At 33.8% G+C, this 144,179-nt stretch overlaps 1 protein-coding gene across 6 annotated transcripts; it reads right to left on the minus strand.

Moving 5' to 3' along the window:
• Positions 1–494: 494 nt before the first annotated feature.
• Positions 495–79,348, minus strand: LOC124354628 (epidermal growth factor receptor substrate 15-like 1). 6 transcript variants are annotated; one of them, XM_046805238.1, is made up of 21 exons: positions 79,206–79,347; positions 72,151–72,195; positions 71,059–71,148; positions 67,581–67,724; positions 65,198–65,347; positions 62,942–63,052; positions 57,768–57,938; positions 55,859–56,034; positions 54,502–54,661; positions 48,815–48,970; positions 48,472–48,561; positions 45,297–45,359; positions 43,485–43,682; positions 42,462–42,632; positions 37,422–37,509; positions 34,781–34,866; positions 32,784–32,841; positions 29,003–29,073; positions 26,309–26,560; positions 23,432–23,551; positions 495–8,185 (listed from the first exon to the last, which is right to left on the minus strand). In XM_046805238.1, the coding sequence occupies exons 1-21, from the start codon at positions 79,236–79,238 to the stop codon at positions 7,826–7,828; spliced, it is 2,793 nt and encodes a 930-aa protein (XP_046661194.1). In that variant the 5' UTR covers positions 79,239–79,347; the 3' UTR covers positions 495–7,825. The 6 variants fall into 6 exon arrangements, with proteins under 6 accessions (XP_046661194.1, XP_046661197.1, XP_046661195.1 ...); XM_046805241.1 differs by lacking the exon at positions 57,768–57,938 and having other exon boundaries at positions 79,206–79,348; XM_046805239.1 differs by lacking the exon at positions 45,297–45,359.
• Positions 79,349–144,179: the final 64,831 nt, after the last annotated feature.

The following is a 144,179-nucleotide window of genomic DNA, read 5'->3' on the forward strand; positions in this document are numbered from 1 at the left end:
CCATTCACCTCGGATTACCGGGACTCTACTGTAATACTTCAAGACACCTTTAGTAGGGTAGACCTCCTTATTACTCCATTTATCTCTATCTTCAATAGAGACGAGATATGGTTTTTCAAAGGTGTGAAGGAGCCATTAATAACCCTGATCTAGATGGTCTTAATGTAGAAATACCATTACAAAGAATACATTTATAACAAACACTAAACAGTACTATTATACATTTAAAGTATTAAAAAATTAAAGTGGTACAATTGATTTTGGGTTGAGTAAATAAAAAAAAATGTTATTGTCATAATCTTTCAAGGTATCCTTCTTGAATGCAGAGAAAGAACAATAAGTTTTTTTGGACCACTTCATGAGGAATTATAGACATCTGAAGTAGTCATTTTGGACTATATTATAAACAGGCACAATTGAGAATTGCTGATGATAAATACTTCACACAATCATTGATGGAAGTGAAGGAAAGGTGTAAAATAAATACCGGTCCCTTCAACCACAATCATATTGAGCAAATATCTGCACATTAGTCTACAGATATTGCTTCATTACTTATTTATTTACACAATTTCTAGCCGTTTACATGGTCAGTGTGTAACAAATTGAACATTATAAATACTATATTAGACAAAACATACAACGTGTCAAGAAGGTAACATTTATAAACTCAGTACCTGCCATGGCAGTTCAGTGGTTCTCCGACGGCAACATGACAACACTGTATACATTTATCCATACTTAACTCAACATTGGTTATAGGAAAGAACCATACATTATAAAAAGAGTATTAAAGCTTATCAATGTTGAACATAAGTAATTAACAGTAATTGTTAAAGCACAATGTTACATGATTCAGACTTTAATAAAGAAAAAATGTCTAAATTTCAAAGCAAATTTTTAGGATAAAAGAATACTGTCCATCGTAACTTATAAAGATTCAAACAAACCAAAAGAAAAATCTTTAAATTGTACCAATTAGTTTTTTCAAACCTTTTAAGTAAATGCAAATCACAGAAAGATTGTAACCTCACAATATTTGTTTCAATCATGTAAAACAACCGATCATTATTATTAAGAATAGGTACAATTACAAAAATTATGTTTGATAAAGATCATTGACTAAATATTATTATACTAACACTATTAAAAAAATATAACTTTGAAGAAACACAAAAATGTTTTACGAAATAGTTTCATGTAGTTTTCTTTAAGACATATTTATTTTAAAATCACTTACAAAATAAGTGCTAGAGCAAAAAATAAAACATAGTAAGTGAAAGTAAAATAATATGCATAACATTATTTTAACATGACTTCAAGTTAGAGCTATAACCAATTCATTGAAACACATACATTATTTCAATACATAATGTTGTTTTTAGTTATTTATCTCATTGTTCATTAGTTCATATGGGAACAAAATTAAAAATTACAATTTGAGATATATTCCAAATTTCCATTTTTATTTGTGGAACGTATTGCTTTTATTTGTGCTTCTAAATTATTTGCTAAACCTATGCAACACGTTCAAGTTATTACATAGCAAATAATATTGTATTGAACACCTATACAAAAAATAAATAAACATATGTAAATTAGAAAATAAAATCAATACATCTAGAAATGTTGGTGTCACCTCTGCTGCTGACACAAGTATACTATGGTATCTTCTTAAAAGCCCTACGCCTAGTTTTACAATAAATAACACATTTGTTACACTTAAACTGGAATGTAATATCAGAATATATTTTTATTTTTGGAAACAAAATACACAAATAAAAAAGCAAACTTATCTCTAGTAATAATATATATTTCCATAATTTACAATTATGCACAATATAACTATTTGCATTATATATAATGTACTGTATTATGTACAAGAGTCGAGTACAGTATTGCACTACAAACATTGTGCTGCGATCCCAGGCGCCAAACTCAGTGAAGCAGATTCTCTTAACTTTCACTACTCCTTCACACTATTAAATATCTTGTCAAAAGCTTTTATTTAAGAATAAGAAAACTCTGACAAAAATGTTTCCTAGTGTAATACTGGCTTAAGGTGCTCATAATGTTGTAATAATATAACTTATTAAAATACTGTTCGTTTTTACAATTTTCAAGGTAGTCATCAAACTGTTTAAAGCCCAAAAAACATTAAATTTCAATTATCCTTATGTTCATATTTGAATAAAACCTCATTTTATTTTTAAATAAATAAAAAATTATAGATTTCCCAAAATGACAGTCTCTACTAAAGCATAATTATCTGAAGCAGCTTCGTAAGAAATAAATACAAAGATTTTTTTAAATAAAAAAATATATCTTGATATTCATATAAACAAATTTCTAATTCTACATTGAGCTAGTTATGGAACTGTATAATCATAATTTCAGAATATACAAACAATTAGTTTAAACTAACCGCATTAACAGCATAACGATGTCGTTTAATATACAACATTGTACAAAACAAATATATACAAACATATTTTGTACACTAACAAAGATCTTTGGATTACAAAACGCTTCAGAGGTATGGAAAATTTAAATAAACACCTAGTGTTGTGATATTTTATCATAACAACTGGCAATGCCGACAACTTCTACATAAAAACACAAGCAGAATATAACATAGGATCAAGCTACTGTTTATTACTCTTCCTCTCTGATATATTGGTAACACTAGTTAGTACCATAATTTTTTAAACACATTAACTGATAGCCTCATTTACCGAACAAAAATTATACTGTTAAGATTATTCATCATTCAGTCAACAAATTCACTGCTAATTAAGACATATTTGCACTGGTACTGTACGATTCTACTGTAAAAATCTTTGTTAGAAAATGTAGTCATTATGTAGTTTTCAGCATATATAAGAGAGTTTTGACATAGCTACATATGACAATTTTTTAGTCATAAAGAAATTCGATATTCCAAAACAACTAAAAAGTTCATTCTGAAAAAAAAATAACACAACTCTTTACAGTATAGGGGTGTGCTTGGGCCTAAAAATTGTAATTACTCAAAGCCCTGCAAACTTGGACTTTGCAATTGCTAAGTGCTGTTGCTTCACACTTCACAATAAGTAAGTCAGCCTGTGTCTATCGTTTCATATAGCATTTCTTAAATTTGTTGTTTAGTGGTCTTTGGAACCTCTGCTTTCATGCTAAACGTCTATGAGTTACTAAATCTACTTTCACATTTGTGTTTTTGTGGTTCATTGGTATTATTCAGTGGCCACTATTTTTTGAAGAGCTTTTCATACCTAGGAACTAAAAGCACTGTATTATTAGAAAGAACAGACTTTATTTGACTTACTTTGAAAATTACACGACTACCAGTTCTTGCTTTCTGCCTCCCGAATGGAAGCAATATAAGCTAGAAGGAGGCCACTATGTCCCTATCTACTACTTGTTACGTCCAAACGAAATGCGTATGCCTATAGATGTTACCATCACAACAAAAACATAATAATGAGAACACGCAAAACTTTGTAATCCCCAATTATATGAACTATGAAAGTAATTACCTTACTGCAACCTAATATAATCCAAATCAAGAAACAATACGCTAAATCTCTTGCCAAACTTCAGTTGTGACTATCTGCAAATTAGTTTTTTCTATGTGTTTAGACACATAACTGGATATCCTAGGAAAACTGTAAGAGCTAAGATGATGAAACCTTTTGAGGATTATCATATATATAATTTGGTTCATTAGATTTGTTTATATAAATTATTATATAAATAGAAGTTGAGGATTTTCAACTATTTTGTAAGCAATTTTTTTTCGCTATACATCTAATATATATAAAAATATACTATTTTTTAAAGGATTTCAGTATCTTCATTTGAGACATAGAACAAAAGAATTGGCCGAGTAGATTAAAAAAAAAATCAATTTAAAAAAATACATAATTAATAAAAAAAACATTTATATAATAAAACAATTTTGAAAAATTTAAAATCATCTTTTCTGTTTGGTTAAGTACCTAGAGTCAGTAAAAAAATATTTAAAACGTTTTAATGTTATAAACAAAAAGCTTTTTTTCTTGGAGTATCGAATTCCCTTAAAATTAATTTTAAATCGTGTGATTTTTGTTTTTATAAAAATCAATGGCTAGAAAACCCAGGGTTCTATCATAAATACATTTATTTTTGTTCCATGTACAATTTACAAAAGTAGGCTTTAATATTTTTAATTTCGCATAATTTCTTTGACCATTATAGCATTTCAGTTGAATTTCTCTCAGTATTTATATATCACAAGATAGTATATACATGTATATTGCCACAAAATATTAATCTATTAATTTTCTGTAACAACAAAATAATTTTTAAAAGTAGTATATTTACTTGTCAATTACCAAAAACCATAGCACCTTGATTTAACAATGACCAAGCTGCTCGTCAGTGAATGAGTTTTATGAATAATTTATTGATTGTAGTTTAATAAATTTGTATACAACTTTAACCATCAAGTAAAACACATTACACCCAATAATAATGAATTGAGGATGGGGATCTGGTTTTGAATTATACACTCCAGTGTGGATTAGTCAAAATTCATGTTCAAAATTGCTTAATTAGAACACTTTCACATTAAAATAGTTATCAAAACCTAACCTTTAAAAAATATTTTACATTTCAAGTAACTATTCAGAAATATTTAATTTATAGTAAAACAAATATATTCAGTTCCACAAACAAAATTGAGAAATGTTACTAAAAGCTACGAGTAAGAAATGTCATGAACTACTTTATGACAAATGGAACTTCAAGAGCAAATCTAGGAAGTCAAAACGTCCCAAAAAACTCTTCATATTGACTACATAGTATAAGTAACTGTGGTAGGCCTTTATTATAAGGACTATGTAAACAACTGTCAGCCAGGAAATGAAAATATATAAATAATATATAATGTGTATGATAATTCAAATATAAAGAGAATATTTGTTTCTGTAACTGAGTGAAACACGCCATGAAAATGGAGAAGGAGGGTGGAATTTTTTGTTCTCTCCCACCAAACTGTTAGTTCTAAACAGTTCCCTTCTACACTAAGTAAATTGGATAGGAAAACAAAAACGGGATTAGGTTTTAGTACCGTTATAAATGTGCTTCATGTGCTTCGTTAATTCATTTAAAACTTATTTATTTTCTTTCTTTAAAATATGGCAATTACAAATATTATACAGATACTATAATTTTATGATTTAATTTTTACATGACAAAATAAAGTTGAATGTCTATCACAAATGATAAAATGGTTATTTTTGTACAAACTTGTATGGTCAAATTGTATTATTAGCCCACAAATCTGTAAGTTGTTTCTTATAATAAAACAGTTGTTTTAACATACATTTCAAACCATAAGCTTTATTGTTTAGTGTATTGCTTTGCTGATTTTAGTGGAATACAAGTTTCATGACAGGGAAATGACATATACCCTCAACCTTAGCTCCAAACCACAGGCTAACAAACAAAATGGTGCTAGACCTCTCTACAATGCGAGCTGTATTGCTCCTGATGGCTTAAAATATCCCTCTACATTTTACCAATCATAAATTTATATATTAAAACATGTTTGTTTATTCTTTATTGGTAATATTTAAAAGGATTTTCTTATTCATTGACAGTGGAAGGGTGGCCCAGCACCACTGATAATTGTTTTAAAAGTAGCGTAAGACATAGAAACTAATATTTGTAGTCACTTATGTAGCTTTGTAAAATATAATTCATTTCAGGTATAAAATACACCATACAACATTGTTTATGACATGTGGGTACATAAAATTTGACCATAATTTTAATCAAATGCAGGTAGTAAATCTCAACTATCTTCAACCTTGTGATATTAATGTTTTGGTTGAAAATATATGTTTATCTCGTAAACAAATCTATGTTAATTACTTAAAACACTGTTTAAAAATTCAACTGGAAACTGTCTACTGACTGGGATAAAGAATAAAGTAACTTATATACAACTTCAACCTTTTTTTCTTGAAGAATATTCTAGATATAATGGGAAATTTATAAAAAAAGAAAACAAATTTATCGTTGTAAGTCTTAAGTGAAATCTGCCTTATCGTTCCCTCAAGAAACAACACAAAACTGTAACACTGTCCAAGCGACCCGGGTTCTCACCGAAACATCTGTTCCACACTTCAACACTGCAAGTCTATTATATCGTGGCTAGGGCAAAGTGTCAAAAAAACTTCAAACTACAAACATCACATCGCAAGCAAACGAGGCAAACATAGAAAAACATCTGAAACATTATTTTTATATACATGTCTAACTAACGTTCCTAGTAACAATATTTACATAACATGATATGAACATTAGAGAAGAGGAAAGCAGTATTGTCGTGAAGGCAGACGTGAATGTGCAAACAAATAAATATTCACTTGTCAAGCCTAACGGTTACAAAACTCATTGTCGTAATGAACACAAGGAGAATAATATTATTTGACTCTCAATATAAGCAGTGACACACAAGCGAAGAAAGAAATATTACACTCAAAATTGGCATGACTGTATTTCAGCCTCCAAATGCTAAGATGGACTTTAATAACTTTCACAATTAAATTTAGGTTTTCTATAAAAAATTCTTCCATTTATAAGTTTGTTGATGTAAGTCAATTCTATTTGAGCCACACATCTCAGATAATCTTCACGGATTGGCTAAAGTACAAATTTGTCATTAGTCTTTTGTTTAGTGGTAACAAAACCTTTGTTCAAGCACATAAAATGTACAAACTAGTAAGTCAAGCAGATTTGCTAGCCACTTACTTGGCATATTTTCAAAAGAGTTGGACTTTTGTCAACATTAAGACATTCAAGACTGATCATAGATACTGCGTCTGACTTGAAGCAATGATCAAATCATGAGATCAAATTTGAAATTCTATAAATGCAAAAAACATAACTGTTAAAATTCTAGTTAAGGGAGTAATCAACTCTGATTTGTTCAGAAATTCCGATTCCAAATCCACAGAAAATCAGAAAAATGTGGTGGGCCAGATAATGAAGCAGCTTTGTTTGGAAATTATGTGAAAATAGTTCATTTCCAACGTAAGTTTCTAGAAATTATTTTAGTTACCATTTCGAAAGAAAACCCCTTAGCTCATTACGGTCAAGCTTCGTTTATATCTTAGCAGTTACTTAATTGTAAAAAGGAAAAAAATATTTGTGTGCCAACTACACTAAGAGAGCCAATTATTTAATAGTTTCTTTAAAATATCTTATACTCTCAATGATCTATTTTATTATTATCTTACTTCCATAACTTACTTCATTCGTAAGTGCATTTTCCAAAGTTTAAAAAATTGGATTTTCTTATAAAAAACCACTTGTAGCTACTTGAAACATTTTCGTAACAATTGAAAAGTTGCATTCTTTAAAAGTTTAACACTGATACTCCATCTACTTGGCCTAAATTCAAAAAAAAAAAAAAAAAATTTAAATAAGAATTAATCTAAATTATTCATTGCATACACAGTAGATTACTACTGATCTCCATTTACTAGAGGAAGACTAAAAGAGTATGTAAAGCTAAACAAGACAACGAGCCAAATGAACAAGCTAAACAGGTCACCAAGGGATATATAATAGCAATAAATAACGTTTGATTACACCTGTCAATACTAAACACAGCTAGGACTTGGAGAGGATCTTTGAGAATGGCTTACTGCGCTTCTTCTCTTTTTTGCTAAGAGCCAGGGCTAGTTCCAGGTCAGCCTTCTCTCTCTCCGCTTGCCTGCGCCTTTCTTCCTCGAGCCTCAGACTTTCCGCGGCAGCCCATGCCAATTGTTGGTCCTCAGAGGGGAGTGGTGAGGGGGTGTTTTTTACCATTTATTGCACCCTTACCGACAATCGGAGTTATCTTTCCATTTACAGGTACCTTGTCACCTCCGGGCGAGGGCACCTCCATGCCGAAGGGGTCCAGTTGAGTAGGACGGACAGGAGTCTTGTTCCCGCTGACCGGAGGTATCTCCATACCAAATGGGTCCAACTGGGTGGAAGAATGAGTAGGGACAGGAGAACTGTTGTCTACATCATCAAACGGATCCACGATGTTGAATGGGTCCTCGTAACGATAGTCTCGAAATGGATCCTCTGTGAAGTCCAGCCGGGGCACAGGCGGGGGCACTGCAGCGCTTCCTGTAGTGTCAGAAAACTAAACCGGGAAGGGAAGAACAGGGTTAGGAAGAGAGGAGGGGTTAAAATGTTAGAAAATAACTTTTAAAAAATTAAGGCTAAATTATATGAAACATAATGTACATAAATTAAGCATGTAAACAATGAAACAACAAAAATGAATGAGGAGGGTACAAGGGAGAGAGCAGAACACTTTGATTAGTGTTTATTGTAACCAAGCAAGATGAACACAGCTAAAGCATCATGAATTGGTTAGTGAAAGCAATTTTCAAATGGTTCATAGATATATTCATTAGGAAATAAAGAGTTCATGAAACTAATTGTGACATCCCATTTCACACTTCTCATCTCCCATTAAAATTCATTTAGACATGGTATTATTTTATTAGACATGCTATTATATGTTATAATAAACAAACACATTTACTTAATGTATATGAGAGGATAAATGATGATTTATCAGTATTTAAAACTGATTAACACATTAACTGAGGCAGATACCTTACAGGGTAAAGGTTGAGTGTGTGTTTAGTCTCACTAAGTATTGAAGAGCAGTCAAGGTGTTGAATGTATATGTACTGGTGTTTTATTTTATCTAATTAAATCAAACTTATTACCTAAAAAATGAAAATGGGTGCATCATTAAGTAAAAAAGTTTTATTAAATACACAAACATTATTTTATTAGGACATCAATCATAAAGTTTAAATATTAGTAACAAATTGAAACTTGTATGTTAAGCATGAGTTAAATTAAAAAGTGAAATCAAGGAAAAACTGGTACTAATCTTATTGTTGAATACAATATTAATTGTTACAAGACATGAATTCAGTAATTGCCTTTTGTAGGCTGTTTGTTTTGCCCATGAAGAGGGTCTAGTGGATGACGCATAGTTTTGCCATCGTGTTATAAAAACTGTCTAGGTATCCTAGTGCAAGGTTTAGTGCTGCTGTACCGCTTCGTGTGGCATCAACTCTCCTTTATCACTCAGCTTCTCGTCGTTACTTCCTTTCTCCTCACACTCCATTGATTCTTGAGTGACTACGCGAAGAATATCTAGCTTGTCTTTAAATGTAACGGTGGTATGCTTTTGCTTAATTGTGATAACAATTAGCTCTCACACGTTTATTAAGCAAGCAAATAATCACAACAGTGGAATCAGTGTTTGCACTGAGACAACAGATGATATACTGCCGACTAGAGATGGGCGTTATATAACGTATTAGTGTCGGTAACATTGTTATTCAGTGGTAATCTATTATCAGGATAACGTGTTACCAGTAACACCCTGTTAATTCAGTAACAGGTGGACTGAATGATTTGACGTTCTCATAACGTCTTTCTGGTATTAGATTACGCCGTAGCCTGGTTACTGAGTAACAGCCGAGGCTATTATCGTGCAAGCAATGAGGCTAGGAACGGACCTGTTCTGGTAACGCTTTTCTGGTATTATGTTACTAAGAAACCAATAACGAACTGGAGTGAGCTGGATGGTGCGGGAGGGACAGGGAATAAAATATCAGATTAAAATCAATAGTAATTGATAAATAAAATATATTTATCAAAATAGAAACAGACTTCTTTCTGTAAACATGTAAACAAACTCAAGTTATTCATTATTCAATTGTTCGTTCTCAGTTATCATTAATTATAAGTTGTCTACTCAAAAGACGACTGCAAAAAACGCTAGTGAATAGTCATTTCACATTACATAAACATTTTTAAGCGAATAGTCACTATTCATTTGGCAGATTCCAGTTTAAAAAATTGAACTTTTTTTATATATTATGATATTTGCTGGAACTTGGTTTATTCTTCAACTAATAGAACTTCCTTTTTCAAAGAAAATAATGCTCAAGTGTATCAAAAGGTATAATATTTTAAATGAGTTTATATTTATTTATAATATTGTTTTAGTTTGTGCTAACAAAATATATTATTTGATATATTTATTCATTATATTGCTACTTAAATATCTACAAAGTAAATAATTTTGAAAAATATTGAAAATTTCAAGTAATTTGGAGTCACTCCACTGCCTGACAGTGTGCCACATCCATCCAAATCATAAATATTTTTTATATCTTATATATATAAAAAATCTTGAGTCACGATGTATGTTGCCAATAAACTCCAAAACGACTGAACCAATTTCAATCAAATTTCACATGTATCCGTAATTTAGTCTAACTTAGAAGATAGGATAGTTATTATCTGAATTATTCGCTTATGTCGTGAATATAAACGAATAAAATGAAGAAAAGTTTTCAAAGCGCCTGCACATTATAACCTGCAATTACGAGATAGATACGTATATTAAACAGTGAAACACTATTTGAAGGCGCTAAGTTATGATGTATAATTGTCTAAACTAAATTTTTGGTTGAACTTAAAGGTTGAGTGGTAGACCACTTTGTAATAAAATACATTATGCATGTACAATACATTTTTGACATATTTTCTTGATCGTGACATCAAGGTAAAATCTACATCGGGGTTGGAAATATAATTTACTTCAACCAGAAATGCTCATACGCGGGCAAAACTTACGAAAAGCGTGCGAAGCCGCGGGAAACAGCTAGTTACTATATAAAAACGTAAAGGATAGTACAAAAATGTTTTTTATTGTGAAGGGAATGTAACTTTTTTAACCATAGGTATTTAGGTACACTAGTTTAATATAAAACAACTTTACAGAAAAATAATTAAGCGAGAATGAAATATTGTTGAAAAGGACCATTTCATATCAACTCTACTCACTCAATTTACATAAAGATTTTATATTTTAGTACAATTTGGTATAATCGTAGCAAAAAATTACCCTTATCATCCCTTACTTGTATTAGTCTGTAAATTTACAAGAGTAATTACGATTTATTTACATATTTTTAATAGCCTACTTATGTACTTTTTGGAAAACCTTCAAATTAAAAATATCAATATTTTAAAGATAAGAATTATTATTAAATCAAAATAGGCTACTTGTGAAAAACAAGTGTTAGAAATTATAATTTTAAAAAATCATAAACCCACCCTCATCCTATAATTATGTATATTTTAATGTGTTATTTACAACAGTATTAAGTACTCATGGAAAAATAATTGGAAATTTTAATTTATATATATTTGTTGTTAATTTAATCAAATGGCTCATATGTATTTTGACCAAATCTCTTTTATTATATGCTACCTGGACTGCGGAAAGATCATATATATTTTGCTGTAAAATGTAACCTCTCTCAGCTCTCTAGGTCAATTAGGGGAAAGCCCAAAAAAAGGGAATATCAAAACTACATGTTTCATGTTATTTTTTGGTTAAATTTTGTTGAAACTTTACATAACCGTTTTTCGGGAAACAGTTTTTGTAAATACAAATTTAATACATTTTGGTATTTTTTATAGTCTCAGCCACTCACCTATGAGCATAGCAATATTTTAACAAAATTGTAGCTGGCAAAAATAAGCTGGTGATTCTCAATGGTGGGGTGAAATGTTAATCTTAAACTGATGTGATTTAATATGGAATGACTCCCTGCAAAGCAATAGTATCTCACGGATTGGTTCTAGACCTGTGTTCCACTTGTTTTATTGAGTAATGTTCAGGTCCACATCATATTTGACACAAAATTTGGTGTACTTATTGCTAATTTATGCCAATAACATAAATTTTTAGAGTGCTGTCGATTTGAAAATAGAAACATGCTAAGACTTATATATAAAGCACCAAAGTATAGCATACAACGCGGGTAATTCCAACTTGAATTAATGCTGTTGGTCAATACATGCCAAAATCATGTGCCCCAGGAAACGTTGAGTTTACATCAAGATATAAAAACTCTTGAAATAGATAATTGATAAGTTTCCTCTCAAACTTACAACAAACATTGAGAAACCTATATAAAAAAGTTCTCCCACAACACCAGCATCATTTCATGCTCAACAAACGAAAAAATTTACTAAAGTTATATTTGAATTTCCATTCATGAAACATTGGTTATTTCTGTATAATGAAGGCACTTCAGTACAAAACTCTTAATTTCTGAAGAATTATCAATAACAACACTCCAAATCTCCAATGTATTATGACTCATGCCATGGAGTATTGAAGAGGCTACTTTAGTCCATCTAATTAAAACAGGGTAATGGAATCGCTTGAGTACAGAGTAAGCATATAATTACAAAAATTGACATGCTGAATACTTTACACACTGCTAACACATTTTCTCTCACTGTATGAAAGGAAATAGCGGGCCATTAATGGAAACAAAAGTTTTTATAACATTTACTGAAGTCAAGAATCAAAGTGGAAGAAAAACTTCAAGATAGCCTCTCAAAACACCATAGCCGGTGATCAAACCATTCTATATGTGCTGAAAATAATTTCTGCAACAGGAACGATATTGCAATAAAACTAAGGACATGTTTAAAAACTGCCATACCATCACTTTATAGGTTTTTCTTTTGAGATTGTAAAATCCTGAAGCCAAACTTATTTTCTTCATAAAAAATATAGGGTTAATAATGAGTATTTTTTACTTTAACATGACTTTTAGAGTCCTTTTATGTCCTTTAAGTCCTTTAATAGTCTATGCAAAAGGGCACAAAAAAGGTACTAAAATCAGAGGCCCCAAAACTATTAGGCCAATCTCACTGATATCGACTTTCTCAAAAGTTATCAGAGAAAACTTGCGTGTGCTGAAACAGGACTGATGGTCTACCTTTGAAATCACCATAATTTACTAGCAGATAAACCCAGCCATGGATTTCAAGAATGGGCCCTAATCTACATTTCTGCACATCATAAGCTGGTTGAATCAATTATTGTCTGTATTGATGAAGGAAAAAGTAAGTAAACAGCTCTTTTCATTGACTACAGCAAGGCCTTCGAGCTGCCTGGGACACGATCTTATTTCCGAAAAGCTCAAAACTTCTTGGTATAAGAAGTTAAAGAGAACATGTGGTTCATAAGCCTACTTACAAGGAAATGATCTTCAAGTTGTGGAGGTTCCCAGGATACCAAAATTCTGGACCATACTAGCTTCATATATCATTCAATCTCAAAAACCACTAACAAGAGGAAGTTCCCTCAAGGATCCGTGGCTCGGCCCCCTTACTTTTTATACTATTCACCAATTGACTTCCCAGCTTTTTATTGAAAACTATACTGTAATGACTGTCTAATGTATGCAGATGACACTACACTCCTTGTTATAAAATGACTCTTTACGGAAGAACTATCTACTAAACTCACTAACAAGCTTTACAAGGAGGCTGTTAAGTATAGTGTATCAAATGACCTGGCATTAAATACTGAAAAGACAACACAAGTGCACTTTAGCATGAAAAAAGGTAATTACCTGCAGATGTCCCAGCTTATAACTGTTCCTCAACCAAGTCAAAAATTTCCTGGTGCTAACACTTGACAAGTGGATCTTTCGTGGAGGACTGAACATGTAAACCAATATCTCAAACAAGATATGCCACTGGAATTTGATCGTTATGAAAACGGTAATAAAACAGTTTGTTACTCAAGCAGCAGCTTAAGGCTGGCTTACTATGCGCTTTGTTGGATGTCTTCATATAAGATATGGCTTAATCATCTGGGTGGTCGGGGGGGGGCGAGGTGGGGGTACTTCTAATGGAAATCTGTATAAGATTATGATACTGCAAAAAAGGAGCAATTAGATCCCTTGCCAATCTTGTGCCTCAAAAAAGCTGCAGGAGAAGCATTCCAAACTCTGCGAGGATACTCACTGTTCCAGCTCTCTTTATATTTATGGAATTATCTACATGTTTCCCTGACTCCAATCTGCTATAACCCTTGCAGATGGTTCACAAATTACCCTACCCGCCACGCCTTAGATATATTCTGCCTCAGCATTGAACAGCACTTTTTGAGAAAAAACACCATCCTATGCAGAAAGAAAATTTAGAAATCATACTTACCGGAGTAACTTTTACAAAAGTCTAACTGGAAAATGGCACTAAAGGAACCACTTAAAAATTTCCCTTCTTAAGAAGACAATCTACAAACATAGAAGAGTTCAAAAGACAGCGTGTATAAACTCTCTCTCTATATGTAAATATGTATATTTAATTATATTTCTATTGTAAACTATAGACATAAATTACTGTACTTAATGTTTCATGTAATAAAGAATATTATGAATTTGGAAATTTGAAACACAGTTGTCAACAATAATCAAAATAATTCATTATGTACCATTCCACTTGATATTTGCTTTAAAATATATCTGAAAAACTTAAAAACTGTAATGCTGTAAAAGCCAAGGGAGGTCAATATAAAACTGTCGGTTATAAAGTTGGGTTAGTTATACAAAGAGGAGAAGCCTTTCAAATTATTCAATTTTGTAATAGTTATTATGAGTGAAATTATCTTAAGATTTTAATGCCAGTAATAACTACAAAATTAAATTTCCATTATTCCATAAAAAAGGTAAGGTTTCCATCACCAATCCTTTTAGGGACTTGTGTAAAATATGTATATTAATTCGAACAATATAATACGAATAGTTAAATATGACTTAAAAGAATTATTTAATATGACAGCTTTAAATGTGATTTAAAGCTTTATTATTTCCTTAAATTTATAAGGCTTACACAGCTGGTATGTAAGAAGATGTTTGTCTGTTGGTAAAACTATACATGGAAACAGATAGGCTCTGTTCGATATTGTAGTGTATCTGGTTGTAACATGAAAAAAAAAATCATTATGACAGCTAAATTTAAACTTTATATTATGACTTAAGAAATAACTATTATATAACCTAAAGAACTAGTGAAAAAAAAAAAAAACCAAAATAAAAAAAAACCCCATTCTGTGATTTTAACACTAGATCTGGCAATTTACACAACACTATAGTTGTTAAACGAAATGTATGTCGAATCCTTCCAGATATATTAATTAAATTCGACTTAATGCTGGGGAAGTTCTCATTTTTTTTAACATTAAAAGAAAAAAACTTGACATTCAACAATTCCTTTAATAAAAAAATGGTGAGGGACTCGCAAATGTAACAGAAAGTCTCTTTCATTAAAAATATGATACATCGTTTATTTATTTATAAATATTATACGAAGGTGTGTTCAAGAAGTATCGCGAATTTTGAAATTTTCGCAGGTTACGTACATTTGAATTTCGATTTTTTTTTTATGGCGTTTATGTTTAGGTACATAGGTCTCTCACTTATGGTTGGGACCAATTTCGGCATATTTTGAATGATTCAGTTAAATTATTGACAACTGCTTTGCTTGCACGTGGTTTTGGTTTGTCTTCGATTTTTACCTATTCGAAAAAATGGAACAAAGAACCTGTATCAAATTTTGTGTGAAAAACGAAATTAAGTGCGCGGATGCATTCCGAATGTTGAGTGTGGCATACGGAGAAGCTACTTTGGACAAAAGCAACGTTTATCGATGGTACAAAATGTTTTCAGAAGGCCGAGAAGATGTGAACGATGAAGAGCGTGCCGGACGCCTGAGCACTTCAACAACAGACGAAAAAATTTATGAAGTGAAGAAAATGGTATTGGCCAATCGTCGAATCACCGTTAGAGAAATTTCCAAGGACCTAGGCATATCGATTGGCTCGTGCCATTCGATTTTAATCGATAATTTGGGCATTCGCCGCAAAATTCGTACCAAAATTGCTCAATTTTGATCAAAAACAGCATCGCATGAACATTGCTAATGAGATGTTGGAATCTGTTCGCGACGACCCGAATTTGCTCCAGAGGGTCATAACTGGTGACGAATCGTGGGTTTATGGTTATGACGTGGAAACCAAAGCTCAATCATCTCAATGGAAGCTGCCGCACGAACCAAGACCGAGAAAAGCACGCCAAGTTCGGTCGAACGTGAAAGTTTCGCTTACAGTTTTCTTCGATTGCAGGGGAGTGGTGCATCATGAGTTCTTGCCATAAGGTAGAACGGTGAATAAGGAATATTCCCTGCAAGTTATGCGCAATTTGCGCGAAGCAATCCGCCAGAAACGCCCGAATTTGTGGAAAAACAAAAATTGTGGAAAAACCAAAGATAGAAGCTCTGGAGGAAAATGAACAAAAGCATTTAACCAAGATAGAAGCCCTCAGTGTGGAACTAACACATTCACTGTCCCAATTGTGCAAAGAAAAACAGTTTCATAAAGAAATGCAAAAAATGTTTGAGGAGCAAGACATAAAATCACAACAAACTATAGAATCATACTATACTAAGATAAAAAAATCTGGAGAAATCTCTTTTGACCCTGCAGAGGAGTAAATCAGATGACAAGAATGACCAAGAACCAAAGATAGACACCTCCACCCAAACCTCCATAGAAGTCACCCCTCCACCTGCACCACAATCATTGTCAGTGAACTCAGAGATGCTAATCCTTAAGAGGAGGCAAGACCAACTGGAGCAACAAATGTCAGCACTTCTAGACAACACTCACCTTCATCTAAATGAGTCTGGAAGAATCCTACCTACTAACTTTATAGCATCTAAATCTACTCAACAATGCAAACATAAAGATGATCCTCTAGATTCTACCCTGAATAAGTCTACCTCAGGGACCAAAAGGAAATCAGGAGTTAGACGGGTCGCAAATGGAAAGAACCTCTTTAGTGTGTCTCTCCAAGCTCAAAAATATAAAAACCACAACATGTGTAATTTAGAAGGATTTGAGATGTGTAACAATAATGCTAAAGCATCCACGGGACTGAACCGCAATATTCCAAACATTGGTAACACCTTACAGATGACATCCGTTTTAGACACACACGGAGTCGCTAAAGCTTCAGTAATAAAGCCTCCGATGAATGCAAGATCACGAACTAAAGATGAGAGTATAGAAGAGTTCTACATCACAAACATTGATTACTACATTTCGATCATGACAAACAATCAATTGCCGAATGCTGATTGCATTGAGTCTAATTCATTCACGCTCAATTCCCGGCCTCCTATAAGCCAACAATCTCCATCTGAATCAGGCCAGCGGAGCCCACCACGAGCAGAAGATGAACAGGACAAATATTTTTTAGACAAGACCGGCCTCAGCAATTTCAAAATGAAAACAGCTTTACCATACCCCAATTGAACAAGGAACACTTCAAAATTCTACACCAAAACGTTGACAGGCTCAGCAACAAAATTGATATAATAACTCATCTTCTTCAACGACTTGAGCCTGATATTCTAATCCTCACTGAGCATGGTCTGAGCAATGACCAGCTGCACAATACTAACCTGACTGATTATACTTTGATTGCTGATTTCTGTCGGCAGTTTCATAAAAAAGGAGGTGTGGGTATTTTCTGCAAAAACTCACTAATAACTCTAATTGATCCAATCTCTATTGAAGTGAAGAGTGTAGAGATGGTTTGTGAAATGGCCCTTATAAGGATAAAACTTCAGGATCGGTGTCTGTACATTGCAGGTATTTATAGAAACCAAGGCAACCTAGAGGAATCCCTTGAGATTATATCCCAATGCATACAAGTGGTACCGATATGGAGGTGTCCGATAATTGTTATGGGGGACATCAACATAGACTGCCTAAACGTTAACAGAGACAACATGCTGTTGGACGATATATTGAGAAGCTGTGGTATGTTCAGAATTTCTCTTCCATCCACTCGCATAACACCTTTTTCACAATCATCAATAGATTGTGTGTGTACTAATGTAGAAGATGAAACAATAACAGTGGAAGTTTTGGATGAGGGGATCTCTGACCATACGGCACAGCTCTGTACGCTACACCACCAGCAGGTAAAACCAACAGCCCAGATGACTGAAAAACGACAATTTTCTGAAAGGAACATGAGGGACATTAAAATAAAACTACAACAAGAATCATGGGAAGATCTGATTACTGCTATAGATGCAGACACAGCCTACAATTTGTTTAGTAACACCTTGGGAATGATAATAAATTCTGCTTGCCCACTAAAAAAAAATCTAGAGTAAAAGGAAAAAGGAGAAATAAAATAACAGATGCTGAGGCTGAAAGACTACGTAAAGTTTTTTTACAAGCACAGCTTGTATACAACACTACTGGTCAATTGATTCATAAGCAAGACACTGCCTCTAAAAAGAAAGCCTATGATTTAAGACTTAAAGAGTTAAGGCGTAAAGAAGTAACAGACAAAATTAAAATTCTTCATGCAGAAAATAAGTCAAAGGTCTTATGGGCAGTAGTAAATAATGAAAGGAAAACAAAAATATCACATAGTCCGAAGGAATTAATGGATCCGGTATTGGGGAAAATTACTGACTCTACCCAGATCGCTGATTACCTAAATTCTAGGTTTGTTACAGCGGCAGACAAGGCTCTAGAGGCTAATCCAAAACCACCCCTACTTGTACCTGCTCAGAATAATGTTCCACCCTTAACACTCTTTCCTACCACTTCAGACGAAGTAATAAAGATCATATCTTCTTTAAAAACAAAATGTTCTTATGGAATTGACTTGGTATCTTCGAAGCTGCTGAAATTTTGTGTAATGGAACTGACGGACCCAATAACTCTACTGATAAACCGATCATTCGCAGAAGGGAGGTTTCCAACAAGGCTTAAATTGGCGAAGGTTATTCCCCTTTTCAAGCAGGGTAGCACCTCTGATGCTAGTAATTATCGACCAATATCGCTGATATCAACAATATCTAAAGTTTTTGAAAAGGTGGCCCTGACTCGTCTTGTTACTCACCTCCTGGAAAATAATTTACTAACTAGTCAGCAACATGGTTTTATCAAAGGACGTTCTGCGTCAACCGCTATAGTTAGTCTAATAGAACACATTATTGATCAACTTGAAAATGGCAATACCTGTGCATCTGTTTTATTAGACTTTAGTAAAGCATTTGATAGCCTTGATCATAAACAACTCTTAACAAAACTGAAAGCTCTTGGAATTTCTGGAATTTCAGCGAGTTGGTTTGACAGCTATTTGACTGATAGACAACAACTGGTTCAGCTGGTTCATTCGGACAATGGTATGACTCGTTCGGTGAGATCTAGCCTGCTAACAAACTCGAGAGGCGTACCTCAAGGCTCTGTACTGGGGCCTGTTTTATTTTGTACTTTTTACAAATGACCTGCCTAAGTATCTGCAAGAATTTGCTACCACTATTATGTATGCGGATGATACTGTGCTTTTATTAAGTAACAAGGAAACAGAGCCACTTGAAGTGTCAACTTACATAGTACTGAATGTAGCCACTCAGTACTGCCATCAGAACAGCCTGGTACTAAATGAAACAAAATCGCAACATTTAATAATGGGAAGACGAAAGCTTGAAGCGGGAACTCTACCTAACGTAGATAGAGTAGAAGCTGCCAAGTATCTAGGTGTTATAATTGACACAAGTCTTAATTGGACCTCTCATGTTGACAGTCTCTGCAGGAAGCTAAGTTCTGGACTTTATGTAATCCGAAGAATAAAGACAATTAGTGATGTGCAGACGGCAAAAACTGCTTATTATGCACTTTTTGAAACACATCTTCGGTATGGTATTTTAGTTTGGGGTATATCTAGTTCATTAAATAAACAAAGAACCCTAATCTTACAAAAGAAGTGCATATGAACACTAGCTGGGTTGCAGTCTAGAGTTGTTGTTGTAGAGCGGCTTTTGTTGATCACTCAATTCTAACTGTAGTATCACTCTATATACTCAGTGTAATAACTTATGCCCATGAGAATAACTTCACCCGTGGCCGTGACGTACACCAACACAACACTCGCTATGCTGCAAACTTCACTCTTCCCCAACACCATTCTGCTCAATTTGAAGAAAATCCATCCTATATGGGAGCGAAGTTGTTCAACTGCCTGCCTGCTGACATCAAGTCCCAAGAAAACATAAAGAAAACATTGAAGACCTGGCAGTTGAAACACCCATTCTATTCCATAAATGAATTTTTATCATGGAGAACTTTTGACATGTAAACATGTAATAATATTGACACAACTAATATTTGTTCTTATAATGTGATGTTATATTTCTGACGCTAATGCCATTCTCTATGATTGTTGCAAATAAAGTACATTGTCTATTGTCTATTGCACCACGATAACGCCCCCTGCTCACACGTCGCTGCTTATACGTGACTTCTTCGCCAAAAACAACACACTAATGATACCGCAGCCACTGTATTACCCAAATCTGGCCCCCTGTGACTTTTTCTTCTTCCCGAAACTGAAGAGGCCCATGAAAGGACGACACTACGCCACGATTGACGAGATAGAGACGGCATCGAAGGAGGAGCTGAACAAGATAAAAAAAAAATGATTTTTTGAAGTGCTTCGAAGATTGGAAAAACGTTGGCACAAGTGTATAATATCCCAGAGGGATTACTTTGAAGGGGACAAAATAGATATTCACGAATAAATAAATAATTTTTGAAAAGACATAAAATTCGTGATACTTTTTGAACACACCTCGTAGTTATGCGAATTTCAATAGTGTAAAACACAATATGATCAACATTTCACTAGCAAAGCACAACTCGTTTTAGATTTTTTTTAATAGCGTCACACTTACAATGACACTGAGGCATATTTTTCAATTAGATCCTGATTAAAATTAATCATATCTAGCCTTACTTAACTATATATGACTACTCCATCTTATCATGAGATAAGGGCTGACACCGATGATCTATTTTGTTTGAATATTTTTTATTTGTAATGGATTTGGGTCATTTAATACTTGGCAGTGATTTCAATATGTTGTTTACAAATCAGGAATATGCAGAAATGCATTTTGTGTATTGTTTCTGTGTTGACAATGCTAGTGCTCAAAGGACTGTCCTATTTCCTGGTCGGTGAGTTCCCAGCACACAAGTATTTAAAGGGTCAGTATTTGGTAAAACGTGGATCTGTGCACAAGGAGGGGAGCGAGATGGAGGCAGCAGCGTTGAACAGAGAAGAAAAAATATTGGACAGAGTTCGATAGGATGCGGAGATTAGTAGCAGTGGTCTTGCTGGTGACATTGTAAGTAAAATATGGTGTGAGTAAAAATACAATTTTGAAAGTTTTATATAATACTACATTCTACCCTTATCATTTTACAAAAGTGCATGGCCTTGAACCTAATGATTATGCTGTTATATGAGACTTTAGTTGCTATTTATTAAATTCTGACACTGAACAATATATTGTTTTCAAAAAAATCTTATGGATACATTCTCTAAAAGCTTTTTTAGACAAATTTCAGCATTTAATAGAACTGATAAAACAGTAAACTGGATATTTTTTTCTGCCCAGGACTAAAAGTAATGGAACAACATCACTGCAAAAATAGTTTTGAAATAACTATTCCATACATTAAATAAACCAAATCTCACATTGAGATGTCTGGAACCAAATTTAAAAAGTCACATTCTTATCTCATGTTTGGTGATCAAAACACTGTTGTGGAATTGTCCAGTAATTTGTCAGATCTAAGGCTAAAGTGCAAGAAATCTAAATATTATGCATAGCAAACACGTGTACTTCTAAATTGAAAAATGCTATGTGCTATTTCTTGCAAAGAGAGGACATTCCAACATTTGACTAATAGTGTCTATAATATACAGATGTTTTGAAAACTTAGTTATTTTTCAGCCGTGCAGTATTTTGTATATATTATTTAGATAAATTTCAGCATTTAATAGAACTGATAAAACAGTAAACTGGATATTTTATTCTGCCCAGGACTAAAAGTAATGGAACACCATCATTGCAAAAATAGTTTTGAAATAACTATTCCATACATTAAATAAACCAAATCTCACATTGAGATGTCTGGAACAAAATTTAAAAAGTCACATTCTAATCTCATGTTTGGTGATCAAAACACTGTTGTGGAATTGTCCAGTAATTTGCCAGAGCTAAGGCTAAAGTGCAAGAAATCTAAATTATGCATCGCAAACACTGGTAATTCTAAATTGAAAAATGCTATGTGCTATTTCTTGCAAAGAGAAGACATTCTAAAACATACATTCCAACATTTGACTAATAGTGTCTATAATATACAGATATTTAGAAAACTTACAGTTATTTTTCAGCCGTGCAGTATTTTGTATATATTACAGCAAGAGAAGAAGGTAGAAATATAATTTGGGTAACCAACTGTTTATCATTATTTAATTTTCTTTTCAGAGGTTTACAACATGCCCAATTAAGTCGATTTTATTAGGCTATTGTACTATGGTTTAACATTAAAATGATCAAAATGAAAAATTTGTTCCCTAGTCTGCTGCCAGGATTTGGATGAAATCACAGCACTAGTTTTCTGCTAAGATTAGATGATTCTATTTTATTAGCATATGTAGGTAGTGTTTTAAGAAAGGATGTAGACCATATACAGAAATTACAAAATACTACCATCCATTTTGTGTATCATGTAAGAACAAATGTGCAAAGCTGTACGGATCAAATATTCATCCTGGGAGAGCCAGTATTTTCCTCTATTTATAAGGCATGTCAGCTGATTAAAAAACATATATCAAACAAAACATAGGATAACTGCCACCAACAAAAATTGTCCTGGATTGTAAAGGTTATGCTGGAAACCTGAGGCCAAATATCAATATTGAGCTTTGAATTACCATGGAGAACTTTATGGAAAAATACAAATCCACTAGAAGATGAAGATTCTCTATGGTTAAGAGTCCAAATTCTAGCCTTACAACTTTTTTCAAAGGTTTTTCAAATAGGCCCCAGGAAATTGAAAGGCCATCAAAAAAAAGAAACCTCTGAACTCCCTCCAGAATCATGGGTGAGCTCTCATCTGTATTCCTAATAACAGCCATATTCAAGATGACATCTCACAAATGAATTAAAACACCATCAGACAGGTTTCTTTTCTGTGAAAATGTGTACCAATCGACTTAATAAGCCCAAAAATGTTTTTTTGTTTAAATACTTCAAAATTAACATACTGAGACATTAACAGCTAGGAATGAAGCAATATCATATTTACTATGTTTATGTTTATGAAATAGTCTCCAGAGCAGATGTGCTTAAATAAAACCTGATAATGATAATTATTTACTTATTTAAACCTTATATTGCCAAAAACTGTACAAAAATTATGTTTTCATAATACAATACTATACATGAGTATCATCACTTCCTTTATTATTTGGAATTTTTATTGCTTCAAGTCTTGAATTAATTTTTTAGTAACAACAAATGAGTTTACAATAACACGAAATTATTATCACCATTAATTGACTTTAGTAACGTAAAGAATGAAGGTTGAATACCATACCTGGGCGAGTAAGCAAGCCCATGAGTGTCTAGGGAAGGCAAGCACAAGCTGTGTGCTGTCGCCTGACTGAGTAATGCTGACAACACAACCTGGGACGGGCACAGGGGAGGAGTGGCAGCACTGCAGAAAGGAGAGGGAACATGCAACCACATGCACTACACAACTGGCACTCTCAAGTTTCAGTTCTACCAACTATGCCCAGAACTGTACAGTTTATTACTAAAGTGAATTAAGAACAAAATCTTCAAAAAATTATAGAAAATCCTATATTATATAAATAATGCAAATTCAAAGGTAAAGTTAAAATTCAAGTTATTATGATTATTATTATTTTATTAAGATCTTTAGTAAGTTATTATAATTACTTGAGCCACATAGAGTGAGGTTTAAAGGTTTGAGGTTTACTTCAATAATTTTATTTTTCATAAAATGTGATTCAATAAAAAAATACTTTTTTTGTATTACTCAAAATATAGGAGAAAAACTTCTTTGTATCCCATTGTAACAATTAACTGCTTTTTCACTTGTATTTATCACACTTTATATTTGTTATAACAGCATACACAGAATTGTTTTAAGCTACAAGGATGAAATTTTCCTCATTTCCTTAAGAAAACTGAGCTATGTACCAAACACTATGAACCTATCTTTAACGACAATTTTATTCTCAAACCGAGTTCTAGAACAAAATTTCTGCAAACCAGGTATAATCTGAGATGGGATTTAAGTTACTCTTTGTAACACCTTGCATTATAACCCTTGCGGTTAATTGAGTAATTAAACAACAGTGTCTCAACAGCAGTTCCTCCACCTAATCATGCACTGAAGCAATGTTGGTGTGCAACATCCTCACCCTGTATTTCACATGACTTCCACTGATGTTGTTTATCATCATTCTTTCCTAAGGCTGAGCTCCTGTCAAAGACACACAGATTTGAGTCTAACGACTGTGTGTATTTTGCACACTTTACAGTTGCACAAAATTACTGTGAAATGAAGCACTAAAAGGAAGGAACATTAGTTATAAAAATGCCAAGTTTTAGATAAAAATTAAAATTAGACATTTTAAGTTTATTATTAATCAAAATGTCTCAATATTCTCTTTATCCTTGTAAGAAATATCTAAGATTGCAAAGTCAATAACAAAATACCTAATATTCTAATGACAGAACTGTAATTCCATTATTATTTCACTGCTATTATTAGCAGGTATTTTTGAAGTGTTAGTCACTTAGCTCTCTTTTCTACAGAATACTATTCAAATTTGACAAACAAATAAATGGATTTGAAAGGATTAGTAACTACTACTAATTCTATTTTGTTTGTTATATGGGGGGGGGATTTATTAAAATTTATAAAAACACAGCTTTTATTTAGCTGTTTTTAACTTTTCTGTACCGGTAATGCATTTATAGAAATGGAGTCACCATAATTACATAAACTAAATGTATTAACATTATCTAATGAAAACAATTGTTTATTCCAAATGTTATTCAAAGCGTTTATATACAGTATGTATAGCGTAAGCAATAAGAACAACTATGATTGTGGTATGCTAATACCACAATTATGACAATACTTTTTTGATGAACCAAAATAGTAAAAAAATGTACATTTATAAGAAAATATCTGTTGCATGTAAGAACGTAACTTTTATTATTTACCATGCTTAATGAGAACAATTTACTACATGTTACATAAGAAATAAATATAATGTTTTTTGCCAAACAACTCAAAAAATGTATCAACATTCTATTGATAAATAAGTTTATAAATATTTCAGAAAATCTTGCACTAAAATAGGTCATGATAAGCTTTTAAGAATTTAATGAAATAACAACAAAACTTATTTAAAATAATTTTAATTTCTTTTCATCGTTTTAAACACATTTTTTTATTTTTACAAAAATTAAATTTGTCAGTATACAGATTTTTAAAAACTTACTTAAATATTTTATTTTAATACGACGGAAACACTAAATCCTACTTTCTAAAAATGTTTACATAATAATGTGACCATAACCTCTGCATTAAGGATACACTTTGACTTGGTTAAGTGATGCTCCCCACCTAATTAGTCGTTGTTAGTTGTAATTAGAATAACATATTTGTTAGCTTAAAATCTAAAACTTAGCCTTTGTAGTAGACAACTTTACACCCATTATAGAAAATAAACTGATAGTTCAAGCTCAAGAATAGTTCAAAAATAAAATCTATACTGCAATGGGTGTCTCTGAATTGAACATAAATGTAGTGAACACATTCCTTATATCACGATATAGAAAAACATCTTAATTATTGATATATTCTATTTTCTACACATGGCTATCTTCTACAGGCTGTGTTCATATTCATAGCTGAGAATGAATGGAAACAAGATGGAATAAATTCAGCTTTTATAAAATGTTATCATAGAGTTCAAAATAGCGGGTAAAAAGTGAACAAAATACCCAATCAAGTACCAGCTATTCAAATGTTTGTGTAAATACAGAAAAATATGTGTATAAAGAAAATAACTGACAGAGAATAATTTGCTTTAATTGCAGTTTCATGAATATTAAAACTTACAAGAAAATATATAAACATGATATCATATATTGTGTGAAATTAATTTAGTCAGTAAATGATTTGGCAAATTATTCGTATGTAAACTAGAATATTTTTCATGAGGTATAAAATCAGTATTTTGATGTAATTTTTTGTTTAAAGATAAAGAATGTGCTACACAGTTGTTCAATTATAAGACTCCCTGCACTGTAGACAACAATATAGGTACATATACACACTCAAAACAGAACTAGAATACAATAGTCAACTCAACATCACAATACCTACGAGCAGATGCCAGATAGTCAGCAGAGCTACAAGACAACTGACCTTGCTGTTGAAGTTAGAGAAGTCAGCAAACCCACTGTTGGCAGCAAAAGGGTCAGAGGTGTCAGCCGGGGTGGGGCTAGGGGTAGGGGGCTGCAAGGGACGTGGTGGAGCTGGCCGAGGTGGAGGCTGCTTGCTCTTCTTGGGTGGGAGGGCAGGACTGGGAGACTCTGGCCGTGGAGGAGGTCCAGACGCAGCTGTGGGGGCATGTAAGATGGCAAAGGGATCGCAACCAAATGGATCTTTATCTGTGTTCTGAAAAATTATGAATATACATTTAGAACCAAACTTTTGTAAATATAAGTAAGTACGGATTGGTTTTCTTTGAACTAAAAAATTAAAATCCTTACAAGGGTAGATTAACATACCGACTGCAGCAAACATCTTGTTATGGCACAGTCACAGTATGAAACCACACGCTATAGATAGGTTTCACTCAGTATAGAACAACAATAAAGGGGTTAATGTTGATAGGAGATTATAACTTGAAAAGTGAAAACTTTCCTTTAAAACTAAATACGAGGCACATCCAGAAAGTAAGTGTACTGGTACTCTTACAGCTGTAGGGAACACTTTTTCGACATGTTGACAACACTGAGGCGTAGCCTGAATCCTCCCCTTCAAAACGAGATTAATCCGAGGTTAGTGTGTTGAAAACTCTTGACACAGTAGCATCTCTCGCGAAAAATGTCGATCATATCTCCCGCCATGTGTGAAATTCGTGCCGTCATTCGCTACCTCGTTGTGAGGGGAAAAGCTCCGGTTGAAATTTGAGGTGAAAACTGTTTAGACTGCTTCTTAGTTTCAGGCGTGTAGTGGGCAACCCAAGTTTCGTCTCTAGTGACAATAGAGCTCTGCACTCGATTCAACTTGTGCTGTTCTGTCAGCTGTGTATCAGGGATCTGTAGATTTATGGAAACATTGCAGAAAGTTCATCTAACATCAATCTGCGATCGTCACGGACCGCATTCTCGATTTTGTCCACAAGTTCGTCAGTCACAGTTGAAGGTCTTCCGCTCCTCTGATCGTCATGCACGGAAGTACGGCCATTTTGACACTCATGACACCACTTGTACGCTCATACGATTCATAGCTCCATTACCGTAAACAGTTTTCACCTCATTATAAATTTCAACCCGAGCTTTTCCCCTCACAATGAGGTAGCGAATGACGGCGCGAATTTCGCACTTGGCAGGGGATACGATTGACATTTTTCGCGAGAGATGCTACTGTGTCAAGAGTTCTCAACACACTTTGGTCTCATTTTGAAGGGGAGGATTCAGACTACGCGGCAGTATTGCTAACATGTCAAAAATGTATTCCCTGCAACTGTGAGAATACCAGTACACTTACTTTCTGGACGTGCCTCGTAGTAACTTTCTTAACAATCTTGTTTTAATTCGTAAAATAGATATTATGTTATTGTTATCATTAAAATAGTTTTATTTTATCCCATTTAATGATATTCTATAGTTTGTCACTTTAATGATTTAGCCAATACTATAATGACAATTTTAAGTGCCAGACTCAAAATACCAAATGACAATTGAAATAGTTAAACTTTTGTCAACAAACAGAGGAATTTGTATAGAACTGATCAATCAATTATTATATTAAACAACAATTTTCGGGGATGGATCATAAATTATCACTAAATGTGAATATAATTTTAATAATTCTATATATCGATTAGATGATGAATTTAATTTGATTAAAATATGAAATTAAAATACACTTAATAGTCAATAAAAAAAAAAAAATAATATAAATTTTTGCTGAAGTAAAATTGTATATTAAATAATATAGTTGGTGATCTGAATTAATAGTAAGGAAAATAAGAATGGTTCTAAACTAGGAGGACGGTTCAACCACTAGCATAAGTTACAGCAGTTGAAGGTGTGGTTAGATCTCACAATAGCAGAATAAAAAGGGAAACCCATGTTACTGACTGACAGTGTTAAACACTGCTCAGTAGCGTGGAGATTTTACGCAAAGTGCAAGAATATTTTCAAAAATTCGTAAAAAAGATATTTGTGACATAAACTTACTTATTAAAAATCTCAGTGCAACATTAAAAAAACCAGTAAAACGATAAAAAAATCTGATCTATTGCCGCTCTTAGGGATTCATGTTGGACATCAGGACTTAACAAATTATTTTGTGCTACCACCAAGAAGATGAGGTTCTGGTGTCTTCCCTACTTATTGGTCAGTATCTCTTCCTCATCAGGAAAACAACTTTACTAGGATCAGTAAACTACTGTACAATATAAATAAAATGTTGGGGGAAACAATCACCAATTGTTTTTTCCTTAAATATCTGCAACATTTGTCAAAAAATAGTCAACTTTCAAAATAATATTAATATAAATTTTGTGTGTTTAAATTTATGACAAAAATTGTTTGGTCATCTCATTTTGACATTGCTAAATGTAAATTGTATTTTGTGTGTGTGTGTGTGTGTGTGTGTGCGCGCGCGTGTGCGTGTGTTGTAGTAAAACTTTTAATTATCTGTAGCATTTTTTATATTATTGGTCTACCACTTTACCCATAAAACCCATTAAAATACTCATCATGTAATTTAAAGAATTTAAGTCTACAATTAAATAAACAAAAACTCAATTAAAATAAAATATTACTAGTATATTTAAATTAACAGTTAGGAGATAATTAATGAGAATAAAGTTGTTATACTAACTTCTTCCGGGGGTGTTTTAGGCCTGTTCCGGCTTCCATCACCAAAAGGATCAAAAGGATCTGCTTTACTGCCTGCAAGCATTAACACATAAGTAAAACTGAGCATGTCATGACTGGGAACTGAAAACAGCATTCAATTGTTTGAACCATTTTGGTACTGACATCCAATACATCACACAATTGTAAACCATTTTTTTAACATATGTTATATACCTCCAATTACCAAAAAACTACATCAAATGATGCAGAAGAATACTTGCTTTATGAAGAAATAGTTTTAAACATATCTGGAATTGAAAAATCAACTTTAAACATTTATTATATTTTAAGCAAAATCACAAAAAGACTTGATATACATAACAACAATCTTTTTTATAATAAGTTATATGTGTCCAATTGCCATGAAATTATACAAAAATTAAAAAATATACTGGTTTCACAACAAAATAGTTTTAAACGTCTCTGGAATTATAAAATAAGCTTTTTCACATCTTTAGAAATTATGTAAAATCATAAACTGCAAAAAGCCATATAAATTTTGTAGAACATTTTCCATAACTTAGAATTTTTTAAAGAGAAGACCATAACATGTTTTATATATAATATCATAAAGTTTACCTTTGTAACATGTATTTTGAAAATATACTAATAAATTTGTTAGCACCACTTTAAAGTTAGGCAAGTTAAAACTAATTTAAAACATTTTATATAAGTTATTTTTATTTCAATTATTTAAAATTATTAAATTACATCCAATGGTTTATTTAGATAATTTTATTTATGAAAACTAAAAATAATGTATATTTACTTTTCTGAAACTAAGCATTTTTAGGAAAAAGACCATTGGCATTTTTTGCATGTAATACAAAGACTTTTGTGAGAGTCTGACAAAAATAGCCTTGCTATTGATATAAAAATAAAAATGTTAAGTATTTGTTTGTATGTTTTAAATGTAACTAAGATAAATTAAATATTGATTTATTTTTTTATATAACAAAATTTAATACATAATTATTTTACTTGTAGATTAACCCTTTGAGTGCCACAGCGTCACTAATTTTGACGGTACGAAAAGTGCCAGTGTCGCCAATTTTGACGTTTCGTATTTTGATAATATAATATTTTATACAGTACAAGATTATTTTGGCCAAATAACCAGACAGCTGGTTATTTATTGATAGGTTCCAAACTATCAATAAATACGAGTTTTATGTTGTTTCTCTACTATTTTATCTGTGAAATTTATGTTGTTTGGGTACTTATCATGAAGTCACTTTTTTTGGACGAGTTTTCCTTATTGGGGAAAAAATAAATTACAGTTTAAAAAACAACTGACTTTATTTTACCTATTTTGGAATTTACAAGTTATTACGACAATCGATGAAATCAAAAACAATAAGAACTACGTTTCATTATTTGAAAATGTCAGGTCATTCGTGTGTCTATTTGGAGATAGGAAGTATGACTCATTGAGTATTTTTCGATTCATTATGGAAGAAACGTTGAAGTTTATTTTGATCCCTGATAAGGAAAACTCGTCCAAAAATAGTGGGCTGTGATAATACCAAAGTACCTGTGCGATGATTCTGTCTTCCCCGTCACGCGACGTAGTGGACAAGTACCGTGTTTCATAACGGCCTTTCTTTTTGTTTATGTGCCGATAACCAAGCATTTGAGTATATACAAAATAAAATAGTAACTTATACAGTATTTTACTGTATTTCTTTACAAAATTAATGTAGTGATTTGACTTGTATCCAAGCGAAAAACGTGAATTTTCAGTGTAAATATTATTAGGGTTATTATTTAGTAAATGTAAACTTTTATGTAAATATGTTAGCAAGTATTTGTTTCTACATTTACTAATCATATTTATTTGTGTTATATTGATGTTTTATTAGATTTATTGGGAAAACTACATCATTACTAAGTAATTTCTAAACTCTGACAAATGAAGTACAGTTTATAAAATGTTCTTACCGGGCAGCATTTTGTTAATACATATAATGCCATGTTTTTAAAATTCTATAATAAGATACGAGGGTCTTCCAGAAAGTAAAGAACGTTTTGTTATAAGTCAATAAAAACAAAAGATAAGAGCATGAAAATTTATTTATAAATACTTATAAACTTACTCTATTTTTCTACAAAATCGCCGGAACTGTCAAGGCACTTGTTGTAGCGTGGCACCAGTTTTTCTATACCGACGTTATACTGTTCTGCCGCCAAGGAATGAAGCCACGTTTTTACTCCTTCTTTGAGGTCTTCGTCACCCAAAAAGTTTTTTTCCGCCTAAAAAACACTTTCAACTTTGGAAACAAGTGATAGTCACTCGGAGCCAGATCTGGACTATACGGAGGGTGTCCGAAGATTTGCCATTTGAAAGAATTGAGTTCTGCTTTGGTTCGTGCACTGCAATGAGGCCGAGCATTGTCGTGGATCAGCACCACTTTCGACGACAGCATTCCGCGTCGTTTGTTCTGAATAGCGCGGCGAAGCCGATGCAAGGTCTCGATGTAGGCCTCTGAGTTGATTGTTTCGCCTCTCGGCATGAACTCCACATGGATTAGGCCTTTTCGGTCCCAAAAAAACTGTTGCCATCAATTTCCTGGTGTTCAAATTTGGTTTTTCTTTCCTGTTTTTTGTTGGTGAATTCGAGTGATGCCATTCCATTGACTGGAGCTTTGTTTCCGGGGTTCGATAGGAAACCCAAGCTTCGTCACCCGTTACGATGCGGTCTAGAAACGCATCACCTTCTTCGTCATACTGAGTCAAAAACTCAAGAGCTGCTCCCATCCGTTTAGTCTTGTGGACATCAGTAAGAATCTTAGGCACCCAACGAGCACACATTTTCTGATAACCAAGACGTTCAGTCACTATTTCGTGCAAAAGCGACCTTGAAATTTGTGGAAAAAATTCCACTAGACCACTCAAAGTGAAACGACGGTTTTGTTGAATTTTTTCCATCAACTTTCGCTGCCAACTCGTCAGTAACGAGTGACGGCCTTCCACTTCGTTCCTCGTCGTGCACATTAGTTCGACCTTCCTTAAATTGAATGCACCATTTTCTCACTGATGACTCGTTCATCGCATTGTCACCGTAAAACTGCCTTAATTTGCCTATAAATTTCAATAGGTCGAACATTCTGTGCATTCAGAAACCGTATCACACTACGCAGTTCTAACTTGGCGGGATTTTCAATTAACGCCGCCATTTTAAACTTTCACAGGAGACGCAAACGTGACCTCACGGTACCGCTACTCAGCTCACACTGAGGGAGAAGGTGTGGTTAACGAACAAGCTATCTACCGCGGTGGTGGGGGAACTGCGCCGCCCGTGATGCGCAATCGTTCTTTACTTTCTGGAAGACCCTCGTATTACACATGGGTTTTATTTACAATTATATGGCCTTTATCATGGTATAAAGAAAAAAATCTTAAAAATACTGTATACACTCAAATTAGGTCGAAACATAACTTTTTATAGAAAAGTATAAAACTTTTTTTATAAATACTGAAATTTTTATATTTTTATAAATCAAATTTTATTTGTAACGATATGTATCATATTTTGCGTTTAATAAGAAAGAAAAAAACAACAACAAAATGATGGAAATCTGTTTAGTAGTTATTTTACAACAGCTTTTTTCCCAAAAGCTAACAAATATGTGAAAAACAGCTTGGCACTTTATGCATGACTTCGGAAAATACCCGTGGCACTCAAAGGGTTAATTTATTATAACTGGTGTCAACAGATACTGTCACATACACTTTATACTTACCACTGCCTGATATACTTGAGCCAAACGCGTTAGCAAAAGGATCTGATGTAAAAGAATCCTGAAAATAAATTATGTATAAGTTAAAAATTAAATTATATGTATTAGCCTTTTGAACACCAGAAGTAAACATATTTCTTTATCTGGTACTGTAACAACAATGTTTAGCGTAGGACAGTGAGAAACCCCATGCATTTTAAAGCAATTTTGCAAGGTTTGGTTTTAAAATATTACGCTGACAGTATGATGGCAATGGAATAATTGTCCTTTGTGGGCTTCTTGTAGATTTGTGTAACAGCGATAAAATCGTCCCCTAGAGTATCTTTTGAATAAAATAAATAAATAAACAATTTATCTACTAGTGATATAGATGTAGAAGCACAGGTACCAACAGTTAAATATAAACACAGAAAGTAATATACTATACTATGTGAAAAGAGAAATTTTGGAACAGAACAAATATTTGTATATGGAACAAATATATGTGCCATTGACTTGCACATTGTTGATTATTTTTAATGATAAATCAATCATTTACTTCCATTACAAAACAAATTCGGGATTATTGTGACCTTGAATTTTGCATCATGCAGACCTATATTTATCAGTGACCAAGAGTTTTCTCTTCATCTTAAAAGTAATTTTTAATATTGGGATTTTAAGTTTACAGCTTGTTTGCGGTTTTTATGGTGTATTTTGTTTCATGAGTTTTTGATATTTTTTTAAATTTAAAAGTTGTTTAAAATCGCTACCTAGAACAAATATTTACTGACAATTATCAATGTACAAATAATGTATACAATAAACGGAAGCAATGGAATACCGAAGGACCCGGCAGAATATAAAGTAAGAGTTATCGCACAGATGAGATGGATAGACTACCCTTTGACCTTTTGACCTCAAAATTAATAGTGTTCTTTCTTAGACCAGGAGGAAGTTATGTACCTAGTTTCAAGTGTCTAGGGCCTTTCAATCAAGACACACAGACGGACGGGCAATGACACAATTTAAAGAACAATCTGACTGTTCCTTAATAAGGAGAATAAACACATCTTTAATGTCCTATACTTATCAATCAGGTTTGTGAAACAGTCTGAAAGTTCCTTGAAATATTTACTCATTAAACTGCTATGTAAATGATGACTGTAATCTTTAAATGCTGGAACTTTCAAGCATACTAAGGTTGCTCAGAAAGAATGTTTATTAGAAGGTTAATAGCACCTGGTTTTTCCAAAAATTCATCAAGTGCAACAGTCAATCCACACAGTTTATTATACTTGTGTACATCATTTGGCTAAGAACATTTAAGTCCAAAAACAAAATAATGTCAGATATTTTAAAAATTCTGTGTAATACTCATAATATGTGTATTACCATTAGACTATTCTTATTATCATATTAGGTAATTAAAATGTTATCCAAAGTTATACATACAAATGCTAAATTAGTTTATTACTTTGATCTCCAATGATAACTGATCTGTATTACACATCCACTACAGTGAAACAGAGCTGTCTAGAGCATCAAAATTTGGTTCAATAGCAATAGCTTTTCCAACTGGAAAGGTTAAATCTAGGAACTGATTTGTTACACAAATGTTTGGCAAGAATAGATAGGATTTAAAATATATTTATTCGACTACCAAAAGTCTTTAAAATCAACAGCACTTTCATGTAGATTAAAAAAATAATTCTGGTGTTAAATTTGTTGTCAAATAATGAAGTATGAAAATTCACAATATTAAATTAAAATTTCATATCATACAAATAGTGCAAAAATATTCAATAATAGTTTTATTAATATCTTCCAAAAATGTCATTTTTCTCAACACAGAGCATAATGAGAACATCAAAACACTCAATTCTCAGTAGATTAAAATATCTCCAAATGTTAACGAATACAGTTCCATTTTAATAATCTGAAAAAGAGTAATATAAAAGTCAATATAACCCGTGAAACATTAAATCTATAAACAGTAAAAAGAGAAAACGCTTTCTTACCACAGGCTTTGAACCGAAATCCGCTACAAAACTGTCGTTGGCTGCAAAAGGATCTTGTGGTTTAGAGGTAGGATTTGAAAACGGATCTAAAACCAACCATGAAAAATTTATTAGTTTCATCTGACTGCTAAACTAAAATCATGATTTATCACATTTTTGAATACTCATCTATAAATTTATTTGGTTGCAAATATGCAGTGCTGTAAGAAAAAGTACTAAAGACTAAATCTTTGGAATGGTGGTGTTCTCTAATCTGACCGCTTGATGGCTAGGTTATACTATAGTCTGCAATAATCACTTTAATAAAATGTTTGGATTTGATATTCGGAATTTGGTTCTTTGTGTACAACTGATTAACTGTCATCCATGAATAGAAATAGCATACATGCAGTGATGCATGAATATGAATATAAAAATAGCAGTACACAGTGATGCACAAATATAAATATAGAACATACTAACTGCAATTAAATCATTAGTTACAAAACATTAGTTTATCTATCTACAGGTTTTTATACACAAAAATATGACACAAACATGTTTTAGTGACGTGAAATTTGATTATTGACAATCAGCTGTCACCCCCAAATAGAAGTCTAGTGATCCAATGATTGAATAGACATAGAATACCATATGCAAATTTCAAGTCAGATACTGTTTATAGCATAATATTTTTTACTTTGGTTGACTACCTCCAATTTTTACATCACTTCAAATCAAATCATCTTTATTCATTTGTTGCTACAAAATGACAACATGAATAGTGTCAAGGCTTAATGTAGATCTAGTGCCATGATCAATATTCAGAGCAAAATTATTTTCTAACTTAGTAGTGTTTTTCTTTACCTCTTTATAATAGTGATAGAGTGCTAGTGATGTAATTTTCTCTATAATAGTGTTTATCTAAATAATATTTTACAGCTATCATCTACCACAAGTTTTTGGGTCTAAATCTGGACTATAAATTTACATGGCTTGAGCATATTTCAAATCGAAATAAAACCTTAAGTAAAGCCTATTTTATTACAGTCACTCTGTCTCAATCAGTTAACCTTAACACTCTTAGAGTGGTATATTAAGCTTATGCTTGTTCTACAGTAATTTATGACATAATATTCTGAAGTAATTTAGTGGAATGTAAGTCAGTGTTTGTATTGCAAAATAATAATCCAAACCATAGATGAAAAAACACACCTACACAACACCATGTAAGCCTTTTTTTAAAGACTTAAACATATTAACAGTTCCATCCATTTATATTTTCCATTGACTTTATTCGTGAGGAAAAATCCATCATTTTATAGACAGTAAAATCATTTTGATAGATATAATATAGGTACTAACTTTTTACAATACCCACTTTACAGGACTGGACAATTTGAGAAATTCCCCAATATGCTGCTATAAGGCTAAATAACAAACTGCCTGAGCATTTTAAGTTATTGCAGAAATCTGAAAATTTCAGAAGAGAAATTTTAAGATATTTCACAAATAAATGTTACTAGCGGACCCGGCGCGCTTCGCTGCGCATTTCAATAAGTTTCCCGCGGCTTCGCACGCAATTTCCCGTTGAAAACAGTACACTATATTCACTTATTCATTTTCTATCACATTCTAAACATTGCTGAGATAATTGATAGTCGTTCCTTCGTGAGCTTCTTGGGCGCATTATGAAGGTATGTACCACATTCCTGATACTTCTGTCAAAAAAAAACAACTAAGGTTGATTTTATAACATTCTTTATATTTGTAGCCAACGTAAGATAGTAATTATGATATCTGCATTGCTCTTCTGATCAAGCATGAGCATGGTTTATATTAAATAAATATTGCAGTTAAAGGTGAATTTTTACGTCAAATTTGAATTGTATTATCTGGATAGTAAAGTCTATGTTTAACAGTGATTGCAGAAACAGTTTAAACAAAATTTGTCGTTTCTCTTAAGCTTACTCTATGCTTTAAAACTATAAGTGTAGTAATTAAATTATATATAAATATATTTTTTGTCGCATTATATATATGTTTACAAAGAACAGCTGATTAAAAATTTGAAAAGACTCTTTCACTTAATAACATATGTTTGCTGCAATGCATTTCTTACGGGTATTTCTGTAACCAGTGGGGCGGAATCCTGAATCGGGAAAGGGATAAAAAGTATCCTATAACCTTCTACAGATCAAGACGAACAAATTAAAAAAAAAATTAGGCGAATCCGTCCAGCCGTTTGTGAGTGATGCTGTTACACACGAACAGTTTCATTTTTATATAATAGATTACTCTGTTTATAAATATCTCCAAACTTATTTAGAATTTTAATAATCTAATGTTTATGTAGATTACTTGGCGATTCATTGTATTAACTGATTTTATATGATAATATGTATATTATTTTTGTTTAATTATTATTTTAAGTTACTTAAAATGCACCTATTTGCCTATTGTAAAAATAGTATTATTTTGTCAAATGTGTTGTGCAATAAAGAATCGATTGGTTGACAATACTCCAGCAACAGCAATTAAATTCAGTCCGGAATTAGATATGTTTAGAAATAATAAGTATTTCAAGAATTGGTACAATATAAAATTAGTCTAATCTCTTAAGCTGTTTTAAATTACATGTATAAAACTACACTATACTTACCATTACCGAATGCGTTATTGTTCATGAAATTGTCCCCACCACTATCTGTAGGACCATTTGTGTATGGCTCTTTGTCTGATTCTTGTAACTGAAACAGTAACAATACATTTAATGGAACAATGAACCTATTTTAAGATCTGATTATTTAGAATTTTGATATGAGTCGATCAATAATTATTTAAAAATTACTAAATAATAGGTAGTTCCAAAAGTCAAAGGACTAAATTTTTCAAAATTTCTTGCAAACCAATTTCTTATTAAAACTTAATTATTCCTTCCAATGCAGTCGGGAAAATGGTAGATCTTATGTATGGCTGTTGTCTTGAAATTTAATGGTTTGTCAAGAATTTTAATGGTTTCTAAAATGAGAACTGCATTTGGTTGCTATAAGCTGGAAATTGTTATATACAGTACTTCATTTTTGTCACTGTATTGCTGTACAATATAAGTAATCTGTAACTACATAAATGATTACTGGTTGTAAACATATTTTCACTCGTACTATTTTGATATTATCTTAAACAACTCAAATATCTGTAAGGCGATAATACGAAAATCTTATAAGATAACAAAATATTTTAAGAACAAATCTTGTAAATGACTTGAGAATTACTGTATAGCTAATTTCCATGTTGCTATAAGCTGTCTAATAAATGAGATAAGACCATTCTTAAATGTCTGCCATCTTAAAACTCAAATTTAAAGAACAAATCTTCTAAATGGCTTGAGAATTACTGTATAGCTAATTTCCATGTTGCTATAAGCTGTCTAATAAATGAGATCATTCTTAATAATGTCTGCCATCTTAAAACTTCATGAAATAATGAAAAATGTACATGTATGTCAATGTATATCTATATTTGTAGAACAGTCTTGATGACATTTTGCATACACGGAAACAGCCACATCTTTAAACTTTTCATTAGTAGAGACTGGTTAACAAACTGTTCCAAGATATTGTAAGTACTATTTTGTTCTAAGTTTTACTTAAAGCACTTAGAAACTATGGTAGTTATAGTATATTCACAGGAATGCTTTATTTTACATTAGCCCAAAAAATAAAAATATATACATTTGAATTATAGTTGTTTTAGACCTTCAAGGCCATGATCAGTGAGCTCAAAACATATGAAAAACCTTCTGGAAATCTTCAGTGCTGTTGGCAAATCACACAATGATGTCTTCCTGATCATTGGTTCTTTGACAAGTGAGAGTCAAAAGTGGTGGCAAAACAGTGAATTCTAAGTGTATTAATACTGTTAAAATTAACAAAATCGGTATTCTGGGTTAGTTTGTACGATATGTGTACAATACTTAGTACATAGTGTGTACAGTTTTTTTCTTTATATTTTGTAGGACATGGTAAACCTAACCATTATTAATATGCTATTAAAAACATAAAAACTAAATAGGGTAATTTTTTCAATTCACTCAAACTTATTTTTTCCATTTGTACTCAGAGTCAATTCTGAAGTTTATAATATCTTTGTGTAAATCTTGAATTTTCTCAGTATATACTACGCTACACAGATAAGGTAGAATATCTAATACAGAGAGCAGCACATATGTAAAATTGCTGCTGCAAACTTCTGCACATCTTCCAATACTATTCTAATTCACTTAACAACCAGTTGTCCAGTGTTGCACCAATATTGTCAGTTGTGTAACTTGTGGTTCAGTTGACTTCGATATCTACAAATATTGTTCTAAATGCATTTTATCAGTCATTTGTCAAGTAACATGTCACACCTATGAGTTAATTTTTGTGGTTGCCTTTGTTTATTCTGTCTACAGGTATTTGGTGGCATTTGACCTTATGTTGAGTTTTGGTATTTTAAAGATTTGCAAGTTTCCTTCAGCTTGGATTAGAATGTCGGACATAATTGTGTATAAACTATAATCTACCTCAGGAAGCCATGGTGTATGATTTAATTAACAGTTCCTTCTCCCACTGAGCCGAGGATACATTGATTTTAATGTCCTCGTCTTGGAAGTCTTTCACCCAAGATAGAATCATAATCTTACCTATCTAAAAAGGCAAGGAAATTACGTGATATTTATTAGCGAAGCAAATACAGCTTTTGTAATATTTTATTTTATTTTTTGACCTCTTAATTGCTTAATATATTATAAAAAGACAATGGAAACTACCACGTGGTACCAAAAATACAGTTTATTTGCCACAGTTTTGTAGTGGTAAGATAAAAAAGAACTTTATTGTGAAAGTTATTCAGTTTTTTACAAGTTTTGATGAGGTGGAAACTCCCCTTACCATATTTAGGTTATGTGCAATTATATATTTACAAAAAAGGAAACTATACAGTAATAGAAATGTTTTTTTAACCCTTGAACTGGCGGTCATATTTCTCTCAGTGGCAGAGTGTTTTAGTACTTCATACATTGCCTTATATTTATTTTATTATTACATGTTTACTATAAAGTACCTATAACTTATTATATATTTCTTTATTCAGCATTGTTCAAGGAACATTTTTCACATAATATAATTAAATAAAAAAAAATACCCTTACTCTACCTCTTCAGGAAAAAAAATGTTTTTTATAAAAAAGAAAAGTTAGTTCAAAGTTTTTGATTTGTAAAATTGTTGTTGTTAGTGATACGCAAAATCCAAAATATGCAAAAGGAAGAGCATTTAATTCTGAGTAAAAATAAAACAACACATAGTTTATAAGGTATTTATTTTTACATGTGGTAAACGATACAAAAATCATACACTGACATTCGAAAGTGCTACTTACCAACAAAAGTAAGAACTTCAAAGCTCACTTGGACTTCTTACAATCTTGTAACTATTAGTTTATATTAATTTTCTATTTTTTAATTTTTTATTATATATTTTTTAAATTATGTTCTGATTGAATGTCTAAATTGGAATCCTCATCGTTGCTTATTTCATGTACAACTAGTTCTCGAATGTCACTTGAACGATCGCGGAAATTAGGATCCATTACGTAAACACGCACAAAAAACTTACTATTATTGTGTCTTATACACAATCATCATTACAACGACCTCAAAAAAAAACAGTAAACCAGACAGGACACCATGTAGCTGACGAAATAACAATAGCCGAATGAACCAGTTGACTCATCGCTGCGCGCGCGCAACTATCGCGGTACGCGGGAGAATGTAAAACAAACAGTTTAGAGATTACAAAACGTATGGACGTGTAACGAAACGATAAAATTATTTATTAGTGTATTATTTACATAAATTGAACCTTCCTCTTTCGATTGGTATCAATGTACAACTAGTTCTCGAATGTCACTTGAACGATCGCGGAAATTAGGATCCATTACGTAAACACGCACAAAAAACTTACTATTATTGTGTAATATACACAACCATCATTACAAAGAACTCAAACAAACAATAAACCAGACAGGACACCATGCAGCTAACGAAATAACAATAGCCGAATGAACCAGTTGACTCATCGCTGCGCGCGCAACTAGCGTGGTACTCGGGAGAATGTAAACAAACAGTCAGAGATTATAAGTCGCATGGACGTGTAACGAAACGATAAATTATTTATTAGTGTATTATTTACATAAATTGAACCTTCCTCTTTCGATTGGTATCAATACCGATACTCTTTGATCGTGTTTTAAGTACGTAATATTGAGAAATAAAAGACGTATTAAAACGCCCGATATCGGGCGCTGCCATCTAGGATGCGACTAAAACGCCCGATATCGGGCGTTTGCCAGTTCCAGGGTTAAATACAGACAAGCATGGTATCATATGAAAGCTTGTGTCATGAATTATCAAACAAAACTTTAATTTGGTTCATACTACAGGAATGCTAATAAAAAACAAAAAAAGCACTGTTTTCTATACAGTTTAGGATCCAATGTTTAAACAAATATAGATAATAAAATGTTTTCTTTTTCAAAATGTTTAGGATGCAAGGATCTTGAAAATGACGTACAACATAAAGTGTATGCATTAAAAAGTTTTGAGATTTGAACATGGAACCCTGTACTTTTACACAGTTAAAGTTATTCTAAACAAATTCTTTATGGTTGATTTGGTGGGGAATCCGTTTAAACTAAATCTCTGCAATTAGCTGTTTGACCATTAGACATTTTATATAGGTAGTCTGAAACACCATGTATATTATGCTATACGAGTATAATACGGCTAATGGATAGTCTTGTAAAGATGCCCAAACAAGTTGAAAATTGGTACAAGAATTAATCTTATAAATATCTTGACTTTACTTGTTGGCCAGCCTGGTGCATCATTTCATTCCATTATGGCAGACATTCAAGCTTCTTAAAAATTAAATCTTCTTCAAAATTCTTATAATTCTGTTATTCATGAAGTTAGAGAAAAAACAAAAAGTGTTTTGGAATGAATATAAAATTTCCTAAACTTTGTGGAAGTAACAATATGTTGTATCTTGAATGGTTTTTGAGATATTGAGTACATGTGAATCACATGATAAATAAATTATTAATTTAGAAGTTCCAAAATCTAACTACTTTTTCCCACTCAGCCGGAAGGACTACTCATTTTACTTTAGCTAATTTTATTTAATGTTGTCTAAGGATATTCACAAAGGTGAATATTCAAAAGTTAAATTTAAACTGTTATGTTTCTAAGTGATATTGACTCATCAATTGTAATTTCTTTTGCTCTCTCTCTCTTGATAAATTTTATAAGCCTACAACTTTATCCATCATTGTTAAAGTAAACTCATGTCAGGTTTGAAAATCTACTTTCTTACTTTCATGTGTTTCATCTCAATCCAGCAAAGTCAATGTTGCATTTTTTATTTCGTACCTTTTCCTTAACATAGCATCTTCAGTTGTCACCTGATGAAGAGAGAGGGATTTCTCAGTACATAAAATAAAAGTTCTGAGGTAAACTTTTATTGTTTATATTCTTTAACTTTCTCTATTTTTTTACGATTAGTAGGTAGCTAAGAACATTGTGAGAGATGGACTTCTCTATCTAAAACAATTTCTCCTCTTTCATGTTAGCCTATGTATGCAGTTTTTCTGAGTCAGCTACCTGATCTGCCACAAGTCTCGAGTAGGCAGGGTCTCGAAACTCAGGCTGCAGATTAAGGCAGGTGTCAGGCACTGACGAAGCATCCCCACTAGAGGCTGCACTCTCTGCTAAGGCTATTGCGTCCTTCATCTGTCTCTGATGCTCCTCTAACTGTGTAATGCTGGCCTTCACCTAACAGTTAAAATCATAAGCTTAGTAAAAACTTGTAAATAACAAATTCTAAAATTAAAATTTCTTTGTTTCAAGTAAAATCTGCTTATACTTGTAGCACGTATGACTGCTTAAAAATTGTAATTTTTTAACAGTAATTTTACTACACAAAAGTCAAATTAACTGATACTGGTATGTAATTATGCCTACAGAAATAGTTATCTTAAATGTTCAAGTTAATGTTAATGTAATGTGTGTTATGTTGTGCTGTGTTATAAATTAACATACCTTGAATACGGATACATAATCAGTTAAGTTTTATAGTCCTGACATTAAAAAACCAGAGTATTAATTACATATAAAGATAACTTTATGCCCCTAGTACATGAATGACTTTAAAAATACATCTACTTGATAGTTCTCTATATCTGGCTGATTGGAAAAGCTATGAATGAGATAATCCTCTGTATCTCTAGATAAATGTTCATTGTATATGTTTGTAACTGATCGGTTTTATGAGTTTCATACAGGCTTGTTCTCTGTTACTAGCTGATAAAGAGTTGCAAACAGGATAAACTACTGCATCCGTCTAACTTCAAGAGTGGTGAACAGGATAGCCTCTCTTTATATTGCTAATTTGAAAAGTTAAAAAGGAAAATTTTCTTTATCTTTGGATAAATGATTCATTGTAAATGATTTATTTTAAAATTTAAATACAGAGAGTTAAACCCAACTAATTTGAAAAGTTACAGGTCAGACAGAAATTTTCTATATTGTGATTAGAAGGATAGTTCACTACATCTGGCTTTTGGGCAGCAAGGTTCCCTTTACGTATCTGATAAGAAGAGTTACAAAGAGGATTTTTCTCAGTACCTGACTGATTTGTAGTTGGGATTCTTGAAGATTTTGACTAAGTGTGTCCAGTTTTTGGCGAAACTCCTCTTGTTGTTGTTCTAATCTCGTCTCTTCTTGTCTTAGCCCCTCCAGTTCTTGTTTTTTGTTCGTCAACTCTTCTTCTTGAGATTTTAAATTACTCTCTTGCTCCTCCGCCTGCCTCCTTAAATTGTCAACCTAAAACGATTTAAACATGCAATTCACCATTGTAGTGGTTACGAAGTACACATATTTTTAAATGGCTAACTACAGTAAATATACCAATAAAACATTAAATACAAATGAGAGAAGCAGTAAAGGATATAGTTCTTTCAACCAAAAATGGCAAAACGTGAACAGTGGTGTAAGCCAACCATGGAAACATAGCACATGTTGACTCGTTTAGGATTCAAAACAAAATAAAAACCTACACGTGATTACAAAATTATTAAGAATCTAAAATGTTTATTATTGTTTTCTAATAATTACATAGCTAAAAAGTACAAAATCTAAAACAAAAATCATATTAATAACTTCTACAAGAATAAAAATCTATCTGAGCTTTAGTTCTATCATTAAAAATAAATAACACCACTTCAATGCAAAACAGCAATGACAAAAAACTTTCAGTATTTAAATGTACCGATTTTAATTATTTCACTTGAAAAATTCGGCAGGATATATAAATGTATGTAAGTGACTGTGACATCTTCGTTAGTGGTGCCAATAAATGTTCAATAATTTCCCCATATTAGTTGTAAAATTACAAAGTTGTTATCCATTTAAACCATTGTTAACACTTCACTAAAAACTCACATTATTAGTAACTAAATAAAATGGTTTAAATGGACATAGTTGATGTACAGTAGCTAGAAAAATGTACCATAAACATTTGTTATAAGATTCTAAGAAGGTATCAAGTTCCAGAAGAAAGTTTATTTTACTTAACATTTTTATTCTACAATCAAATGAACTTTTAAATTTTACCAATACTGGTACCTAAATATACTATATTTATATAAAATTAATATAAATAAGTCAGTTTGCTGTAAGATAAGGTTTTACACTCATTCTTCCCATAAACTGACATCATATTGTCTGCAATTAGAGACTATTTGCACTGTATAAACACACAACCTATTTTCTTGGGAAATAGTGGAATTTCCTCTAAGAAAAGAATTTACCTTCAGCCACACTAGTTTTGGTGTGGGTTGACGTGACACTTTAAAAGGGTTAAAAAAATAAAAACAATTTCCTTCAGCTAGATACAAATTAAGCCAACTAGTGGATACTTATGTAAAGGTTTAATTGGTGTATCTTATCACAATGAGATAGAGTTACATTAGCTGAAAATCGAGAGTCTCTTTATCTTATTGATTGACTGACATGACTATTATTTAGGTGTCTGTCATTTTGTTATAAGTATGTGAAGCTATACAATTATGACCTATAAAAACTTGATCATACATGGTATTATTTTTAACCCTTGCAATATCCTTCCATCTCAACGTCCACTAATACTAACTTGGCTGATTATTCCTTTATTAGGAGAAACTCTTTATACAAAGCAAATCGGCTCTTGGCTCACAGCATATAGGTTCCTCAATTACCTGTTTGAAAATATGGAAAACTTAAATTTATTGTGTAAGTAATACGTTTTACTAGTCATGAGAACATACTAATGTTTAATCCAAAAAATAATAATGTTCCAAAATTTCTTTTGATCACTATAACCCATAATACTAAAAACCAACAACATTAACTTGAATCACATTTGAAACACTTGCCACTGCTACAGTCATACAAACGTACCTGTGCTTGCTCAGCTTCCAACTCCATCTTGACATCACTGAGTTCAGACTCAACCAAGGCTGTCTAAACATGCACACAAGTCAACACAAGCAATGCTAAAGCACATGCTACATCCGACCACAAACACAGTTTTCGTAACTTGGAAAAATTTCTTTTAAATTCTAATTGTGTTTAACAATTTTTCCCAGAGAAAAATACAACTGTTATTTTTTATTTGAAACATTTCTAATTACCAACGTTCTTTACAATAGCATGACATGATATTATGGATTTTTGGAGATCTTCAAGAAGGAACTTAAAATTCTATATGATCAAAAACATTACTAAAGTCTTGTTTTCCTCTTTAGTTCTTAAGTTATAAGGAGATGGGTAGGAAGTAGTTTATACACCCTTAATATACTTATATTACAAACTTAGCAATTTAAATATCAGTACTAAATCGGGTGTTTTACAAAGATTTATAAGGTAACAATTTTGAAAGTTTTTAGCCAAGGGAAGTTTAAATATAGAACTACAAAAAGAAATTCAGCAATAAATTAATTTTAAAGATTGTACATATCCCCCTTCCAAACAAAAAAACCAAATTTTCACTACACTAAATTTTTGAACCAGTTGTGAACATAACCATAAATTACACACTATTCTGGGTCATATTGCGTTTGTGGTCAGACTTACAATAACACAAACTATAAAAAATATAGAAATGCTAAAAAAACACAAACATGGTATCTGAAACTAAAAGCTAATAAGAAAATGGCTGTTTTATTAATTTATTAAACGCAAGACTAGGTTACAAATTAATGTGATAACTAACGGCTAATGAGTAATGAGCTAGCCAAATTGTGCAATGGAGCATGACAATTTTGCTGTAATATCAAGCACAGTCAAACAACTATTACTATTACTAGTCAAACAATTTTCAATTAGTTGCAAAAGTCATGTTTTACATAATACAACATCAAACAATACAATAACAAAAATATTTTCGGATACATTAAAAAATTCCAACACAATTAACATACATTGACAAAGAATAACACAAATAATTTAACTTCTAACAAAAATAAACAAACAAATTTAAACAGGGTGGTTCTGATAAAAGTGTGCATACTTTTAGGATAGATAGAGGTTGTGAAACAGAACATTTCTGATAATACAGTATATATGTTTTCATCAATGAACTGTTATTGAGGAAATTGAGAGTTAAGTGATACACGCTAGCAGAAAGACAATTTATCCTACATATCATGTTTGTATATTTACATGGTTTTATTGTGTCCGAACCGACCTCAAGCACAGTCCATTTCCAACTTTTTCTGTTATGTAAGGTTTTTATTATTTCGGAGGGCTTCTGACTGCATATTATCCTATCTTTTCTGTTTTAAAAGTGATGTTTCAATAAATATGCTTGTACAGCAGTAACAAAGTTGATAGATTGGAAGAAATGGCACTACCCACTGGCCTCTGAGATCCCCTGATCTTATACAGCTTGACTGTACAAGATACCAGTAAGCGGTGTAGAAATACTCAGAGCACATATTGTCACTGCAGCAACAGAATGGGGGAAACCACAAATATTTGTAAATGATAAACAATCAATAGTAAGAAGAGCCAGCTTTGTATCAATGCAAATAGAAAAATTTTGATCTCAATTTCAGTTCAAAACCTTATTTATTTTCAAATAAAGAAATTACAATTCCATAATAGATTAATATATACAGTAGTAATTTTAAAAGTATGATTAAAACATAAACATTTCTTAAAATATAGGAAAAAGTACCCACATAGGCAAGCCTGTGCATGGGCATGAGTCTTTTCCTGTAATTATTAAATTTTACTTTCATTCTTCATTATTATGATTTCTTTCTACATAAGCACAAAATTTTAGTTTGTGTATATAGGATTGTGTTTTCCTTCATAAATCCCTAAATAGATGTGAAATGTATCAGACAACATGCATGTAACAAATTCTCAATTTTCTTGAAAACAGAACATGGTGAAACCAAGTTTACTGGCAAAAACGTTCAGGTTCACAACCTTAATCAACCCTAAATCACCATGTAAAATTAGAAATTGATTGTTTCTAAACTGATACCATGTTTTTCCATAAACAAGGTGTCAATGATTCCTGGAAGCAATTGGATGATTGAACACTAATTTCATAGGATACTTACCTTGTACACTTCTAGAATCCACAAAGTTAAAAGTAACATCATAATAACACAAATAACTAGTATTTTCTCTAGGTGTTGAGAAAAATTGCAGTTCAATACAAAATTTCTAAATATTTGTTCTTTTATATATTTTTGTTTTTGTTTTTTTATATTTTTTACTTAGTGGACCCTAAAAGGAAGTTTTAATGACAAGCCTGCTAATTTTCCTATCCATTAGAAAATGTCCTGACTTTCAGCTTTAATAATTCTAATCTAATTTGGTAGAAGATCTATATTTAATCTTGTAAAAGATTGTAAAATCATTTTAAATGAAAATTTCATTCCAAGATTCAGGGCTTATGGAATTAGTTGAAACTGAATCTCAAATCCATCAAATATCTATAAAAGATCCATCAATAAATAAATACATAAAATACAGTTTACTGTGAGTTAATATTTGGAAGTATTACAAATTGAACGTTGCTTCAAATCCTCTTTGTTGACATTTCTATGAAATAAATTATAGAATTAGGATCAGTTACAAGTTGAAATTACCATAAAAGATTTTTATCAATGAAAAGTTTGTAACAGTGTCACCCAATGGATGTGTAACATAAAAAAAACCAATACTATAGATAAATAATATCATTCAGATTTGAAGAAGAGACCAATCAATGTGTAACATACATTTGGAAGTTAAGACACTGGATATACTAGCAACTATAGTATCATAACCAGTAGCAGCTAAGTAGTTTCATCACAAACATGCAAATAAAACCCTCAATTCAGTATACATATACTACATTTGTAATATATGTCTTTGTATATACAATGGCACATGTTTATACTGATACTCCTTAAATGTAATCCTTGTAAAAAAAGATAATACAGATCCTAAATTGTATGGTAAGAAAATAAAATAAAAAATCTAACATTGGATTATTTATGACTAACATTTATATACATAAATCATTTTTTGTTACACACGTATTGGAGGACATTTCCGGATTATAGTTGATTACCTGATTTTTTAAATCGTTCAGCCTTTTTTGAGCCTCTCCTTTTTGTGTTTCCAACTGTTTCAGTGTAGCAGCCAAAGTATCTAGTTCACCCTACAACATAAAAAATGTTACAGGGAGGTACAAAAATAAATAATCTTCAGTCAAGAATTGGCAAATTGAAACAGTTTCAGAAACTTGCACGTTTTTTTATGGTAAAAATTATGTTACAATGCTTACTTCAGCAAAGAATCTTCAATATTGTAGCGAAAAGGAGTGTGTTAATGTTCTTTGTATAAAATTACATATCTTAATAATTATTAATTAACTTAAATACAACGCAAAAATAAAATTTTCTAAATCTTACCTGTAAACTTTTAACTTCTCCATTTTTTATCTTAATATCAGCTTCTTTTTGTATGATTTCGTTTTCTAGAGTTAACTTCTCACGTACCAACTCCTCAATGTCTTTGCTGATCATATCTAGCTCAGGGTTGGAATATGGCGTTGTGTTGTTGTTTTCCTACAAACATCAGAAAAACTGCTCATACCATTGAAATTGATACAACACTTTTTACAATAACATTAACTTAACATTACTGTTTATGAATTGTGTTAGTACAAAATAAACTTAACTATTAAAGGGCTGGAATTAAAATTTGGATCAGGTATAATTAAACTTAACTTTAAATATGTTTGTGCCATAGAGATTGAATGTACTATTAAAATTTTTTTAAATACTATTTTTACAGCTTGGAATGAAATTTCTTTTATTAATAGAGAGAACATGTAATATAACATCTCATTCTATCTGTCTCAGTGGTAGTATATGAATATATGAAAGTTGTTTACATAGTGCAAAAAAAACATTTTACCTTGGAGGTTTTTCACATGGTCTACATAAACACGTCACTGTTCCTCAATTTCTTACTTTGTAATGGTTTCTTGCCATTTAAGAAAAGCAGTTTTGTCACGAAACACTAAGGGAGTTTAGAAATTGTCATCATCTATCTTTTGTAGGAGATGAGTTCATAATTTTTCACATATTGTTGTCACCTGCATATATGTAGTGCCTGCTGTAATGTAATATTTACAGTTTCATAACCAGACCAGTTTTTTCACACAAGATAACATTGTGTAAATCTTCGGTTTTCTACTTGGATGATGAGTGGTCTTTCGAGAGCTACGTACAAAACTTAGCATTTCAGATCTAGCCATACGTTCGGATCTTGGATCTGTCCCGCGTTCCGGTCCAGATCACTCTTTTTGGTGCGGAGTATACCCTGTGCAAAGCTGGACCAGCAGCACCAGTAGTCCTCGCCCTCCGACATCCGGTCACAGAGCGTGTCCACCGAAATCATACCGAAAGTTTGAGTCACTTCAAGGCGGGGCCTTTCCCAATGCGGGCAGAGGAAGAAAGTGTGTTCCGCGTCGTCGGTAACGCCTGAGCAATAAATACAATCCGGCGAAACGGCCTTGCCCATTAGGTGTAGGTACGACCGGAAGTTTGATAAGTCTGGCAGTCCAACGCCCACGGGCGTCTTGTTGCCAGCTGTTTTGCCATTGCTGGTACGTACGAGAGTGCTCCTCAGTCCTTGCAGTGTCCTTGCCGATTTCGCCTTGTCGCTGATAAATTGCCTTCCTCTCCCCTGCCAAAAGCTTGATGGGGATGACTCCAGCAATAACCAGGACGGCAGGATCAGACATTGTACGGTAGGCGGAACACATCCGACAGGCCGTGATTTTCCATCCATCTGTTAACGACTTGCATGACCTGGTTCAGTTTAAGCTGGGCCATTTCCACGTTGCGTGCAGCAATTAGGGCTGCGACGTCATCAGCGTACCCAACTAAAACCGTTTCCTCCGGCATCTCGGACCTAAGGAGGCTGTCGTAAGCGATGTTCCTGAGATCCGGGCCTAAGATGGAACCTTGTGCGGCACCAGAAGTGACATCCACTGTGCGTGGTCCGTCTTTCATCTCGTAAATGAAAGTTCTGCATCAGAGGTAGTCTTCTATCAGCCTTTGCAGATATGCCGGGATGCGAAAGGTGTTATGCAACGCGTCCAGAATATCAATCCATCTCGCCGAATTAAAGGCGTTCTTGACATCAAGCATAACTAGAAGCACTACTCTGCGAGAGAAACGGTTACAGCTCTCGACTCTGTTCATCGCTTGCTGCACCTCTCCAATTGCGTCGATCGTTGACTGTCCCTTCCTGAAGCCGTACTGACGCAGGATATAGGTTTTAATATTTAATATAATAGGTTTTAAGCATTTTAATCTGTCTGGAAAATATCCTTCTTCAAGAGATAAGTTTGTAAGAGGTTTCGATAAAGCGTTGACACACTTTTCTAATAAAAAGGGAGAAATGTCATCCCAACCAGCTAATTCTATTGGATTTAGAGAAAATATAATTTTTATAATCTCATCTTGAGCAATTGGTTTAAAATTAAATATTGTTTTATTGTATTTATGTAACGTGTATGATGAAAAGCACTTTCAGATACCAAAGAAACAACCGATCACCCAGCTCTAAGTCCATGTTGTTCACTGTCAAATACAGGGTGCGGCAGCATAACTTCCTTTTTTCAAAACTCAATAAAAACTATTGTATGCATCAGAAAATATTTATTTAGTTTTTATAATGTAGGTACATGTCTAAAGTTTTTATTTAAATTGTTTTGAAGATCAAATCTGTTAGGTGACGTCCCCCATTCTCCATACATTGCGTAAGCCGATTTCTGGTGTTTGTCATGACTGTTGTTAGCGTAGCAGGTGTTATGTTGGTAATTTCTTCTCGGATGCTGGTCTTCAAATCTTGTAGGGTTCTTGGACGGTTCACTTAAACACGGGATTTCAAAAAACCCCATTGAAAAAAATCACAAGGTGACAGATCGGGAGAGCGTGCCGTGCCGGCCATTCAAATCGCCTCTAATTGAGATAAGGCGCTCTGGAAAGTTTTCCCTCAAAACAGCCATCGATGCTCTCGAAGTGTGTGCTGTTGCACCATCTTGTTGGAACCAAGTGTCCCCCAAATCCAAATCTTCTAGCCGTGGGAGAAAAAAATTCTGTACCATGTTTACATACCGGTCTGAAGTCACTGTCACTGTAACCTCATTTTCCTCAAAAAACCAGGGACCAATAATTCCAGTGGAGGAAATTGCACACCACACTGTGACTTTCGGTGAATGCAAAGGCCTTTGATGCAATTCTCGAGGGTTGATGTCAGCCCAGTAGCGCATGTTTTGTTTGTTAACCGACCCACACAAATGAAAATGGGCTTCATCGCTAAAAAAAACAATACCACCCTCTGGAACGACATCAAGAAGAAGCTCACACGCGTTCATCCGAGAATTGAAGTCACGTTCTGAAAGTTCCTGCACTATCGCCATCTTATAGGGATGAAAATGAAGATCATCACGAAGAATTTTTCTCACAGAACGATCGGATAGTCCAAGGGCAGATGCGTGTTTGCGCGCAGAACGTCGTGGTGATCGCAACATTGACGCTCTCACTGCTTCATCGATGTTCTCAGGTGATCTAACGGGCCGAGGGACTCCAGTTCTTCGTTTTGTCGCACTTGCAGTTTGTCTGAATGTAGTGACCCATGTAACAATTGATTTGCGGTCTGGGACGGGAGCCAACGGGGCTAAATTAAAGCGATTCCGAAATGCACGCTGTGTTGCAATAACCGAACATCCACTTGAAAAGTAGGCCTCAACGGCAAAGGCACGCTCCTCACTATTCCAACGCAGGATGGCGACTGAACCGTGTCGGGACAAAACTTTACAGTACCCCCTCTTGAATGAGACCACTAGCGCTCCGCTATGACATCAACTAACTAAATGGCTCGTATTTTAAAAAAGGAAGTTATGCTGCCGCACCCTGTAGATTGTTACTTTCAAGAAACTCAATTAATCAATAATGTATTAACCTTCCAAATAATTTATGCTACCTTAACACAACAATCATCAATTTTAACAAATTTGATTTCAATAGTTTTGTTTTTATTTATGATCACTATTATTAAATCTGGCTTTAGCTCATTCAGTATTATCTCCAAAGCTAACTTTTTGGATGTAAAAAGAATATATTGGAGGAAATCACTTATCTTGCTGTGGCTATTTATTTTTTTATTTTTAGGAGGTAGTTTTTGGAAAATTTCCTTACTTTCCAAAAAAGATGGTCAGCAGTCTAAGTATCAAGCTGGCACCTAAATACTCTGATCTGTACATCACCCAGAAGAAAATATCTCCTATCATATACCAGGTCACTGATGTTAATGAAAAACCAACAGGGACTTTACGTATCTCATACATAAAACCTTACATCCTAGACCTTACAAAAAGATTTGATGAATATTCTTTGCATGCAGGGCATTTTTTACAGTGAATTATTGGTGTCTTGTTATTCATTCATAAGACTGAAAACTTTACAGATAAATCCAGTTAGAATAACTCTAGATTGATCTGTCACTTTTAAAAACTACACACCAAAAACCACAGCTTAAGTTAGAACTAGGATAAACCAGTAAGCAAAACCTTTGCACAAATTTGTCTTGTTCATGTATACTCTACTAATAAGTACTGTGCTCCTTTGTGGTTAAATAATGCCCATGGTGAAAGAAAGTGATGTTCATTACTAAAGCTTCCTATAGTGTGTAATAAAGCTCCTCCACAAATAAGATATGAGGAAGCACTATTAACCCCCCAGCTGGCATGAAACGAATTTTTGTCGCCAGAGGCCCGTACGATTTAGCAACGGCGAATTTTTGGCAAATCATCACAAATTTCAGCTGCCCAAACCTTCTAGTTCAATCCCACCTGGGCATCAAGCAAGTTGGATATGTTTCAGGGACAAAACAAAATCTTAGTGTGTAATCCTACTTTACCATTGAAGTATGGTTGATGAAATGGTTCTACCTCATTAAGACTGGTCTTTGTTGAACCATTTCCATACTGGGATGGGTTGATGAAACTTTTGGAAGATTAACTGGACAAAGACTGAAGAAAAACCCTGTGGTGAAAAACATATTTTGCATTTTCCCCAGTCGGTTGTTTTCAGGAAAAATGGAGGAATTCCATAAAACCAATAGTGAAGCCTTGTTCGTTTAGAGGATTGGATTTGGCTCTCTACCTGGTAGATAATATACAGTGCGTGTGTGTTAATTTTTTTAATGTTGACACTAACACCAAGTGTTTATAGCTTTAATTACCTATCAATTATGTTATTTAAACAAGCTGACATTTAAAACAACCATGCATTGTACATCTGTAACACGTTTTATTGATCAGTCCTCCTTGTTGTAAAATTATGCAATGTATGGGCTTGTAATTTAATACTGAGCTAGGTCTTTTTTGTTTTAAATAGAAGTTAGAGCCATTGGCAATTTTTGAAGGAGAGTATTTACTATTCCTTCCTGCTGTGTTAATTTAACATTAAATTCAAGCCATAAATATTATCCATAAATTTTTAAGCCTTTGTAAATAGATAATAAGGTAATGATTTTTTCATGACCAGCCTTGATAAGACACATGTAAGTTACTTGCAGTATTACTGTTTTGAGGACTGTGGTCTCTTTCATCAGGGAGGATTCTTCCTTCTTGGGATTCTATGTCAACTCCTAACAAAATTTGATGCCTCAGGAAAATAAAAAACTTCATCTTTCAGGTAATCCACCACCCTTAGACAGAACTCAGTGAGCCGACAGCAGATCCTCTCCTGAGATTATCTTACCAGGTATGCATTCTTTGGTGGATTGCAGTAATCAAGAGTTAGATTTAGAATAGTTGTCAGAATACATGTCGTCTTTTGAGTTACTTAGTACCAGTGCGGCTCAAAATGGTGAAAATGTTTAGTTTCATTTATTGATTAAAAATTGCCATTTGTCAGTTTCAAGTACACTTTTTTGTTTGATGCCAGAAGAGAAACGTTTTGTGGCTAAGGTAAAATAAATAACACTGTTCTGATGTTCTCACACATTCTCACAATCGTTTGATGCACACACAACTACTTTAGAATCCAAGCACATGTATCACCTCGTTTGTACTCACCACTGTCTCGGGGCCCTTACTCCGAACGCTGGGTGGTATCATCTCGGGGGTGAGGGCAGGTGGGGGCTCTTTCCCCTTTAGCTTCTGGTTGATCAGCCACATGGCCAGTGCAAACTGCTCTCCATTCAGCTTTCCTGTCTGCTTCATGTCACATAGGCCCCTGTAACCATCACAATAAGTGTTATTCATATTTTTTTACTATCTTGATAAACTAAATTCTTATCAAGTAAAATTACACTCTCAATCCACTCTTATTCAGTGTTAATGATGCATGTGAAAGTATTGAAAAAATTATTCATAGTAATATCTATGTTTCTTTATTATCAGTTGCAATAGAATTATAATATCTGGTACGTTAAAAAAATAAGGGCAAAAAAATTACACTTGCTTTCAGACAAAAAATATAATATTATTGAATAAAGAAATTATATTTGATTAATTTACTCGCATACAATCTTTCCTTAGTTCATAAGGGTGGATGCAATTAAATTTTGTTAACTCTCCGGCTGGCGCGCATTTGAGCCTTGACTGGCACCCTGTTTTGAAGCTTCGTGCAGAGTTTTTAATTTTTTATCCTGTACAATTAATTATTGGAGAAAACAAAAAATCTTTATACATCAAATTACTCTGCAGAATATGTTGTACAATATAAACATAATTATAATTTGACTTGCCTAAATAATGGTGGATGTTTGATGGTCAGAAATCAAAACTTTTTTTTCAAAAAACACTTTTTTATATTAAGCCATTAAAAAAAACTCAAAATTAATTTTATTTAAAAATCTAAAATATGCATAATGTTCACTTAATTATGCACAAAAAGAAAATACATAGTTATAAACACTTTTATTTACAAATGAAATTACAATTGAAAAAAACAAAACTATATACAAGCACTAACAGTTGCCGAGTTGCGTCACGCAGAAGTAGTCGGGAGCTTTTAGCGGCCAGTAAAATAACAAATATTCATATATGTGTAAAAGTGAATACATCATTAGAAGGCTTGGGATCTTGTGATTAAAGTGATATAACTTTTATGCGATTCGAGCGGTAATTATCGGAACTATGACGTAATTAGTAGACGATGTTTAATGAGTCGTATATTACGACTCTGCCAGTTCACGGCGGGAAAAAATGAGTCGTAATTTACGATGTTGCCAGCCAGAGGGTTAAGTGAGCTTATACAATCCTAGTGAAGTGGGCCTTTATTCATTAAATATATACAATTGCTGAATAATACCAAACCTTGGCCATTTAGACGTGAATAAAATAAAACTTAACCTGTGTACGTTAGCAGTCTCAACAGGTGTTCAATTACAAGCTCTTGATTCTAACAAATAAAATAACCAGCCCCTACCATATTTGTGCCAAAACTCCCTGAGGTACTCCGGACTGCAGGAATACATCTCTGATCTCATGTCCGGACACAAAGCCATCCTTGTCCACATCTGTCTGGTGGAACAGCACATCATACCTAGCTCTCTCCTCGGCTGTCACAACCCACGGCGTTTGTGGCAGTGGTGGCACAGGCGGCTATATACCAAATAAACTTCACATTAGTTTTATCAACATTACATTTATGTCAAAATTATATTCTTGAATAGATCTTTGCAGCATAATGTTTAGATAAAAATTATATTGTGATTAAACACCTGTAGTACAGAAAATTTGAGTATGGTATGGTTTAGCTTGTTACAAAACAAGTAAATATTAATAGAAATCAATCTCTTCATGTATTTTATTGATCACCTGAAGATGGATGGATAGCGAAATTAACATCTCATTGCTCACTAAATACTGAACAAAGTATTGAATACCATTTATCTCCAGATAGACAAGGAGATTAGTAATCCGTTGCTTGCTAAGTGAGAAAAGGAGTATGATCAGTCAGTTTAATATATAGTGTTCCTATTATAATTTAATTTAAATCTAATGACTATTAATTAATTAATTACAATTTTGGCAGTTACATGGTAATATGAGTATATTGGCCCAAAAGTGTCTTGGTAAATATTTTAGTTTTAACAAGAAACAGGATGCAAGTCAAATGACATGTTTTTGCTCGCACTGTTTTAAAAAGAAGTCAATAGCATTTCTGGTTTACTCCTATACTAGGATTATTTGAGAATCTTTTGAAGTTGCTCTGTGATAGCGTAATGATATTAGATGGACAATATAAAAACCTGTATTGCCTTCAAATGAGATGTTGTGTTGACAGTCATTTAAACTTAATACCTGTAATGTCTGAAACAAGGTTTAAATAGAAACTTATAACAGGTTTCTTTGTCTGAGTTATAATTTTTTTATTATGTCAAACTAACCTCATAAAACAAAATTATTGTCCTGAATTAATTTTTTTTTTCTTTTTAATATCATACTGAATCAAGATTTTTGGTACAACACAGATCTCTGCTTGTAATAATTTAGAAACTATGAACTGAGCTATACTACTTTACATTATTAAATACAAAATTTGTTTACAATAAAATAAAATAAACAATCATTAATAATTTAATAATTGATTTTGACTAGTTGTATGATTACTAGTGTTTAAATTTCATTGTGTTCATATATTTATTATAAAACATTTAAGATATTCTGTCATCTTAAAAATAGTTACTTATTAAGTTAGAATACATTTAATAAAATTTTCTACAGTGTTAAAACAACATGCAACATTTATATGTTATCAACACAAGTTTTCATCATCAAACATTAGTTATAAAAGAACAACATAAAACCCACATAAAACAAGTACACACAAAATATAATATTAGGTAATAAACACAATTACATAGTATTCTGGCAGGGAGCATCACACTTTTGAAATAAAATTTACATCTTGTAAAAATTATTTTATATCTTTTCATTGTAATTTATATTTCAAAATCATGTAAAATAATAATATACCAGAAAACATGATTAGTTTGAACTAACAACATAGTTAGTTCTGAGTTGAACCAAAAAATAAGATTTACACAAAAATACACATTACATATTTATATTAAGACATCTTTTTATTCTTGTACATCTGGTACTATAGATAAACTTAATTTATATTTATATTATGTCAATAATTTCCTTTACCCCTTGTTAATTCAGCACTGATGCTTAATGAATTTATCTCAAAATTATCCCCAACTACAACAATAATAAATGGAAAAATCAAGTTAAACAGAGGATTTGAGTATTCCCAATATTGATTTTCTAATAATGAAAATAAACATATTTATTTTCAGATAAAAAAAAATAGACTGCTGCTATACCTTAACTGGCTCAGGTTTAATAACAGGAGCTATTGGAATGATGGGGGCCGGGGCAGCACGGACAGGGGCTGGAGGGAGAGGGTCTTTCCTCTTCCCTGGGGGCAGAAGTTCTGGAGGAACACTGTTCGGAATTGCATATTTCTCCAAGGCTTTGTACACCAAATGCATTGCCTAAAACACAAGCTTTGGAAACTCAAAACATATTATAAGACAAATTGTTTTTTATATTAAAATTCAACATCCTCTCCTTCCAATACAAAATGTATAATATTTTAATTTTCGTTGTAACCAATTCAATTAAATCCTGTGTTGTTATGTTCACATTTCAGGAAAATTTACATGTTTAGTGTGATGGAGGACATTTTGAGCAAGGTATGTCAAAAAAGTTAATTTTTATGTGTTAAATTTAAAAAGTAAGACATGTTTATATATATGAGAATAAAAACCCCAAGTTAAAATACTAACATTATTAGGTACAGTAATCAGGTACAGGTCTTTCACCACATGGGTAATGTTCATCACGATCAATGGACTGATCTTCAGCCTGACTAGCTAAACTCAGTACAAAATCATTTATTCCTACCTAGAGAGACTCATTTTGAAAAGTTATTTTATTGGGTCAGCAATCAATGTTGCTTTGTTCGTCAAACAACTACCGTATTGCCTCAAAGCTGGAATTAATAAAAAAGTTACTAGAATTTAGATAACCTAATTTAAGAGTTAATAAGCTTCAAATGGCTTCATCAGAGTTGGAAGATTTTGAAAACAATGGACAGATTAGAAACGGACAAGTTTTTATAAAGTTCTCCCACCCAGGTTTAAGCTGAGATAAAATAATTTTAGTAAAAATGCTACAAGCCTGCTATCAAAACTCCAGTTTATTAGTAGTAAACCTTTTTTCATTCTTACAGACACAACACTTGGTTATTATTTATAAATAATTTGATTTATACGATTAGACATAAACAATCTTAAGGTTAATGTAACTCCTATAATTATAATTTTAGCTCCATTAGTTAGTTTGTGGTTAACGTTCACACTTGGCTATCTATACTTTTTTATCTGAGAGTAGGAGGCATTTTCCAACCAGACATTTTGTCATCCAGCGGCTTAAACCCTGCTTCCACTTAAGCATACTTACACCTTATATTCTTACAGTACTAGGAGCCATTACAGAAGGACACACATTAAGGTAACAACTATCACCTTTATAGATAGGCCTATTTACGAGGGGGTACCCAAAAGTTCCCGGAATAGCTCTGCCTTAGGCGGAGCTTGCGTAGTACAAATTCTCACCACTTGGCTCTTGTAGCGCTGGTCTTTGCCAGCTCAGTGCCGCCTGTTGTGTTGACCTGATGTGTTCTGTCCCCGTGCAGTAATAGGTTTTGCTAGTGCTGTTTGTGATCGTGCCGTTTTTTACGATGGCAAGTTTGAGTAAACAGCGTGCAGCTGTAAAATTTTGTTTTCTGCTTGGCAAAAACACCGCTGAAACAGTTGAAATGTTGAAGACAGCCTACAAAGACGGCGCTATGGGGAAAACCCAAGTGTATGAATGGTTTTCTCGGTTTAAAAATGGTGACATGTCAATTCAGGACAGCCATCACCGACGAGGAGTACAAAACATATTTTGAACAGTGGAAACAACGATGGGATAAGTGTATAAAGTGCAATGGAGAATACTTTGAATACTAAGTTTGTTTTGTAAAAAAAATAAACATATGTATACTTAAAACAAAATTCCAGTTTTTGTTGGGTACTTCCTTGTAGATCTAGATCTCAAGCAAGCAACTTAGTTTAGTTTAAATTATTTCATTGTACATCCTAAGCTTGTGTATCATAAGATCACGGAATACAAGTTTTAACTGTGATCCTTGAGTAAAATTGAAAGTATGCATAAAGCTGCATTATACATGATTATATAACTTCTGTTACAATTTTGCACAAGAATTTATTGAACATAATCAATATTTCAACAAAACAAATGCAGAATATATAAGATTGATCCAAAATTGATATTATTAAGCGGTAAAGTTAAACAAAAAGGGTTAAGACAAACGTTAAATGGTAATTTTTATTAGAAAAAATATAGTTTTAAGGTGTTGTTTCAATTAATGTAAAAATAAGATGTATATTATATATGGTTTCAATACTGTGCTAGATTTGTCTTGCATTTCTGGAAATATACTTGTACAAAAGTAACCAATGCTCATATTTTGAAACAAAGAAGTTTTAGAACTATAGAATTGTGTAATAAATACCTACATTGTTGCGTTTAAATCACTATTACAAATTTGAGAAGTTCTCATAATATCAAATTATTTTTTCACTGTGTACAAATAAAATTGACTTGGATTGCAATGTTTTAAGTGGATAAAAAAATAAAATTAAGGCAACTGAAATTACAAGGAGTGATGCATATACTACAGTAATGATTACAGACAGTAAAATGTCATTATGTAATCTGGATTAAATGCAGACAAACTTTTTCCAGTGTTAAGATAATAAGCCCATAATAGGTTCAGTAAACATCTTGGACACAGATAAAATCAATTGGTTGTAATCCACTCTTAATGCGTGTAACAAGTGAATGGCCTGAGATTCAAGCTTTCAATTTACTTCACTCCCCAACACAGCACAATAACTTGCACACAGCTCTTATCTGTAGCAAAGGTAAGTTGTAGTTGCATTGGTGTTTTTTTTTGGTGTTTTTATTTTTTTATTATTTTTGGTATTCTTATTTATTTATTCACTATATTTATTCACTTCTTGCAATTTTTTATTATATTAAATCGAAATTATTGATCACCCGAATTTTTAACATTAATACAATACAATATTAATGCAGACATATTACATATTAATACCTTAGTGCAGTTACAAAAACAAACAATTTTAACACTGAATGTTAGTTTACAACAGTGATAAGACTAGACAAATGTTACAAGGGACATCCAGGAAGTAAAGTATGCTTAGTTAAATACTTACAAAATAGTAGAAAACACCACTAGAGTGAAATCCATTGTAGTATTCAGTCTTTTAATATTCAAAACATTCTGCCTTCTAAGATTCACAGAAAAAAATAAAAAAAGTTCTAAGATCATTTAGAACAAGACACATGGAATAAATGATTGCACTAAGGTTCAAGTCCCAAAATATATAAAGAACTGGAAAACAAGAAATTGGATTTTTTAACCATCTTCCTTATCATCCTGACTTTGATACCTATTCTCAAAATTGATACGATATCTGTTGGGGGGGAGGGCAGTGGTATAGCCAAGAATTGGGTTTGATAGCTCCGGCATCCATTAACTCACACTTTGCGACACAAGAGGATAGAGAAATGAGTTAGATCGTCCTTATTTGTTGATTTATTTTTGTTTATGATATTTCAAAAGCATTGATGTTTGGAAAATGTTGACCGCAACTTATAGAAAAAGGTAAAAGGAGTTTATTATCCAGAAACTTTGCAGAAACAAATTAGCTTATTTTAATGAGCTTTTCATATGACTGTGAATTCAATGTGCCCACTACAAACAAAATTGATTGATGCCAAAATATTAACTGTTTCTGAGGTGCATGGTAAAGAAATTACTTCTTTGATAAGCCATATTCCGTGTTCATAGAAAGTACAGATAAATGGAATACAAAGGCCTACCCTACTGAAGGTGTTTACTGAAATTTTACACTGATGGATCATACTTAGACTCCAGAGCATGGTTTGGTATATATGAGTTAGGAGCCAGACTGGCAATGCCCCGGGCTGGAAAATATGCCACGGACTTCCTAGCAGATGTCATGGAAATTGAAACATGTGCCAAACAGCTCACACAGAGGAGACCTACAGGTGCAGAATATCTAATACTATTAGGCAATCGGGCAGTTTTAAAGGTGGTTGACGCCTTCTCCTTTGACTCAAGGTAATATAAGAATACAATAATGCACTAATGGAACTGTAAAAGACTTTCTTATTCTTCAAAGTTGTTGTCTTGGCTGGGTGCCAGATCATAGACATTTCTGGAAATTAAACGGCAGAAGTCCTAGCCATAGACTGTTAAAGCCTTTTGGTAGGATACAGATGAGCTGTGGAGTAGTCTTCTCCTACAGTAAACCTCTACAGTAAATGTCTGGCACATAAGGATCAAATCCAGGACTTAGAGAAAGGTCTCAGGACTCAAGAGTCTTCAGGAGGCAGAATTAACGAAACCCATACAGACAAACAGTCCTACTATTTTTTAAATCAGGAAATGATTCCTAGGATCTTATCTATTTAGTTCAAAGGAAATCATAGAACAGGAGCTCACAAATCTAATTTATTGGTTTTGGCAGAACCCCTTAGATTTAAGGGTTAAAAAAAAGAAAGGGACGCACATAGTTCCTTTTAGACCATGTTGCTCTGCCATGTTTTGAGATTGTGTATAAAATATTGTAGTGCACTTAACTGTACACCTGCTAAGACAATGAGAACACCTCTATATTTAAATTACACTGAGTGGCTGCTGAGTAAACAAAACAGAGTTCTTTGTATTCAAGGTGTCAAAACAATGCAAAGAGTTTGTTTTAAATATCTTCATCATTGACTTTTTTAGATCTCTTAATTTCTCCGTACTTGGATTTCTGATTCCAGGAGTCAAGTTTGTAATAGTGTTAGATTTCAGATGCTGAACCGAGCGGAAGGTAAAATAGAGCTTAACTCAACATTCACATTGAATTAACTCTTTCCACCATTGCTATGTTATGTGTATCCATTGCTATCGGCTTGCACAAGACAGTGGGTCAGTTCAAACCTACAAAACAGACATTACCGATACCAATACACCCATACTAAATCACTCAGAAGTAAAGTAATATTTTTTATTGACTTATATTGCAGGAACAAAATAAGGACACTTTTTTGGACATCCCTCACACTTTATTCTAAAAGATATTTTTTACTTTTTTAAAAATAATCCACATACCTGTATCTCTCTACTCCACAATCACATTGGATAGATTATTGTATGATAATGATAAACCTTAATTTCGGTCAAGTGTGATATCTCTCAACCGAGGATTTTGTTGCATGTATACATATAAATTTACTATCAAAATGTATTTAATAAATGATTTACTTCCCGATGACCCTTGTTCAGTTACAATATTTTAAAATTATACTCATAAACATAATATAAACTTACCACAACAAACTCATGCCTATCCAGGCTTCCATCTTTGTCCATGTCAGCGAGATCCCAAATTTTTCCTAACGTATCAATTGGTAATTTGGAATCTATCAAGAGACCTTTCACCTGGAACAGAACACAGCATAATAGTGGGAAAGTTTTACAATCTGAGCAGAAATAATTTGGCAAGAGTGATACGTTTACTATTCACTCTACATTACAAATAATACAGTACTTAAATAGTGCTCATGATAAATAATTAAAACCAAATGTATTTGCAGAGTAGACCTCAACCTTTCCTTATTTTGTCCTTCTTTCCCCCAAATTGATTTGAGGCAAAATAACAAAATTCAGTTCCAATGGATATCATGGGTAAAAAAAAGTAGTCTTTTCATAAAGGTACACTTTTGCAAACTAGAGCATTAGATCTCGAGTTACTTTCTTTGGCTTCAGTTAAAAACCTATATACAAAGAAATATTTGCAAAGAAAACAAATTACAGATAACACTTTCCTTCACATGAGTGTACATAGAACAAATAGTCCCTCCAGGTCAGTCGGAAGAAGTAGGTAGGTCTTGTAACAACATAAATATTTATTAATAATTTATTTCTTTTAGGATTTACATGAAGTAATCAATATCTTAAAAACCATTTAGGACAAAAAACATTGTTTATTTTTAAAAGTTCAGGAAATGCTATTAGCATTCCAGAACACTTTTTACTTTTTCTCTAGGTCCATATACCACAAAACTGTGAATTTTTTATGTCCACAAAATTGAAATGGCACACCAAGCTGAGATGTTTAACCTTTTGGAGTCTATTTATTCCCCACTGGGTTGACTCATCAGGTCTAATAAATCTCAAGTGAATATGCCTATATATCAATATTCTTTATAAACATCATCACTATAAATCAATAAGTTCTTGTTTTTATCAAGAAAGAACCTTGTACCATTATCGTAAAAAGTTAAGTAATGCAATTTAAAATTGTATTCATTATTTTTTTATTTTTATGTTCATGTTTTTTACCTACTTACTTTATTATGTTACTATATACTTTACTTTATTTCTTTTTGAGTCAAAACTGCAAGGAAGTACCCATAATAAGTATTATTCATATTATAAATTCCTACAAAATTAATTTCATTACTTAAGAAACATATAATTTGAAAATAAAAATGTATATTTTACTATATATATATATATATATATACAACGTATTGCATTCATTAAAATAACCCATTGTAGCATTAGAAAGTACGTAGAACTAATTATATTGATAAAACTGTAGAAGTGCATTAGTTGGTGTGCTCTTTTGAACAAAGTAGGCAACTTGAAACATAAGTAGGCCTACATAAAATATTTGGGTTCTTTTTCACTTCAAAACTGAATATTATATCAGTATGAGAGTAAAAAAAATACACAAGTTGTTACTATAACAATGGATTTTTGAACTGTACATAAAATTTAAAATGAAACAGAAGAACATTTACTGTTTGGACTAATTTACAAAATTTACACATCATTCCCCAGTTATGCTAAGGCTTAGGCCTTCTCTTAATAGTTTTTTGTAGTATGATACTTGTCAAAACACGAGTTAGGATGGAGTCCAGGTTTGCATGGAACTAGGCCTAGGCCTAACCCTACCTGGTGCTGAAGGTTATTGTTCAACTTTGTTGTCATCTAAATCGCAATCACTTACTACACTTTCATCCTCAGAAATAGCAAATCAATCAATATCCCCATATCACTATCAAAATCAAACAGTGCATCCTCAAGGTCTTCATCATGCAAAACATTTGCATCACTACCGTTTTGGCTCTTTCACGTCATTTTAGTTGAAAATGAAAACTCATTTTAAACATTTATTTGTTGAAAACTAAATAATTATAATAACTTAAACGTGTACTTATTCCTAAACAAAAAACTTCGAAAGAAATATTTGCCCAAACTGCAGCAGACGCTACAAGTCGTTGGTTGACTGAAAATAAAGACTACACAGGTTTTCAACTATGCATTGTAATAATGCCGAAATTGAAACCGTAGAAGAAGAAGGGAAAATGTAATAAGCTGATTTAGTACAAAAAAATGTACCTGACAACTAACTTCATAAGAAATTTTTTTTTTACATAAAAAATATTCGTGTCAATAATGAGGCAATTATTATACAACCGAATGAGTTTAATGCATATAAACAATACATGTTCCATTTTGAATAATTAGTTACGTTTTTATATACAAGTGGAAAACTAAGTAAAGAAACAAACAAACCTTATTCCCTGGTATAACACCATTGAGAGGTTGTAGAGAGTCGAACAGCTGGTCATACTTGGCTCTCTCCTGAGGTTTGATGGCCCAGTCACTCAGAGTCGCAGGCACTGAGTTAATCACATTGTTGTGAATGACCGCTGGCACATCAGCCTGTGAGAAATATACTTTGTTAGCAATATCATAAAAGTGTTACACCACCCTTAGACATAATATGGAATTATTACACTAAACACAGTGATAAATCCAGGTCCCTTCTTCTTCCCTCCCAACTTCTTCTTTTTCAACTAGTGGTTAAAGGTAACTTGGCTTTTTAGTGAAAACTTGTTACTATAAATCAATTTGTCTGTTCCTATTTTGTCAGAGTGACTATCAATAAAGTGATTTAATTTCTTAAATTAAAATTATCCTCTTCCATTACTCTTACTGTCCCTGTTGTTTATTTTCTTCTGGAAGTTTTTAAAACACTATAAATTGTTTGATTAGTATTTATAATTACTTTATGTAATGTTGTAGATGGAGCTTATATTGGTACTGATAACTTACTTACATTAAAATATTAAACCAATATTAAACACTTTTATTATTTTGTGAGGCCTTTCGATATCAAAGATAACTTTTGTGATGTGTCTGAAGAAGATATCTTTGATATCGAAAGGCCTCACAAAATAATAAAAGTGTTAAATATTGGTTTAATGTTTTAATGTAAGTAAGTTACTTTATGTAGTTTCTTTTGATACAATTTTAGTGTTTTGATGGGTTCCATCGTGATTTCTGTTTTCTTTGTAAATAACATAATAATTCATGGTAAGATTGTATTTAAATTGCTGTACAATTATATTTTTGTTCAGCTTGGCTTGTTATATTATCAATAAACTCAACTTCAGGTAGAAAAATAAAGTTGCACAAGGCCTGGATTTGAAGGTAGCAGAGAGGAGTCCTCTTTATAGTACTTGGGTTATCTTTAAGATTTTAAAATCTAGCAAGTTCGACAATAGAAAAAGAAATACTTCCTTTTAGTAAATTTATATTCAAAAAATTACAATGGATCCTGTTTTATAAACAACAGCACTTCAATTTTGATAACAAAGATTTTGGGTTAATTTTGATGAATTATTCCATTTCTACAGAACTTTTACATCATTAACAAAGTGTTATGAGCATTATTCCAGAAGAATTTTCTAGATGTTACGTCAGTAACTCTTCAACATAAAATTTTCTTTGGACCATAACAAATATTTTGTAGGTTGTTGCACAGCCAGTTCAAGATATTCATTGTTTGCTGCACATGTTGATATAGTAATAAAATAGCCATATATAATTTTCTTATAATATGTATATTTTTGTTCTTAATAAAATTTGATACAAAATGTATCGATATCTTGAAATTATAATATAGTTTATTTTGATGATTCTAATAATCAGTTAATTACTACCTTTAATACTTTTTCTGCAATTTGTGAAGTAAAAGCAACTCATGCTTCCATCCCAATTTTATTTAGGTTTTACAATTAGTAACAATTAAAAACAAATCATATTAACTTGTTTTCCTGTGTATTTCTACATAAAAATGTATAAGCAATATACTTAAGTTAAGATTTCTACACGGGTTTAAAATAAAAGTGACATTTGTGGTAATTTAGAAGTTTTTCAATAACTGTTATTATTGTGGTAAAAAATCTATTATGTCCATTTCAAAAAAAATGTGGCTGAACTATACAAAACAAAATGCTTCCCTATAGAAACAAATATAGTTCAAAAGTTTTGTACATCTTTTACTTGATTATAATATTTTTTTATTATTGTTTTTGGTTTTATTGATTGATATGTTTATTGATTTGACATTTTAAAAGCAGGATTTTTTCTTTTATTTGAAATGTGACTATTAAATATATATATGATAAATAGATTTGTTTGTGTCAGTTTCATAACCTATGGACTAAACAGATTGCAAAAATATATAGCACTCTAGGGTTTATCAATATTATGTGTCATTTATAAACAATTTAGTGAACCTATGCACAAAGGCAAAAATCAGCCTGCTGACTTCTGACTGACACTCCTAGGTCTAAAAAAGAGTCTACTGCTAAGGGAGGTTTTTTTATAGTTTGCGAAAAGTTATTGAGAAGACAATCAATGGAGCGAGTATTACAATCTCCATTGTACTGATCTCTAATGTTATGTTTGTTCCTATTTTTGGATTTCTTTTAATACCATCAACATGTTAATTTTGTAAGTATGAACCTGATTATTGTATTTTAAAACTGAGTTAGTAAGCAAATTTGAATTATTTATTGTTTTGTTTATTAACTTTTACCACATTATCTTCAATACATTAATTTAATTATGAAGAGGTAAACAAAATACAAAAAGCACAGAAACATACCATCTTGGGAGGAGGGACATCCATAAGAATGTTGGCTATGTTGGTATCTCGTCCCATCTGCGCCAGTGACACCAGCTTCAACGCCACAAAGAACCCAGACTTGTTGAGGTATCCTTTACCATTTGGATCAGATAAATCCCAGATCTGAAAAAATATTTTTCAGATTAAACAAATTTAGAAAAAATAACATCACATATTTATAAATGGAATAAATATTATGCACATGTATCTTTGTTATAGTATTTTCTTTCCTTTAAAAACAAATGATTTTTAAATCTATTCTACTTATTTACTTTTTAAATGTTGAGTGAAAGCAAATGGATCAGCAACAGAAAACATCCAATGCTCTAAAAATAGTGGCTTCATTGGAACCGGTCCAAATGAGATTAAAATGAAATGGCAGTCATGGAAGTTCACAAACTAGAACATTGTAAGTGGTTTGTTACAATTGCCTATGAAAAATTAAACTGTGTCCATATAATAAAGAATGAATGAACAATAAAATAACAATTATGTTACTAACGGTGTAATATTATTAATTGAGATTTTTTTTATTTCAAGATGCTGCAAAATACTGATTTAATTTAATTCATTTCTAACTAACGGAAAAATTATTAATTATTTCTGTGCTGTAAAATAACAAAAATTATGAAGTATAAAAATCTTGTTTGTTAAAAGCTTCAATAAATTTAAAGTTGTTAAATTGTATAAACCAAGGTACAATTTAGTCACAGTTACACTTGTGGGGCAGTGTCCTTCCTGTAGTCACATAACAGATAACTGATGCTGTTTATCTCCAGCCTTATCACACTGATAACGAAAACTGTGTTTCTCCCTATCTGGATTCTCAATTGCCTGCTCCAAGCTAATAAACAACTGAGACCACTCACAATTCTCATATCTATCATACTGTTCACTGCATCTGTCAATGTAACAATAAATCTCACACCTCAGAAGTGCTAAAATGATGAGAGAATACTCAAATTTTTAGCCTAAGGGCTAAAACTGCCTCCAAAGTTTTGTGGGACTGAAGATCAGGGTTCAAAATCCAACACAAGTACAACTATAATTCTTTTTCTACAGCAGTAGTTTTTGTTAGAATCCAAGTCAATTTATTACAAATAATTTTCTTAAGTTACAATTACTTATGCACACTTAGCATTCATTAGTAAGCTTCAGACCACTCCCCCAAAAAATCATGCAGCTACTGTTCTAAAAATAGATCAATCAGAAAATTACTTGGCTTTTGGAAACTTAAAGTATGCCTTTGTTGGTTAAAAACATACAAAACACATTTATTTTTTGTATACATTTCTATAATTTACTAAATTTACTGCTTATAATTAGAAGCAAAATATCAAATATAAAAAGTATGCAGAATTACAGGGGGAAATTATTGAATTACTTATTCAGAAAATTTATATAATTAGTCCATATTCTGATTCAGCTTCAGGTTTAAAACACTCCTCAAAAACAGTTTTTGTGTGCTATAACCACATTGTTTTACTACATTTTGCAAAGGAAGCACTTGTTTTTATGCCTCTATTCCTTGGATACACTAAGTATTGAATTTTCGTTCTTTTCACATTTGCTCTGTTAGTGTTTTCTTACTCCAATGGAACTTGTGCAATCTTTTTTGCAGACTACCAGATATATTACGGAATATGAGGCAGGTTGCCTTACAGCTTATGGTTTTACATTGCAAATCCAATTTCCTTCCTCATTGTCATTTGTAACATAATTAGTGTCGTGGTCAGAAGCACTGATATTTATTATCTTCTTCATCATGATCGATTCCAGCTCAATAAGAAAGTATCAACTTCATTCCATATCTTTAAGGATATAGACTAAGCGCAGCATTGCAGCCAACCCCTTCCAGTTGTTTCTAGATTTAACAAGGTAGTACTTAAGGTTTAATTTGAGAATTCTTCAATTAGAAAGTCTGTGATGTTTTTAGAAAATCCACATATTTGCACAACCCTATGAACCCTATATCTGAGCAATATTATATGCAAACATTAAAATAGCCACTCCATTTTCGATCCTTTGCAGGCTTTTCCTCTTCCTCTCTGTAACTGTAGACACTATTACTTTTCATAGTACTTTTCATTCTTTGGGCCAAACAGCCTCCAGAGCCATATCAAGTTAACAATTCACCATCTGAATTGGTTCTTAGTTTAATTCAACCTATCTCGGGACAGAAAGAAATGTCACTGTGGACAACTGGTTCACTTCCATTCCTTTAGGAAGGGAACTGAAGAATCAGCATAGATTATCACTTGTCGGTGCTTTAAGGAAAAATAAGAGAGAGGTACCTTCTTTATTTGTAGAAACTAAGCAAAGGCCTCATGGCAAATCTACATCTGCGGCGAACATACGGGCCTAAAGCTGTGTCTGAACTGCCCATTAGATGGACCAGAAACCATGATCACTGATGAATCAGATTAAATCAGAGTCTTATAATTTTCAACTTTTATATTTACTTCACTGAACTACTAAGCTTTACTAAGCTTATAAAAAATAATGTTACTGTACTCAGTATTCTTAAACATTCTATGATTAGTTTTATTTATTAAGTTCTATTAGTATTTTTAAATAATGTTTTTTTTACTATTTTATTTATATTGGATATAGAAATTTTAATTTTGTAATGTAAGTTAAAGTACACATCAATTTCAATTACATTTATATAAAAACATAAAACTACTCATAAATTATTCACTTATTTGTTTTCTAAATACATTATAAATAAAGGTTTTTATAATTTATGAGCTGTTTTCAATTTTACCAGTGTTTTCTATGGATTATTCAAGCACGGTCTCACAGACCGTGCGCGAGCAATGACGTTCCAGGCGGAGCGCGACTAACGCAGGGTTAAGAAATTAAAAAGATATAGAATGATTTTGTTCTCCATCTAATGAGGCAAACAACTGTTTAAAATAGTTCAGACAGCCACTAATAGATTGCATACGAATACTGTCTGTACGAAAACGTGGTATTCACATGAAACTTCTACTGTGCAGTGAGTTTGCTGACCGGGATAGTCATGTAAAATCTTTGTTGCATGGTTGAAATATGATAAACTACAAACAATGTTTAGTAAAACATAGCATTCTTGAAACAGTTAATTTTTAATATGTATGAAAATTATAAACTACTGTGATGATAGGCTTAGTCCACTAACCGTGTCAGTGGCACTAAAATGTTTCAAGGCTGTTTTTTCCATCAAATATTATTTGTAACACTTTTGCAACATGCATATTTGGTGAATTTAAAATAAATGAATGTAATAAAATAGTACTGGTTCAGTATGGTTTCCTTGTGCGACTCCAGATTTCATTTATTATTTTGTGAACTTATTTGTTATGTTGTCCCATGTTAACCAACCCCAAAATGTACAGTGATTACACTTTACTCCTTTCAATCAATTGTTAGTCATTATGAAATTGAAACGTATGATAAAACATGAATCCCTTACCTTACTAAGAACACCATCTGAAAGTCCTGATTTCTTTAAGAATTTAGCAGCGTCTAAAGCACCAACGCTACCTTGGTTATTTGGATCAACCTGGAAATATAATTAAATTAGCAATAAACTACGAAAATGGATTACTAGTAATGAAAATCTAGTACATAAAAGAGGTCTTAAACTTATCCACAAACATTAGTTAATTAAATATTTACTTAAATAAAGAATTTTAAAATGTGTGCCAGTTCATCAATTACAGAAGTTCAAATTGGTTTAGAGCAGTGGTTCTCAATCTTTTTGAACTTAAAATCCCATTTCTGTGTCTGAAATTTCGATGACCTCCGACTATAAATTGTATTTGCAAAGCAGTAAATAAATAGGTTCATATACTGTTAAATGCTGCGATTTTATTTTATGGTATTCCCTCATTAAATATTTTATACAAACTAAATTTATTCTTCAATAATAACAGTCCAACAGTAAAATCAAAAATATGTAACGTAAAAACGAAATAAAAATATAATGTTTTTGGTTGTGTTATGAAGCCTGCAGTCGAGCGTGATCAGCTTGTGCTGCTACATATAGGAGATTTTATGAACTGCCTCAGGGTACCAATAACTTGGTATTCTGTCTGCCCAATCTAACCAGTAACTTTTTTACTCTTTACGTGTTTAATTTGATGTTTTGAGTTAATTAAACGTTGTAATGGATAAAGTGTTTCCATGAAATAATCAAAAATGTTTGTTATCTGGATTTCACACATCGTGGATTCAAGGATAAACTAGTAAGCTTTCTTGATCAAAAACGTAGCTTTTGTCTTCCGCGACTCCCACGTTGAGAACCCCTTATTTAAAGAACTATACACGAAGACTGTAATAAGCCTTTCACAAAAGCAATTTTGATTTATTCATTAGAAGCAGCTGTTTCCAAGAGATTAACACATTCACTACAAGACACTATGAGCTCAGTGTGCTATATATCCAAACAAATAGCACTGTAATGCATGGTAACCAAATAAGAATTAACAATTGAACAATTGTTTATTTCAGCAATACTTTTATAAGCCATAAAAACATTTTGTATAGTAGATTAAATGCTTACCAGTTGGTAATATGACTCGTATATGGAATTATGACTGCCGGCGACCTAAAACAAAGTTAAAATGTCACATTCTTATTTCAAATAAATCAGACTTAAATAATGCTAATTACATATTGTGTTAACTACATCTTATTCTTACACAACTGAATTTTATTCATGTTGAAATGATTTGGTAAATTATGATCCAATAATTTAGGGAGATAGTTATAATTCCGTTAAAATATGAAAATGTGTTAAGTATTTTAACCCTTACCAGACATATTAACAGAAATCCTGCACAGTAAAAGTGATGCCCTATGTGTATGCCAGAAAGTGTTGCAATCAAAGTTTTAGTCCCCCATCACATACTGTATTTTATAAAACTGTGAAATTAATAGTCTTGTAGTAAATAGCAATAAAACAGAAAAATCATATCTCTTTAAATAATACAATTTATTTATTAAAATTGTGATAGATAAACAGTTAAATTATTAGGTATACATCTTGTTAGTAAATTAAATTGACATTGTCACACTCAACAAGCATGTAGAAATTTATCTAGAGTAATATGTTTCTTGCACTAATTGGTAAACAATGTGACTTTTAACGTTAATAATTGCTTACTTTGCATTTTTCATTACACATTTAAAATATGGGATCACTCTATGAGGCAATAATACAGGTTCAAAGAAAGTCTTGATTTGGTCAAAAAAAAAGCACTGAGTCATAAATAATAAACCAGAAAAAGTTTCATGTAGACCTATTTTTAAGGAATTACAATTGTTGACTTTGCCAAGCTTATATATTTATTGTTGTCTAACTGATATAAAGATATTGCGTAGTGATTTGATATTTAGAAAATAAATACACCAATATTGCACTATAAAAAACTACTTGTTAGATTTAATACCAGTTAGGCTAGAAAAAAAACCCAATAACAGCCATATTTATATGAAAATTTAACTTTTCAACCAACTCCCAGAGAAAGTATGGTCTGTACCCACAAACAAATTTCAATTAGTCTTAGGGAATTGGTTAAAAGAAAATGATGAGTAATCTTAACTTTTAATGTCAACGTAGTTCTTCTTTTCATGTTTTTTATCTTATATAAATATATGTATGTGTTTATCTTGTTAAGCAGTTTCAGATTGTTTTTTAATATTATTATACCACTTTAGGTCATTGTTAATTCTTTATACTTTTTACTTCACATTGTACACTGACTTTGTTAATTGCATTATTGTAAATGCTTATCAACAATAACATTTCTTGATTCTTTTTAAATCAATGCACTGAATACTGAAGAGAATATGATTGGTTGTTTGCAAAGCATTTGATTGTGTCAGTGCCAACATTCTTTTTAAAAACTTGCATGCATCTCTTTGAATAAAAGAACGAGCCATTGATTAGCTTGTATTTTTTTTTTCAAATAAATAACAATTCCTTGAAATCGTAGACCACATCAAATTTCATGTCAAATCTTTTTGAGAATGAAGAATAACATTAAATTAAGTATATGAAAACATTTTTAAATGAATAATAAATTAAAACTGTTACCTTAAGCACTTTAATTATTTTTACACCTATGCAAATGCAATTTGTTCTGGCTAATAGAGAATTTGAATTGAATAAATTATTTTAATTTTTTAAATAGTAACCGTAATTTTACAAAATAGGAACATATACGATACTAGTAATTAAAGTGGTTTGAACATACCACACAATACATTATTAGAGTCAATAAAAATGTTGCTTCTGCACAACCATTGAACAATTACTTATTATAAGTAGGTTATTCTAAAATGATGATGTATGGATGAGGTGACTATAGCAATGTTATGAAGTCATATATCCTACTAAGTAAAGGTTTGTTCAAACCATGCAATTGCACAGTAGTTCCTCTAAGATAGTATAATCAAATGTATTAAAAATTTATTTGAATATCCAATTCAAGCTGGGGTTTAAACTATTCAACATTTTACCTCAATTAATTAAATTAATGAATTAATACAATTTATATAAAGAAAGCAACAAGGCTTTAAGTGGCAAGATAAATCTACAGTGTTGAGGAATTCATGGGTCTACATAATGGCAATAAAATAAATTATTATGAAAATGTCATTAATATAAATTATAAATAATGAAATTTCTACATAATCGGTTACTATAAAAATTAACATTTACTAAAAATCAATTGGAAAAGTCTCTCCTTAGCTACACCACAATCATTTATCAACAAAGCTCTATATTAAGGCTTTATATTTTATTTTTGTTATTATCTACTATAGTAACTAAATTTAAATTATTACACACATAAACATTCATATCACAACATTATCTCAATTACAACAAGATTAAATATGTGGTGTTCCACTTCCTTCTTCCCTAAGGAAAAATGGGATAAGTGTTGTTTTATCAACTTGCGGAAAACGAAAAACAAAGTTTGAACGTTTATTGTAAATTTGCATAATATTTACTCACCTAATAATGGATTGTTTTTATTTCTATGATTGATGTACTCTTTAAACATATAATTATTTTAGGAAAATAATTGTTCAAATTTTTTAATAAATATTTTAAAATTTTTTGTACTAATTATCTTCTTTATGCCCTAAAGCCTTTGAGTATTCCCTTATTCTCTAAACGTTTGCCCTAGTATCTCATTGAGACAAGTAAATAAAAACGTGATTAATACATCTTTAATGAATATTTACATCAATGGAAAACAAATAACGTTACTCAATATGTGAAATAACGTTTAAACATCAGTTTTCATCTAAATCAGTCTTGACTCTCTTGAACTTCATACATTACATCTGGGAGAATATCTCGTTTGTCAGTAATAAATGTTGTTGTAGTAATCATAGAATACTGTTGGCAAGGGATTTAGCATACTGATTGTCTTTTTTTCTTCTTTTCAGTAATTGTAATTTTTTATTGTACGATAAAGGGAGCACCAACATGTTTCTTGACTGCTCTACTTGGATCAGTGAGAGTAATTTGGATCGTAGATCATCACCCAAAGTGTTTTTGTAGATAATTCTATATGAAATTTTAGTGAACCGCATCCACTCTACCTTTTGCCCTACAAAACAGTCTTTTCTTGACTTGTTTCATACAGATCCACATACTGAAGAAATCCTGTTTTTTGCATTTCTACAACTTTAAATTTAGCCTTTGCTCTAGTTTAGCATACTATTTGTTTCCATCATGGAATAGAAATGGATATCACCGTCGAACTCCATTTGTGTATGATATTATAATGTTGAGGAGAACATGACATGCATATCTGAATTTCTATTTCAGCCTCCTCATATGTCTGAATACAAAATAACATGTTTTCGTTGTTGAGGAATATTGTTTAGCGTTTAGAAACACACGACCCTATCTAATTTGAACCTCTTCCTTTATCTACTTCGATCCACATATAGCAGTACGCTTGATTGTTATGGATTGTCAAATTGAAGGTCCATAGTTGATATTTATAAAATACCACTCAAGACTGAAGATGAGGGGTTAGGAGACATTTTTTAAGGTCAAATATTATTCAGGGCTTGCATTTTGTAATTTTCTATAGATGTATAAGCTTTGTCTGTTAACCCATGATATCTTGCTAATGCTTTTAGCAATACTGAAATATATCTACATAGCAAGTTTGTTAAAAGTGTGACATTCATTACACACTTTAAGGAGTTTTATCTACAAATTCATTTGACAGACTGTTTCATACATACCAACTTACTGGTGGACTGGATGTACATTGTTTGTATTCCCTATGTAACAATGATAACGTTATCATTAATAACGTGGTAATAAGATGGCAGATACCACATTTCAGAATTGTCTTCAAGAGTAATGACTGTCATATGACGGTACTGACAAAATGTGGTCTCGAGCACTTTCAATGACGTGATAAGACTAGCAAATGTAAGAAGTTCTTTTAAAATAGTCCAATATATTCCAAAATTCATGGAATAACTTTCTTGTGTCATCCATCACAAACTTCAGTTTGCATTTACGTTTGCAATATTCCCAGGGTACCCATTTTTTTCCTCAGATATTTTTACCACTTTCAGTACTATACACCTTTCCAGAATTTCTACTTAACATTCTCATTGACAATATCTTCGTGATCTGCCTTTTACACTAAACCTTTCTTTCTCTCTTTAAAAGATACATGATCTACACCTACTTGCATTTCCTATAACACCTCAGTTTTCACTAATATGCGTCATCTGCAGGGTTTGGTTTAGAATCATTTGGTGCTTACTTCTTTATAGTGTTCCTAACAACAGGAAACCTCTTCACCAGAATCTGAAGAACTATAGTTTTCTGGTAAATAACACAGATAACGGTCCAAACCCATTTGCAAATTGTATTGATCTCCTCTGAAATTGAACCTGTGACCTCTAGGTAAGAGATACGAGGCCAAACCCACTCTAAAACATCTCACTTGCAATTACTAACCTTTCCATATTTGGACATACAGTACTCAGACTTTCCTACTTTTCAACCTGCTATATATACACAAGAAAATCGACATAAACATTTATTAATCAACATAATTTATAATACAAGTTTAGAATGCATAATATTTTAGCACATTTAACATTTATGGGTTTGTAAAACTCATTTATGATAATCACCAGTAAAACAGTAATAATTAGGCATGACATCCAAGACACTTCTCCTGAAATAGCTCATACAAAACTTTCTTCTAATAGTTATATTGTACATGGACATCTCACAAATAGTTAGGATTCACCTCAGTTTACAGATGCACATAAACCATACAAGCCAAGCCAACAGTTTGTTTTATAACTACAGTACTGAAAATAAAGAATGGAAAAATTGAAAAAAAAATTATCAAAAGGGATTTATAATCAAATAAAATTTAAAATCACTCAAAGCATGTAGCCTACATATATATTCAAACATAGAGATTTATAACATGTTTTACAAATATACAATTCAGCACATTTCTAAGTTTGAAAGTCCTCAAAACACGGATGAGAATATATAAAAAGCTTATAGAACGACAGCACAAGTTCAGCACACATAGATTTCCTTCCAATTATTTTATACTTTTTCTAGAAAAATAAGTGATAGTATTTTATTTCCCATGATTCGTTTAATGAGACTTGTAAATTCTAACATTAAACAGATGCACATGCAAAGCAAGTATGGTACCACATGACGCTGAGTAAAATCGTGAGAGCTTAAAATCGCCAGTAGAAAGAAAGAATGTACTAATCTACTTATTGGAAAATATTACAGGCAATTTTATCAAGAAAATACAAATACAGAATGACACATCATATATTATGACATTCTACTATTTGGGGCCATTTCTAAAACAGGTCATACAATGTCCATATTTACAATGTAAGTTAATTTTACACACTCCTGAAAGTGTTTGTAAAATAAGTCTGTTAGCATACTGCTTTAATGTAGGATAGAATGTTTTATGATATAAATAAATCTTGGAATATTCATTATTTTATAAGGCATAAGCTTATGTGTTACAACATTAATAAAGAAAATTTTTAAATAATTCTTCAAGAATAATAAATGCTTTTAAATTAATGATTCAGTAAAACATATTTTATACAATTTACACATCCTTAAAGATTGTGTACCTGACAAACATCCAAACATATGACTAGGTGAACTAGAGTGTACTGTAACATATAACTATGGTGGACAAACGGAGCTAATATTCTAAACTACAATATGCTAATATTATAAGGCATGTAACATACTGAAACACTCTAATTTAATTTTACATATTTGCTCGATACATGACAACCCCAGTGTTATAAACGTTTTTAACACCTCCATAGCCGTTCTATAATGAATGATCGTGAGTAGGCCTACTCTTGACAGTGAGCATGCCCTAAGGCTTCTGCAGCTATCAACATGTTAAATTGGAGTATAATAGCTATACAGCTAAAATATATGTAATTAACACCATCACTACAGCTCTATACTGTGATCTTAAGTACTGTACTCTTAATAGTGAGTAAGCCTTATAGGTGTCTACTAGTTAATGTGTTAGATACCAATTGTCAAACAGAGGCTATTCTAATGCATTTTTATATAAAAGTGTATAAAATTATGGTTGACTTTACCACCAAAATTTGCCAGCTGATTCCTTTTGCATCAAAGAACGTATTAGGCTAATAGTATACATGAAGGATGATCAACAGACTGCAGACAGTTGTTGACATATTGTCTATAATGTAGGCCTACTAGTCTTTAATGTAAAAATGACAAATTTCCTCATTGATACAATAGAAATAAATAACTTCTATAGAATATGCATAAAATAACGATCTTTAAGTTGTATAAAACGTAACGACGAGAAGGTCTAATAGCCACATGACACAATTACTACTGGAGAACATGGTGTTTCTTAACTTACGAATGATATATAAATATATCATTATCCGCTTACATATGCTGAGGCAATACCTCTTGTACAAAGTAACATTACTCAAAATTAGAAGGTTATGCAGTCTATTGTAATATTAATAATTGACATGGAATAAATGTCAATCTTATTAGAGGTTAGACAACACCCTTACCAGTTGAAATATAACTTTTACTCATAGTTCTACAACAATTCAGTGTTTTAAATTTAGTTGAAAATTACATCCCAACGAAAGTTGTTTTTGTAAGACACATCCTCGATAATGTTAATATTATTTATCTGTTGTAAATTAGAGTAGACATCAATGTCAAAAAAATGACAGTGACAGTTCATTTCAAATTTTGATTCGGTAGGGATATGGTGGAAATAAAAATTAGTCAAAATCTGTTAGTAGAAATAACAAAACTGGCTCAAGATTAAATAAATAAAGGTTATTAGGGACGAAATAAAACTAATTTTCAGTTTAATATATTGCAACCCATCGATTTTTATATGCTTCAATGTAAAAGCAAGTAGAGGTAGTACCGATTCTCACCAGCCATCTACGAGTTAGAATTGTTATAAATTATAATATATTTATTGTTTCTGATACATTATTATACTAGACGTTTGGAAAATAATAATAATTTTGAAGGAATTTTACCTGCGTAGGAGAGGGCAACGCAGCCATCTTCATGAGTGAGTGTACTACACGGAGTGTGTCATTGGTCAATGACTGCGAGAGACAAGAGTTTCAGAGCCAATGAGATCTTAGATCAATAAAGCGTCATTTTCAAATCCTTATTATCAGAATATCTGCTAGAATGCAGTAGTGTCAAGTGTGACTATTGCGAACACGTTAAAGGCATTTTAATTTATCTTTACCGCCAAGAATTTAAAATGAGAGTGGAAGATTACTTATATTTTTAATAAAAGGCCTTTAATGTATTTTGGTTACAGTCAGCTGTACTTATCTGGTAACCATTTTGATTGTAGCCCGGTATGAACTATGCACTTTACAACCTTAGTTTTTGTTCAAGAATAATTTGTGGAGGATGTCATTCATTAATAGCATGCTAAAGCTGTTTAGTTTTTAAAATTGTTGTGCGTTAAAAGAAAAATTCTCAAACGATTTTATATTTCACTGTTTAAATACACATTACAAAAAAACTTCTGCATTTATATGTCTTTAATGAGATATTTTCCATAATGCTGTGATAAAAATAAGGGTTTTCACTAAATATTAGATGAGGTTTAACATTGTTCTTATGGAAGAAAACTCTAGTCGTTTCACTATAGCTGGATCTTAATTAAATAAGAAAATGTGTTGACTGAGGTTTAAATATGCTAATATTTGTTTGAAATGTGTAATAATTTATTATATGGAAAACGGTAGTATAGTTTTTTTTACTTAATATTAAATGTTATTAAATAAATCTATTGACAAAATTGTAAGCCAATAGAAATTGAATTTTATTAAACAGAAAATACTTCATTACATCAAAAAAAAAGGTAAAACATTTAGACTCGGCTAGAATGAAAAACTTGTATAATAAATTTAGCAGATAAAAGTAAATGGAACTGGGAGACAAGGTACTTGCCAGGATATATAAACACCAACTATATAACATAATAATGATCAATCAAGACAGGTACTTGCCAGGATATATAGACACCAACTATATAACATAATAATGATCAATCAAGACAGGTACTTGCCAGGATATATAGACACCAACTATATAACATAATAATGATCAATCAAGACAGGTACTTGCCAGGCTATATAAACACCAACTACGAGTATATAACATAATAATGATCAATCACACAGTTTTTTTATCTAACTGTGTAGGGTATTAAATATTTGAGAGATTATGCCCTATTTTAAACTTCACAGATCTTTTTTGACACTTTTCTAGATTACTTAATAAAGATTTATATGTAATCAAATAAAAATTTTAAGTTATATGCCAATATGCATTCCTTTATCATAAAACCCTGCTCCACAATTTGAAATGTTATGATCTATGTGGAATGTTTAGTCCTTTGAGTAGACTTTAATAGGTGGAATACACTTTTTATTTGGTATTAAAATTTATTTAACTTAACATATTATTAGTTACAGTAATTTTGTAGGTAAATAATAAAGCACGAGAAGTACATTTTTTTTAAATTTGGAAATGGTGAGGAATATGATGAAATTAGGTAAGATATTTCTTTAAGGGACAAGATTTGTCCCTTATTGCTTTAACATATGGGTTTGGCAAGCTATAAGCATTGTAACGTTTTTCTGTTATGAAGGTCTAGAGACCGTAGTTGGTTTTGCTATGTAGTTTATTTATTTATTTATTTCCTTCCAACGGTCAAAAACCAATTTACATTTGTTAACTTATAATAGATGATTAAATCATACTTAAACAAAAGGGCCAAACCAAACATGCAACTGGACTCTAAATCAGATCTAGGCATAATTAACGTATAAATAATGTAATAAGAAAGTATAAATTATATTAAAAATTAGTGAAAGTATATAATAAATTAGTGATAATATTAACTTAATACACTACTGTAAGGTGTGATACCATATGGAGAAACAAACAGACAAACAATAACAGTGCAAATAAACTATACAATTATCAACAACAATGAAAGATAAACTTTAAATGAATAACAAGAGTAAAAAAATATTAACATTAATGACTGATAGTGGTAAATAAAAAACTGAAAAAATAAAAAATATTTAACTTAAAAGCATATTTAACTTAAATGCATGCACATTACTATCTAAGACGTGACATATGAATAAATAAAGAGATAAATTATAACAGTGCAAATAAACTATATAAAGTAAACAACAATGGGGAAAATACTGTAAATAAATAACAAGAGTAAAATATATACAACATATTAATTGTAAATAAAAGTATTAAAAATAAATATATACAACATAAAAATATATACAACATGTATAGGTACCAACAGAGAAAAAAAAACTAGAAAAACAACAAATGCAAGCAATAAAATGTAAATATATATAACAAGAGGCACAGTCGTAATTATAAATGTGTAACAAAAAACAAGCAGAAACAATAACAGAGCAACACAACAAGAATAATGGGGGGAAAAGTTATCAGACGATATGTAAGTCATGACAGGCTAGTCTCAACTCTCTCCTGAAGGCATCACAGCTCATATTAAAGAAGTCCAGATGTCTGGGGAGGTTGTTTGCCAGGCGTTGAAGACGTGGAAAAGCACTGTGGAACATGTACTGTGTGGTGTAGTGCCGCCTTGCAAACAGCTGGGGGTGACGAAGATGACGTGATGCCGGAAGTCCAGCAATTCGAGCAGATCAGGTGCATCAATGACAGAGCAGATCAACTTCTTCAAGAAAAGCAGATCATGAACTGTACGTCTTGAATGGAGAGGTTCCAAGTTAAACTGAGCTCGAAGGTCATCAATCGGCACATTACGGTACTCAAAGCCCAGCCGCAGCCCAATCAAACGAATGAAGCGGTTCTGTATGTTCTCAAGCCTATCAATGTGACCAACAAGGTAAGGGTTCCAGACAGTAGAAGAATATTCAAGTATGGGTCGAACAAGGTGGACGTAGAGGATGTTCAGAGCTCGGACAGAAAAAGTATCACGACTGGTCCTAATAACAAAATAGAGTGCTGCAAATGTAGTAATGTTATTATTAAACTTATGTTATCAAACAGCATAATTTATTATTCTTGTTGTTAATGTATTATAATTCTTCACACCAAGTTTTATTTTTAGAGAGGTGAAGGGTTTTACCTTTTCACTTATATCATTTGCACCACATTATGTGCTGCTTTTAATCTTAAACGAGCTAGCACAACTCTATTGGTTAACACTTTACACAGCAGGTATCCACTTTATATACATCATCCTGACTGTGATTACTGTCATTGGTATGACACACTCACTATGTAATTACAAATAAAGAGTTAATGAAACTGTCCGTACAAGTATTATAAATAATTTTCTTGTAAAAACAAATAAGGTAAATTAATTTCAAGTTTTAAAATACAATTATCTTTTTAATACGGCATCCAAAACTGTTAGTATAACTGTTAGGAAGAGAATCGTGTACTACATAAAATTGTAGAATAAAACATAACAGAAAAAGCTTTATTACAGTGCATTTACAATAAATAACAATTGGGCAAAATCGTGTCACACTGCTTCATCCTCCCCCACTATTATCCCATTGACCACATCTTATTATTTTGTTAATGATAATTAATACAGAAATTCCTTGCTCAGAGTTAGAACGTGATCAAAATTATTTTTAAAAAATAGTTACAGTTTTTTTGAAATTGTAATGAACGATACTACAAATTTAGCCTATAATAGCAGCGTTACAGTAGATTGAGTTATCTAGTCCATCGACATGGTCCCTTCAAAAAGACATGTGACAGGCCCGGCCCCCTAATGTCCCAGGTCCCAGTAAAAATGTCCGAAAAACGGGTTGTAGTAAGGCCAATATTACAACATGTTCTAAACCTTAACAGCTCAAATAAAAATAGAAACATGACACTATACTGCACATGACACCGTAACCAGCCGCTGCAATAAATTTCCATTACTGGCGGAGCTGTAAAGAAAAAAAATATTTATATAACAATCCATCCAGTTAAAAAGAAATAACATGAGGTTATATATGATATATTCAGCTTTCCAACAAGATAAAAACAAAACATACAAAATACTATTTGAAAAATGTACAGGGAACTTTAAAAAAAGGGTCTAAAACACCTTATTTGTTCCCCACCGGAATGTGTTAGGGATGGTAGCTCACCAAATATTTTTGATACTGAATGGTTAAATTGTGCAGCTGCATCAATCCACATAGTTGTCTATAGTGAACAGACAAGAAGAATGCTGAGAAATGGGTTCTCTTTTGCTGAATTTGTTCAGGAATTCAGAAATGAAATTTCCTTTAATTTGGGCTCTAAAAGTGAGAAAATTACAAAAACACCACTGGATTTCCCCCATACCTCTATCAATGAAATGGCAACTGATGCAACTCAATCTTAAAAAAGCATCAGTGGTTCAGCTACATTATTATCAAAGAATGGCAACAAGCTCGAGATAAATAATCTCTCATCCGAAGCATCTGCAGTTAAAACTGATGAGATGGATCAGAAGCTTGGATTAAAATGCCGAGGTTGACTGCAATCCAGTATAATCTTCTAACTGAAGAAAAGATAACATCAGTAACTACAGAGAGGAAAAACAGTATTGCGTTTATAGTGTCTGTGATGGTGTCAATGGACAATGTAGTGAATGCAGTTTTCCGGCTCAGAAAAGTGTTTCCCTTATGTCCCCTTTAAAGGTACTTTCAGGTATCTGAATGAATCTTTTTATTCACATCAGTATTTACAAGTTTTGTAAAAGCAAAATATGATAAAATTCAAATAAAAACAATGATACACATCAGGGGTGCACCGACAGGGGGATGAACAGGACCACCTCCCCCCCCCCCCAAGAGCATTTTATTTAAAAATAATCAATTACCTAATAGTTTTTTTTTTTCTAAAAAGAACAATTTTGTCGGGATTTTGAAATAAGTCATAATAAAATATATAAATTCAAACTTTATATATTTCGAATTTACGAAACACACGGCACAACATATATAAATAATACAATGTTATTCAAAACACCAAGTATTCATGGCCACTGCTCGCTCTCTCTCGCCCGAAGCGCGGGAATTGAGGTCTGTATAATATTTGTCAATCCCTACGGGTCGCAGACGGACCCGTATTCCAAAATATTTCGAAGCACGAGTCTCGTATATTATGTCAGCTGTTTTACTTAAAATATCAAAACAAATTAAAACAAAACTGAACTATAATACATTCTTCGACTATGAATATACTTTCAGTTATGCCTTGAATATTTGTATCAACGGTGGCGGGAGGAGTTACAACCCCCAATCCCCCCCCCCCCTGGACACGCCTATGGTTATCGTAGTTGCCACAGTAAGTTTCCCGACTGTGAACAGTTCTGTACTGTGTTAGATTGTTGTTATTCAAAACCGTCCTGTGTGCAGTCTGGCGATTTGCGCGTTAAAACAAGCAGTCACAATATAATCTCAATATAACCTGCTCAATATAATCTGTGTTAAAAAATGAAACGTTTTAAATAGTGGTTTACAACATTGCACACTCGAGATAATGACTTGGCTCCATAACGTGACCAGTGCCGAATTTTGTGAACCACCCGGTCAATAATAAAAGATAAGATAGTAATTGAATAACAAATTTATTTTCATACTATTATAAATTCTAAAATTACACATTCAATTACAGTACACTTGTATCTATCTTGTAATGTATATTTTTATGTAAGGTTTCCAAGACTTCATAAACCTGTAATATCATCTTAACCGTATGAAATATATGGATATAATGTTGTAAGGAATCAACTGTTTAAATATAAAGTAATATCATCATCCCAACCAACTAACTGTAAAAACCTGAGTATTTAATCGTTGAAGTTTGTTACGGTTGGAAATTATTGTTATGAGTAGTTTCTAGACCTTCTAAAGTGGGTCAATTAGCTGAATTATTTGATGCGTTTGCAAATTTAGTCCCTAATTACCAGAATATGTTAGTCGTAGGTGATTTTAATATAGATCTTAGTACTAGTAGACCATTTTATGACAAAACACAGTTACTAAATCTGGTGGATAATTTCACAATCTTTGCAACCCACCTATCACGTACCGCATTCTGATACATGGCTTGACTTAGTTGTTTGTAATGACATGGACAAAGTGAAGAGTTATGGACAGGTTCCAGCATCCGGGGTATCTTACCATGAAGAATCAAGAATCAAGAAGTTTTTATATGACATAGTATATATGGAAATAGATCTAAAAATTAAGTTAAGTGATAGTTGTACGAATTTAGTTACAACTGTTATGAATATTAATATTGATGAGCTTAAAGCCGTAAGTGATAATGTACAATGGAATGATTTGTATTAACCAAGATTTATTGGTGATAAAGTAAAAAAACTTGTTAATAATCTTAATATTTTACAAGTGTGTTCTAAAAATGAGAATACATAAAAAGAGGCATGTTTGCCTTTGCTGGACACTGATATAAATATATGATGACTGAGAGGGATATTTTTTATAGACATTATGTTTGAACAAGAAATGTTAAGACATAGGAATGTTACAGAATACTGAGAAATAATGGTAACAGTTCATTACGAGACAAACAAAACAGCTATTTTCAGTCATTGATTTCTTCTGAGCGTACAAATAAAAAATGCGGGGTTTAGGCCTATTAGAAGTCAAGGCATTATTAAACAAACTGATAGAGTAAATGAACCTAAGGTTAATCTTGATAAATCTCTAAACTATGTAGTTATTTATAAAAATAAATTATTTTCAAACAAGCAATGTGTCTGTTTTATTTTTAGTAATTTATTTACAATATTTGTAAGAGAATAACCTCACTTATGATAGATCTAAGGCGGATAAATCAACTAAGTCCATTGATCCTAAGTATTAAAATTTAAAATATTTACTAATGTATTTGATAACTTACAATTAAAACCTTTTAGTAAATTTCAATAGATATATTTACATTTACTAGATTCCTGAAACAATACATTTATTGTTTTATATATATATATATATATATATATATATATATATATATATATATATATATATATACTCTTTAGATATGTTCTATATAATATTATATATATATATATACATTCACTGTACGATATGCTGTTTCTTCCTCTCTTCGTTCACTTTTTTGCAAGCGGATCCTTTTATTCACTCGGTCATTCGTTCATTTTGTTCGGTCAACACGATGACCGGTATAACACGCACTAGCGGTAAGACTTGGTAACTCTGCACTGACCGGTTCATCTGGACGGGTCGCAGCAATGAACGAGACCGCCTTCAGTCAGATGATCCGATACAGCGAGCGCCGTACAATGGTGGGGAGACTGGGAGGGAACTACGTCACATCGGTGGAGGTGTATTTACCCCACCCTGCGTAAACTCAAATCACCCAGGGTCTTTTTGCAAGCGGTTTACCTATAAAAGGATCTATTAATGCCTATATCAATTTAATAAACCTTCTTTAGATGTAAGAAAGCAACTAGTTTCGTCTTTAGTGTTTCCCATAATTGGTTACTGAATTTCAGGTCATTGTGATGTTAATAATGTACTAACGAATCAGTTTCAAAAACTTCAAAATGATTGCATACATTATATTTATAACTTAAAATGTAATGAGCATGCAACATCGTACTATAAAACAAATAAAATAACTAAAAGTACAAGAAAGAAGGAAACTTAGTGTTGGTATTAAATTTAGGTTTTAAGATTTTAAAATAACAAAATTAGAATATGTATTTGAATATTATAAAGTAATGCTTATTGTCCATATAAAAGGAACCAGATTTGGCGATGAGTTGTTTCCGTTTCCAATTCACAGGACTGCCACGTAGACAAAATCGTTTAATAATCTGGACAATAGCATAAAGATAATTGAAAAGGAACACATATTAGCTGGTGAGGTAAAAGATTTATTGTTAATAAGATATAAAAACTGACAAATTAACACAATTCTTTATTAACATACAAATAAAATAATAATTCCTGTTGTATGTTATGCATGTTTAGAAATAATGATTAATAGTTATCGGTGATATAACTGTAAGCTCAATTTAATTACAGCCAAATCACAACTTTAGAAGATAAAACTGATATAAGTTAGTGAATAAATAAACTTGTAATAGTTCAATGTAAAATGATTTGTCCTCTAAGATGTGTATTTGCTGTAAGTGTGAAGTATAAGTGTATAATTTGTGGTCAAATAATGAAAACTGTACTGATTTAAAAATTTTGAGAGTTGTACAATAACATAAAGTATAGATAAGACAAGAAGGCCATGTAACTGATAATATGTAATATACTACTTAGGTTATATGTAGAGTATATGTTTGTATTTATCAACAAGTAAGACAACAACCGCAACTGTAATGATTGTCTGCCTGTGCTGGTTGCAAGAGTGGCTAAACCAAGACAGGGGTAAAACAAAGAATTCTCCCTCAATCTCTCTCTCCCCCCTCTCCCCTACTCACTCACTCACTCCCTCACTCGATATTTGTCCAAATTATGCAATTTTTCGATATACTCAGAAAATAATTCATTCTGAATAAAATATTAACTTTGCATGAATTTATCGAAAATAAAAATAAATTATTTATTTCCCCAAAATAACAAACTGAATATTACAAACAAAATTATTGCCAGTGCTTAAAAATAAATATTACTATGACATAACGTATTTACAATAGTAGCAAATAACAAATACAAAAAAATTTGTTCTACTTATTTTATTTCTAATTTATGTTCTTAGAGTAATGAAATATAAAAAGTAGGTTACATCCTTTTAGGGTTTTTCTTTCTTTTAAACATGAAGAATAGTTTTCATGATTATCAATACTCGTAGAAAATACACATTTGTTGAGCCTTACCTTAAAGCTGATGTTATATAATTGATGTGTGCAATGATGTAATTTTATTAATGTTGTAAACGAATTCATGTAATAAAGTTGCGTCTAATGATGTGTTTAAAGTATTTTACAACTAATATGTACGTATATACAGGGTGTTTCAGGAAGAATCTGCCATATTGCATAAGCTTGTTCCTCTCATCAAAATCATGAAAGAAGTTCATATAAACATAGGTCCGGAAATGATTCGTTGCCGAGTTATAAAGGGTGAACTATTTCACATGAAATTCAGCTCCTTCGATGAAAATAACTCACAATGAAATTTTTGGGTTGTTAAATTTAGTTTATTAGGCTAATTAGATAAGTTTTATGTAAAATGAGCTGAAAATCGTATAAAACCTGTCCCAGAACTCTATCTCCAATAGTTTAGGTGCAAATTGGGGTAAAGCAAAAAAAGGCTAGGGTCAAAAACACAATTTTGTATTTACTACAATAACTCCGTTAAATTGCCTATAAGTAAAAGAAAAAATGTCCAATACAATTTCTAGAGATTTTTTTTATTCTAAAATTTTATATCATCTGAGTGAAGTTAGTAAAAGAATAATTTTCATTTAAATTCAGTTTGATTAAGTTCACTGTTGTATATTTAATATAATAAAATATTTGTAAACCCTAATTAATTAGGGTATCACTTAATATAATAAAATATTTGTAAACCCTTGTTAATTAAGGTATTACGTTGGTATCACTGAGATACTAACGGATATGAAAAGGACTGTTAGCAGGGACGCGGTGGTCGATGTATCAGTGTGAGATATACAATATGTAGTGAGCTAAACTATCCTAATAAATCAGTTATTCTTAAATGTGTGTGTTATTTAATAAATCGTTAATCCCATAATAGAAGAAGGAATGTAACATTCACCTTAATAAAACTCGTGATTTACATAATTTTTAGGTTTACGTGTTAGAATAATAAAAAATTCTAATTGAGGTTTTTACCCTCATAGTATTTTTACATTTAATTTTGTTAGAGTAAGTTTTCAAAGAATATCCCCCTCCCAAATCTTAGTATTACGACTATGAAACCTCCGCGTAGGCACCGCCGAGTTTAGGTCTAAGAATAAGTATGCCCGCAGTGGAGAATGATTGAATAAACGTGTTTGACTTACGGGAAGTGTGCTATAGTGGAAAGTAAAATCAAAGATAATTCAACATCGGGTTTACTAGGTGTGACTGAGTTAAAAACCAGAGAAAGTGTGCTTATAATCAAGGGGAGGTAAACAAGCATTCACAGGCCCGTTTTACACCCTGCCAGCGCCCTAGGCACAACGAAGAGTTGCGCCCCTTTTTATACCCCCCTGCCAGCTGACTACGCCCCCCCAGTCCTACCATAACGCCTATACCCCGTAACTTTAGGTTTAGTCTGAAATGCCAGTTATGGTTCGGGAGGGACTTTAGACTTAATGTCCTCTAACTCTCCTTTACAAATTATCCTGATTCTTTTCGAAAGCCTTCTCATTATCCACCACCTATGGACCTGCCGTATCCCGGACTGGCAACCGGTAGCCGTGAGGTATCTACTGGTCTCCGGGGGGAATGCGTGTAACATACCTCACGGCATCACGGACCACCCAACCCGCCCTTCTTTACATTCTTTACATATGTAAATTATTTATAGTATTCGTTTAATCACATTTTCTTTGGATTATTTTTGGTTTGTTGGCTTACCACTAGACTGACTAGAGATTCAAACAATAGCTTTTTCTGGTTTTCCGTGTTGCAAAGTCGACAATAATGTTTTTGTAGTCTAATAGTAATGTCGTTTTGCGTGCACAGCAATAATAAGCCATTAAGCTTTTCATCAACCATCGACGATCTAATTTCTGACTTTACTCTTTTAAAAGCTTCTTTTGTTGAGCTGCGAAGCTATGTTGTGAACAATGGCAATAAACGCCCCAGGCAAAATCTTTCTCAAGGAGATGTTTCTTCCATGCTTCTGTCCTTCTTTTCATCGGGCAATAACTTTCTTTTTCTTACTTTGTCGTATACAGCTTCTTCGTTTTGTGTAAGTTTTCAATGCTTTGGACTAGAAATCATCAAATAAATCTCACTCAAAAACGAGGATAGTGTTTTAAGTTCCTTTGTAGCACCAAATAGGTCTAAATCTTGATTTTGAAGAGTCTTACTTGTTTTATCAACTCTCCCGAGAATTTCGTCCCAGATCACAGTGTTAATAACGTGGTTTGGAAATTTCCCGGTGTTTTTAGAAACCCAGCGGTTGTGCATTGTGTTTCTGTTGCTTGAGTATCGTCTTTATTTAGCTCTTTAAGAGCATATTTTAATTCATATCGTCTTATTTTTAAAGCTCGAAGAGCGTCTGCCCTAGCAGACCATCTTATGTCACTCAGGGGTTTTACCATTAGCTTTCTCTGATCTTTCTTTGATTTTCTTCATTACTCTTTTCAATATGACTTTTTAGGATGTTCCACCTGTAAGTGGATGCCGAGAAAAAAAAGCATACAGCCCTTGTACGAATGTAACAACTTTCGTGTGTTATCTGGACACGCCTTCTCGGCAGCAAAACATCCAGCAAGGTTTAGAGAGTGAACTGCACATCATATCATATTTGAGCTGCAAGTGAGTGAGCTGCCTGAGTATTTATATACCCGATATGTTTGATGCATTGTCGTAACTTTGTCCACGACAGTTATCGACATTCAGCTCAAGTTTCTCAAGTAAACTGAGGGTTGCTCCATCCAAACTTTCAGATTTGTGGCCTCGTACTCGTACACTTGGTAAGAGTTGTATCAGGCGTTCGTTGGCGCAAGCATTGGGCAATGAAACATACCGAAGTACTATAGCCAATTGGTCTGTGTGCGACACGTCAGGTATGGAGTCTATGATTAAAGAGAGATAGCGAGCTTGCTTGATTTCATTTAAGATTTGTTTCAGTACTTCTTTGCTGATAATCTCAATAAATTCACTGCAAATGTCAGATGAAAGGTATGATACACTACCTTTGCCTTTGTTACCATGTGTTGCTATGTGTTTCGCGATAAATGGATCAAATTCACATATCAGCTCAAGACAGCCTAGAAATAGTCCGTTTGATGATAATACTTGTAGATACAACCACGGAATTTTTTTCCATTTTTTGCGCCCCCAAAAAATGCCAATTGCCTAGCGCCCTAGGCACGTGCCTACCGTGCCTATTCGGTAAAACGGGCCTGAGCATTCACGCTCAATGAAAAATCCATTCCCATTAGCTTATTTGTAATACAATTTACACTAATTCATTAGATAGGAAATAGGAAATACAGTGGTGTTTGGCCTTTTAATCTCTGAAGTGTTCAGTTTTCAACTTTGTATTGGTGAAATGCGAACTAATATAGTCCTAGCAATTGTCTTATTAAAATTATACTAGTTTTACTAAAACCGAGTAGCTCAATATTTATTTATTGATAATTAGTAGTCTCAATTAAATAGGTGACGCTAAGTAGTTACAATTGTGAGATGCTGAGTATTTCAATTTTTATTTTTAAAACGATTCACAAGTTAAAGTCTTCGACCGAACAATGAACGTGCTTCTTAAAAGAGATTGGCAACAGCCAATATTATTGTAGTTGCACATTCAGTGATAACTGCAAATGTTTGTTGAACATTCTTGGAAATAATTTAAAACTAGATGTACGCTATGTAGTAAAAAAAAAACAACCCTTTTCCAATATTGTTTATATTTTAATAAATGTTTATAGTTTAAAAAATAAAGTTGATATTAGAAGAGATATGTTACTGCTGATTATAAATCTAGTAAAACTTTGTTTGTAATATAATATTAACTGGTTAAACACTAATGAGGTGTTGTATAATGTAGGGGTTCTAAATTTTGATTGCAAATAAATTAAATATGAGGCAATTTTTAGCATTTGTAATCCATATGCATATTGCAAAACTAAATTTAAAATAGTTTGTAGACGACGAGCTTTATGGAAAGATTAGTAAAAAACAACATTGAAAGATAGTCGTGGGACTGACCAACAGAAGTGACTACTTCTTATAACGGACTGTGAATATATATCCTGAAAAATCAATTTCCTAATTATTATTAAATGCTTATTTTTTATATTTTAAAATAATATGAGACACTAAATTCTTTAAAATAAATATGTATATATTTTAATTAATATATTTTATATTAGTTTCTATAATTAGGTCAGTATCATTTCTAAATCAATCTTCTATTCCCAAATTAATTACTTCATTTTCATTTTTATTATACCTAAACATTTAATTATGATAACTAAAATTAGAAACAAAAACTCTTTAATAATATCTTGCTACATATCTTGTAACCAAAGCATCTATTGTTGTCCCACATATCATTGTACCATACTTGTGCTTTTATTGTTTGAAATTGTATAATTTAATTTATATAATGAAAAAATAAATTAATGGTTTTGCCATTTCTTCAACAAAATTTGTATTAAAATATGTTTGTATGATTGTAATTTATATTTTAAGTGAATGTAATGTAAGTTCCAATGCAGTTGAGTAAAGTTTATAATTATAATGAAAACAGGAAAACTCATTTTCTTCTGGGATTAAATTTTGTCCTCACGCAAAGCATACATCCATAGTCCGCCAAAAAGTAGTCACTTCAAAAACTTTTAAAATGCATTAATTTTATTGTAAATTGTATTTTAGTTGCGGGTTTGTTAGCTATTACTTCTGTTATAATAGGAAATTCTTACTATATTTTTACAACGATATAAAATATTAAGGATATAAACATTAAATAAAATCGTAGTTAATAACTCACACAAACCACCGCTTGTGAGAATTAAGATTGCTTACACTTTTGATTAGTACACAATTTAGAATATTTGAGATTATCCGAAGTATATAGTATTACGCAACCCTGTATCTCAATAAATACCTATATTTCCCTACCAAAACACTAAAGAACAATTCGTGTTTAAAATAGCCTAGTTTTATCTAAACAAAATACTGTCGTCCTATAACTTTCAACATTTAAATCAATTTAATTTTATAACCTACTGAAATCAATCATAATTTCAATATATTTTTTAACAAAATTTTATTTATTCACAACCTGTTTAATCTGAGAAGAACAATAAGTAAACATATACAGAAACAACATTAACAATTAAAATTGGGTTACATGTTAATCATTGTTAACACTTACATAATTAATTCAAGAACCTAAAAGGTAGTTCCAGGATAGCAGATTTGTTCAATAATATAATTAATATTATACAGCCAAATATGCAACCACTTTATTTTAGTTGTATTTTGATTATCAAGTAAGATTAAATTGTACTTTTCTTTCATAAATACATGTAGATTATGGACACTAACTCTATATGCATTTCATTTCTGAAGAATCCTTTTACCTCAGTTAATATAAATCTTTTGTTCAAACAAATCCCAGGAACAATTTCCGTTTAGAATTATATGTGTTGTGAAACCGTTACATCGCCGCTCGCACACCCACAGCAAACATCAGGGAAGGCGCGCGCCCATGGCGGCGAACGGGATGCCGGATCAAAACTAACTAGGTAAAATAAGAACACCGTGGTCAGTATACTCAGGTTCATCACTAAGACAAACATAGGCCTATCCAGTCAATAGAAATATATATGTATAAATACTATAATAATAAAAAAAATAAAAAGTGCCTGCAGTAGTAGATACCTCAAACAATCCTTGTCAGGTGCACCTGCATACAAAAATTAGAAACGCCATAATTTGAAACAAGAAATGCCAATTTTCACCCGGTATCCTTCGGCTAAGGGCGGGCTCCTAATGAAAATCCAAGAAATAACTAAATATATCTAAAAACTAACTTAAAATTAAATAACAAAAATATAAACTATATAAATGGCAACAATAACAATAACAAATAAATAAAGAATATAAGCAGGGTATCACAGAAGACTAGAAGCAGGGTGTTGACTAGAAGAAATGTCCATCATGGTGGCCCTCCTTCAGCAGAGCGCAAAAGCGAAGGTTCTCTGCGACCACGCATGATGGAGAGATGACAGGGAGGAAACAATTCATCTCTTGGACCTCATCAGTGAGGGGCCGTTAAACTTAGCCGCACATGTCAGAAGGAGAACAGCTCAGCAAAAACTAAATAAAACACTTAGTTAAACCAAAAATTTTTAAACTGGAGCTACTCCTAACTTGTACACACCACGGCTCGGAGTCTTTTCGCCACTCTACCGGAAAAGCCAAACGCCTTCAAATGGTCAGTGGCCTCTGCAGCCAATAAACCACACACACATACACTATATAAAAACACACATGAGCCGGGGAGATATAGGTATTGAACCGGCTCAGACTCCCCCCCCCAAAAGGAGGAACTCCCCTCTGTTAATTTCTTCAAAATGAAGAACCAAACGAAATGCCTCTCCCCCCAATGGTTGAAGAATTATAAACCGGAAACCCTGAAGTCTGCAGAAGGTAAAACCAAGAAAATCCAGTTGGAGGCAAGAAATCCCTCCAAGAGTAGCGTGGGTAAAAAGAAGAAAACAGGAACCTTGATCAGGAAGAAGGAGCAGAGGTGAAACAGGCCTCTGGACCTAAAACCTCCTCCCGCACAGACTAAAGAGAAATCACGGATGACTCCGGCAAGGCTTCAGATGGGATATGTGCGCCTTCCTGAAAATCTTTCCCGGACTGAGGATCTCCCAGTCGGGCAGTCACCGGAGTCAGAAACTTCAAGATGCGGTGGGGACCAGTCTACCTGTAGCAAAGTTTAGCAGCTCTTTTATCCACAGCCGATCTGACTGGGTGAGCCTTTGCAGTAAACTAGATCCCCCACTCTGGAAGGGATTGGCAATACGACCTCGGTTGTTACTTCCTCCTTACTAACTCCCTACCCGTATGAGATTCCGCCCTGGCTGCCTCCCAAGTGGCTTTCACATTGGGAGTACCAGGAGGTGGCAGAAGATCGCTAATTTTCCAAAGGTTCGCCAAAGGGTTGTTTGGCGGAAAGCCAAATAATAACTCGAAAGGTACCGCCTTGTGACTTTCATGCTGGGCCGTATTAAAGGCAAATTGGATCCAAGGTAGTTGTTGATCCCAGGTGTCTGATTTTCCGCATGAAAGGCAATGAGAGCAGATCGAAGATTGCGATTAAACCGTTCGGCGTGGAGAAGGCTGAGGATAGAAAGGGGAAGTCGTTGTGCAGCTTTCGAGCAGGGTGGACCGGCGCTCCTAGGTGTCGTTGAGGCAACTCAAACATCATGCTCTAAAATATTAGCACATCTGGTTTAGTAGACAAAATCCAACATATACAAGGGCTGTAGCGAAATGCGGGGGGAAGTAGTCACATGGCGGATTCCGTGCCCAAAGCACATTCTTTTAAAGATATTGGAGACAAACTGTGAACCATTATCGGAAAACTAAGGTGGCGGGGATTCCAAAGTGTTGAAAAAAATGGTTACGAAGTGCTTGCAACCGTGAGCTGCGCGGTAGCACTCCGCAATGGGAACAACCAAACGAACTTGGAGAAGGCATCCACACAAACAAGTAGGAATTTATTTCCGGACTTGCTACGCGGGAGAGGCCCAACATAGTCAATGAAAACCTTCTCCAAAGGTTTTTCCGCCACCTCAGATGACAAAAGACCCAAACTTGGTATTTTGAGCGGGTTTGCTTAGCGAGCACAGTTCACAAGAACGTACTCGAGCTGCAATATATCCCGGTCCATACCTTTCCAGATGAACTGATCCCTAATCTTCGCGATGGTCTTATGAATTCCTAGATGTCCGCCCACAGGAGAAGAATGAAAATACTGAAAGACCATCGGTACAAGAAAGCTTGGCAGCACTAACTTAGGTTTTTCTCCGCTGCTTGTCACGGCAGCATAGAGCACCTCGGTACAGAAAAATAAGGAGGGTGGGCACCTCCGTTTTTAAGCTCATTGATGATAGCAGTCAGCTCGGGATCCTTAAGTTGGTGTGGAACAATGTCCGAAAATGCCAGAGGAAAGTCTAGGAGCACGCCACAACATGGCGGCTCTGATAAATTCTGGTGGTCGTTGGGTAAGTGATACATGCGTGACAGAGTGTCCGCTATGATATTTTGGGTGCCTCGCACGTGCTGCACTGTGAACTTAAGGGCATAAATTTGGACTACCCAGCGACCAATCTTCCCGAGCTGACGGGGTGGGCAAGGAGCCAAGAAAGTGCCTGGTTGTCGGTTTCCAACAAAATTCTTTATGTTCTAGGTAACGCCTGAACTTGTTAATTCCAAACACGACAGCCAAAAACATTCCAGCTCATAAACAGAACAACTCTTCTTCTCACAGGGGGTTAACGTGCGTGAAGCATAAGCTATGGGCTGCCGGGGATACCATCTACTTCTTGCGATAAAACAGCAGCAACGGGCTAAGGAGGAAGCATCAGTTTGCAAGACGAACTTACGACTGAAATCAGGCATAGCCAAGACAGGAGGCTGCATCACTGCACTCTTTCAGCTGCTCAAAAGCAGTCTGTTTGCGCTTCACCACCCCACTCAAAACTTGGCACCCTTTTTCCTAAGAGAGTTTCAGAGGGGCCGCCACTTCAGCAACATTGGGGATGAAACGACGATAAAAATTTATCATTCCCACAAAACGGGCAATCCCCTTGGCATCCTTAGGAGGAGGAAACTCCTGATTGCCTGGGTTCTCTCTGGATCAATACAAACACCTCGAGAAGAGACAAGATGACCCAGAAACGATATTTCAGGCTGAGCAAAACTCACCTTTTCAGGATTGACGGTAAGGCCAGACTCTCTCGCAGCCTAATTAGAACTTCCTCTAGATGAGTCAAGTGCTCCTCATAACTCTCACTGTACACAAGCAGGTCATCCAGATAGTTGAACACGAACTTAAATTTGACATCATGAAAGATAGAATCCAGGAGTCTGGTGAGTGTTTGGGCCCCCACAGCCAAGCCCATTGGCACTCGGGTGAACTGGTACAAATTCCAAGGCACACAAAAGGCAGTGAGAGGTCGAGACTCGTGTTTTAGAGGAATCTGATGGTATGCCTGATTAAGATCAAAAATGGAGAATACTTGGCCTTACCAAACCAGTCGAAAGCAGAATGCAAATCGGGGGGAGAGGCACGGAGTCAAATTTCTATCTGAGCATTGAGCTTTCGATAATCCAGGACCAATCTGGACTTCCCAATTAGGTTTCGGCACTAGAAACGCTGGACTGGAAAAATTTGAGCAAGACGGCTCGATTACCCCACTCAAGTAAATCATCAATCATATTTCTCAGAATTTCCATCTTGGGCGGAGCAAGCTTATATGGATGGGAACGTACAGGACGGGTGTCTGTAAGACGAATCTCGTATTCCAAGAGATTGGTCGTGCCCAGTTTGTCAGTTAGGACTTCAGGAAAACTGGAACAAAATCTGCCTTATGTCCTCAGCCTCTTTCGGCGTAAGATGTCCTAGTTGGTCAGGAAGAGTCAAGCTCTTATCTTCCATCTCTAAGGCAGCAGTCCCACGAGACTCGACATCTGAAAAGGGAACGAGCACCCGCCTGGCGAAAGCAAAGAAAACATGACTGGAGGCCAAATCCAAAATCATGCCAGTTTTTCCGATAAAATCTGCTCCCAAGATGAAAGGAAAAGTCAGGTCCTTAGCCACCAAAAAAGCTCCAATCCCAAGAGAAATAATTAATTTTTTGATGTGAATCTGGGCACTACAGATAATAGGTAAAGGTGTGCGTGAAGCAGTCCAGCAGATAAGTGAACTAGGCTCAACCTGCCGTATTAGCCCAGAGGATTTTAGATCTTCAAAAACGACAAAGAAATCAGGCTGCGTGCTGAACCAGAATCAACCAGGGCCTTCTGCACCACATTCCCCACAAGCACATCCAGTTGTGGGCAGGTTGAGCGGGCAGCCCTTACTCCCTGCGCAGCCAGAGCAGCAACCTCCCCCTCTCGGCCAACGATGATAACTGTCCCCAAGTCTATTTCTTTCTGTTTTCTTTCTGTTCTGTAATTAAACCAGCTACCCTTTTACCATCAAAATTAGGTACATATTTGCCCTCAACAATTACCTTTACGGCACGACGTCGGGCTTACTCGTCCGCAAGCTTACTAGTTTTTTTTTATTAAGTGGACAAAACGGTCTAATATGTCCCACTTGCTTGCAGCCATAACAGGTAGGAGGCTGCCTACGGGAAGGAGCAGCTGCCGGCTCAGACTGCACCGGAGCATGGACCGGCCCCGGAGGCAAGTGAGGAAAGATGCCTCGACATGGCCTCCCTTTGATCATCCGGCATCCTGAACCCCTCTAGAGATGATGGAGAGGCGGTCCAAATCCGCAAAAGATGCGGGACGGCTACAAAAAATCAAACGGGAGCGTTCTTCAGGTTTAATGCCCTCCAAAATAAGGCTCACCAACTCCGTTTCGCTCAAGCTCAAGCGCAACACCCGGGCTACATCCCGTATCTCCCCGACAAAATGGGCTCAACGTCTAGTCTGGTGCCTGAGGACGGTAAACGCGTTCCACCCGCAAGCGCTCACCTAACCCGAGCAGGTACAAAGAACTCCAAGATCTCGGCGTGGAACTGGTCAAAGGTGGCACCTCTCTTAAGGCACAGTCTAGAAAGGCGATCAAAAAGCGGCCTTAAGGACAACTGCGCTAAAATCTGCATAAAGCATGGCATCTGTCATACCAGGAAAATTCTCTTAGCTTAAAAACTTCCAGAAGGAAATGGATAAGTAAATTAGTGTCAAGTCCATCAAACTCTGGGGAAGTGTTGTAAAACACTCCCCAAAGGATGATGGCAGTTTGCCAAAGCTAGAAAAGGAAGGCACAACTATATAGACGATGGCCTCACCAGCCGCTTCAGGAGGGACAGCGGTAAATAGTACCCCTTCTCTTTCACCGAGCGCACCTCACTCAAACCATCTAAGGCTTGTTTTAATTTATTACTGGCCGAAAAAAGCCCAACTTTTAATATCAGAGTCTAAACTAGGAGCTGACATAAGTAAAAACTATTCTGTCACGCCAATGTAAAAGCTGAGATGCCAATCTAGCCTTTGCTGACCCGGACATTGGAAGTGACTCAAAATTAATATCGTCTTCCATTCCTCCATTCGGGTTTTACAAAACTCAAATTCTGTGTTAATTTGGAACTCTGCATTCCAGCTGCGGGTCCAACGCTATACAAGCCCGTAATTGAGCTCTTAATGCCCCTCACATCTCCCTCGGGCTTCTGTCCTCTCGCCAGGACCTCAAAAACCAACTCGGGCTTGCGTAGATGTTCAGGCACCAGGGAAAAACGCCATACCAAACAATTAAGACAAATAAATACAACAATAAACAACAAAGCGTACGCAACAATTACTTAGTAACCTAAGTGGACTCAACTCACAAAAGGCTTACACTGACGAGGTCCAAGTGAAGAACTCAACACCTGCTACCCAATAGAAGGATACCCTGCAAATATACACTTAACCACAACCTACAAACACAGAAGCAATAAATATAAACAATAACAAACACATTGATAGGGGAGAAGTAGAGTACAGTTAGATAAAATTTAGCGGTTAAAGCAATTTAGAGTCCCTTGCTCCCTGCAAAGGGTAAGTCTGCAGGAAGCAAGACACTAAACCAATTTCCACCCGGTATCCTGTGCTAGGGCGAGCTCCTAATGAAAAAAAGTTGTGTACTCTAACCTCCCCCTACCTAACACTAACCTACACCAACAAACAAAACCAGAACTGAGAGACAGCTTGAGAGAGCAGCTAACCACGCTCTGCTACCATTGAAACCGTTACATCGCCGCTCGCACACCCACAGCAAACCATCAGGGAAGCGCGCGCCATTGGCGGCGAACGGGATTGCCGGATCAAAACTAACTAGGTAAAATAAGAACACCGTGGTCAGTATACTCAGGTTCATTCACTAAGACAAACATAGGCCTATCCAGTCAATAGAAATATATATGTTATAAATACTATAAATAAAAAAAAAATAAAAAGTGCCTGCAGAGTAGTAGATACCTCAAACCAATCCTTGTCAGGTGCACCTGCATACAAAAATTAGAAACGCCATAATTTGAAACAAGAAATGCCAATTTCACACCCGGTATCCTTCGGCTAAGGGCGGGCTCCTAATGAAATCCAAGAAATAACTAAATATATCTAAAACTAACTTAAATTAAATAACAAAATATAAACTATATAAATGGCAACAATAACAATAACAAATAAATTAAAGAATATAAGCAGGGTATCACAGAAGACTAGAAAGCTGGGTGTTGACTAGAAGAAATGTCATTATGGTGGCCCTCCTTCAGCAGAGCGCAAAAGCGAAGGTTCTCTGCGACCACGCATGATGGAGAGATGACAGGAGGAAACAATTCATCTCTTGGACCTCATCAGTGAGGGGGCCGTAAAACTTAGCCGCACATGTCAGAAGGGAGAACAGCTCAGCAAAACTAAATAAAACACTTAGTTAAACAAAATTTTTAACTGGAGCTACTCCTAACTTGTACACCACGGCTCGGAGTCTTTTTCGCCACTCTACCGGAAAAGCCAAACGCCTTCAAATGGTCAGTAGCCTCTGCAGCCAATAAACCACACACACATACACTATATATAAAACACACATGAGCCGGGGAGATATAGGTATTGAAACCGGCTCAGTTGTCTAGAACACTATTATTATTATTTATGCAAAAGAAGTAAACGTGTATTTACTACATGCGAAATCAAATAATAACAAGGAGTGACAGTACTCTTTCACTAGCACTCCCGGATAGTCAACGAACGGAAAATTGTAGACATCAAAATGGCCGCGATAGTCCCGCCATAAGTCGATATAGAGCGATCCGTGACGATACGTTCCGTGACGCGAAATCACTTCATTAAAGCAAACATTTGATTACGGATAAGTGACGTTACGTTGCTCCTGGATTTACTCTTCAGATGTCTCCCACGTGCTCCAATCCACCTTCAGTCAATTAAAACTGTGGTATGTAGTCCAGTCACTTTAGGTTTTTTAAACCTGAATCTGAAAAGAAATTCCTAGTGAGCTGAATTTTGGTATACACCTTCATTATGGCGTTTTAATGAAGATGTGAAAAATCCACATTGATATCGTTCCGGCTAAAAAAGTTATAAGGGTCAAAATGTCACGAAAATCAGTTTTTTGAGAATGTCTTGCGACCTATGGCTCGAAGGTCAATAAAGATCATTATAAAAATTATTCCTCATACGATTATCTACAAAAAATGTCTTGCATTTTTCTGTAAAGTCAACCGTTTTCAGACTAGAGTGCTGAGAAAGCGAGTAGAAGGCACTCACATAGGGTATATAATATACATATACCCGTATACATATAATGCGTCTACTCTATCAATGCTTTTTATCAATGTATTTAAGTTTTATTAAAACTTCTAACTTCTACTCGGGCGTTTTGTGACAAATATACTTATATTATAGAGATTTTGGAACTTCTATATAAAAATCTACTATATATAATACAAATGACCTCCACTGGCAGATGTCCCATTCTTTGTTGTTCTGAGATTCGTCCCTTTATACCTGCTACTACCTGTCGGACTGTGTTTAGCTCAGTTGAAAAATATTTCTTGAGTGTTAAAGACATTATTTTCATAGTTTTGTGCTTTTGAACAGTTTTCATAATGAGTGATAAATGTTTCATATGAAATGAATTGTTATCTAGTGGTGACATATTAGAAGTTAGACGTGATCTACAAACATTAAAAAACGCTATTGGGACATTAAAAAACCGCAGCCGTTTCTACATCTTGTTAAGTACACTTCAATCAATCGATGAAAGTTCCTATCAGTCAAGAAACATGTTTATCTAATCGATTTAACAAAAGAAAATGAATTGAAATGCTTATTCAGAATTTCGAAAAAGTTGTTATTTCTAAAAGACAATCACGTGATGATGCTGACGTCTTAATAGTTGAAACAGCAATTGAAAAGCAATAAATAATACTACAATAATAGACAATAAAAGACATAGATCTATTGGTACTTCTCATAGCACGCACACAAATACTTGATCAACCTACACCCATTTTTTTTAAGAAACCAGGGGAAAACAATGTTGAAACAAATATAAACTCGGCTGAGATCCTCAATAAGTACCCACACTGCAAGAAAAATATTCTGTGTATATATGCCATGACCGGATGTGACACTGCTCTTTTGGGAAAGAAACAATTAAAGTCATGAAGATGTTTACAAAAAGACCCGATTCACACAATTCTGCAAAAATATTCCAACAAGAAAATTGCGCTCTAGATGCCCTTGTCAATGCTTGAATACACTTTCTACTAGCAATGTACGGTCTTCCAAAATCAGAAAATTCAATTGACAATTACAGATATTGCAGCTTTGTTAAAATAACAAGACATAGCACAGCTGTACAATTTCAATTATTACCACCCACTTCTTCAGCAGCTCAACAGCATATTTATCGAGTTTATTATCAAAGACAAACCTGGCTAGGAAAAGAAATTGATCCAGAACAGTGGGGTTGGGAGTTGAAAAATAATATACATTACAGCCAATAACAACTTTATTGACACCAGCACCCGATGATTTACTAAACACAATCATTTATAATTATTGTACAAAAGGTTGTGGCAGCAAATGTGGATGTAAAAAATTGGGTTGAGACTTTCTAAAGCTTGTGGACATTGTCATGGTCAGTCATGCTTAAACGCAAAGTCCAAAGAAATAATGAAGATGTTGATTTAAATACAGCAATAAGTCCACTCGATGTTTTGTCAGCAACTTTTGATGAAGTTGAAAGGGTCTGGTTCGATTACTCCACTGATCGTTGGCCCAACGACCCAAACATTAGTTTAGTTTTAAATAAGAGGGTCGTTGGCCCAACGATCAGTGGTGTAATCGGACCGATTTGTTTCATAAAGTAAAACATAACTAAAATGGGTCGTTAGCCCAACAATTTAAACAGTAAATTTACAATCAAGGTTCGTTGGCCCAACGATCCAAAATTTACTCACAAATACTAATAACGTATATGGTTCGTTGGACCAACGACCCTATTGCAGTAACAAGTTAAATTGTAGAATGCAGGTTCGATTACACCACTGTTCGTTGGGCCAACGACCCGTTTTATAATTTATAGAGGTTCGATTAGTCCACTGGGTCGTTGGTCCAACGACCCGATCAAATAAAACATTGCATTTCAAATGAAAAGGGTCGATTACTCCACTGACCGATTAGTCCACTATGGTCAAGGACAGGTCGTACGGCAGCCGCTCCTCCTGCACTGTAGTAATTTTATCTTCATTATGAGCGTGAATATATTTGATGAAAATACAAATATATATATATATAACTATAAATATTATAAATTATATATTTATTAAATGCAGGTATGAGGTAACTTGTACATCATTAATTTTTTGTCGGTAAACTACATTGGTTAATATAAACGTAATATATTTTTATTTCCCATTTATTTACGTCATTGGCGTGACTAAATATATATATATATATATATATATATATATATATATATATGTATGTGTGTGTGTGTGTGTGTGTGTGTGTGTGTGTGTGTGTGTGTGTGTGTGTGTGTGTGTGTGTGTGTGTGTGTGTGTGTGTGTGTGTGTGTAAAATTTTTATAAATGGCAAAAGCGTGATTTAATCTTTATTGAAAGTACATTAGTACCGATTTTTGATCATATACATGTACAAGTAAAAGAACTGGCCAATTCTCTTCAAAAAGCCATTGTATAATGTTCTGAAGCATTAAAAACTTTTCCTGTATCTGATACATTTCTTCAGATGGATATAAACTATATTTACAGTACATATTAAAGAAAACTATCAATCATTAAAACTTAATTGAGAATATGTTGCCAACTTTAAAATAGAAGCCTCTGAAGAAGTAATGTTGATTGTTAATGGGATGTGAGAGAAGGTATTCTATATGATCTTATAATAGGTATTCTATATGACGTAATCTATAACCGTAATGCAGCTGTTAGACTCTTAGTTATAAGTGGAATAGTGTAATTTGAGGTAATATATTAGAAATACAATGTTATTAGTGATATCGAAAAAATAATTCAAGTTTCACATGCAACTGACCACTACTAGAGCTTTAATTTCCCATAAGTTCAAGATTATTCTTTTGATGGTGTCTTCCCCAGTTTCTTTCCAATTTGAAACATGCAAACTTGAATTTATGTCTCCGTGACAAACATTGTTATAATTATTAATAGTTTTAATCTGAAGTAAACGTCTTCTTTGGCGTCTTCATTGTAGCTTTGTACGCTGTGATGGCTGATGTGAAGTGACAACTGTCGACCGTAACATGAAGTCGCAGTCAACGAGTTTATTTACATGATTTTATTCAGTTTTCATTGAGCCTGGTGGTTTTCTTTTACAGTTAATTTACATCATAAAAGGTAGTAAACTGATTAGTTCTTCGGTTTACACGGCCGGTGTCATAACTACACTATTTCGGCCTAACCGTGGAAAGCTACCCTCAGTCACAATATTGTTCCGGTTTAATATCTGTTTTTTAAGATAGTTCTCCACATAAAAACCGATACATTGTAAAAATTTAATTGTGTAAGCATCGTTTCTACGTTGTGTGAACTGCACAACTTAGACTTTATCAGATCATGTAGCTAGTCTTTTAGTATTTAAGGTTATTATAATTATATTAACAACTACCGAGAAGTGTTCTATGACATTTTTAAAACCCTCAAATTTGTGTACATTATTTACTTTAACTCTATATTATTGTCCAGTATGACTTAGATAGTGAAGCAGTAGACCAGTACAGAAGGAGAATCAATCGTTCCCATTAGGCAAACTAGGCGGCCACCGGGAACGTCAGGTTTTTGACGAGCGGCTAAAAGAAGAAAAATTAAAAGAACATAGATTAATTTACAGAAACCGAGCCAAAAATACATAAAACAGGCTTGTGTCACTTTAAAACTCAACCTCTATCATATCAAACATTACTTAGAGAATCAGCGTAGGCCTAAACCTTAGGTAAATTGTCTATAGTACAAGAAACCACGTGTTCGGAGTTGGGTGTGATGACACTGTGATGTGGCCATGAAAAGCATATTGTCGCATTGCTTCTATAACCCCATTATTATTACTTGTCTAAACCTTTACTCAAGTCGGAGGATCGATCAGTCACCAGGCTAGTTTTGGGTTTTTTTGACGCTGTGTAATTTTTATTAGCGGTATCTAATGTAGCTTGATTATTAGTGCAGTCATTGAAGCGAAAAATACGGTCTTACCTCCGAATTTTTTTACTGTGAACCGATTTGCATGAAATTTTGGAATTAGGCTCATCTTACCCTTAACTTCAAAAGTGAAAATGATCTGAACTCCGCCTATTATTTTTAAGGGGTGTAAACAACCCCTTAATGGAAAAATCGACATTGAGCCATTTTATCGCTAGAAAACATGTTTAATAGTAAGTGGTGAAATTTTAAAGTGTTTTATAACACAATTACCTCATATTAAAATCATTTTCAACCCCTTGAAAATCTTACAACCCTTGCAAACAACCCCTAAATTGAAAAAATCACAAAAAAATACTTTGGTATGATATAAAAAGATGTAAGTATAGAGTTAGTAATATTTTATATTTTCTATAATAATTATCAAATTTTTAACCCCCTTTCATCCTTGAAAACTACCCCTTGATAAAAAAATTGTTAAAAATTTTTTTTGATAAAATGAAAAGGATTTAAATATTATTCTACACTCTCGAAAATGATTATCATATTCTTAAGCTTTTCTACCCTTAAAACTACCCCTAAATTAAAACAGTAAATATATATGATTACGTATTATTTAAAAATAATTTAATTTAGAGTAAAAAATTGCCATTTATTGGATAAAATATTTACAAATTATACAAAATTTACTCAAATGTGTTATATATACATATAAGAAAGTTGGTATGTATTCATGCCTACGTTTCCAAAATATATGAGCCATATTATGTATATATATAATATATATATATATATATATATACACACATTACAATAGTTTTGGGTCTCTATTATACTGCGTACTTTCACACTGCTCCAAATATTCACAGTCCGAAATTTTCAGTTACTAAGTAGAAAAAAATATGATCAGTTTTTTGACCATAACTCCGTCAATTTTCATGCTATCACAATTTATAAAAAACCATTGTAAAGGTAATTAAGAGAGCTACAACATCCTTTATTGCAATATATAGTAAAAAACCTTTTTCTCAAACGGTGAAGGGTTAAAGGGCTTAAGAGAGGCTGTGATTGCGCTGCCACGCGCTCTTTAAACAATCATATTTCCGTCAATTTTTGTTTTACAGAAAAATAAAAAAATCCAAATTGGTTGTCAGAAATATACCTACATTTTTCATACCTACACTTTTATTCGTATGTGTCGTCATTTTTGAGATATTATGAAAAAAGTTGGTTTTTAAAAAATTTGAAATTTTTTTTAATCGTGACTTTTTTGAAAAATATGTGTCCTGAAGCAGCCAAACTGATACAATCTATTAAACTCTTCATAATAAAGTTGATTCTAGGCGGAATACGATTAATTTTAATTTTGGTGGAAATGGCACTTATGAAACCCATTGATTTAAAAGAAAAAACATTAGATGCTCCTCTTATTTGCAATACAGCTCACTTATTTTACGTGCAAAAGACTTTTAATAGTGCACATTTTAAAGCTTATTTCAAGCACTATAAAACTCTTTTTTATTAGAATGCCTAAAATCCATCTGCTCGCCGCTAGATGGCATTGACCACATCGATTAAATTTCAGACAAAATAAAAAACGGCTTTGATTTTTAATATCTAGCTTAAGATTGCACTTAGAATACTTTATAAAAAGAAAATTGTTCATTGTTTTACCTGCTACAATTGTGTTCCTTATAAAATTTTCGATAAAACGTATATTTTTGGAGATATTTGCAAAAAAAACCGATGAAAAACGTGAAACAATTGCGAATTTGCAATTGCCAATAACTTGAAAAGTATTGGATTTTTCGAAAAAAGTTATAGATGATTTTTTGCTTAAAATTAGGCCTTCTATCGATATCCGAGGTTATTTTGAAAAAAATAAATTCACTCCCGAGAAGGGGTGGCAACCACCCCCAGGGTGCTTGCGGAGGGGACGCTGCTTTAGCACCCCCTGGAATAAGCACCCCCTCGGGCTCTGACGTCACGGCAGGGGGATGCTAATTCAGCGCACGGACACGGACCAGGCACTGAATTAGCACCCCCCGACTACAAGGGGGTGCTAAATCAGCGCCGATGAACATGGTCGAGGGCCCTGAATTAACACCCCCCTGTTCCAAGGGGGTGCTTATTCAGCGCATGGACATGGCTCAGTCACTGAATTAGCACCCCCTAGCATTCAACCAGCAAAAAGGATATTTATCTTTTACATATTCAATTTAATCATACATATAATAGTTGTTATCTGGATTTTTGTGACGCTGCCACTTATAAGCTACTATCTTCGATTGTTTTGCAATTTTCGATAAACGATTAAATAATATAATAATCAAATATGGCTACTTTCTCTTCAAAATTACCATAGACTTAATATTACATAATAATGCTCCGACTAACAAGGCTAATAGACCTTAGCACTCCTCCCTCTCACACTCATTGGCATATTTGTGTAATAACTAGCAGTTGCCCGTGGCTTCGCACGCAATTTCCTGTTGAAAAACAGTACACTATATTCACGTATTCTTATTCTATCACATTTTGAACACTCCTGAGATAATTGATAATTGTTCCTTCGTGAGCCTCTTGGGCGCATTATGAAGGTATGTACCATATTTCCTTCATCTCTCTTTCGTGGTTTTGCTAGGTGTTGATCAGTTATTCAGTACAATTAATTTATATGGATGAATCTCGATGAACTAATTAGGTTATAAAGAATCAAATTCGGTCTGTTAAAATTAATTTTCTGTCTAAGATATATCCCGTATTATTGTGGAGTTTGCCTTGTGCCCCGATCAAGAAAATGTATCAACGAAAACCAATTTCGATCATAAAGCGTGCTGTTTCAGCTCTTTTCATTTACCTTCGATCTAACAGAATTCGATTACCCTACGTGCAAAAATTCACGACTTTGTACATAGAGGTGGTTTTTAAAACAGCGTTTAATAGTATTTTCATTGCATTAGATAGTTTATTGATCATTGGTGCAATTTAAATTTAAAATTAGGCAAAAACTTCTTTTATGCGATCTATACTATACTATACTTATACTACTGATCAAGCATTTTACAATAATAATTTTCAAAAAATTTTAATGTAAACATATATTTCTGTGTCTTTGATGAACTTCAGCTGAAAGTGTTAACATGTGAAAGTATCAGTTCACTTTGTACTGGTACATTTAAGCATATACGTTTACCACCGTAATCAATAGCATATCTACAAACTGCGTATAAATTTACAAGCCAGAAGTAGGTCTGAGGTCTTCCAATTAAAAAACAAAATATTAAATAAAAATATGATAACTATAAAGACATTTTTAATTTTTGGTCTAGGTAATCAACATGTATTAGAGTGTTTATTTTTATTTCGTAATCAAAAGAAACTTATATTCAGAAATAATTAAGGATATTATGACCACAGTTCAGCAATATAATGTTAAAATCACCTGATTAGAGCAGCTAAAATCAAAACAGCTGATTGTTGCAGCCCACATTCAGTGCTGTCAGATAATAAAAGCGGATATTGTTTGGTAATTGATTTAAAAAAAACAGTAATTGGAAACAAACTATCTCCCTTATTTCACAACCAATTTTTAAAACTTGGTATCGTTGGATTTTTAATTAAATTGTGTAATAATTGAGACCTTTTTTACCATATATCGCTTTTAAGATATTTACGCTTAAAGATTTTTTAGAAATCACTATTTTGAAAACAAAGCTTGTAAGAAATTAAAATTTTTGATGTAATTATTACTTAAGGTTATAAAGGTATTTACAAAATTTTAACCTAAACAATCCATCAAATATAAATAGTAAAGTTAAAAAGACAAAAACAAAACAAAATTGTGCTATTTTACTAATTATTGAGTTTTAGAAAGGTGAATATGATTGTTTTTGCCTTTGGTCCATGAGTAATGTCTGAAAATATTGGTAGAGGTTGTGGAACACGCTGTATAATACTTTTATATACAGAGTGTCCTGTAATTCTTAGGACATGTCTATATACCGCAACTGCTCAGGTCATGGCAAACGCATTTCAGAATATGGAAATAGATCTTTGGTGCTTAGTTTCCTATCCGTCAGGCTGTATGTGTTTTTTATAGACAAATTCGCTCTAATATCTTAAAACGAATAAACAAATCCTACCTAATTTGGATTAAATATTTGTGGTAATAAGGCCAGTTATAAAAAATATTCATTAATACTTTCGAAATGGAGGCCATTAAATCTGATTAACTTTGAATGTCTTAAAATCTAGCAGGTATACAAAAATAAATCTGATCGTGGATTGTATCACAAATCTAATTACTCAAATACTATTTCAAACTAAAAGTAAATGTAATTCAAACTGAAAATAAACTTATTAGGCGCCTCTTTACTGTAAAAAAACATGGTTCGTGAAAATAAATTAACATCAGCTTTAGAGTATCTTATCCCTATTTTTTATTTTTGTCATTTATTATGCAAAACAATTTAAATACATGTGTCAGGCCTATCTAAGGATAGAATAGAATCATATATTTGATGCTTAATGAATTTATTTAAATATCTGTTGTTTTAGGACATATTTATTGACGAAAATTTAGTCAAGCGACAATCAGATGTATTTTCCAATAAAACCGCTTACCTTTAATTTTGTCATCTATAAAAGCATTATTGTCTGAATATTACTGTATGAATTTTCTTGTTGTTTATTATTCTTTATATATAACAGATAACCTAGTCACTTTATTTAGTTTTCATATATTGCGAATAAATTTAAGCTTTATGATAAATACAACAGTTTATTATTGTTAATTAGACGTTTGTTTTTGTCCTTCATTGTTGATAAATTTGCAATATCTCTAGTAGTTTTTAATTTATTAGAAAAAAAGTTGCTTGGCAACAGATATTAATGTATTTCCTGTACTTTAAGTGAAGGGACTAAGATGTGAGCACAATTGGCATATAAGATATTCTGGAGCTGCCGTTTATTCGATTTTCGTATTATGACCTACTAGTTGAGAACCTCAATGTCGACAGTGTTTTGTTACAGTAAATCTGTGCATATGATATTTTATATATTTGGTTATTATATTTGTGATAGAACCCTCTAAAATTCATTTTCTTGCAATATTTTAGAATAATTGCATATTTTAAGAAGTTAAAAGGTAAAATATTTTTATACCCACTATTTAGAAAGTATTAAAGATAACATCATAATATATTTTTAGCTGCCATAAAATTTTGACCAAGACTTGGTAGGATTAAATTTATTAGGTTTTCCTTTTAGATTTTCCAAGATATTCCATTTTTTTAACAACAACAAAAAAGCGTACACTAAACCGACAGAGGGGAAATTAAGCAATGTAGATCCATAATACTCAGTATATAAATGTATGTTTTGACGTAAGCAATAACGGTTTTGAAAATACGGTAGTATATTTATTGCTACGTGTTTTAACATTGTTCTCAACGCTTTTTTTAAATTATAGTTGAACTAACTGATATTGATTCCTGTAGATATAAAATAATATTTGAATTGTTTGTCAAGTGTGTTTGAATTATACTATTCAGTTTAAATAGTATAATTCAGTTTATGATGCGTCCTTAAAAAATAATTAGCTCTTAGCCGTCGCAAAATTACAATTTCACGGTTCTAAATTTTCCCGCTTTTGATTGGTATTCGAAAAATTAAAATAAATAAATAATTGTTTTTAAAGTGGTTAATAGGTTGATATAATATCTGACCATTTATATTTATTACGCATGCCGGATTTACGCAATATCAGTTCCTCTGCGTTGTTCGTGCCATGATTTCAAATTAATTTTACTTTAAAATAAACGTATTTGAATGCCTAGAACCTAGTTTTTTACGTAAGTATATTTGATGCATAGTATTTTTTTCAATTGGTAATGAACTGTTTGTTTTTGACATATTAAGTAAAACACAGCAATGCAGTAAATATACTCATTTCAATATATTTAAAATATTATTATAATATATATATATATATATATATATATATATATATATATATATATATAATTTTATTTTATTGAAAAATAAATCGCAATATGGTTAAACGTTTATTATTCTATTCCGTTCTGGTAATTATTCATCTCATCAATACGGCGCTGATTTAGCAGCCCCCAGATTCAAGGGGGTGCTAAATCAGCACATGAGCACGGTCAAGGCGCTGAATTAGGACCCCCCTATTCGAAGGGGGTGCTAAATCAGCACATGAACACGGTCAAGGCGCTGAATTAGGACCCCCGTATTCGAAGGGGGTGCTTATTCAGGGCCTGGACACGGTCACTGCGCTGATTTAGCACCCCCTTTCGTGACGTCAAAATGACGTCAGTAGCGAGGGGGTGCTATGTCCAGGGGGTGCTAATTCAGGCGCACCCTTGCGGAGTTCAAATCATTTTCACTTTTGAAGTTAAGGGTAAGATGAACCTAATTCCAAAATTTTATGCAATTCGGTTCACAGTAAAAAAATTCGGACCAACAATGCTTCAATGACTGCACTATATGCGAGCATCCCGTACGTAAGAGGACACGATAGTAGATGCCGCCTGCTCATCCAAGGCTCTATTGAACATGGAGCAAAAAGCACTTGATCTGTCAATCTCTCATTCCACAAACAGACTTTATAGTGGAACGCCTGGGGGTTTTGATCTCTGATTACAACTACAGTAAATGCATTTATAATGTCGATGTTTTTCATACTATAAATTGCAATGTTTATCAAATTCTTTATCTAGGTTTTTCTTCATTGTTTAAACAAATTACTATAAAAATTAATCTTTGTGCATCTAGTTTTGCTTTAAATGGATATTATAATAAAATGTGAAATTTCACCTAAATAGATTTAGAGAAACATCTATTAAGAACACCACTCTTCTTGTTGTGTGTTTGTTTATATTTAGGGTTGTCGGGCTCTTGAAATGTAGTAAAACGTGGAGGGGAGAGCGGAGCTGCAGGTGCAAAGTACAGTGGAAATATATAATATTAAAAATAATATACATCCCCCCCCCCCCCACCCCCCCCCCCCCCCACCCCCCCCCCCCCCCACCCCCCCCCCCCCCCACCCCCCCCCCCCCCCACCCCCCCCCCCCCCCACCCCCAGCTTAAAGATAACGTAACTGTTAGCACTAATGAGTTAGATGTAGAAGAGGGTGAGTCTGATTACGGAGATGATTACCATGTAAGCAAACTCCCAGAGTTTGATGCATTTAGAATCATATTTGAGAGATATGAACCTGTTAGTGACAGATACAATGAGATTGTTCTTGAGGATTTTGCTAATGTAATATTCAAGAAAGGGGATAGCTCTGTAGGCCGACTAAGCATTAATGTGAAAAAGTGGAATCTGTTCCACTCTAAAGTATTTTACGTCAAGGATTTTCCCGCCTTTGACGGTTTCGTGTTGGCGTATGAACAACACACTGTTGATGATGATTTAGAGTTCTGCATGTATTGTAGCGATTACACATACGAGGTCCATTACAATTAGAAAATTTGAATCTAGCCCTCCTATTGGTCAAATTAATCTCTCTTCTCATTGGTCGAAATTCTCCTGTCTAAAAGTAAAATTTAAGAATTAAGCGGATGGTGTAGGAGCGGTGGTGGTGGGGTGAACTCTTATAAATTGAGCGACTCCTACACCGACTTACATTAACTCTCCAGTGTTGAACACTCTCGCAACGATGGCGCTATACATTTACAGTTATAAGGAAGAAGAAGAGAGGGAATTATTGGGATACCTCGACTGTACTAATTTTACATCCTATGCCGACTTTTACGATGTTAAGGACTTTAACAAAATTGAGGTTTGTTTTGACGTAGACGATGAGCCCGAGGCCTACGACACGGATGAGGAGGAGGATAATCCTATTAAACAGGCTATAAATAGGTATAGAGAGGGTATCAAAGCCGGAGTGTACACTTCCTTGTGGAAGGACGGAGAAAAGAAAACATGTAAATACCTCGACTGTACTAATTTTACATCTAATAGCGAGTTTTATGATGTGACGGGGTTTGACAGAATTATGGTTACATTTCGCAGGAGAGGATGATGTGAAGCTGAATGGGTATAGAAAGGGGGTATCTCGAAAGCCGGAGTATACGCTTTACTTGTCGAAGGACGGAAAATTGAAAACAATTAAAACCCTCGACTGTCACTAATTTAGAATACCATGGCGTCGCTTGGGATGTTGAGGGAACTGTGACAAAATTCAAGTCTCATTTTTGATAGATCCTTTCACAAATGATCGGGGGGACGGTGGAGGGGGAAGATGAACCACCTGCTAAAAAATTTCATTGGTCAGGATTAAACACGTCTCTGGTGGTCGAAATGCTCCTGTCTAAAAGTAAAATAATTTGGAGAATTTTTACGGTCAGACGTTGAGATGGAATCTGTCGCAGACTGTGGACGTGTAACCCACGCGGATTCCAAAAAGTAAAGAGGCGTCTCAACGCGTTAACCGGGGGGTTATTTCTTAGATACTGTCTACTTTTTGGATAGTGATCTTTCAAATGGCGTAATTGTAGGGTTTGTTAAGAATCGGGGGTGACTCTCTCGGGGTTCTCTTTAAAGGGTTTAAAAAGGGATGCGTTTATTGGTCACCACGATGTGTTCAATCAAATCACTCCTCATTTCAATTCCATAACCCTGGGCTCTGGAGAATAATAACCAAATTTTATATTAAATGGGACACGGAGGAGGATATCAAAGGTCACAAATGTTTTCGGTCGTATGCCACGTGTTTCTCTTTGACGGGGAGCATACTTTAACACTTAACGAGGCCGAATGGACTCAGTTTACAAACAGCCTTTCCTCTGATGGTTAACATTGCTCTCAGAGATCATTTTATTATCGCAAGAGTCTGTACGGATTTTACCATTCACGCAATAGCATCAGGGTTGGGGCTAGAGGAGGACGTATTTGCAACACAGCAGATTGTCAGGGGAGCTCCTTCTGCTCCACAGCTCATAAATTAGCTCTTGAAGTGGCCTAGTAACAAAACGTTGGCCCAATGGAATGTGGCAAGTAGTTGAATTTCACGACATTTCAAGGCAATAAAAGACCCTTTATTCTTAAAGAGCTCGCGATCGTGGGAAACTCCTTTTCATTGTCAAATATATATTTAAACCACCTTTTCCTAGAGAACGGGTGAGAGCCAAAAATCGTACAACCAGCGCGCTGGCTTGAAAGATAACTACCATAAGATTTCTTGGGAGGGTGGGGTGAATATATCCCTACAGAAGCTAATGTACTTCGCACTCTATGGCAAACCCTTTTGCCGTTGATTTACACCGCGCGGCGCTTGGAAGAAGGCAGAGTTCTTGGGAGAAAGTTTCACGGGTTGATGTCCGTGAAAACTGGACGATATTGTGTGCCGTGGAGGGCGGCAATCCGTGTAGCTGTAAAAACATACACACTGGTTTTCTTGCTCGTTGCCACAAACATACGTCAACCGAGGATCCCCAATGTGAAATGCCGCACTGATTGCAGCAAAGTGCCGTTTCGAGATCCTTAACAATAAAAAAACAAAAGGGCTTGCACAATTACCAAGTACAATAATTCCTTATTAGTATCGGCGGTTGTGATTTAGTAAAAGGGGCGGAGGGGTTCGGCATTTAGTTTGAGAATCCCGAACGTCGTTTGGCATGATGATAAGGGCACTCGCCGACGAGTCACATTGAAAGGACTTCACGAGTAAAGTGACTTTTGACTGTTAGGTTAGATACGAAAAAATTCTAGAGCGGGGGTGAGTGATTGGTAAGCTTCCTAAGGCTGGCGTAAAACCTTGAGTAAGTCCTGGGGCTCTTTACTGCCTCTTACGGCAGGCCTAAACTCCGTTAAGGACCGGGGGAAGCAGTTGTGTTGTGAGTGTGTTGGTGTGTGTGAGACAGATACCTCTATGGCAGGCCTAAACTTCCGTAAGTCCAGGGGTATGTACTCGCTCTAGATGCTAGTAAAAAATAAACAAAAATATAAAAAATGTTTAAAATTCCCCGGTAAGTTTGAAAGGCTTCACCGAGTATAAGTGGCTATTGGAAACTTAAGGAGGCAAAAATATGTTGAGGAGCGATACATTGTAATGGAGTGAATCGCTATCGTTGTACAGCGGTGGTTGGGGTCTGTACACACAAATACTGGTCACATTGAAAGGCTTCACCGAGTAAAAGTGATTAGTAAAGTTGAAAGAGTGAGAATAGGGCCTTACTGGGGAGGGAAAACTCACTAATAATTAAAAACGCACTGGGACCCACTGACGGCCTAGCCATTACTGGGACTTACCGTGGTTGTGGAAACGTGGGTCACAAATTGCGAGTTAATTGCGGGTGCAAAAGTGCGGAGTCATGGACTGAGTGTCGGTGGGGAGGGGCGTCCGCGTATTAAAACGCGCGGAAGCATCGGCAGCTGCAGCTGCACTTGCTGTGATATCTTTGACTATGTTCTGTGGCAAAATAGTTTTACCGTTTTTTCGCCATGTTGCTGTTGGTGGTGGCTGGCAACGATTCTCGAGGTAATTATTGTTTTGATTATTTATTGTTCTAACTCGAGTTGTCCCTCAACACTGTTTCTAACTTGTAAAGTGTTTTTTAGGAAAATACAGAACCCAGTCCACTTCAAACGGTTTGCGTTAGGAGTCAACCGATCACTGTGCCCGGGGCTATCCGGGATCGATACTTTTACTACGCGATAGCGGGTCTATAGTCCATCTGAATGATGGTTAGCTCATCATTTCAATACTCTTAATTTTTACTCCCTTAGCGTGCGTGTCGGGCCAGCTTTTCCTAACTTTATTTTCTCTCTTTTTCAGAATAATGGTGATGATCGGGCTACACTTCCTGTCCTTCAGCGTGAGGGTGGACCATAGGGTCATGATACACTATTGTTACCAGTTGGCCAATTTGTACTAATTTATTGCATTACTGCAGTCCCTATAATCGAACCTCTATTTCAGAAACGAGTACGAGGCTCAGGATCCAGAGGATTGTTTCAGGGTCCATGGTTGGCAATGGGTTGACCCACTCGACGCGGCCGACATACAGTGTCCATAAGCGCCGCGTACTTGGGAAGAGGTGAATTACCATTAATCCTATTTTCCATTCGTGCCAGTATTTAACTAAGACCTGTCTTGCTAATGTGTAATTTATTCCTGCAAACCGGTGGCGGGACCCGCCATCGTATTGACATTCAACGTTGGTCGCTTCTAGGATGATAGTCTCAACCATCCGGACTCTCGGTGTGGACCCGGTGGATGCTAACCCCAAACATCACTTCTCCCCTTCCTGACATCTCTGAGGAAGAGTCCTAATCGCTCGCTGGCCTGATAGGGAGCTTATAGCTGAGGCGTTCGACCTTTATATTTTCCCGACGAGGAGCGACTCAAAAAGGGTGGTGAATGGGAGAGGATATCATTAATTCCAGCTCGGATGAGGGCGATTATCGGTTAGTATAATAGGGCCATTAGTATATATTGCAGGTTTTTCGCTCTGTTTTTTTACACGAATCAAAAACATTGGATTATTTTTTGTTGACAGTTGAGTACTTCTTGGGACTTGATCCGACGCAACCCCTCGAACCCCTGGAGACAGTCCTTCTGAGGAATACTCTCTCAGTTTCTATCGGAGGTTGAATCAGTCTACTCCACCAAACCAGTATCCTCGCCCATCAGTAGTGGCTCCTTCCACTCTGGTTTTCTCCGCCCGAACCACTCCTCACAGGAGTCCCTCAATATCCATGGAAGGTGGGCTGTCGGCTCGCCACCCCTCCTCTCAACCAATCTGCAGTTAACGTTTCCATTCCCTACATTATCCATGCCACTACGTAGTGTTTCATCTGTTTAATTCGTTACCTATGTTACAGGACATAGATCCCCAATGGGGAGGCAATGAGGGCGGTGTCAAGGTTCCTGAGTATAGTCGCTCAGGTGCAGGGCATCCAGTGAGGGGGCCGTCTACGACACCGAACGGTGGATGGTGCGGAGACCCGAGGAGGAGGAGTTCCGTGCCGTCGCTCCAGCCGCTTGGGAGGAAACCCGCGAACGGTGGATGGTGCGGAGACCCGAGGAGGAGTTCCGTGCCGTCGCTCCAGCCGCTTGGGAGGAAATCCGCAGCATCCTCGCGGATTTCCTATACGAGACAGCTACCCGCATGGAGGGAGGACTCCCGACGTAGAAACACCGCTGTGCCGTCCAACGGATCAACCCCTGCCACTCAACCCCGCGAAGTGTCCTGCCCCGTTTGCTTTGCGAATCTACCAACGATCGCTCTTCGACTGTGTGGGCATACACTCTGCCGTCCATGCTCCAACAGAGTGGGGGATAGATGCCCCACGTGCCGTGAGCTGGTTGTGGGAAGATTCACAATATATTCCCCAGGTAGATCTCTCTCTACCTCTATCTTAATTATTCAATTGGTTTCACATTCAAAATTTATATTCCAAATTTAATTTTTCAAGGGACGGGACATTATCCAGTCGTAGGATGTCCTACCAGCTCTCTGGACCGATTCTTATACTGGATAATGTTTAACCTGGGTACTATACGTAGTGCGGATGTTCCGAAAACCACATCCAGGCCCACATCGACTCACCGCATCACACAATAAGGTACGATTCGTCTTTATTTCTCTTGTTTAGTTTACCTTCCCGCCAATTTCACAATTGAGGTTATGTTCCCCTGTTCCCGCCAACTGGGCGCAGCCATCTAAGAAAGTGAGGTTAGGTTACCCTGTTCCCGCCAATTTCATCATGGGCGCAGCCATCTTGAATACGCGGGAAACCAAGAAAGTGAGGTTAGGTTACCCTGTTCCCGCCAATTTTTCCCGCCACCGCCGCCATATTGGAATTCCCTCCGTCCCTCGTTTCTCCCTCACCGGACCCAACAAATCACCGATTTTACCGAAAAACACCGATTTTGACACCCCAAATCACCCCACAACACTTGGATAAGAGTGTGAGCAGGGAATTTCTCCCGCACATGAGGGGATTTTTCTCCAGCAAATGAGGGGAATTTCTCCCTCCCATTAAGAGGGCCCATGTTGGGGCCCAAGGGGCGGGAGGTCTACTGCCCGTTAATTATGAGGAAAACCAAGAATAACAGAGGCTAAAAATAACATAGTTATGTAATAAAAATAACTGTAATAATAAATTAAAGTAAATCGAAGATTTCAGATTGCATTATTTCCGTTTTGATGTTGAAATAAAACTATTTTCAGAAAGTTGATTGTGTGGACAATTCCTACTGTAACAATAGACCCTACAAGTCAGCACACTTGTGTGTGCACCAGTAGAGAGCCATAAAGGGATAGTTTACGATCGTTCGAATTCCAAATTCCTCTCCTGACTTCTCTGTCACTATAGAAAATTGTAAGTGTAACTAACGCTCTAAAAATAGTTAGGGATTCAAAACAGATGCCGGGATGTCAATTGTCAGAAAGTTTATTGTGTGACAGTACATCTGTAACAATAGACCTACAAGTCAGCACACTTGTGTGTGCACCACGCTGGGGAGCCATAAAGTGATAGTTTACGATCGCTCGAATCCGAAATACCTCTCCCGACCTTCTCTGTCACTTAAGGAGTAAGTATAAAAAAATGTAAGTGTAACGATTTAGAAATATTTAAGAATTTAGCTAAAAACAGTTTTGAGATGATTTACCAACGTTCAACGTTCAGATATAATTAATATATCAAATTTTCTACATATTACAATTTTCTATAATTGTAAGTAAATCATTGAAAGTAGATAATATAAAAGGTCAGTTTTGCGAGTCAGGTTTAAGTAATAGGTAACAACCAGGTTTACTTAGGTTTAGGTAACAACATGCAGAAGTTGGAGTATTGCAACATAATTATAATAATTAATAATGCTTGCTTGATGTAATTGAAAGTCGTTTATAATATTGCTACAACATATTACAAGTTTGCAAACGTCTTCAGTTACTGACATCGTTGTATAATTAATATCGTGTTATTCCCACAGAATAAAATTCCAAGCAGAACCCTGTTGTTTGGGTGCTACAAACACGCTATATAATCTTATGAGCTATAAAAATGATAGTTTTACGTTATCCGAACGAGAGATATCCCTGGATACGCGATGACGCAAGTTTGATTTTATGATGCAAGTTTTACTCGCGAAGAGTTCAACGACGGGACTTGGGGCACATCAGAACGCGATCTTTTTTAAAAAACAATGATAACGGTTCAGGGAAAATAGCAAATACGAAGGAGCTTAACTTAGTTAGAGGAGACTCCTGTGCGCTTCTCGGAGCCTCTGTCGGCAACAATGTCTCTTTGCGTTCTTTTCACAATAATGTAGAAAATATTTATCACAGATTTAATATTTTTTCAATTAATATAAAATACAAATGTTTAGGTTTACATTCCAAATGAAAATAAAATGCAATCGATAACTAGCTAATGTACGTTATCTATATGGAATTAATTGTTGATTAAGCTTTCAAGTTATACTTTGTATTATACAAATAGGGTCAGAGTTTTTTGGTTTGTGCATTTCGAAATACCTTTGTTTCTCTCAACTCGAAGTCAAAGTTGTAATTTGTATTTATAGTCAAATTAAAGTCCATATTTTTAGTGTTGTTTGTGTAATTCGTTTTATTTATGCAAAAATTCAGCGTCTTATTCTCTGATTAAGAATGTGTACAGTATATTGTATTATTTTTCAACGTGCTTGTCTATTTATTTTATTGAACGTTTTTACGTAATGAATTGTGAAGTACTAGCCTGATAATAACAAACTATACTGTGATAAATGTATACTCTGCCTGGGACTACTCAGCTAATTCACAGAATATGGTATAGACAGACGGGAGACAGGTAAGCAGGTATAGACAGGCAGACGTGCAGGTACAGCTAGGCAGACATACATACTAACAAACAGGCAAATAGACTGGTACATGGCAGACATGAATAACCCTGAGGAGGTGCCAACCTATGTCAGTCGCCACCACGAAGTAATGCTTGACGGCGGTCCCGCGTGGTGGCATTATCTGAAGAAGTGGAGTGCCTTTGCTGGTGGTTTTGGTGGGTTATAGAGTACCACACTCTGGGGAGTGACGGTACCTCTACCCCAGGTTGTCCATTAAGAATTGCTTCCACTTTTGGCATAGGAAAAAGGCATCACGGTCACGCTCGCGCCGGCCGAATGTCAAAAGGTCAGAGAGAAGCAGTATTACCGTCTGTAGTAGTTATGTGCTTACACGGGCACAATGCAAAATTGGCTTTCGGCTTCAGGATTATAAAACAAAAAATAAAAATTAAATAAAAGAACTCCTTTATTTCTATAAAAAATACACATAATGCGTTTTATAATGGATACACGAGATCAGTTTAGTTACTTTCAACCATTATTGACAAATCTAGTATCTCTAATTGAGGAAAAATAACATCATAGAGGTGGGAAGCATCAACTATAAACGCTGAATGTTGAAGTTTTCTCCAAGTTTTTGTTAAGTGCAAAAATGTAATGACTCACCAGGCAGTCAAGATTCTCCAACTCTCTGTACACTCTACTGTAAATTGTATTAACAAAAGAGCCCCTCCCTCATCCTAGTCGTAGTAGTATGAAAGTACCAAACCATAGGAGAGCTAGCATGAGCTCGGAAAGTAAAATAGAAAAACTTTCCAAAGGACGTCTGGCGAAAATATATACTATAAAGAATTAAATTAGTAGAATTTTTGTGAAACACGCTTGCAGAGGGAATTGGCATTGTTTGTGTGGGCGACAATCCTCATAAAAATAAAGCTGAGGTAACCAATATTTATCTTGTAATCGATGAAAAAAATATCTCGGAAAGTTTGGTTTGAGGTATTTATAATTACATGATATTAAATGACTTAGAGTGAGGCAAAAGTACTAACTGTTAATTAATAATAACATTTTGCCTTTCCTCGACCTGGGGAAAATAGTCCCAGTTTTTTTTATATAATGTCTCAAGTTATATAAAGACCAACAAAAAATCGGCTTAAAGCTTCATGCTCAACTTTTTATTTAATTTTAGTCCTAAATTTTATGTTCAAACTTAAAATTTTACTGAATGAAGAAGAAAATTCAAAGAATTTGAAAGAAAAACAACAAATTAAAGGCAGTTTTCATTAGAAGAAATATTTTGTATTTAAATTGTTTAAATACCTGAAACAAAGAATCTATATTGATCACTGACTGATCGACTGATCAGTGATTGGTGTTGACTTCAATCAATCGCGATAAGGCTAAGCCACGTTTGGTTCATTTAATGCTCTTCTAGTTTAGGTACAATATTAATTTACTTACTTAAGGGATCTTCACAATAAGGCCTGAATACACACGATTTTTAGTAGTTGTGTTAACAATTATTAGATGTGTTATGACCAGAGAAACATCTATCTAAGGCACAGGCCTCGTAAGGCTAAAAATTAAGAATTAACTTTTAGTTAGTATACACTATTGCACAGTAAATATAGAATCAAGTAAATCTGTTGAAGCAGAAATTTTCGCGTGAAGCAGTGAAATTCTAGATTCACTCACTACCCTATGATATATGACTGTGAATGATTTAACTTGGTGTGGACAATGCCTATGTTGAAACGTTAAGATTAAAATAAACATTAAAGTTTCAATAAGTTTTGAGTATATTTTTTTTATCGTACCTTCCAAACCTTGATATACAGTATATTGAGCAACAAATATTAACTGCACGCAGCGTGTACCGTGGTAGTTTTGAAGTTATGAGTAAAGTCTGAAAAGCATGCCTATAGAACGATAACAATCTACTTCACAGAACCGAACTGAGTAGATAATATAAAGAACACAATAAAGGTCAAGGACATGGTTCAATGCTGAATTTCTTTCCTGTGTATTGACTGAAAACCTTTGTGTCAATCCCACAGCTACTTGACGTGATCTTAAATATCTTGTTAGTGTAAGGTCATCGAAAAGTGGTTTTATTTTCGCCTTTGCAGCAATACTCAAGCTCAGGATGTTGAAATATGTACCGATTCTAGCCTTCAGAACACACATGAATAATTTAAAAACTTGTGAATTTAGAAAACTTTAGTGTTATCTACTAATATTTCAGGCTTTTACACAATTTTCTGCCCGACATTTATTCTCATGAGGTAAATAAATTAGCCATTATCTGAAGTATCAATGTACCTGTTATGTTATCTATTTATGTATTTACAAATAGTTACACATATGCAATAGAATTTACAATAAATTACATCAATATGACTAACTACCATGTTACTACGAACATTAACTTACACTTCATACACAAGGAAATGACAATAATATATGAATTAATATAAAACAAACCTATTTAAATAACAAACTATAATAGCAAGAAAAACACATTTAAGTATCAATAACAGTCACAAAGAAGCAATACGCAACAAATAAATAATTGCATTGTTATAGTGTGATTGCATTATCGTAACACGCAACAAAGAAAAACAGGAACAGCAGAAAAAAATAAACAAACAAATCATAAACCGAATAAATGTTCAAAAATGTAAAAGTAAAGTATGTACATCAAAGAAATTAATTCTAGGAGCAAAATGTTGTTCTAGGAGGAAAATTGATATCACAACAATTTCTTAATTGAAATTGAGTAATGATTATTATTATTTCTCCTAAATTCAAACGTAAACTCGTATACCAGGCATCAGCCTAATACAAAATATTTGTATTTATGTATGTATCATATAAGAATGCCACATATATAAATAAAATTGTGTATGAGAATGGTTTACTTTACAACACAGTTATTTAGTTATAACTCGTTTATAACATCATAACTTTAACCTGTAAAAATGAATTAGTTAATAAAAATAATGAAATATTTAAAAAATAACTAAGTAAAAGTAAAAAAAAAATATTAGTTAATTATATATTTTTATACGAGTACAATGTAACTGGTATATTCATATCCCTCCGACTGAAGACTACGGCTCTTTGTAAAAAGAAGCTAGCTTTATTTGGAGCCAGACTTTACAACTCTCTTCCTGCTCATTTCAAATTACGGACTAGACGGCACTGAAATGAAGACTGGACGCCTGTCTGAACATCCTGTTTACATCCTGTAAAGCTAAGCAGAAAAGCTTAGCAGTTACAAAAGAAGTTATTTAAAATTCTAATTACTATAGAACTGTATTAAGTTAATGATATGAATGGCAATATTATCTGCTCAAGAATATAGCGAATCTAATTTTATATTCTGGTTGTAGAAATCTTACATTGAATCTATCATTTAGGTGAACTATTTCCAGAATATTTAGTTGTTCCTTAAAAAAATACATACTAATTGAATAACCATAATTAATGTAAATTAATACCTATTGCATTTTATCATCCAACCACACAAAAAATGGAATATTTTTGGTATTATTTTATTCTTGATATTTCAAGGAAACAGATTTACGTTTATTCAAAAATTGAATATCTTTTGTAAAAATAAATATGAAAAAAAATCCTAACTTCTCCTTTCAGTAAAGTAATTTAATTTATAAGATTTTATTTAATATATAAGACATTTAGTAAATAATTTCAGATTTGGTTTACAACTTTTCTGAACTTTTGAAGTGATGTTCGAATAAAGGCTTGGAGCTTCAACCACCTTCATTTGTACTTTTTATAAATGACTTTCCTCAAAGTCTGAACTTCACAACTGTGGGCAATAACCATCAGGCAATTTATCTTAAGATGGATGGTCTTGTATTTAACCATTATTTTCTTAACAATTCTGCTGTTAATTTGATTCGTAAAACTACCAGTCTGCCATGCGAATACACTGAATCTATATACGAATATTAATCAAATCACGTTGACCTATAAACGCCGGATCTGTATTTTTATGAATGTTTTGATTTATAATTCATAACAGTATGCTCCTGGTACGGTTTGATGTATATTACTCACATGGTAAATTACTCGAAAGTAAAAGTGATCTTTGATGTAGTATTATAAATCTAACCTACCTTCAAGGCAATAAGAAATAAACATTACCAACAATTTTTAGTCAACACGTAATAAAATATGAGAACAATGGAATATGAGAATAGTACAATAGATAAATGGACATTTAAAGACGTTTTAGTATTTAACTGCCTATTCATTCTGATTGATGAGAGACTATAACGAAAATTAAAAGAGCTCATAACTGAAAATAGCTTATAGTACAAATTGATATTACAGGAGATTTTATTGTAAAAATAACTTTTAGTATAAAATGTATGTAAAATCAGATAAGCCTTGCAACTTGAACCATCTGTGCTGACTATGGGTAATTAATATTGGTTATACTTATGTGCTTAGCCAATACAGTAGTAGCGTACATTTTAGTTCAAACTTTTGTATGTACAGAGGTTTTAACAGAAATTTGAGATTTCTTTTTATTTAAAGTTATTTTGATTGAACATACAACAAAAGGGGTAATTTAAAAAGAAATATAGGTACTTGATTTATTATGTTATAATTGCACACAGTTGTACGTGAATCTACTCTACTCCATTTCTAAATTAGATACTTATTACAGTTAAAGGAGGAAAGATATGTTAAATGGTTTTATAGTACGAGTAGTTAGCGAAACTGACGCACTCTTATGATAAAATAACTTAAACAGTTATTTAGGTAATTAAAAAGTTGCCAACAAAGATAAATGTACTATGCTTTAATTTTATTTGGCTTTAAAAAGAGTCATATCGAACAATTTGCCCGAATTGCTAATGGAGTAAACAACAATGAATTGTTGGTAGTAACATGTATAATAATAATCGTGTAAAACAATCAAGTAAAGAACAATATATTGCTGTGCGATAGGGCACAACTTTGGTAGAAGATATAAATTACTGCTATGCCATGTCGACCCGAATTGCAGTAACTTTTATTTTACTCATGAGAATTGATAAGGTATTTTTATATAAACCACTTTTGTACTATACACAGATAAGTTGTGTTTTTATAATTGAATATTGAATAAAAAAATTAAACCCTTCATTCATTTGAATGATCTAATAGTAAAAGCAACTGGTATTCAGAAACTATTTAAAATATATTGAAGTTCAATAAGTTAGTTTGTTGAGTTTGTTGTGTGTCAGTATGTCAACTGGTTTGTCAGAAAGTAGGATTAGTATTTATCCAATTCGGTTGTATGCCATTAAGTTAGAATGGTATGATAGTAAATTGAGTTGGTTTGTATTCAATTCAGTTAGTGTGCCATTAAGTTGAAATGGTATGTCAGAAGGTTGAGTGGGTGCGTTGGTATTTTGTTATATTAGACATTTGAGTATCCAACTTCAATCCAACTTCCTGAGATACCATGTGGATGCTAGTTGGTATCTTAGAAGTTATTTTATCAGTAAGTTGGATTTGGTATGTCAGTAAGTTGAGTTGATAACAACAATATTTGTTACTATTCCAGTAATTTAGTTTTTATGTCGGAAATTGGGGTTGGTATGTCAATGGGTTGAGCCTGTGTAATGAGCGTGTCCGTGTGATGACAATCTGTTTGTAGCGTAGCGTGTCATGTACACTTACGCTTTTATCGGTGTCACCTTATGTGTCACAATATTGTATTATACGAACTTAATTAATGTCAAAAGTAATGCAATTTAGACTCCAGATTCAATCTGGCATTACTGATTTACATTGGTTCACATTATTCAGCCATGACATAAGGAATTGTGAAGGAGTCTAGAAATCTTGAATTAGTAAGACATTAATTGTCACGTAGGAACTGTTTGTTGCTTTCCTTAAATGACTGGATATTTTAATTTATATCATCACAGAAAAAGACTCCATTATTTAAATCTATTTATCAGAGATTCTAAGATAAAACTGTAGACTCACTTGCTTTTTCGACTCAGTGACGAGGACAAACATTGGAATCTAACTTCTACTGGTGTTTAGAGAGTTACTTGTTTTTTGAGGTTCAGCCCCATGAGGGAAAACCCTTATTGAAATCCTCCATCAATGTTAATTTCTCTGTTGTTGTATGTACGAATGCACGATTTCTGGTCTTGAAATCTTTAACATGTTATAAGAAATGGTTGTAAAGAAATGCATCACACGTTTAACAAACTGTATTAAACTTCATTAATATTAAAAGTAACACCTCAATGACAGAAACAATGTAAAATAACTGAAGATTGTATTACAATTTTAAAATTTAATATGATAAGGGCATACTTATTTTGGGCACACATCCTTTTATTCTACAAATTCCTAATTTTCGGTGTAATAAAGATTGTTATAGTCTGGAAAACAGCGAGAGATTTCTAGTGTTTGTATAAACCATTCAGAATGGAGTCAGATTGGTCGTTCAGAGTTTATATATTTTTTACCAGTGTAAATAAATATCCTCGTAATGTGTATGTTCTTTAATATTTTAAAAGAGTGGCACATGGCTTAAAGAGTTTTCGAATTGTATGAAAGAAGCCTAAAACAGTTAATAACAGTTTAATGTACTAGTCAGTAGAATGTTGAATTTCTCTGACTTGATAGACCATTATATAAGCATTATTATGCAAAACCTTCCCTCCTCTCCCTTTCTTTCTTTCATCGCTACAGCCAGCGTTTAAAATGTTGAATTTTGATGCTTTTACTTTATCGGTCAAGAAAACACACTGTCGTAGCAACATTTAATCTGTGTAATTTTATTTTCATTAATATTTGTAGTACATAATGTACTTAGCGTGTTTTGAATTATATTGCAATTTCTTCTACTACTATTTAGTATTTGAATTAGTTTTGCTTTAAAATTTATATTTTTAGTTTGTTTTTCCATTGCAGTTTTAAATTGAGTAAATAAATGAAATAATGTACAAGAATAAAACTTTTGGCAATTATTATTATATTTAAATTGAGGTATCAATAATTACTTACGTAATTGCAACATGACTAGGCAACAACTCACAGAGCGACGATGCGACGCCACGTGCAATCCGAACGACATTAGTACCTCATTTTTAGAGCTCGTCGAACTCTACCTTATAATGTATTACAATATATATAATAAAATAAATAATATTATTTTCATAGTACGAGTATCCATTCAACCTCTTATTTTAATTGTGTTGTATTTTTTCGCGCTTATTCACTTATACTTGTACAAAGTAAGTATTGTTTCTGCTTAAAACGAAATTTAATAAAGTTTAAATCACCATTAATAATTATTATTTAACATAGTTTTATGTAGTAATATACTTAGTGTAGGTTCTTGAGGTTACTTATATCCCTTAATTTTCAAAACACGTCTACCATAGGACTTGGTGGTTTGATATAATGATAATCAATGCATTTAATTCGGTAAACAGAACACCGGGAAATCAATAACAAAATGATATTTCAATATCGCAATTTAGAAGTTTGGTGGGTAATACGAGGTCAGTTAGATTTGTTCAATGCCATAACAGGCTGTAACAAAATGTCATATTTTCTCTGACCTTGAATAAGAATAAATCAATTTACACGGTACATTTTCCTGTAGAATCCCAACCCACGTTTTGGTGTTTTACGTTAATGAGGCCTTCTCGTATATTAAAAGAAAGATTTGATCAGTTTATATCACAACGACGATCGATTAGTTAACTCATTCTTATAACTATGCTAAGGAGGTAGTGGGGTCCATGTTGAATCAGCTATTTCTTAAGAAAGAATTAACATTTGGATCTATTGTATTGAGTTTTCTTTGCTTTTGTTTGGTCTTATCCGGTATTCTGTAAGGATCACAACTCGGCCCACTTTTGTTTGAAATATTTATTGGTGCAAATCTTTGTGTAAAGTATTTGCCTTTTATGAAATATTTTATTCTATTGCAAAAGTGATGCACATTATCGCTCTTCTCTTCACTTGATTGTGAGGTTGGTTGATAGAATAGAAGAGCAGCATTTATCGTGACTAGCCTAAACTTATGACCTGTCACTGTGTAAGAAGACAAACATTGATAGAATTTATCTGAAGCTCGCGTAATATTGATGTCTTACATTGCAATTTGATAACCGTATCGGTGGAATTTTATCAAGATTTTAACAAATGTGAAACTATTTCTGCTCATATATAATGAATAGGTGTCACAGCTTACATACTCTGTGTCTCCGGTCACAATTTAAAATGCGCTATTGCGTAAAACCTTGCATTATGTACTGTTGCCTGGCCCCTTGAAAAAATTGGCTACACAAAACGACTGCTCGTTGTGTTCGTCAGAATAATTGGTATAGAAAAGATCGATTTCAACTACATCGGTGTCTATATTGTAGAAAAGGAAGCATACTCTGGTCTTTAGTCCTTGGAATACAGATCTGCGTAGCACTGATTCGAGCATCTTCCATAGAGTTCGAACTGAATAAGATTTCACTGACCTCCATATCCCATAGAACAACTTCAAAGTACCAGTTAGGGACTAAATCACGAAATATCTTTGAGATATTTCTGACAAATAAATAAAATCAAATTGTTTATTTGCTAATTAACAATATAGCAGATTTCACACAAAATATGAGAACAGAAGAATAGTTCTGCTTATAAGTATTAATTTCAAAACATTATTTATTAAGTTAATTCAAAAGCAGTGAAATAATACGTTTAAATTAGTTATTTCCTTTACTTCCGTTACTACTAAACTGTTTGCTTTAGAAATTTAATTATTATTTTAAAAAAACTAAATCCTTATATATTATAGTAACAATTGCAAATTACTTTGCATTTATCTGCATACTTATGTTTTTTACTTTTACATATGCCCCAAAGCACGGTGGGGCAACCGGGTCTTCTACACATAGCGCAGTTATGGTGGAAAGGGCTGATTCTTTGAGGTTATTCGCCGCCGACTATTTTTGGATCCCTTCAAACGAACATAACTCCAGATTTCACGAGTCAAGTCTGCAACATCATTAGATTCATATATATATATCCTAATATTGTGTAAGAAATCTTTATTGTGCTAATATTAATTTTATTATTGAGATTTTAAAACAGCCAGTCTCTGTTTCGAAAAGGCATTAGAAATATTATCAACATTTATATACATTTTAAGTAGTTATTACAATACTAAAAATTAGATGTAATTAATGACTAAAAGCTTTGATGTGATTAGTGGTATCGTTGTAACAAATCTAGAACAAGTTTGTATACGATTTTTTCAATTTCATATCTTATGAGGTAATGAAGTTTTGCTATGAATTTAATTATACTGTATTCAGAAGGATTGAAAGAGGAAGATAGGAACCGCTTAAAGAAAAAATAAAATTAAAACAAATAAGATTACGTTATATTATAAAAACCCCCCCCCCCCCCCACCCCCCCCCCCCCCCACCCCCCCCCCCCCCCACCCCCCCCCCCCCCCACCCCCCCCCCCCCCCACCCCCCCCCCCCCCCACCCAAAAACAGTTGTGATAAATTCAGTAATTATAGATTTTTTCATAAATTAACATTTTTTTGACATTTTTGTATGTTGCCTGGTTAATGTTATATAAATAAATATTAATAACATGTATGTAGAGTTAAAAACTGAATTTGAAGTATAAAATAATAATTTATTATTCTGTGAATATACTCGACTGACACTAACGTTCACGATAAATTAGTATAGTCGTTAAAATCAATACGATAAAGCGTTAATCATCTGTATGTTGATTTGTCCTGGCTCTAATCAACTGAACACGCAACTGCATTGTTTGGCCAAGATTGATTTACTACAGTGAGGTCTGAATGTTTTATCTAGGGAGGCATTTATCGGATTGTCACGTGGACCATTACATACATAACACCGTGTATGTGTATACTAATTCATTATTTATTTGTGTGTATTTTAATTAAATAACACATTTAAACAACCATGCTTTGAATTGAACTTCCTTTGTACTAATATACTATATGTAGTGTCTTATTTATTTTTAAAATTTGATAAAAATTAAACCACATTGTTTAAAAAACTGGAAATTGGAACTTTTGACACGAGTTTTGTATAGGCAGTGTTTTAGACAAAATTTATATAACTTACACGCAATATTTTAAATTTTAATAGCTGTTAAAGGAATAAAATACTAAGTTAAAAAAATAATTAATTGTATTCAGAACCAATTAAAAATAGAAACAATTAAACAAAATTATAAACATGTTTTTGATGAAAATAGCCATAATGCAGATAAATTACTGAAAACATACCCTTTCGTTGCAGTAATAACATTTTAACGTTGCCAACCTCACAACTATTATTGTTCTTATTATTAATAACAATTAAAAAATGTGAGATATAAAATAATAATCGTTAATTTTGCCTTGCGTAACAACTTAGTGCTCAAGTTTGTAAACGAGTATATTAAATATTTTCTTAATTTTACTATATTAAGTGTATGCACAAGTAAAAAAGACCTTCAATGTAATTTGGTATTTTTGGCTGCTGAATAATAATAAATTACGGGTAAAATTTTTTTTTATAATTTCACAAATATTTTTTTTAATTTTACTATTGGCCACACTAAGAAACGATTACAGTATTTTAAACGCAGATACAATCTCCTTAACCTTAATTAATTGCGTTTAATAAGGAGTTATTTTTATTTTTTATTAATAAACCAGTTGCTATATAAAATATTAGCTCGTTAGGTGTTCAATAATAAACTGTCCCGTTAATTCTCTTGATGGCTCTGAAATGGACCTTGTATGTACAGTGCTTCAAAGGCGGAGATGGCATTCAATGCTACTTTTTAAACGTGTTTAATGCAATTTTACCACAATGTGAGGATATTTGTTTGAAAGCGGACGGTAACAGCTAGCTAAGTCTTTGAGTAGGACTTCGTGTTTCTGAGTTACTTGAAAACATATTGAAATAGTTTTTTGGAATGTTAGATCTTTTTTCATAAATAAAATATATTTAATATTAAAAAAATAACACACAATATACTGACTGGGGTAAAAATACATTTAACTGCGTTTATTTAAATAAAGTATTAATACGCTGATGTTAAATTTCCATAACATAAAGCAGTTTGGAATTACGAGGATCTTTTGCAACTTTTCAACCAACCTCCATGTTTCGAGTACCTTCATATGTTGCTATTAAATAGTACAGTATAAAATAAATGGCAATGGTATTTTAAAAATAATGCTTAAAATATGAATTACTTCAATTACATAGAGAACCTCAGCAGTGCTAATTGCACTTAAAGTTTGAAGCTACAGCACTACTCGAGTTTCCCTTGATACAAATGGAGTACATTGTAATAAAAACTACCATTCCCAGAGTCCGCTGTTTGTGGAGTTGAATTATGTAAAAAGTTTGTAAAGCATACTTTAAACTACAACCACTCTTGCTAAAACTCATCTAGAGTCCAATCTTGAGTACTACAATCTTGCAGCTTACCATTTTTAAACTCTGATAAGGACGCGACTGGTCCTTCTTTTTTAAACCTTGACATTGCCTGACTGTGTCCTTCCGTTTGGCTGTCCGTTTGTGAGGAAACTGCAATATAAATGTCGTAGATACTTCAAACTTTGAAAATATAGATTTCTCTTGGTCCAAGAAATCTATCTATTTAGACGTTAAGATGTCAAAGGACTGTCTGCATGTCTGTCCTTTGTGCATTAACTCTTCATAGTTGAGTCATATGTATATCAGTATAGGTTCCTGTTAGCCAAAAAAAGAACTGCATGGATCCTTTTTATTTAAAAAAGGCCAGTCTGTTATCTTTGTTTCCTAGAAAGATCAAAGAGCATTAATTATATAGCACATTCTTTGCATCCAAAATAATATCGGAAATTAATTAGATAATAATGCAATATTATTCAATGGAGTTTGGCTAAACGTTAGCAAATATTTTCTCATTGGCCTTATGGGTAGTAAGGAAAGAAAAAGTAAAAAATAAAATAGCATAATAAATAAATGATATAGTAAGACACGTTACTATCCCAGCTTATATAAAATCATTTTATGTTGACTTGTAGTGTAACTTTTTTATTAATCAAACACTGATTTTTAAAACAAACGTAATGAAAAATTTAATATATTTTGTTGTAAGATATCTCGAGAAAGATTTTATCCGTAGACATGAAGTTTTGTACAACACTTTTTTTCTATATTGACAAGAATGAGTTCTATGATAGAGCATGTCCAACCAGGTAATTTCGCTGAGCATCACTAAAAGCAGACACCAATTTATCATTTGTTTACCTGGGGCATACAAAATTTGTATATGCATAGCTGTGTGCCGGTCCGCAGTACGTATTAATAATGAAATAAGCTACATAATTAAGCAACCTCAGCCTAGCCTGATAAACACCACTTGGTGTGGCTTATATCTACCTTATTTATGAAGATAATACGTACAAGGACCTGCTAATAACCTTATGTAATATGATCTGCGGTGGGAGGGAAGAGGGGATTGGTAAACATAAGTAGGAAACGAAAAGAAGTGTAAATTGGTTGTTATAATTTAATATTTATTTCATATACTATAACTTTTTAAAATGATCTGGCTTTTGTCCTATAAAAACATTTTCATCCTATATTATCAGTTAAAAGTGTAGGATACATTTTTTAAACTTGAAATATACAAAAACTAAGTAATTATATTAAATTTTTCTAAAACTTAAGCCATATATTGAGACAAAAGTGTCAGTATCTATGTATTTAAAATTTTTTAATTACAGCTGTTTAGTATTTTATAGGTCAAAAGCATAACTCTCCATAAGTATTTTAAGAGGCGTTTTAAATAATACATTTTGGGATCAGGAACAAGATCTAGGGTTTCTCGATAACGAAGGTGCGATAGCCCGGAGGATGTGAGAAATCCGGATAGCTACATGATTAATCGAGACCCCTAGCTTAGTTGGCACGAAACCCACATCTCGTTATTTTTAACAGAGGTGTTATATTAAAATCTTCCTCTAAGTTTAAGATAATAAACTCGTCCGTAGTTTTTACGAGCAAAACTACGTTTTTAGTCCTTCATGCCGACATCAGCAAGTCGTGTAACCAGTCCATTGAAAACTATTTCAAGCGATTTCTAACTCATTTCTAATGTTTCTACAAATTTTAAAATTAATTTTGTAGATCGAATATAGTGGATACAATATTAGTTATAAAATGTGTTTTCTGTATAAATGTGGTAATATGTGATGTAAAAATAAAACTTATTAGGTTGAACATACGTTACAGCAAAAAAGTACCACATTCTGGTTGGCTACATCAATCTCATGAGCTTGCGTGACGGCATTGTGGTATCACGCCACAGAAAATGTCTTTTAACTCTAAAGAAACATAATGAGTTTTGTATCAAGCGAAGCTAAATATTAAGGCTCATTCAGCTACTCCTTAAAAACCTACAGAGCATAATTTTAAAAGACGTATTTTTCTATGTCACTACTATTTTTTAAGCAGCTGCCAAAAAAAACGTTTAATAACCTAAGAAGAGAATTCCCCGACAAAGCTCTTGCTGAAATTTTTGTGCCGTCTCTACCCCCTAGTCCATATAATCCATATAACAGTAATATACTCGGAGCTAATGATTTATAAATCATATTTCAAACATTATTTTGCAAATAATCAGGTTGCCTACATGACAGATTCATGTTTTTGAAAACATCTCATATTATATTTTCAGAGAAGGTTATCTTACAATTAAGGAGCAAAAAAAATATATTTTAATAATATACCACAGCATAATATACTTGAAATTGCATCATATTTCATTTATTTATTTTCATTCTTTCAAAAAAGTTTAAAAGTACAGTTTAAAAAATACTTTAGTTAAGATTTCAAATTTTAATATGTGAAAAATAATTCAACGGAAAACACAAACGTAGGTTTTATTTTCGATAGTCATAGTGTGTTGTAATTCTAATTTTAAAATTAAATTTCAATTAAAATATTCTTTTTACATAAAATGAATTTATTAAACTAACAGACTTGAGAATTGTTTTCCTATTAGGGAACCTGGTTAGTAAAAGTGCATTTCACAAGAACTTTGCTGAAAGTGGGGTTTGCTATTCTTCAATCTCCACGTATAATCCTCCTTGGATAAAGACACGATGACATTTTAACACTTTGAAGTTTTTTATATTTATGAAAAGTAGTTTTGCTGGAACTGTTTCACAAAAAAGGTTCTAACATTATCATAGATCATACATTTTGACATTCAGAAGAGTTTTGTCCTCTCCGTTATGATGTGCTAAATATTACGACGCATCAAACTATACGTCGTATATATTAATATGACATATCGTGTAAAATTTGCATAGTGATTAATGTTTTTAAAACATTTAAGAATGAATACTGATAAATATATTTATATCGGTTAGGCATTTTAAAGAGTTTATGTATTTTAATATATGCATAAATTAAAATAATTTCCATCTATTATGTTTCAGATATCTAGAAGAGAGAATTTTTCTGCTAGTTTTACTAAGCAGGATTATAAATGTTGTGTTTACCATCCAATCCGGTTCTTACACACTATTTTTATACCAATCTTGGAAAACTTCACGAGTTGTATTTTGGCACTAAATATGTATACATTTGTAAATGAGATAAATAAATAAGTGTGAATGTAAATATCGATAAAATAGATTTACCATCGTAACGTAAAACGATAAAAAATATTTTGCAGGTGATTAAACACTTATTAGAAAATATTTCCTAATATTATTAAAGTTCAAATATACACCAATCATACCAAAAAAAAAATAAATAAATTTAAAAAAAAATCCTGTTTTGAGGTGGCAGAGAATTTAAATACCTTATAAATTAATAGCTGAGCGTTATCTGAGGATTTTTATATAAGTAAATTTTACTACTAGCTACTGCCGAATTCCAAAAGAGGTTTAAATGAATTTATATTAGGTTTTAATACTAAAGCACATAAGGAAACCACTCTTTTTACCAAAAACGTCCTGAAAAATACTTAACTGTAACTTGCATCACTATACAACGTTTAAGAAATAAATAAAAAAGGATTTACTAAAGTGTAACAAACATTGCGATAATATAGCCTAACTTGAATTAATTGATATGTAATTCAAGTTACATATCAAGGAAGATATACTCTTATCCAGCTAATTAAATTTTGTTTTAATACGAATTTAAAAATTTCTTAAACTAGAAAATGCGGTTTTTAATGATATTGTTTACTGATTCAATTTTTACTTTTTATAACATGTTTTAGTTTCATAAGGGAAGTACACCTAAGACTTATATTAATTTTATTGACCTCGGCTTTGCTCAAGGTTTTGTAATACCGAACAAAAAAGTTAAACCAAAATTCACTTAGAAACCAACTTTAAGTTGTCAATTAAAGACTTTCGCCTTTATTATAACAAGAAAAACGACGAAATGTACTTTATGAACGTAAAAACAAGTATTTAAAAGTCCACCATTTCGTACAGGGATGTTATAAATTCCTTACGTAATTCGGCTACTGTAATTAAATCTAAATAAACTAAGCTACTTTTGTACCGAATAATCGATTCAAAATATCTGACAGCTTTGTCTATTTAGGATTTAGTGGAACACGCAGAGTACCTGTAATGAGATTATTACAGTTATTTGGAGACAAGATTATTTTCCAAATGAATTGCTACTGGAAATGCATTTGCCGAGCGACCTCTGTTATCACCGTGATACAGTCAGAGCATTAACTTTACCTTGTAATCACCTGACCACTGTAATTAATATGATTTAATTACGCGGTTAAATAATATGATTAATATATTGACCTATTACGTCATTATGAATGATGAGTGAAATCAATAAATGAATATGTATGGGAGAAAAATATAGAAATATTAGTTTTAAATCTTGTAAATAGTATAATATCGCTATAGATGTAGTTCACAGACTTTTTATGAATTAATACTTAATATAAGTTAATATATCTAAATTTAAATTAAGTTGAAATGACCACATACGAAAATTGGAGCAAGGAATAGAACACGAGGAACATAGTGTTGTGACGTTTTATAGCAAGCTATAGAGGGAGCTGCAGTTTCTGGAAAGATAGAGTATACCAATCTGCCACAAAAATTGGCTCACAAGATCCGCAAACACGTTTGAACAGTCTAGGAGCTGTCATAATGTCCATTGTGAATAGGCACTGAAAGACGTACTAAGAAACACATTTAACTTGGTTTGTAACCAACTCATTAACACGTGGGGCAAAAGAAGTTGTATTTCTATCCATCCGCACGATATCTCGAAAACAAGCTCTTTTATAGACGTAAAATTGTGCATGAAGCTTCATTTATGTAAAAGAAACACTGAGTTTCATGATGGTACATGTCACTCCATGGAATTTGTCTCGTTTTTTAGTAAAAGTTCTTACACTGGTCTTATGGGTAACCATGATGGCAAAGATAAAATATAGGAATAAATAAATGTTTAAGCAAACTCAATACTCCCATAAGAGACTCAAACTTGTGACATATTATCACAAGTAGCCTAAGTAGCTTAACATAGAAAATAAAATTGTGCTATAAATTGAACATTTTTAATGTGACCGCAGCAAAGCCAGTTATGACAAGCAGTGTCGCGTATTTCAAAATGTACAGGGACTGTATGCAGATTCTAGGAGAGAAAGAAGTGATGTTAAAGAGAATCACATAATAGTGGAATAAACGAAAACTGTGAACGGTACTACCATGAATTGCTAGGCGAGTTTCCAACAGTTGTGAACCTGCGTGTTTTTAATGTAAAGACTGTCTCGTTTTGTTAGTGAAAAAATTCTCTTACCCACTTACTATAGATGCTGTTATTCATAACTTTACTATGAATTGCCCGTATGGGGAAATAAGAGATGTATACTCAATACATCTTCCGTCAGCAATAATTAACCTTATGAATCATTTTCGATTTAAGTCGTTCACAGACGTGTAAAAATATTCTGACCTTACCGTCTATTTATATTTTGTAATGTCTTTTTTTTACAAAATGTATCCACAAAATGTCATTGTCAACAACAATTTTAATTGTAATTACCATTTTAAACGATAGAAATTACACCTATTGAATAGAGCTGCGTGTTCGTGGGCAGCTATTATTGTTTTACTATTTCGGTTCTTAATTATTTCCTGCAGAGAGCAAATAATAAAGGTTATTTATTAAACTAAATATAAGTCATTATTTATGATTAAATAAGAATTTTTTATGTCAGTCAAATATTGCTTCTGGAATGTACTAAATAAGGGAAGAGTTTCAATTGTTTACACCTAAATGTATATTATATGGTTATAATTATTCTTTACAGAGAAATAATAATAATTGGTATAAATTATTATATATTTATATTCTAGTACATAATTAAGTTGTAAGATCCTTAATACGGCATGTACCGTGATATATCTACATGTGTATAGATGAATATTAAATTAAATTATATATTTAATTGTCTTAACTACCTCAGACTTTCACTAAATAATATGTAGGTAAGAGACTATATTGATTAAAATAATTGATATTATAACGTACAATTTTTCAAAACGAAAAAGGAAAGAAAAAAAAGCGAGCAGATTGTATAAATATATAAAAAATACACCACAGTTTGTAATAATAATGAATGAAAGGAGCTATGAAAAAAATAGAGCACGAAACTTTAAAAGTAGACCTCGCCCGGATCTAGCCCCGCGCTCTGATTGGTCGAGAGGGGGTCACGTGATCCAAGATGGCGGCGCCCATGTATCACGTGATCAAAAAATAGTGGTGTGGGAGAAATTCCCTCATGTGCGGGAGAAATTCCCTGCTCACACTCTTATCCTAGTGTTTTGGGGTGATTTGGGGTGTCAAAACCTGTGTTTTTCGGTAAAATCGGTGATTTGTTGGGTCCGGTGAGGGAGAAACGAGGGACGGAGGGAATTCCAATATGGCTGCGGTGGCGGGATGAATTGGCGGGAACAGGGGAACCTAACCTCACTTTCTTGGTTTCCCGCGTATTCAATATGGCTGCGCCCAGAATTGGCGGGAACAGTAGAACATAACCTCAATTAGATGGTGAAATTGGCGGGAACAGGGGAACATAACCTCAAATGTAAAAAGGGCGGGAAAGTAAACTAAACAAGAGAAATAAAGACGAATCGTACCTTATTGTGTGATGCGGTGAGTCGATGTGGGCCTGGATGTGGTTTCGGAACATCCGCACTACGTATAGTACCCAGGTTAAACATTATCCAGTATAAGAATCGGTCCAGAGAACTGGTAGACATCCTACGACTGGATAATGTCCCGTCCCTTGTTAAATTTGGAATATAAATTTTGAATGTGAAGCCAATTGAATAATTAAGATAGAGGTAGAGAGAGATCTACCTGGGGAGATATATTGTGAATCTTCCCACAATCAGCTCACGGCACGTGGGGCATCTATCCCCCACTCTGTTGGAGCATGGACGGCAGAGTGTATGCCCACACAGTCGAAGAGCGATTGTTGGTAGATTCGCAAAGCAAACGGGGCAGGACACTTCGCGGGGTTGAGTGGCAGGGGTTGATCCGTTGGACGGCACAGCGGTGTTTCTACGTCGGGAGTCCTCCTCCATGCGGGTAGCCGTCTCGTATAGGAAATCCGCGAGGATGCTGCGGATTTCCTCCCAAGCGGCTGGAGCGGCGGCACGGAACTCCTCCTCGGGTCTCCGCACCATCCACCGTTCGCGGGTTTCCTCCCAAGCGGCTGGAGCGGCGGCACGGAACTCCTCCTCCTCGGGTCTCCGCACCATCCACCGTTCGGTGTCGTAGACGGCCCCCTCACTGATGCCCTGCACCTGAGCGACTATACTCAGGGACCTTGACACCGCCCTCATTGCCTCCCATTGGGGATCTATGTCCTGTAACATAGGTAACGAATTAAACAGATGAAACACTACGTAGTGGCATGGATAATGTAGGGAATGAAACGTACTGCAGATGGTGAGAGGAGGGGTGGCGAGCCGGCAGCCACTTCCATGGATATGAGGGACTCCTGTGAGGTGGGGTCGGGGGAGAAACCAGAGTGGAAGGAGCCACTACTGATGGGCGAGACTGTTGGTGGAGTAGACTGATTCAACCTCCGATAGAACTGAGAGAGATCCTCAGAGGACTGTCTCCGGGTCGAGGGGTTGCGTCGGAAGTCCCAAGAAGTACTCAACTGTCAACAAGAAATATCCATTTTTTGATTCTGTAAACAGAGCGAAACCTGCAATATAATATGAATGCCCTATATACTAACCGAAATCGCCTCATCTGAGCTGGAATTAGATTCCTCCATCACCACCCTTTGAGTCGCCTCGTCGGGAAAAGTCGACGCCTCGGCTATAGCCCTATCGGCAGCAGCGATTAGACTCTCCTCAGAGATGTCAGAGGGGAGAGTGATGTTTGGGTTAGCATCACCGGTCCACCCGAGAGTCGATGGTTGAGACTCATCCTAAAGCACAAGTGAATTAATACATGGCGGGTCCCGCCACCGGTTGCGGGATAAATACACATTAGCAGACAGGTCTATAGTTAATACTGCACGAATGGAAAATAGGATAACGGTAATCACCTCTTCAATACCGGCGCTTATGACATGCAGTCGGCCGCGTCGAGTGGTCACCCATTGCCCAGACCTGAACATCCTCTGGATCTGAGCCTCGTACTCGTTCTGAAATAGAGTTCGATTATAGGGACTGCAGTAATGCGTAATTAGTACAATACAACGGTAACAATAGTGTACTGACCCTGGTCACCTCACGCTGAAGGACAGGAAGTGTAGCCCGATCATCACCATTATTCTGAAAAAGAGAAAAATAAAGTTAGAAAAGCTGCCACACACCTAAGGAGTAAAAATTAGAGTATTGAAATGTGAGCTAACCATATTCAGATGGACTATAGACCCGCTATCCGTAGTAAAGTATCGATCCCGGATAGCCCCGGGCACAGGGATCGGTTGACTCCTACGCAAACCGTTTGAAGTGGATGGTTGTTCCTAAAAAACACTTTACAAGTTAGAAACAGTGTTGAGGGACAACTCGATAGAACAATAAATAATCAAAACAATAATTACCTCGAGATCGTTGCCAGCCACCACCAACAGCAACATGGCGAAAACGGTAAAACTAGTTGCCACAGACATAGCAAAGCTATCACAGCAAGTGCAGCTGCAGCCGATGCACCGCGCTTTTATACGCGGACGCCTCTCCCCCACCGAGACTCGCACTTGCACCGCATTAACTGCAATTTGTGACCCACGTTTCCACACCACGGTAAGCCAGAATGGCTAGGCCGTAGGGGTCCCAGTGCGTTTTTGATTATAGTGAGTTTCCCCAGTAGGCCTATTCTCACTCTTTCACTTTACTAATCACTTTACTCGGTGAAGCCTTTCAATGTGACCAGTATTTGTGTACAGCCCCAACCACCGCTGTACACGATAGCGATTCACTCCATTACAATGTATCGCTCCTCAACATATTTTTGTCTCCTGTAAGTTTCAATAGCCACTTTACTCGGTGAAGCCTTTCAATGTGACTCAAAAACTTACCGGAGAATTTTACATTTTTTAAATTTTTTTTATTTTTTACAGCATCTAGAGCGAGGTACATACCCCTGGACTTACGGAGTTTAGGCCTGCCATAGAGGTATCTGTCACACACACACACACACACAACTGCTCCCGGTCTTACGGAGTTTAGGCCTGCCGTAAGAGCAGTAAAGAGCCCCAGGACTTACAGGTTTTACGCCAGCCTTAGGAGCTTACCAATCATTCACCCCGCTCTAGAATTTTTCGTATCTAACCTACAGTCAAAAGTCACTTTACTCGGTGAAGCCTTTCAATGTGACCCGTCGGCGAGTCCTTTCAAGCCAACACGTCGGGATTCTCAACTAAATGCCGAACCCCTCCGCCCCTTTACTAATCACTCGCCGATACTAATAAGCGTTGGTATTGTGCAGCTGTTTGTTAAGGATCTCGAAACGGCACTTTGCTGCAATCATTGCGCATTTCACATTGGGATCCTCGGTTGACGTATGTTGTGGCAACGAGCAAGCAAACCTGTGTGTTGTTTTACAGCTACACGGATTGCCGGCCTCCTCGCACACTATATCGTCCAGTTCACGGACATCACTGTGAAACTTTCTCAAGAACTCTGCCTTCTCCAACCCGCGCGTGTAAATCACGGCAAAGGGTTTGCATAGAGTGCGAAGTACATTAGCTCTGTAGGGATAATCACCCTCCTCCCAAGAAATCTTATGGTAGTTATCTTCAAGCCAGCGAGCTGTTGTACGATTTTTGGCGCTCAACCGTTCTCTAGGAAAAGGTGGTTTAAATATAATTTGACATTGAAAAGAGTTTCCCACGATCGCGAGCTCTTTAAGAATAAAGGGTCTTTTATTGCCTTGAAATGCGTGAAATTCAACTACTGCCACATCCATGGGGCCAACGTTTGTACAAGGCCACTTCAAGAGCTAATTTATGAGCTGTGGAACAGAGGAGTCCCTGACTATCTGCTTTTGCAAATACGTCCTCCTCTACCAACCCTGATGCTAGTGCGTGAATAGTAAACCGTACAGACTCTTCGATAATAAAATTGTCTCTGAGAGCAATGTACATCAGAGGAAGGCTGTTTGTAAACTGAGTCCATTCGGCCTCGTTAAGCGTTAAAGTATGCTCCCCGTCAAAGAGAAACACGTGCATACGACCGAAAACATTTGTGACCTTGATATCCTCCTCCGTGTCCGATTTAATATAAAATTTGGTTTTATTCTCCAGAGCCAGGGTTATGGAATTGAAATGAGGAGTGATTTGATTGAACACATCGTGTGACCAATAAACGCATCCCTTTTTACCCTTAAAGAGAACCCCGAGAGAGTCACCCCGATTCTTAACAAACCCTACAATTACGCATTTTGAAAGATCACTATCCAAAAAGTAGACAGATCTAAGAAAAACCCCGGTTAACGCATTGATACGCTCTTTACGTTTTGGAATCCGCGTGGGTTCCACGTCCATAGTCTGCGACTCCATCTCAACGTCTGACGTAAATTCTCAAATTTTACTTTTAGACAGGAGCATTTCGACCAATCAGAGACGCGCTTATTTCGACCAATGAGATTTTTTAGCAGGTGGTTCTTCCCCCTCCACCTCCTCCTCCTCCCATTCGCATGTGTAAGGACTTATCAAAAATGAGACTTGAATTTTGTCACAGTCCCTCACATCCCAAGCGACGCCATGGGATGTTAAATTAGTACAGTCGAGGGTTTTAATTGTTTTCAATTTTCCGTCCTTCGACAAGAAAGCGTATACTCCGGCTTCGATACCCTCTCTATACCCATTCAGCTTCACATCATCCTCTCTGCAAAATCTAACCATAATTCTGTCAAACCCCGTCACATCATAAAACTCGCTATTAGATGTGAAATTAGTACAGTCGAGGTATTTACATGTTTTCTTTTCTCCGTCCTTCCACAAGGAAGTGTACACTCCGGCTTTGATACCCTCTCTATACCTATTTAGAGCCTGTTTAATAGGATTATCCTCCTCATCATCCGTGTCGTATTCCTCGGGCTCATCGACTACCTCAAAACAAACCTCAATCCTGTTAAAGTCCTTAACATCGTAAAAGTCGGCATAGGATGTAAAATTAGTACAGTCGAGGTATCCCAATAATTCCCTCTCTTCTTCTTCCTTATAACTGTAAATGTATAGCGCCATCGTTGCGAGAGTGTTCAACACTGGGTAGGTAATGTACGTCGGCGTAGGAGTCGTTCAATTTATACAATTACCCCACCCTAACAATTACCCCCACCCTAACAATTACCCCCACCCTAACAATACAGCCCCTGTGTTGCGGTATCACGGAAGGGTTCAAGTAGAACCTGTAATCTCGAAAGAAACGGATCGTTCATTTCAGCTAACTGATCCAAAATCGTAATCGATCCCCTAATGTATGAATCCATATAGTGACACTGACAAGTGTCAGGACCTGACGTAGCGTCGGGTCGTGCCCACGCGCATTCCTTGAAATGGCCGTATCTATAAGAGTCACTGGGCACTCTAACTGTAGGTCTAAAGCGAGCAAAGAGTCTTCGCATGCCCTCGACCTTGTAGAGTAGTTCGTTCTTTAATGTTAGGTATCGAGTCGCCTCGACCGAGTCAGGCTCGTTTAGAAAATTGTTTAGCTTCTCCATGACACAGAATGAGACACACGTACAAAATTTAGCTACTTATAAGTGTTTACCCCACCACCGCTCCTACACCATCCGCTTAACGTTACCCGTGAGCAGAGTGTATGCCAGGTGTGAGTCATATAGTACTAAGCAGTAAGCCGCAGTGTTTGCAGCAATAGCGTTTTTAGTCTCAAACTCCAGACGCACGTCTACGGGGCCAGTTTTTATTGAATCATTCTGCTTGGAGCAGTCAATAACATAGAGAGGTACGTTACTTTTAAACGTGTTGAAATCAACTGTAGGGGCACCTTGTATCTGGTAGTATGAGCTCTGGAATCTGGTAAACATGTCGTAGAAAATGCGTAGATCACCATGGATGTTATCGTACGGGAAGTACTGTGAATTCAGAAACAGTTTGATATTGAGTAGATCGCAGTGATCAAAGCTGGAAGCGTCTTTTTTCAAATTGTTCTTCCTTCCAGTCTGGAAACCTAAAATCACGTAACGAGGTTTTTCAATTTGGGTACTCGTTTTTATTGTCCAACTATGACGTGTTGTCAACGGCAAACTGGGGTACTCGTGAATTTCCCATGATCGAAACGGAAGGTGAATCAGTGTATCTTTCTCGACCATACGCAACAGCTTTAACCTGTGGCTGTCTGATATTGTAATGTAAGGAACCCTCCAGTACAAGTCAGTTATATCAAGATCAACAGTAGCAGCGTCAGCTGAAATTACAGCATTGTTATCAGAGGCGG

Source organism: Homalodisca vitripennis, chromosome 2, assembly GCF_021130785.1.
Source record: "Homalodisca vitripennis isolate AUS2020 chromosome 2, UT_GWSS_2.1, whole genome shotgun sequence".
In the NCBI taxonomy this organism is placed as follows: domain Eukaryota; kingdom Metazoa; phylum Arthropoda; class Insecta; order Hemiptera; family Cicadellidae; genus Homalodisca; species Homalodisca vitripennis.

Coding starts and splice junctions, on each gene's coding strand:
- LOC124354628 (XM_046805238.1), bottom strand. CDS start 79,238: ATGAAGATGGCTGCGTTGCCCTCTCCTACGCAG. Junction 48,562..48,814: donor GAGAAGTTAAAAGTTTACAG/GTAAGATTTAGA, acceptor TTTATGTTGTAG/GGTGAACTAGATACTTTGGC. Junction 26,561..29,002: donor CTAAAACACCCCCGGAAGAA/GTTAGTATAACA, acceptor ATAATTTTTCAG/AACACAGATAAAGATCCATT.